The sequence below is a fragment of the Mesocricetus auratus genome, unplaced genomic scaffold (genome assembly GCF_017639785.1).
Source record: "Mesocricetus auratus isolate SY011 unplaced genomic scaffold, BCM_Maur_2.0 Super-Scaffold_100027, whole genome shotgun sequence".
Lineage (NCBI taxonomy): Eukaryota > Metazoa > Chordata > Mammalia > Rodentia > Cricetidae > Mesocricetus > Mesocricetus auratus.
Window position 1 is genome coordinate 23,422,072 of NW_024429208.1, and position 144,179 is coordinate 23,566,250.

The following is a 144,179-nucleotide window of genomic DNA, read 5'->3' on the forward strand; positions in this document are numbered from 1 at the left end:
ACTCCTATAAAGGAAAACATTTCGTTGTGGTGGCTTGCTTACGGTTCAGAGGGTCAGTCCACCATGGCAGGGAGCATGGCAACATGCAGGCAGGCATGGTCCTGGAGAAATAGCTTAGTGTTCTACATCTTGCAGATAACAGGAAGACCACTGACTGCCACACTAAGTGAAGCTTGAGAAAAAGACCTCAAAGCCCACCCCCACAGAGACACACTTCCTCCAACCAGGCCACACCTCCTAATAGTGCCACTCCCTTTGGGGGCTATTTTCTTTTAAACCTGCACTATAGCCACTGAACTCAATGACCAGACCAGAACCCAGCATGCCCATGTGAGAGCCTCTAAGTGCTGCTTCAGTCTGTACTGCCTCCTCTCACCTTAGCAATGACAAGATACAGCTCTTAGGGAGTGCCCTGTCCACTCAAAGACAAAGCCTGGACTGGGAAGATGGCTCAGTTGCTAAAGTAAAGGGACCTGAGTTTGATGTCAAAAAGCCAGGTGTGGCATGTACATGTGTAATCCCAGCAGTGGGGAAGCAGGGCAGGTGGATCAGGAGAGCCCCATGGCCGGACAGCACAGCTCCACTGGCAAATCTCACATCCCAGTGAGAGGCCTTGTCTCTAAAACCAAGGTGGTGGCTCCCAAGAAAATACCTCAAGGTTGAGGTCTCCACATGCTCACATGTGTGACCCCCAACCTGCACATACTCCTACCCCCTGACACCCAAAGGTGAGACAGACTGCCTCTCACCCCAAGCAGCTTACCGTTTTCTAGGAGAGGAGACCCAGGAGGCCCCACAGAGGGTCACACAGACTGACATAGGCTGCCTCAGGTCAGCTGGGGGCTCTTCCTGGGAGCAATGAGTAACTGTTTCTTGGAGTGGTTGGGAGTGACCTTCCTTGTGAGAGGTTGAACTGAGACACGAAAGGTGAGAGATATTCCGGGCAAAGGGATTTCCTGCCAGGCTTGGGGGCCTGAGTTCAATCCCCAGAAGCCACATGGTAGAGGGAGAGTTGTCCTCTGAGCTCACAGGCACACCTGTGGCACATGCATGCCTGTGGATGTACACACGTTAGTTTTGCAAGAGTAAAAAGGAGCAAGATGCGAGTTTGTAGAAAGTGTCGCCGGATCATCACCTCAGAGCCATCTTCCATGGCTCATGCTGTCTGTCAGAGTTAACCCATGGACTCCTGGACTCTTTGAGATCCAACTGAGCCACCAATGAGTGTCTTTACAGACCTGTGGGCATTGGGGTGCCTGTGACAATCGCTTCTCTGCTTATGATACCGGCCTCCTAGTCTGTTTTGTGGTGCTGTAACAAAACACTACAGACTGGATGATTTATAAAGACGAGAGGTTTGTTTGGGCCATGGTTCTGGAAGCTGGGAAACCCAAAAGCATGGCAGGAGCACTTGGTAATGTGGTGCATTGTAGCATGATGGGGGCATCGCCCAGGGCCTCTCTTCTCACCTTAAAACACCACTGTTGTCCCTTGGGCTCACTCTTAATGTCTTCAGGTACTCTAGTTATCTTCCAAAGGCTCCACCCCCAGATAACACAAACATGGTATATCAACTTGAACTGCAGGCATCTCCTGTGTGAGCCCCCCAGGTTATCCTCAAAACAGGCCCCCAAGACAAGGAACAGAGAAAGGATTTCAAGACAAGGAGTCTAGATACAATTTCACGCTCTAAAGAGAGCTATGTTTCTTGTTTGGAATCTGAGATAAAACTCTTATGTTCATCTCTTCCCAGGGCTATTGTGAGGGTCCAATAGGATTATGGATATAGGACTGCTTTGAAAACTGGAGCTCACTGTCTGATGTGTTCACAAGTGACAGACTTGGGACTAGAGCCAGGTGATGACTGCTATACCTTGAGACTCTTCCAAAGGGTCCAGGGGGTGTGTCCACTGGAGAAACCATGTGGCACTGTGTCTTGCCAAGGATGGCTCAGGTTAAGCACCATAAGGAAGGGTACATGTGGAATCACTGGAGGGGAACCTGAAGTCCCACTTAGAGACATGAACAAGGGGCATCCCAGGGACGGAGAGATGAAGGAACTAGGAAGTGGTGTTCATCATAAAGCCTGTGGGAACAATTTCTTCATTTCCTTACGGATGTGGGGACATCTCAGGATCTGCTTATTGACGGCCAGTCAGTGTTCTGCAGTGTGACATCATGGAGGGCTGGTAAGGGAGTGGTCCTGGGGCTCATACACGTACGAGTAGTCCTATTGCTCGAGTCCCATAGCCTGTGAGCCCTTTTCACTATTTGTGGGAGAGGGAAAGTCACAGCCCTGGTAGGGTAGGGACATGAAAGAGTGCATCCCGAGCTTAGGATGTCTGGGATGGGGGAGTTGTTTTACAGGTCAGATTGACAATTTCCCATGATGTCAGTGGGTAGAGCACACTAGGTAGCACCCCTTATCTGTTCACTCCTCTTGGAACCACGCTTATAGTGCAATGGTTTCTGGAGCCAGTCTCCATGCTGGGGGCCTTTCTCTCTGATTTTTCTAGCGTAAGGATTCTTGGTGTTGTTAAGAACCCTCAGCTGTGAGGGTGAGACTTGTCCTGGAGGCTTCAGACCTAGGCATGGGACTCGTGTGGAGCCAGGGAAAGAAAAACTGAGCTGAAAAGTTCTTGCCTGGATTTTAGGTTCAGGTGACAAAACATAGGTGGCAGGGGTTTGGTCCGGTGCATTTTCTAGGATGGAATTTTATTTTTTTCCAAAGTGAAATCCCTCAGAGATTGGCTTGGTTTGTGACTTTAAGTGACTGAAACTCCCGGGTTGTGACTTTCTCAGTTTTCCTCCCATAATTTATGTCTGCTTAACACTCTGAAACCTGGATATGCTTTATGATCTGTGATTATAGGAAGAGGCCAGTCTGCAATGATGCTGGACAGAGCAGCCAGCAGTTAAGAAAGGAGAATCTGGGGAGAAGAGGAAAGGGGATTGAAAACAGAATGAGACAGATAGGCGATTCAGTGGAGTAGGAGAGAGGGTGAAGAGGAAAGACAGGGAGAGGATGAGACAAGGGGAGAGAGAGAGAGCAGAGTGAGATGTGGGGACCAGACCTGAAGGGAGAGATGGTGAGATGAGAGAGAGAGGCAGAGAGATGGAGAGGAAGGGGAGGCAGGGGTGGTAAGGGGGGAAGAAGGTGTGAGTGGCGATGGTAGGGGTGAAGCCGTCCGTGCAGGTCTCAAGTCTTGTAGCCTGTTTCTCCAGCATGCATCTGCACAGCAGAAATACAGCTGGGCTTTTTTCTTTCTTTCTTTTCTTCTTCTTAATTGACATCTTTGATTTTGTCCCTATTTGACAAATCAGGCCACTTATTATTAGCGACGGATAAATATCACAGGCATTCAGTTTACATCTGGGCCCACTGATAACAGAAGTCAGCACACTGCCCCTCTCCAGGTTGCTCCCTCGCTCCTTTCTAGGCCTCAAACTAGGAAACTGGTGTCTGTAGTTTGCATACATCTGCAAAGATCTAAATATCTCACCCAGAGAGATGCCGTGGGCCTGGAACTGTCCATGAGCTTTGGTGCTGACATCAACGGCTCCCTGCCCCCTCCCTACCTCCCAGCTGCTCCTGCAGCTCTAAGAGGAGCTGTTCACAGCCAGTGTACTGTCGAAAGAATCTACTGTCCCCAGGCTGGAGTGGCTGGGCACATAATTACTTCTGACATGGAGGAGACAGTGGCTTAAGCTTACTGTGTCTAGCAGTGGTTCTTATGGCCGGCTTTCCGCCTGTTCCATCTTTCTGCCCGGTCTCGATTTCCACCTGTGATATGAAGGGCTGGATTAGGTGTTCTCTCAGGGCCCTTAGGCCCAAGCCTGTTCTATTCCACAAAGCTCTTAGCAGTTTTTCTCTGCTTAGAAGAACACGGTATGGATTCTGTAGCCAGGTTCTGAGTGCTCTCTCTGGCTACTCTCAGCTCCTCATGCAGTTCTCATTCCAGCCAAGAGAGCCTTCACCCTGGGCTCAGACATGCTCCTTGGTCCTTCATCATCCCCAATGCCCTACTTCTATAATTCTCCACCTCTGATCTCTGATTGAATGGAGCATCTGGGCTCTTCAATGGACAAGCTAGTGTTTCTAGCTTCTTATGCTAAGGCCTTGAGACCAGACTTGTGTCTTCTATAGCTCTCCAGGAGGCCAGGCCAGGTCATGCATACCTTTAATCTCAGAACTGAGAAGGCAGATCTCTGAAAGTTCAAAGTCAGCCTTGTCTACATAGTGAATTCCAGGCTAATCAGGGCTACACGGGGAGACTTTGTCTCAAGGGAAAAAAAAGTGCTTTCAAGTCATGGTCAGATTTTATTAGTCGTTTCTTTTTTATGGTTCTAGATAAACTCTTCCACTTAAGAATGTAGAACTGAGGCTACCCTATGAAGGGGAAGGTAGTTACCCAGCTCCCACAGCAGCGATAGGACCGCTTTGTCTTCCGGCCAAGTCCATGCAATTCTTCCTCCTGCCGGGGCTGCGTGCATATTAATAGACACACCAAGGCTGAAGTAACTCAGTGGCTCCTCTAATAGCGGGAGCTTTAGGATGGTGACAGAGGTGAGGGATGTCTCCTGCCTGTGACCTCAGGTAGAGGAGTTGTGCAGAGAACAGAGATGCCCCTGAGCCCTGAGAATTCTGAGCTCCCTAGACTGGTGGGGATGGGAGGTAGAGGGCTTCATCTTTCTCTGCACCCTAGGATGTATGGCTCAGGGGGAGTTAATGAAGCCATCCCCCTACTGACATGTCCAGACAGTGATGGATGGCTCTGGGGAAGGAGGAGGTGTTGGCACATGGCCCATTGGGCAGGATAGAGAGCTGCAAGTTCCTTGGTGTCACTGTGGATCCCAGTCACTGCTGAGCCCTTGGGGGGGCATGTGAACTCTGGGGCAGAGGGACAAAGACCCCCCCAGGAGAGCAAGCACCTCTCACTGTCCCATTTATGTGATAATCAGACTGGATGTTAAAGTTAGAAGTGTATAACAACTTCCTGGTTCAGTTGGCTTGTTGTCCACACGTAGGCCAGGAGGGAGTAAGTGAATTAACCAAAGTTGCACAACAAGTCATGAACAGAGATTCCTGAAAAGATCCTATGAGGTCCAGAGGGAGGGAGGAATATACCCATGAGCCTTCAGTACATTGCTGTGGCCAGGCATGGCAGAAGGGATGGTAGAGTTCCCTCTTCTGGACTACCCTTAAAGACACCCTCCCCCATCTGCCCTGTCTTTTCTTTGCCTGGCAGCCTGAGGTCTCTGCTTACCTTCCCTACCCATGAGAGCATGCCCTGAGAAGGTGGCTGGTCCTCCAAGCCTCTCCCTCTCACTTGCTAACCTGTAGGTCTCAAGTGCATGAAGGTCTTTTGTAGCAGGGTGTATTTCTTGACCTTCTGAATTCATTATAGGACCGTATTCCCAGCCCGTGACTATTCAGGGGCACCTCCAACCTCTTGCCCTTCCATAGTAGTCATCCTTAACGTCAAAAGCACTATAGCCAGAGATGTCAGAGCCCACACAGGGGCCATGGCAGGTCTAAGAAAGAGACAGGGATTGAAAGAAAATCCTTACTTCTCATGGCTCAGGTGGTCAGCCTGGGTTGAGGTGGTCTGTGAGACTTCACTCAAGACAGAAGGTAGGGCCCATGTGGAGTTGCTCCCCCTTGTTTGTCAAGTTTACCTGCTACTGCCATTCCCACCCTGGAAGATGAGACATACCTTACAGGCTCCATGCCCCTAGGAAGACACTGAAAGTCCAGAGGGGGACATGTTGAGGTGATGGGTGAGTGAATGGCATTCAGTCATGTACTCGTGCCACAGAATATCCCCTTAGACCCTGTGCTATGAGCTGGGATCACTGGAGTGATGCCAATGTGCTCCTTCCCGGGAGAGTCTTCCATGGATCGCAGGTTGTTGTATTGCTAGCTTTAAGGGCCTCAGAGGGCTCTGTATGGCAGCAGCCATCTGTTGCGTCTACCCATGAGGCTCAAGGCTAGGATTCATAGCATAGGGTACTTCCTCATCTCGAACAGCATCCCTGAGGACTGCTCACCTCTATTCCCTTTGAGTGTCCATTGACCCTTTGAGTTGCCCTTCTCCAACTACCACCTGCAGATGTTTCCTATCCCCGTGTGGACCAGGCTGTATGTAGCTGATGCTGGCCTTGAACTCCTGATTCTCCTCTCTCCACATCCCAAATCTAGAATTACAGGAAGGGATAACCATGCAGGGCTTTCTACCCACTGATCCCCATTCCATGTTATTTGCCATTCTTGGGGAACAAAATGAAAGCACAAAGAGGGAAACTGATCTCTAGATAGAGGATCAAGGCAAAGGCTTCCCCCTCAATTTCCTGCTGATTCCAGTAGATACATGAAGCTATCTGGTCAACCTAGGCTCAAGATCTTCTAGGTTTGGGGAATGAAGGGGTCTGGATGCTACCTCAGCTTTCTGCTTCCTATCTCTGCCTCTGCCCACTGAGGCCAGCTTTGTCTTACAAAGTGCCATTATTACCCATCAGGCTCTTCTCCTGCCAGTGCATTTAGGCTCAATTACATCTGAGGCTGTCTGGGGGTAATTAAATGACATTAGGACATATCCTCTGCTGTAATGTAGTGTTCAAAGCCCTGGGCCCCGCATCCCTCGATCTGCCACCATTATACTGAGGCTGTGGCTGTCTAATGTGAACTATGATTGGGGCTAATTACTCCACAGACAGGCTTCATTAGTGACAAGCTTGGGTTGAAAGGTGGGGGACAGACTGTCCCTCTTGCTATCCCTGTCCTCCCTAGAACACCTGGTCCCAGGCTAGCCTTCCCTCCCCTTCCTCAGTCCAGCTTGCCTCACTCCACTGAGCAGGTGAAATATAAGAAAGGAGGGGCTTTCCCCCGGGAGGGTCTTCTGGTTGATCAAAGTCATAGACTTGAGTTACGAGGCTTTCTAGAATTTTCTAATTGCTTTATTCAAGCAGTAGGAAGTCAAGGCCGGGAGAGTGGGGGAAAAAAGTCAGTGGACTGAGTTTTACTGATTTGTCCAAAGTCATTGAGTACATGGTATTGGACCCCAGCCTCCACCAGGTCTCTGTGAGTTGCTTGTCAGCCAATAGTCACAGGTGCATCCTGTTTTCTAGTCCTGGCTTACAGTCCTGGCCTTGCCCCACTGGCATCAACCTCTAATTATGAAAACATGAACTCTCACACCTGGGGTGTCTCCACTGTCTGTAAGTCTATATATAAGGCTGCTCCCTCCTTGCAACACACATATGCACACGCGCACACACAAACACACACACACATGCACGCACGCACATGCACATGTGTGCATTCTCTTAGCACAAACGGTTGGATGTTTTGCCTTTGATTTACATCTCCAGACTTTTGCCTGATACATTAGACTTGCTTGTGGTGCAGGCGCCACAGCATGGAGGCTGTCTTTCCACAGGCAGGCCCTACCTGGGTGGTTGGGGAAAAGGGCTACTAGCACACAGATGAGCCAAGGGCTCCTGGGTGCTTTTTTTTGCCCAGCATGCCAAGGAGGAAACTTCTCTTGCCACCTCACTTTGAGCTCTGGAGTTCCTCACATGTATTTCTGTCCACTTCCCATGTAGGCTGATGTCATGTCATTCTGGCTTGTTTGCCAAGTACACTGCATATGTGACTCTGCTGGGGTCAAACCCTGGGTCTTCCCTTTCTTGTGGTCTTCCCAGGGTCTGTATAGCCCCTCACTCACAGGCAGCCTCTGATAAGCTTGGCGGCATACTGCACCATTACAGAGACTGTTAGTAGTCATTCGATTTAGTTCCCAGCAGAACTTAAGTCCTAAGTTGGTCCTGTGACTCTTTCCAACCAATAGAATGTAAGCAGGAGGGATGTATGTTATTCCAGGTATCAGGTGAAAGCCTCTGGGAGGAGTTTCCAGGCTGACACCTGACTGATACCCACATCGTCTTGAGGCTTCAGGATGATGGAAGGAACCTGGACCTTGGAGTCACTTCTTAGAAGAGAGCCAGCCAAGAAAACTGCCTGTTGTGGTCAGATTTTACACGAAGGGGAAATGTATTTTGCTTTGGTTTTGTTAAGACAGGGTCTTGTGGGGCAGTGGTGGCACACGCCTTTAATCCCAGCACTTGGGAGGTAGAAGCAGGGGGATCTCTGTGAGTTTGAGGCCAGCCTGGTCTACAGAGCAAGTTCTAGGATAAGCAGAGCTGTTACACAGAGAAACCCTGTCAAAAAAAAAACAAAAACAAAAAGACAGGGTCTTGCTGTATGACCCAAACCAGACTCGAATTCACAGTCCTCCTGCCCAGTCCTTCCACTGTTGATTACACGTGTGCACTACAGTTAAAGTGAACTTTAACTATGTAAAGTCACTGAGTTCCTTGGTGCTGTCTGTTCGAGCACCCAGGGGAACTTTCTAAGACAGAGAAAGGTTGGGCTTGGTGGGATGCACATGGGACAGGATTCCATCATCACTGTTCATTTCAGTCCTTCCAGATCCCCTTGCCTCTTGGCCTCCTGGACTGGCTACGTAGATTTTGATTCATTTGTTGTCATCAGTATCGGGCCTCGCTTTCAGGGTCAGTCCAAATTTCCATCCAACTTCCGGGCACATCGTGTGTCTGACCCACGAGTGGAGGGCGAGTCTGCTTTGCTATCCTTGACAGGTTTTTCCCTTTTACTTTTGAGCTCTCTGGGATTAGGGCAAGGGAGGCAAAGGAGTCACAGAGAAAGGGAAGGTGGTTTCTTGTCACTCAGGTTTCAAGAGTTTCTCTGTTCTCATCACTGATGCCCCAGATACCAGGTTCCCAGAGGCCTGGTGTTCCAGGAGGAGCTTTTGTGGATCCTTGGATGTTTCAGGTGGTCTACAGCCCAACATACCCTATCAGTGGAGCCAGAGAAGAGACACTTGTTTGGGACCTGCCTAGGACTGCTTTACCCACAATCCTTGTAACTGTGTGGGCTGTTCTCTCTCTGTCTCTCTGTCTTTCTCTGTCTCTGTCTCTGTCTGTTTCTCTCTCTCTGTCTCTCTGTCTGTCTCTGTCTCTGTCTGTTTCTCTCTCTGTCTCTCTCTCTGTCCTCTGTCTGTCTCTGTCTCTGTCTCTGTCTGCTTCTAGTTCTTATCCCCACCCCACCAATTCCCTCTTATCTCTGTGGGCTCAGAAACTCCCAACACTGCTCCCAGGAAGCAGCAGGTTGATTTATGCAAATAGAGTAATAAGTCAAACCCAACCCAACCACACCCATCAGTCCTGTGTTTTTGTCTCCTTCCAGGGACAGGGTGGGGGGCTGTGCCTGAGATTGCTCTGGGTCCCCAGTGGTTCCCAGTTGCTTCCAGAATGAGGCTGGGCGCTGATGAATGTGAATGGTTGGAGGACAATCAGCTGCCTTGCTGTGAAATTACAGCCCCAGACCTCAGAACAGGATAATGTGTACAGCACTCCTGCTCAGAGTTCTGTGGTCACTGAGCGTGTGGTTGGGCTCTGAAGCAGGACTCACAAAGATCACCTACCGTCCTTCCTTCCTCCTCCACGGCACAGACGAGGACAGCATCTCCGGGGCAACTGCTTGCAATTGTCACGTGAGTTGGTGACACATTCCCCCCAACTTGGAGCTGGCATTGACCCAGAGGAAGTGAGCTGTTTCCTTTGCTTTGTGCTTGATGGAGACCAAAAGCTCCTGAATTTCTCAGAGTCATCTCCCATCCCAGGCTAGGCTGCAGAGAACTTGAGCCCTGAGGCAAGAACTTCATGTTCTATAACAGGCAGCTTCTTCATGAGGAGGACCATTGTGGGAGCCTCAGTAGGACCAGCACACTGATTGGAGACCCAGTCTCCAGGGAGTGAAGTCTGGTCACCTCACAGACTATAGTGGTGCAAGCTCTGTCCTAACACAGTCACAAACCCCCCTCAATGTTGGTTTACCCTGACCCTGTCCTCTGAGAATGCCTCACCTCCGGTCCCTCACCACTAGGTCTGATTGTTGAAGGAACACTCCTGGGGAGGATGGAAGAATGGAGGAACTGTAGAGTGTGAAAAGATACCTAGGCAGATGACGCTGGGGTTGGCCCAGGTGAGATTCCCACTGACTTCACCAACTCCTCCTCCCTCAGGGTTGAGCTTCATTAGAAGACGCAGTAACTTAGGGTGACCTTTCATGTGTGTCCCAGGGCAGCCGTAGCTCTGTGAACAGGTATGTTCATCTATGGTCTTGGATTAAGTAGGTGTGCATATACGGCTATGTTTGAACATGGTGGTTGGTACGCCCTGAGCAGCTGATGTCGGAGGCAGCTGTAGCCTAAGGTGGCCATTCTGAGCTGGTGACATCTGTGGCCCCAGGCAGGTGGTGAATCTGTCATGTAGTAGGCCTGTGCTATACCTTGCTGATATGACTCATTGCTCACTGGAGGTCATTGTGGTGGGAGGCTGGGGTCTGTAAGCCAAGAGCCTTGCTAGCCTGAAGTGATGGGCACAGGGTCACCTGCTTCTTTTAGCTGGAGTCTTCCCATGAAGCCTGACACATCTAACTCATTTTACTGATGAGGGGACAGGGTGGGATAGAGCTGGAACCTAGACATGGCTCTCCAGGCTTTGAAGCCTGTGTGACTCCGCCTGCCCTCTGTCTCTTCCTGTCCTGGGAATGGAGAACTGCTGTGAGTGTCCATTGGCATCAAGGATTATAATTATAATTTGTCGTGGGTAAGAATGGCTGTGGGCAGCTGGTGTCGTCAGGGAAACCATACCGAATGCTACGTCACTCCTCCATGCCTCTGTGGATCCTCTGCAGCAGCAGGAGAGATCTGGGGTGTAGTTGGAGTTTCTTTTTCACCACTAGCGCCAACATCAACACGGAGACTTTTTCATTAATTATGAAAACTTGGCCTTAGCTTAGGCTTGTCCTTCTTGTTAGAATCCAGGCACACCTGGTCCTGCATCTTGGGGACCTGGCAAAGTGCATCACCCCTTTGCACATGGCAGGCAGCGCCCTGGCCTGCTGTGTGGTCTCTGTGCACATGTGCTATGCCCTGTTCCTTTGAAAGGCAGAACTCTGCCTATTCTCTCCTCTTCTTCCTCTTCCTCTCCCCCCCCTCTTGCTTTCTGCCTCTCTGCACCTCTCTCTCTGTCTCCCTCTCCACATGAGGCTGGTCTGTGCTCCCTTTCTGTCTCCCCTCTCTTCCTTCCCCCTACTTCCCTCAGTAAAACTCCCCATGTAAGCTCTGTCTGCATGGCATGCCTGTTTCTCATCCTCTGTGGTTTGGACCCAACCCATCAAGGTCCCTCTTGGGCAGAATCATAACACTAGCTCTTATAACTTAAATTAACCCGTTTGTTTTTGTTAATCTATGTTCTACCACATGGCTTTTACCTCTCTCCCATTTTGTGTGTCTGACTCATTTTGAGTCTTGATGCCATCTCATGCACCCCTGGATGAATTTAACCTCGACTTCCTCCCTCTCTGCCGAGAAGTACCACCTACGCCTCCTGCCTAGCTGCTCAGTGGTCACTGTGGATGCTGGAGAGGGTGGGCATGCAGATACTTGGAGTAATGATGCTTGGGTCCACACCTGGTTCTTGTAGCAGGTACCCCTTGGCCGCCTCTCCTCTGTAAAACAAGGAGCAATAGTGTGGTGTCAATTCTTTTTATTGTCAACAGCTTGACTGGACTGAGAGATGCCTAGATCATAAAGCCCATGTTTGGGGGTATCTGTGAAGACATCCCCAGAGGCAATTAGCTTCCCAGAAGCTCTTACCCAATGAGTGGAACAGTCCTTTGAAAGAGTTAGGACACCATGGGATACTGGGAGCAGTGAAAGAGAGGGTGTGGGACCCTGTGGAGGGAAAGTGCATTCCTGGGGGTGTTTCCTTGGGGGCTTCATGTTGTTCCCTTCTCATCCCTCTCTGAAACTGTGAGATAAGGAATTTCTGGGGCTGGAATGATGGATTGGTGGTTAAGATCTTGCAGAGAACCTGGTTGGTTCTCAGAGCTTACAAAATGACTGTAACTCCAGCTCCAGAGGATCCCATGCCCCTTCCAGCTTTTGTAGGCACATTTGTGTGCATGTGCACGCACACACACACATACACACATGCATGCACACACTAAAATAAGTCTTAGAGAAACTCCTGTCCTTTCATTAAATTATTTCTGTCAGGTATCTACTCAGAGCTAGGAGAAAAGTGATTGGCATCAACTGTAGCCGACTTTATGGGTTATGGGGAGAAGACCCTGAGATAGTCACTGTGTGAGACATGACGAGTAGGACTCGCACCACCGGCCTGACGAGACCTCCCTGTGCTCCCGTGCTCTGGCACCGGGTGACCTACCAGGGTGTGTGTCTTTTCCAAACAGATCTCCATCTGACCTTTGGCCCTCTGGCGCTTAGGCCTTTCCCTTCGGCCCTTCATTTCCTTCAGGTCAAACCCATCCAGCCTCTTGGCCTGTTATCATGGGAAACCACCTACTTGGCTGACCCTGCACATTCTAGTAGCCTAACCCAAACCATCATTCACACAACAGGCAAGTATTAAGCACCCACTGGATGCCAGGCTGTGTTGTAGACTTTGGAGGTGCAGAGGGTGCGGCCCCTTCCTTTATGAACCCTCTGCTCCCCCCTGTCCAGCCTAGAGAGAATCCATGTAGGAGTCCAACAATGTGTGGGGTGGAGATCTTCCTGGAGGCCCATGCTTTGGAAAACCAAATGACCCACAGAGCCCCCAGGGACTATGCCTTGGGACAGTGGGCAGAACTGAGGGACTTGGAGCTGTCATGCACACTGATGGACTGGGGACTGCAGTGACAGCGTGCCAAGAGAGCTCTGCTTTAGGTAAGCCCTGGTCGGCACTCAGACAAGCTGTGACCTGGAGCCATCCAACTCCCATCGGTGTGCTCCCTCCACAGCGTGGAGCTATCCATCAAATACGGGTCAAACCCCGAGCACAGCAGACCCCAGAGAACACCTCCTCCCACCACCCATGGCCCACTGATTAATGATGACATATTGAGAGGTAGCATAAATTAATTTCTGAATTACGCCATTAGTGAGCAATTACTTTTTTTGCTCTGGAAAATGAAGATATTCCTGTTATCTAAGCACTGACCGGGCACCTCTATTCATGCTAGTGTGGATACCCCCCATTTATTCCTCCTTTGTATGAAGATTTCCCTCCTTTCTGCTCCCCCACTTTTTGGTGGGGCAGCATCTATTTTCCCAAGGAGAAAGAGAAGCTCTTCAAGAGGGGGAGGGAGAGTGTCTCTCAATACCATCAGCAAAAATCAGAAGATCCTGTGTGCTTACTTACTAGCAGCCAAATAATGTCCTTATTGGATGCTGTTAGGATACGGTTGCCGTGGAAACACAGGATCTTGACCTGCCAGGTTTGGATGCTCAACCAGAAACACACATTCTCCTTTAAGTCTCCAGAGGCCTGGGAGTAATAGAGTAGAGGGAGCCAAGTACAGAGACTGTGCTGTGGCCCCTGTGTTATGTGGGGTCTGCTTCCTCCAGAAAGCCCTCCAGGATTAGCTCTCCACGGTGCTTCTGCTACTTGTCTCTCATGGCTGGTGCATTCCCTGGCTGACTCGGCTTCCCATATCAGCTTCAGGCCTCTGCCTCCTGGACTGTCCAACACTGCTGTGTATGTGAGTCTAGCAAGCCACCTAGCCTTTCTGCACCATTTCCTCGTGTCTAACTTCCTACTGTAGACCAGTTTTCAAGGCGGGTTGTGGGAATCTGAGGAGTATGAATAGAAAGGGCTCAGCAGAGGGTCTGGTCCAGGGCAAGCATTTCTTTATTGAGAGATACTAAACAGGGTAGAGGAGCAGAAGTGAGTCCATTCTGCTCTGGGTTGGTGGCCTGTCTCTGGCCAGCTGCGTGCCTGGTCCAGTCACAGCATCTCAGATCCTTGGTTTGTCTAGCAGATGGGGATGCTACCATGGACTGTGCAGGAGATGGCGGGACAGCCACGCCTCTCAGCTGGCCCTGGTGCTGCTCCCGCATGTCATCCTGGCCCACCTGGTCATTACAATTGGCAGACACCAAGTTTGATGCTTGAGAAACTCCCCAAGAGGCCTCAGAACACTGGGCTCAGAGGAAGTCTGTCTATTCTGATGCTGTTGCCATGGCCTGAGTTGGTCTTGGCAATTGTCTTGTGAGCTCTGGTTCTAGGCTTCCCAGGGCAGGTCCCACTCAGGCCTTTGAGCTCAGATCAAAGGGACAAAGGACAGAAAAAGGCTGCTGGCCTCTGCCTGGCTCCAGGTACCACTGCTGGTGGGAAAGATGTTGGGGCCCCTTTGGTCCAGCTCAGTCCCAGCCAGTGCCCAAGAGAGAGTTCTCCAGGACATTGCTTCCCGGGCTCCCTGTACATCCTACCTCATTCAGGTCCTTAGCATAATAGGCTCAGGTTCAGAGGGCCCAGTTGAGCTCATGTCCCTCCCTTTCCCAGCTCAAAACTACCTTTTGGACCAATGATGTTGAGATCCAACAGGCCCTGTGATGGTTATCTTGGGCCACTTAGCTAGCCATCTTATGCCCCTGCCTAGAGCATCCACAAAGTGCTTGATAATCAGAGGGCCACCTATCACTATTCAGAACCTCAGGTTCCTCATCTGTACACCAGGTAGAGTAACACCTGCTCAGTTTGCTGCTGGAGCAAACTCAGTGCTCAAGAAAGAGTGTGTGAATTCCAGAGTGCCTTGTACCTTGAGAGGAGTGGGCCAGAGTGCCGTGCACCTTGTGAGAGGTGGGTCCCGCTTGAGTGACTCCTGCAGCTACACTTGATGCTGTCTGTGCAGGTTTCTTTTTCATTGCAGTTAGGTTTCCATGGGAACAACATAGCTTCTTCCATTCATTGGTGCTTTGCCAGAGAGGCCACTCCAGGGATCCAGCAGGCTTCAGTGGTTCTGTTCTGGACTTGCTGAGAGTCTTTGGACAAGGTGCCTCGGTTCTCCCTGAGCCGGAAGCTGGGCAGCCTTGCTGTCTCCTGATTCTGGAACGCCACCCAAATTAGCCCATGTCTCTGTGCCTCAATTTCCTATTTCTGCAAGTGGCATTATGTCTATCCCACATGCCATGAGAACTAGCAGTTGACGATGTGACACATCTCTCTCCATGTCAAGACAGCATGTGGTGGCTACAGATGTTAGGCTCCACAGTGACGAAGTTAAAACGGTACCCACCGCTGTTGAGATGGCTCAGTGCATAAGGGCACTTGCTTGATGACCTGAGTTCTATTCCCAGACTAGGACAGGGAGAGACCTGATTCCCTTATGTTGTCCTTTGACCTCTACACATGCACTGTGGCCCACGCATACCCACACACAGAATGAATAAATAAATGGGGGAACCCTCATTACTCAGTGAGGGACATTGAGTATGCTTCCCATGCAAGAATCACATAGGGAGGCTGATGTGAGTTTGGTACCCTGGTTTAAAAGCTCAGAATTCCTGGGCCTTATACCTCACCTTGGCTTTGAAGGAACAGCTTGGCATCTGACTGAGGAGCATGGAACTGAAGGTAATGGTACCAGGGACAGGAGCAGGTGGGGGATCCCTTGGCTGGCCCTTGGTTTTGTCTCCCTCCTCCACCTCAAGAATCTTCTTTCTAGGGGAACAAGGCAAACAGGTACAGAAAGGCTGGGTCCTATCTAGGCAGTGGCCATTTGTTCTTGTTGTTTTGAGGACAGTGGCTTCCTGAGTGGGGTCCTGGGAATTTCCATGAATGATATATATTCAGTTTTCAGTGGTGAGCCCTGATGGTCCCCTCTCCTGGGACTCAGGGTGGGAAAAGGGTAGGTGGCGAGTGGTGTCTGTGACCTGTGGTTTCCCTGAGGTGTGATTTCAGAGACAAAGCTTGCTGTCACAGTGACAGAAGGCTAACACAGACCAGTCAATGAGAATGGCTTGAGCAGCTTAGGGAGATGGCACGGTGTATGAAATACATACACAAGTGTGAGGACTAGAGTCTGGGTTCTCAGGACCCACATGAATCCAGGCATGGCGATCCTTAACTGTAACGCTAGCCTTCCTACAGTGAGCTGGGAGAGGTACAAAGGCTCATCCCCAGAGGCCCAGGTGGCCCCTGGTGCCCAGCTGGAACAAGCCCTGCCTCAAACAATATGGAAGGTGAGGACAGCCACACAAGGTTGTCCTCTGACCTTCACAGGCCTGTGTCTACACTCACACCCGAACGCTCATGCAGGTGAACACATATGCACATACATGCCTACACATACACACCATTTACACAAACACATTAAAATGTTTTTTAAAATAGCTTGGCATAGGTACTGGACTAGCCCTCTCATTTTTCAACCACAGGATAGCCCTGTTACCAGAAGATAAATGCTTCGAGGTCTAACAAAAATTTGGGTTAATATCACAAACACAGATATAAAAATCCTTAATGGAAGTTTACGTGAAGTACTTTTAAACACTAATACATCATGAGTGAATGAGGCGTATCCCAGAAATGCAAGAGTGGCAAACCACTTCAAAAATCAGTCAGTGGTTTGCCACGTGGGAACTAAACTGAAAAATAAAATTGTGTGGTCATATCAACAGATGTGAAAAAAATGTTTAAAAAAAACTTAGCAAGCAATCTAGGAATAGAAAGAAGTCAACAAACTGTAATGTGTGGGAGAGTTGAAGTTCTGAGCTTGGAAAAAGTAAGAATGTGAAAAGACCACAGATTTGGAAAGAGTGTTTGAAAGGACACGGACAAACAATCCAATTTATAAATGGGCAAAAATATTTGGACGTTCACTAAAGAACATGCATAGAGACCCCAGCACTTGGGAGACAGAAGCAGGGGGATGGCTGCAAAGACCAGCGTGAGCCGTGTAGTGCGTTCTAGGCCAGCCAGCGCTACGCAGTGAGACTCTGTCTCAAAACACAAAACAAGAACAGCGAAGACGTTAGCAGTGACAGGTAAGTTAAGCTACAATGAGATATGAGCAGACGCTTATTAAAACAGCAAATGAGCATTAAAATGACAACACAGCAGGCGTCTGGGTGGGACTGGAACAGTGCTAGTGGGGGGAGAAGGTGGCAGAGATCCTCTGCAAAGGTGACACGAGTTTAAATATGTCAATAACGCCTTGTAAGTCTGGCATGCCTACTCCCAGCCTGGCATGGTGCCAAACCTGTAATCTAGCACCCGGGAGCAAAAGTAGGAGGCTGGCTAGTTCAAGGTCAGTCTGGGCTACATAGACTCGGTCTCAGCATTGCTTCCCTAGATAACTAAAACAAGGAGAGGGGGCAGCCTTGGCTGAGCCCGTCTCTATCAGCTGACAGAATCTGTGCCAGGTCACACTCAAATGTGTCCTCTTAGATGCTCTCAGATTTTCTCACAACTGGGAAAACCAAAGTTCACAGAATGACCATGACTCTTGAGAGGCACAGCAGATCTAATCCGCAGAGGACCTGCAGATCTAATGGGCAGTGTCTTCACCATACCCTAAGGCTGCCTGTGTCCAGCCCTCAACAGCAATTTCACTTGGGCTGGAGAAGACACTGAATTTGTCTCTGCAGTGTTAACAGGAGTGACCCCTGTTTCAAGTCCACATAACAACAGCAGCAATGCAGAAGTGCGATAGAGTGTGTGTGTGTGTGTGTGTGTGTGTGCTCACACAGGCTGTCAGCAAAGGGGACACATCTTCCTGTGGGAACTCGGGGCACATGCTTGCTCTGTAACTTGGTCTCTCCATCTGTAGAATGGCATTCTCCACCCCAGGTCTTCATCCCTAATCTAGGTCCTATGTCCCTGTCACCTTGTTTCCCCCCTCCCCTGGGGGCCCTCTGCTGCCCCCTCGTTCCCCGATGAAGACAAATGGGAGAGAAGGAACCCACTATCTTGAGTTGTTAGTGTTGCCCACGCCACAAACTTGGGCTGTGACATTACAGGACTGTGGCAGGCCCCGGTCAAGTGGTGACCAACTGGGTCGCCTTTAGGGATGTGGGGGAGAAGCAGAGCATTAGGAAAACCAGGAGTGGACATGGAGATACTGATAGGATCTGTAGGGTAGGTTCAGCCTGGCCGTGTGGGAAATGAGGAAATCCCCACCCCCACCCAAGGCCACAGTTGCTGTGGGAAGGGACCCAGCTCCCCGCTGATGTCTTATTCAACCTTGACCTGGGGGCCCCTGTGCTAGTGTCTTGCCCCAAGGGAGTGGGATTTCCAGGCTATCCCCGAGGAGGGACATCAGAGGCAGGAACACGTCGTCAGAGTGTCACAGGCATTGGGAGTGTGCAGACCTCTAGGTTTCAGGCCCTCCTGTAAGACAAAGGGGGAGAAAAATAGGGCAAGAGCACAGGCAAGCCCCCACCTGTTGCTGCACTCTGGGGTCCCTGAGCCCAGTGGAGAGGCGGATTCTCTGGGTGGGTGAAAGTGGGGGTGGTTGGGTGGATGTGGGGGGTTGCATTGAGAGTCAGGAGGGGGATCCAGATCCTGCTTTCTCCTCTGCGCTGCTCGGTGACCCTGGGCTGGTCCTCCTGGGGCCTCAGGTCTCCTCTTTTTGATTCCTTCCCCATGCCCTGTCTCCCGAAGTCCCTACCCAGGCTTCCCTTGTAGGGCAGATTGTGGGATGGCTAAAGGATAATAGATAGGAAGGGTCCTATGGAGCTTCAAGTGCCAGACAAGTGTGAGGGGAAATTAGCAATCAGCTGCAATTTATCACATGACCCGGTGGACTGGAGATGCATACCCAGCTGCAATATTAATGACATTAATAAGGACACTGCCACCACCCACCAGGCTCTGCATATCTGTTTTCATTCAAAACATCCTCCATGGTTCTCGTGTCTCTTTGTGAGCTCAACATCTTACACCCTGATGTTCAGCTGGGTAAACTGAGGCAGGGAGCTGCTGTGTTTGATCAGCTGAGATCAGTGAACAGGTGTGTGTTGTAGGGTTGTGGTGGTGGGGGTGAGTCTCAGATCTCCCAGTGCAAGCCTAGGGCTGTTAGTCCTAGATCACTTGCTGGATTTAAATCCCTCCCTCCCTCCCTCCCTCCCTCCCTCCCTCCCTCCCTCCCTCTGTGTCTGTCTGTCTGTTTCTGCCTCTGTCTCTCTATTTCCTTTTTAAATGTGTGCAGCGGAGGCCAGAGATCAACCCTGGCACCATCTGTCTTGTTTTTTGAGACAGGGTCTCTCATTAACCTGTAGATCAGTGAATATTCTGGGTTGGCTGGCTAGCAGGCCCCGGGGCTGTTTCCACCTCCCCAGCATGGGGAAAGCAAGTGTGCTACCATCCTCAGCTTTTGACATGGGCTCTGTGGTTGGAGCCCAGTCCTCGTTCTTGTGTAGCAGGCGTTCACTGATGGAGGCATCTCCCTGGGTCTAGTCTAGGTTCCCATCAGCATCTGGATGAACCCAGGAAGCCTTAAACTGGGGACAACAGCCTCTGGGAGAAGCCACTTTCTCTAGCTGTGTGGTCCTGGGGGAGGAGTCCTAGCTTCGTTTACCCATCCTCACGAGGGGCACCTTGCCACCCTAATATGGTGACAGGGTTGAGGCCTTCAGTGGAAGGATCAGCTCAGAGCCTGGTATGTCATCCTGACTCCTGAGCTGTACCATAGTGTCCCCCTCAGATCAGAACCTAGTAAGTGGGGTTAGGGACTTAACTTTTCCTACGTAGGCTGCGCCTGTGGACTCCAGTGATGGCTTTTCAAAAGTCACTCTTCACACAGGTGAGCACCTTCCCCTGTGGGTGAGTTCGTGCCCCAACTATCTGGTTGGGTGGCCAGTGTGGCAGAGGTCTCATTCTACATGGGAGATGACATTTATGGGGCCCGTCCTGTCTCCCCCAACCGCCCAACCCTCTTCTCTGCAGCCTCCTGGCCCTGGATGGCCATGCTGGTTATGAGGAACGGGACAGTCACATGCCTTCACAGCACATCTGGGCAGGCTGCACCCCCCTGACACAAATGAGCATTGTGGCACCCAGCTCTTGAGTTTACTCTCCTCTAATTTCCCTCTGCCCTTCTCTGCAAGCGGGGCACACCCCTGCCTTAGCCCTCAGGGTCTTCCTTCCCATGTTACACCTGGCCTGCAGTGACAGCTGGCTCTCAGCTTCTCGACTCCTGCCCATCCCCTCCATGGTCCTGTCCTGACTGACCTTAGAGGTCATGGATGGTTCCCTCTTTCCTCTATCTCTCCTTCTCCCACATGCTGGTCCTCCTAACTGGAATGCCTGTGTATTCTCCCGCACTCATACAAATGGTACTGTTACTGGGAAGGTTTCCTGGTCCCCCAGGCTGAACCATCCTGTCCCTACCTCATATCTGCCTACCCTGTTCTTTGGCTTCTCTGTGTCCCTCTCCAAGCTCAACCCAACTGAGGGTATTGGAAATTGGACCCCTCTTCTACCCATGCCTCTTCTGATTCCTTGAGCATCTCTTAATTTTATCTATTTATTATTATTATTATTATTATTATTATTATTTTGAGACAAGGTTTCTCTGAATTGCTTTGAAGCCAGTCCTGGAACTCACACTGTAGACCAGGCTGGCCTTGAACTCACAGAGATCCGCCTGCCTTTGCCTCCCGAAGCTGGGATTAAAGGTGTGCACCACCAGCACCCGGCTTTATCTATTATTTTTAAAGTTTTAGTTTTTTGAGACAGAGTCTTAGGTAGCCCAGGCTAACTTCAAATTTGATGTGTAGGTGAGGATGACCTTGTATTCCTGATCCTCCTGCTTCAGTCTCCTAAATGCTGGGATTACATTTAGGATGCTGTAGTGCCATGCTCAGGGTTTATGGCACTGGGGATCTAATGGACCTTTATGTATGTGTAGCAGCTACCTACCAACTGATTCCACCCCAGCCCACTGCGTGTCTCTTAAGGGTGGTCCAAGGCGAATCTAGGAAGCCCACGGGACTTGCTTTCACCAGGACCAGCTCCCCTGACTCTTGCTTGATACATGGGCATACAGAAAATCAGAGAAAAGAGGTGGCTTTCCAACATCATGTGATTGATGATCCACAGACTATGGAAACAATTTTTGGGTTAAAATTTTTTAATCATCTTAGAGAATAAGGGAGAGAAAATGAACAACCTCGGGAAATGTGGTAAAAGAATGCACCCTTCCTGCCACAGGGATACAGTCTGAGAAGGGTGCCAAGATTTATGCCTGAAGATGCTCATCACAGCCTTGTTTATGAGGCTGGAAGCCTGGAAACAGCTCAGAGGGCCGGCACAGAGATTGGTTAAATAAATTATGGGACCTCTATGTGATGGAATACCATACAGCCATTAAAAATGATGGCCCAGTAAAAGAATATTTTAATGACACAGGGAAATGTTCACAAGATATTAAAAAAAGGGGGCTGGGATAGCATGGTTTGTATGCCCATGACTTTGCTACAACAGTGATTTAAAATGGGAAGCCCAAGGCCTCTGAGGTTATTTACGATGTTGGTTCACTGCCTCTGAGACATCAGCCTCATTAATTTCTGTTCCCATCTGGCTTAGCAGGAAGCACAAGAATTTAATGTGTAAGGCCATTTGGAGTGCAGTCTGTGCCACTTATGAGTTGGGTGGCCTTGGGGCTCTGGGTCTCACTTTTCCTCATCTGTAAGATGGGCATAACAGTCCTGTTGGCATGGTATTGATGGATATTAAATCATACACACACACACACAAAGAGAGAGAGACAGAGACAGAGACAGAGAGACAGAGAGAGAGAGACCGGAAGACCAAGAGACGAAGCTCTCCTCTGAGAGACCCCCTCCCCCTCCCCTCTGATCTTGGTTGTATTCTGAGTCTATTGTGGTCCTTTTTCCTCATTGGCCCTTCAGGCAGGACCAGTGACGCCACTCTCTCCACAGGGGAGGGGAGGTGGCCTGGCTAAGGAAGATGGCCTGCTGGGAAACGTGCGGTGGGCAGACCCTAACCTGAGTTTTCCATCAGTCACTCCTCCCCAGCAGCCTCCAGACTTAAAAGTGACTCGAGGGCTGGGGGGAGCAGAGGGTGGGCACTGGGCTCTCTTGGTGTTCATTCTCTCTGGGTACCAAGTTTGATGGTTTTCTTCTGCTCGGACTGTCTTTTAGAGGCTGTGTGTCCTCCCTCTGTCCACCCTTCCTTCTTTTCCCTTTTCTCCTCTCTCTTCTCCCTCCCCCTTTCCTCTGTAGGCAGATGGACCTATAAAGCATGGGAAGGAAACATTGGGGGGCAGGGATCAGAGTGAAGTGTCTGATGATGCTTCCCCGGATCCTTTGCACAGGGTGTGACCACTGCCCCACTGCTATCCTGAGACTCGTGCTTACCCTTCTGGAGCCTTCACAGAGGGAGCCAGAGACACACAGACAGTTGGGCCCCAGCAAGGTGACAGTCCTCCACGTGACTCAGCTTACCTGTGACTCAGCAGTGTAGACCCCTCCTGTGCTATGTGGCTTCTCCTCTGGGCCTCCTCCTCCTCTGGCTCCTCCCTCCCTCCCGTGAGGTGTGTCTGCAGTTCCCTCGGTATGTCGTGTGCCCTACATCCTTGCCTCAGGCTCTGCCTCCATGGACCGGGACATGAGACAGGCGGGAACCCTGGTGTGCCTTTTCTAAAGATAGCTCGAGAACACTACACGTGCGTGCCGTCTCTGTGCTTAAATAGAACGGCTTTCAAGCATATTATTTTTAGAGAGAGAAAATAGATTGAACGCACCAGGAAGCGTACTACAGACAGGATTGAAAGCAGGGTCTAGAGACGTGCTCTTGTACAGGCATAGTGTTTGTTTCCTGGCGAGGTGCCTGGTGGCAAAGACGAGGTCTGATGGTGTGTGTGCTGTGCACAAAGATAGTTCCTCCCTAACTCCGGCATGGTGTGCTCCGGGCAGACTCCAGCAGAGGCCCAGGGAGGCTGGCCATGTCTGAACCCAGACTTCGGTACGCTTTTCCTAGACAGCTCCATGGGGGCCACACCTGGAAGCTTCCCCAGGAACCCAAAGAAAGCCCCGTGGTCACAGGTCTAGGAAGTATCATGTGGGAATCTTTTTGCCATGGGATAGCCTTACCCCAGCCTCTTCCAGGAAGCCCACAGGGAGTGCTCCATCTTCTGAGCTACCCCCACCCACCCACCCAATGGCCACCACATTTGGTGGTTTCATGATGAGCAGCCAGGACAGGTCTTTGGGGGTTGGGGTGCTTTGGGGGCTGTGTGGGATCAGATGCTGAAGAAGTATACTCCTTCAGGGTGGGGGGACTTGAGTCATCCAACACCAGGATTCCTAGTGGCTCTTCAGGTGACAGGGTAGGCACCGCCCCACATCATCCTGTGACCACATCCCTTGCTGTGAGGGTGGAATAAATATCTGTAGGTCTCATTTTCTGCTTAACCCAGTGCCCAGCACAGGGCCTATCACACAGAAGCTCTCAATAAACACTGTAGAAGGAGAGAACCTCAGGAAGTAGCCACAATGATGCCCAAGGTGCACGCTGTACATGGGCGGGCAGGCTCCTTGCCCTTGCTGGTCCAGCACCATTCAGGGAAGATCTAGAGTACTCCGGCACCCCAGGGGAAAGGGAACCTGCTGCAGCCACCTCAAGAATGAGGTAGGTAGGAGGATATCTGTGGCTATGAGGTCACTGGGCGCTGGCTGACAAGTCCGGGAGCAGCAGCTGCCATCAGTGTCATCGTGTAGAGCACGGGGAACTGCCTCAAATTAACATGTGCTGCTTATAGTTCAAAACAGCTGCTCTCAACCTGTGGGTCGCGACCCCTTTGGGGGTCAAATGACCCTTTCATAGGGGTTGAATATCAAACAGCTGGCATATCAGATATGTACATTGTGATTCATAACAGTAGCAAAATTACAGTTATGAGGTAGCAACGAAAATAATTTTATAGCTGGGGTGAAAGGGTTGCAGCATTAAGAAGGTTGAGAACACTGGTCCAAAAGGATTCAAGGAAGAATATCTTACCACTCCACCCATCCCTTTCCAGAAGCCTCTTTGGGCATCTGTCCATCCTTATTGTTCCTGGTTCCTGGGGCAAGGCAAATTCAGGCCCTTGCTGTCACACGGTAAGTGTGGAATGACCTCCCTCTGCCCACCCTGGAGACAGACCTGAGCCAACACCTAAGCTGACCAACCAGACATCCCTGTGGCACAGGGTGGACGGGTGGGTAGAGGTGATGTGATTTTGGTCCTGACCAGCCTTGGAGAACTGTGGTTCCTGAAGGAAGTTGGGCACATTCATTTAATGAGGACAATTTATCAGTGAAAGAAGAGTAAGGATACCAAGTGTGACCCAGTCACCTGAACCCACCCCACGGGGCTGTCTCCACTCCAGCGTGAGGGGCAGAGGGTGGGGGAGGTGTGCACCTGTGGAGGAGATGGTGTGGGAGAGACACCTGAGGTACACCAGTCCAGGGAAGGAACACATGCCTTGATGGCCTTGATCACTGCGGCTAGGGGAGGGGACACCCTCCAACACCAGGTCGTTGCCAGCATGCTGGGTTTTGTTTCTGCTGTTTCTTCAGAAATCGATTCCCAAGTCTGACTTCTAATGTCCTGTGGGTCCTACAACCTTCTGGAAGATTCTGTTCACGTAATTTGAAAACTTAAAAATAATTCTTAAGTGGTGTCGGAGGTTGGACATGCTAGGCACATGCTCTCCCGCTGACGTACAAACCCAGCTCTAGCCCTTTCCGTTAGTGTTGGTGGCTGTTGCTTATAATCATGAACTCCAAAGGGCCCGGAGTTATGATCATCCCTTTAGAGTGAGGAAACTGGACCTCGTGGAAGTTCTGACTCTCTCAGCTCAGGTTGTACAGTTGAGCAGTGGCCTGTGGAGGCCAGTCTGGGCATCAACAGTGTGCAAAAGTGGTCTATCATCAATGGGCTGGCAGGACCAGGCTCGGGTGGACCTGCACCTTCTGGGACTCTCCATCTACACCTAGACGGTGCTGGTCATGAGCTTGTCTGTTGACTGTTAGCAGTTAGCTGTCCTTGTACAGGGTACAGGGTACAGATGTGGAATGGGGAGAATCCCTTCTTACTCAGAAAACAGGTCCATGCAGGGTTTGGTGGGGCAGGTGACTTGCGTAGGCTTACTGAAGACACAGAGAGGCCATAGGATATTGAGTGGGACAGGAGCTGGAATCCAGCTGTGGGCTAGGGGCAGAAGCTCATAAGGTATGGGGAGCCAGGGACAGAGGGGCTTCCGGTCAGTCAGCCTGGAGGACAGACTTGAATTTCTGGCAGAATGCAGGGCACACCTGCCTCCCTTATCTCTTTGTTCTGCAAGCTCTGACCGCCCCCCACTAGAGCATCGTCAGACTGTCACAGTCTCTCTGTGCAGTCCCAGCACCCACCATCCATCACTTGTTAAAAAATCCCTGGATTTCTCCAATAGGAAATAGGCACTTTGGGGGGAATTACCTAGTTATGATCCAATTACACCATAATTACATTGGGATGGCTTTGTAAGTGCAGCATTAATTACCTTTGATAGCCCCATACATCATCACCCCGAGAGTGATCAGGAGATAGGGTGGGTGGAGCCAGAGGGTGTGCCTGAGAAGCCAGTAGTAGATCTGGAAGCAGGGGGCCTGGGAGGATGAATTGGGGTGACAGTGGTCTCAGGCTACTCTGCTGACCCCCCAGGATGGGTCCTGCCAGTCAAAGACAAGGGTCAAGGGTCACGATTTTAAGAAGCCCCTTCTATGGCAGGAGAGACTTGGCCTTGGCCTTGGGGAAAGATAAGACTAGTCCCTCACACTATGTTGGGGGAGTGAAGGGCTGTGGACCTTAGGAGTTAGGGACAGACAGGGCTTCCTGGTTTCCTAGTGGCTCCTCTCAAAAGGTACAAAGGAAATGGTAAAATTCCTTTAAATTATATATTGTATTTAACCTTGTACATCAAAAAATATTAGTTCTGAATGAATTAATGTAAGAAATGTTATAGAGGGACTGGGGAGATGGCTCAGCAAACTGCCTGTAATATAAGCATGAGGAACTGAGTTTGACTTCTCTCGAACCCAAGTAAAAAGCCAGGCATGGTGGCAGTCACCTGTGATCCCAGCACTGGGGAGGCAGAGACTGGAGGATCCTGGGCTCGCTGACCAGACAGTCTACACTAACTGATGAGTTCTAGGCTGGTTAGAGACCCTACAACTTGTAAATAATGACAACCTACATCAACCACTGGCCTACACACACACACACACACACACACACACACACACACACACACATACACATCATACATACATAGACACAGACATAATACACAGACATACAAATACACATACATATATACATTCCACATATACAACAGACACACATACATATCATACATACACAGACACACATACATCATACATACACAGACACATACATGGCCAGAAACATACACATAAATATACACATCAAATATATATATATACATACACACACAGGTATGCACAGACACAGACATATACATACACAGGCAGACACACATCATACATACACAGATGCACACATGCAAAGACACATACACATAGGCAAGTACACATATGCATACACACAGACACAAGTCATACATGTACAGATAAATACACAGGCAGGCATGCACATAGGCACACACATCATACCTATACAGGCACATGTGCACTAAAATAAAGAAAGCCCATGTTACTTTTTGGGGGGGGTTCAAGACAGGGTTTCTCTGTGGCTTTGGAGCCTGTCCTGGAACTAGCTCTTGTAGACCAGGCTGGTCTTGAACTCACAGAGATCTGCCTGCCTCTGCCTCCCAAGTGCTGGGACTAAAGGCGTGGACCACCACCACCACTTGGTATATTACATTATTTTTAGTAAAAGCATTGAAATCTGGTGTGCATCATTGTGTGTGTGTGCGTGTGTGCGTGTGTGCGTGTGCGTGTGTGTGTGCGTGTGTGTGTGTGTGTGTGTGTGTGTAACTTAGGAATGCTGAGAGCGGGAGAAATAGTCTTCCCTCGGGAAGAGCACACCAATTGGTGATCCAATACCAAATAGCCAGCCCTGAAAACATAATACATATTGAGCATGTTATGTTTAGAGATACATATGCAACTGTATACATATATATGTGCATATAACAATTAATGAAAAAAGAGGCCATGAATTTGAAACAGCAAGGAGTATATAGGAAGGGGAAAGGATATAACTGTATCATAATCTCAAAAAATAAAAGTAACTGCTCTCCCCCCAAAATAAAATTCAAAGGGAGTTTTTGATTTGGCGTGCACCTGGGGTTTTCTGACTCATTCCATTCCATTCTTTCTGAGCAACAATAACCCTGTCCTTCAATTCTGCTTGGCCCAGAACTCCTCCACATTGCAGGCAAACTTAACCAAAGTGCTATTGGAGAAGCAGTGAGCCTTAGGACCTATGAGAAATTTAGCTCTAACTCTGTGTTTGTGATGATCTTGCAGATGAAATCTAAAATATTCTTGCTTGTAAGGAGCCTGATTCCCTTCACCTGGGCCTGCTGGACTTAGCTCAGCCCTGCAAGACAACCTGTTCAGTGACTGGTGACAGGGCCAGTTAACATTAAGCCAGGACCATCTACACTGTGGAAATCAGCAGGCCACAAAGCAAGGGTCCCCTTTTGGTTCCCAGAGAGGCATGTACCACTGCTAGAGGCCCACATAATTCCATGATCTCTGATGAAAACCAACAGGAGAGGAGGGTTGCTTTTCTAAGAGTTGTTTTATTTTGTGTGTGTGTGTGTGTGTGTGTGTGTGTGTATGTGTGTGTGTGTGTGTGTGTCCAAGTGTATATATGTGCACCACGTGCATGCGGGTACCTGAAGAGGGCATCACATCCCCCAGGACTGAAGTTACAGGAGGTTGTGTCATTGGCAAGTGTAGTCATGCTCTTACTGGCTGAGCGCTCTCTGCAGCCCACAGAGTTCCTTGTTCAAGGCTGGGGCTAGTACGTGTGCTGTCTGATTTAAATTGTTCTCATGCACTCTCCCCAGCCCTAGCTAAGTGTTCCTTCTGCTCTGGAACCAGAGGGAAGGGGCTTCAGGTTAATCTAAATCATGATTGCTTGCAGGCTGGGAACTATCTATCAGATGTCTGGGAAATAGTCCAGCATTTGAGGTGTCCCTTGTTTGGTTGAGTGCCTTGCCTCCAGTTCTCTGAATGAAACCTTACCTGCACTATGCAATGTGTGTCTGCAGACCGGCTCCTCAAACAAACAAGGCTGCTAGGTTTCCTGCCTGGCATGCAAAATGTGGGTGTGGGAGTTGGGCAAAGGGCAGCAGCTGTGGCTCACATGCTTCTCCTCCAAGACCTAGGCCTAAGAGGAAGTAACACAAAATGGCACATGCCTTTAATCCCAGCACTCGGGAGGCAGAGGCAGGCGGATCTCTGTGAGTTCAAGGCCAGTCTGGTCTACAGAGTGAGTTCCAGGACAGCCAGGGCTACACAGAGAAACCCTGCATATCTTGGAGGAGGAGGGAGAGAGAGGGGGAGAGAGAGAGGGGGGAGAGACAGAGAGAGCAGGCGAGGCTCCTGCATGTTGCTCACTTGGCCTCCACCCATGGTACAAGAGACTGCTGAAGTCGTCTGTGGTTGAATCCTAGCCACCTGTACCCACCGCCCTCCCTTCCCTGGGCCTCAGTCTGCCTCCTATAAAATGAGGACAGCACCCCAGTAGGCAAAGCAGGAAGAACTTTGCTGTGTATCATCTTGCCAGAACTCTCATAGGTGACCTGGGAGCCCATGTCTTTTTCCACATGGGGCAAATGACCTTCCAGACTGACAGGATGTTTGTTCCGCCGTCGTGGGAGTGAACTGGCTGTGATGGCTACTCTTGGTTGTGAACTTGACTGCCTCTGGAATGAACTACAATCCAGAAATGCAGGGCAGGCACTCGTGGGATCCAGATCTTGAGGCAGGAAGACACACCTTTGACCCTGGCCACGCCTTCTGCTGGAAGCCTATGCAGGGACGATGGAAGAAGGAAAGGTTCTTTCTTCCCCTGCTAGCCCTCTCCTTGTCAGCACATCCATTCCAGCTGAGACACCAGCCTCGTGGGACTGAACATCTACCAGATCCTTGGACTTTCCATTCACAATAGCCATTGGTGGACTGCAACCTGTAAATCATTCCAATAAATTCTCATACACACACTTACAGACATGGACACAGACACACACACACACACACACACACACACACACACACACAGATTCATTTCATAAGTTCTGTGACTCTAGAGAACCCTGACTAATACACCGACGCTTTCCAGACTCTCACACCAGGCAGTTAACTATCTTGCTCCAGGCTGTTGGCCTGCAGACAGGATAAGCTTCTCTGGACTTTGCCAGGAGCGGCTGCCTCAGGGTGGTTTCTGGTAGATTGTATGTGGCTCGGATGTTAAGACCTCTCTGACGTCACTCATATGGTCCTTTGCCTTAAGTGGCTCCTAACGTTGTGGGACCTTTCCTGAGAGGCAGGTCTACAGGATGGAGGCTCTAAGGGTCATGGTAAAAATGAGAGTAATAGACATGATGGGTAGGGCAGACCCCACCAGCTCCCTGTCAAGTATTCTCCCTAAATTGGGACCTTACCCTGCAGACATGGGGCTCAGACATGATAGCCAGCCTTTGGAATGTTCTAGGGGTGGAGGTGGGAGGGGGTGGAGGAGGCCTGCTTCCCCCTTCTCAGGTACCATTGATGCTGCACTACTGCACCTGGCCCTGCCACACCTGGTCCTGCCACCTGATTTGCAGGATGGAAAGCAGCTCCAGGAAGCGACCTCTCCCAGGCCATCATTTTCCTCCATGAGGCTGGGCAGGGAGGGGAGTGTGACACTCTGTACAGAACTGGCTTGAGAACCCAGACATCATTATGGGGAATTCACCATCATTTCCCCCTCCAGGAAGCCTCACCAGTGTCCTTCTCCCAGTGAAAGAATCAAGTCCCCTCCCTGCTCTGCGCTTGCTGAGCTATGGTTATATTTGGTTAGAGGCACCCTGGCCTCTTGGGGGCAAAACTGTTTAGATAGGTTCTTGTCTTTGGATTCTTCCCACAGATACCTGTCAGAGTGGTCTCTTAGCAGACATACAGAAAGCAGTCTGGTTAGATGAGTAAGCCCAGAATGTGGGACACATACCTGGGGAGACAGCTTTTGCCAACAGGCCATGTGCAGACACTTAACTATATTTAAGACATAGTCTTAGGACATCACAGATGTGAACTCAATTGATTCCTAACTTCAGTGGGTATTATTTTCCCCATTTCTTAGCTGGGGAAATGGATCCTCAAGAAAGTTCATTATCTTGTCACCTCACATATCATGTCATGGTGTGAGGTGTAGACAATTCACAGTTAGGGCCTGTCTCTGCCACCTGGGCAGCTACTGCCATTCTCTGCCTCAGTTTCCCCAGGAGTCAAGTGGGACTGCTAATTCCACTCCCATTCCCAGGAGGAAGGCTTGCCTCTCCCTGGGTTTCTGGGAAGATCAAAGGGGATACAGGACACGGACATTCTCTGTAAGTCACAGGGTGTTCTACAAATGTCAGGCATTAATGCATGTTGACTCCAAGGCCCTTTCTCGCAGCCCCTCTGGTCTTTAGAGGATGCATTTCTTCTGGAAAACCAGTCCCCGTGGATGAGAACTGGCATTTTATAATCCCCTCCAAGCGCAGAGGCGATTTGATGTCCACAAAAGACTTCTTTGGAGAATTCAATGGCCTGATTAAAAAAAGAAGTTGTGGGGCCAGGTGTCCATCTTTCAAAACACACCAGCCAAAGCCCCATCTCCAGTCAGTCTGTCCCAGAGGGGACCAATTGCTTCCCTTATTCTTAGAAACACATTTCAAAATTACTAAATAATGGATAGACTTGAAAATGTAGACGGACAGGAACTTGAAAATTAAAATGTCTTTTAATATCCTGCCACCCGGAGAGAACTGTTGTGAGCTGGAGTGACATTTTTGGACTTACTAAGTACAACTAGACACTAGAAAGTCCTAGACCACGACCCCATTGTCTGACCCCAAGCAGAGATAAGAAAGTAATATATCTGAAGCATTGGCTGAGCCCAGTGGTACAGGCTTGAAATCTCTTGTTAGTTGGAAGCCTGAGGCAGGAGGATTGAGCATTCAGGACCAGTTTGGACAATTCTGACCTGTCTCAATACAAAAAGTAAAGAATGGGTTAGGGGAGTGTGGCTCAGTGGGCAAGTGCTTCACATGGCCATAGGTTTAACCCCCAGTACTAAATAAATACACACAAACCAAACAGCCGTCAACCAAATGAGAAACCCACCCCGTTTGATGGATGCATCCCAACTCTATTTTAATTGTTTCTCAGACAAAAGAATACTTCTGTCATTTTGGTTTTTTTAATTTTCAGCCATTGAATTAATATCTGCACGTGACAAATAATTCACAGAATACTAAGGAAAACAGAATGAAATATGAATTTGCCTGCTCTGACCTTGCCCCCATCTCTGCCCCCACCCATCATGCTCCTCTGAAGGGCCTATGTTGTTCCTTTCAGTAGTCTTTCTGAAGATGGAGAATGTGCAGTCCCCCTGCTGCCTGGCTTCCAATATCCTAGGGTGAGGAAGCACCAGAGACATTTGACACCCTGTGCTATTGGGCAGCCAGGTGTTCGTTATTAATATTTAGTCATCATACTCCAGGCCTTTCTTCAGCACTCAGTGGTGGGTTCCCTGGGTTGCTGATACACATATTTCAAAGTGTTTTATACCTCAAGCCGGGTGTGGTGGCATGTATTTGCAATGAAGCATTTAGGAGGCTGGGTCCGAAGGATCATCACAGGTTGGAGGCCAGCCTAAGCTACTTACCAAGACCATCTTAATAAAACAAAACACACAACAACTAGATCTCATTGTCCTGTTGTCCTATACTCTAAATGTGTCATAAGGACACAATACAACTCAACACATTATACTTACTCTCATTTGAATTTGCAAGTCTTAGATTATTCGTGATTTTGATGATTTTTAAAAAGTTTCCTAGCAGAGGCAGGCAGACCTCTGAGTTCAAAGCCAATCTGTTCTACAGAATAAGTTTTAGGACAGCCAGGGCTATACAGAGAAACACTGTCTTGAAAAACCAGACAAATAAAGAAAGAAAAAGAAAAAGTTCCCTGGACTGGCAAGATAGTGTTTGCTGTACAAGCCCATTGGCCTGTGTGCAACTCCCAGAACCATGCAAAGGCAGAAAGAGAGAACAGATTCTGCAGAGTTATTCTCTGCTGCCCCGACCCTCGGGGCCAACTCAACGTGGGCTATCCTGGGGGGAGACAAATGAGGGTCAGGAGACACGAGAATGAGAGCAAGACAACATGGCTGGTCAAGCTCCGTTTATTGAGGATTTCCTACAAGCTTATATAGGGGAACATGGCATGGGATGGGGCAGAGGAATGCAGGAGATTGTTAGACAGGAGGCGCCAAGGAATGGGCCTGGGGGCTGTCAGAGGCAGGAAATGTTTGATAAGCGATGAACAGGGGATTGCACCAGGCAGTGCAGGGTGTCCTTAATGAAGCGTTGTTAAGCGATGGGTTAGCTCTATGGCACCAGGCTCATCTGTGGGAAGGCACCTGAGTTCTGAGAAGTGGCCTTGGGCCAAGAAATAGAAATTTACTGAGACTGGTCCCCAACAGAATGCCACATGTGTATAAATTAAATAAAACTTTTCCTTTCAGTTCACAGCTGTGTGAATCCAGAGTTCCTGGCTTAACCATATGCTACAAATGCCTTGCCTAGTTGGTCATCTTTGACTGGACTTGCTGCAGTGTTCCTGGGAAGTTATGAGATTTCTGGGCACATCTATGCCTGATCTGAAATGGTTCTATCTCCTTGTTTGCTAATCAAATTGAAGGGAAACAGGCAAGACTAATTACTAGCTTAAAGAGAGGCTTCGGCAGTCAGGCCATGGAGCCTGTAAAGAGAGGCAATCCTGGCCGTTCACAGTCTCTGTGGGCTCTAAGCAGAACCCCCCCCGGCCCCTTTTCCTCCACTGTGACTCACTCCACCCCAGGGACTTGCCATGTGATCACAAACAGAGCCTCGAGGCCAGCACTTGGCTCATGACATAGGTTCTGTACATAGTGGCTTGTCGGCTCACCTGCTCACTAGATACCTATTGAGTGTGCATGTGGATGGTGTCAAGTACTATTGTGGGTCCTCAGGACCCTGCTGTGAACAGGCACATGCCCCTGTCCTGGGGTGCAGATGACTTCGTGGAGAAGGGGGAATCATGACTGCCGCTGCTGTGGTAGGGAACTGGATCCTGTGGTGTTAGGAAGGACTTTAGCAGCTGTCTAGTTGGGTTTCACTATGGGCCCTAAGGGAAACCAAGGCTTGCGACAGGTGAAGGGACTAGCTGAGGTCACAGACCCAGGTGACAGTAAAGACTGAGTTAGAAGTCCATGAAGATCAAGGCACCAGTTTTTTACATGGGGGTGAACCCATGTAAACCACATGACCAAGACAGGTGGTGACGGCAGCAGAGATGAAGGGACAGTCCTATTTGGGAGGGGCTTTGAGGCGGAGATTGAGAGGAGACAGAATTTGGAAGCTATTTGCCTACTGGCTGTCTGTTTCTGGAACTTCAGAGGGAGAAAGACAGGACTTAGACATGGCCTGGAGAAAGGAGCTGTCACATCTCAGGGTCATCTGACATGGCCCCTGAGGACCAGCTCAGTCCAGTAACCCTACCCATGCCACCTCCTATTGACGTAGTGGATATGGCCTGTGCACCTGGCCCTCTTCGGCCAAGTGGGCTTCTGGCCTTTAATGCCGTAAGAAGCTATTCTTTCCAGGGTCCTTGTCCTCCCTTCCCTCTTGAGATACTTGAACACACTTGGCCTTTTTGATATACACAATTGAGGCACCAAACAGGAGACCCCTACCCCACAGCTTGATTGCAAGCTGGGAAGCATCCTGCTGAGTCCCCTGGGGCATCAAGGGGGTGCCTTGTATAGACAGAACTAGACAGATCAATGGGTTCATAAAAATAGTTTAGGGAGGAACCTCAGCTCATGGACACACAGGAAGGTTCAGACTTTCTTCCAGCAACTTCCTGTGCCCCTTGAGTACCCTATCCACACACCCTCCTGACTCTTGTCTTCATTCCTTAGAAACTGGCCTCATTCTGGTCTCCGGCTTCTTCATCTAAAACCACCAGGCTCCCAGCTAATCCTGTATTCTCCACCTTTGGCCTTCAGGTTTCAAAACCATGCCTTCTATGTAGATTTTAGACTCTTTTGATATGGATGGGGTAGGGGAAGAGTAGGCAGGGGGAACCTGTTGTGGAGTCCATGGGAGCCAGGCCTACCATGGGTGACATTCCGGATTTAGGAAGGGGATCCCTGCTGCCTCTCTTGGTGGTGGCATGACTCCAACAGTGGTACACAGTTTATTGATGCTGACTGTGATGGCTAATTTTGGTTGTCAACTTGACTACACCTGGGATCAACTAAAACCCAGACCCCTGGGGATGCTTTTCTTGATTGTATCATTTGAGGAGGAAAGACCCACCCTAAATCTGGGCCAAACTTTCTGGTGGCAGCCTACATAAAAGGACATGGAAGTGTAACAAGCCCCCAGGCATTAGCACGACTGCTGCCATGTTAGAGGCACCATTCTGACCTTAAAACCCAGCATGTAGGCCCCCAAAACAGCCAAAATGGGAACAAAGACATAACCAATCAAAGACCTAGCTCATAGTTCCAGGAGTGTCCATAAATGTCCTAACCTTGCTTTCTGACTTCGATAGTTCTGCTTCTTGCTAACTGAAGTGTGATAACCAGGATGTGTTTTTTGTGTATAAAAGACAAATAACTATGAGGATCAGGACTGCATGATTTGGGCAAGTTTCCCGAGCTCTCGCCGGCTGGCAATGAAAACTTTCTTTAAGAATGTCCACATGGTGGTCTCTGGTGGGCTTTCCTTGAGGCAGAAGAAGGAAGCTTTAGGGTTTGTTTTTTGTTTTGTTTTGTTTGCCCGCTTGCTCTCACTCTTGCTGGCAAGTTCATATGTCATGCTACTGAGACATTCCTTAATGGGTATTAAAACCTATTTCTTCGGTTTTCCAAAATATTCTCAAGACCGGCACCTGAGACACCCAGCCTTATGTACTAAACAACTACCAGGCTTTTAGGTTGGAACAGCCAGACCTCAACCTGTAAGCCACTCTGATAAATTCCCTTTTCAAATGTGTGTGTGTGTGTGCGTGCAAAAAATATATATATCAATTCTATCAGTTTGGTCCCATAGAGAACTTTGATTAATGTAATAGTTATTGTGTGCACTATTCACATCCGGTGACATCCTTGCGTTCCTGTTCCCCACACAGAGCCTCAGGGGGTTCAGTAACGTGTTCAAGGTTATTCTGAACCATGGTTGGTGCCCAAGTCTGTTCACCACCAAGACCCACCCTCCATGAAGCCTCAGCCTGTGCAAATGGGTTGCTCTCTATGCCAAGCAAAGGCTGGCTTTTAGCAGGGAGCATGCCCTGCCCCTAGTGCCTCTCACTTCCTGGGAAGATCAGGAGAGAATGTTGAGCATGCCCACCTCCAAGCCTCACCTGAAACTCCTAGGACAAAATCAGGGCTCTGACTTCTTTACCGGGGATGCCTGGTGTGAAAAGAATGGCTTCCCCAGATTTGAGGAAGCATGTAACTGTGGGCCTTCTGGGAACACTCCAGATGCCCCGAGGGCACTCACTGCTGCCCCTTCCAAGCCCAGGAACTTCCAGTGGGACCCAGGCCAGAAAGGGAATACTCACCAATAGGCAGAAGATGGAGTGCTCCATCAGGAGCAGGGAAACCAGGCTAAGCACCACCCACAGGACTGCCTCCCCACTGGCATCCTTCCAGCAGGGCCAGGTTAAATACACCCAGGGGGAAGGTGGGACACCCTTTCTGGGCATCTCCTGGCTTCATGGTTGATGCATATGTGTCATCTGTATCTCCAGACCCTGCTTCATTTGTACTGGTGAGACAGGCAGACACACTCCCTCCTTTAGGGGGACTTGACAGTCGCTATTCACCAACCAGGCTGAGGTCAGGCTCTCTGCTCAGTCTCTTCTTGGAGGGAGAAAAGCAGTTGAGGGAACTAAGGTGTCTAATGCATGATACACAGGTAGCACTCAGTTCAGCATTTGAATTTGGGGTGGTATTTTCTTTCTATTGTTTTGGAGGCTATCGATCCAGCCCGGCCTCGAACTCACAGAGATCCGCCTGCCTCTGCCTCCCGAGTGCTGGGATTAAAGGCGTGCACCACCACCGCCCAGCTTGGGTGGCATTTTCTTCTAGTCTCCCCCAAACTATGTTTTTTGGGGGGAGGACTGACTATTACGCATCCTACACTGCCCTCACACACACTACAGAGCTGGTATTGACTGTGAACTTCTGATCCTCCTGCCTGGACTCCAAAGAGCTGCAGATAGAAGCATGGACCACCATACCCAGTTTATCAGCTGCTAGAAACTGAACCAGGGCTTCGTGCTAAATCCACCTAAGCACTCTACCAACTGAATAATGTCGCCAGCTCTGGTCCCACCTCTGAACACCCCACGCTGGGGATTCCATGTCGGTGAATTTTGGTAAGCATATTCAAGCCACAGCAGCAGCCTTCAAAGTCGGGGTCTCTAAAGTTGCATGCTCTGTGTCACCATGGAGATGGCACTGTGCAGCATCGGAAAGATCTACCTGTGTTCCTTCTGAGATGCTCTGACCCTTGCTCTAGGGGGACTCTTTCTGCCCACCATTTGCCCTACTCTAGCCAGCCCAAACTCCGTGTCCCCCCAAGGTCCAAAGCCCTCCTGGGACTGTCACATGTGTCATTCTCTTTCTCATGCAGACACCAGGTATTTACTAAGTCTCTGTGAAGAATGCCCGGTGTGTAGGCTCTTGGTAGGCTACAATTAAGTAAGGATCTATTTCCATCCTTACTAAGATTTTAGCTTTGGGGGAGGGAAGACATGATCCCATGAATATATACTTGTCTACTCCTGAGTCAGTGCTAGGAAGAATACCATGGCTGTCTGAGGGCCAGCACCAGGTGGGACTCACATACTCTCAGAGGTCAGGGGAGGCTTCCTGGAGGAGGTGGCTCAGGTACTGCTGGAGGATTGGGAGAGGGTGGCCAGCAATGTGGGAGTAGGTGTGGGAAGAAATCACAGTTCCAGGTAACTCTGCCCTACGTGCCTGTACTGCAAGGTGCTTCTTAATGTTTCTAGAAGTACACCCCACTTCTGCCCCCAGGGCAGGTGACCTCATGAGAAAGGTGTTCTGACCTGGGGTCTATTTGTCCTGCCCTGTGGCAGGGAGGGTAGCCTCAGGTGTGGCTGATGGTGGGTCCTGGCATCTGTTATGATACCACCCCTGTGCACTGGCAGGAGTCTGCAGGAGGTCTGAGAACAGGGGCTCTGGACTCTCTTGGTACTAGAAGCCTGGCTCGGTGTCAGAGCCTCAGCCTGGCGGTGAGGAACAGGTGTAGGAGGCCTGAGAGGCTCAAGAGACATGAAAAGGGGTTTGTGTAAAGTAAAAAGGGTTTTGTTGCTTTGTGGGGTTTGTTTGTTTTGGTGTTGGTTTTGGTTTTTCGAGACAGGGTTTCTCTGTGTAGCTTTGGAGTCTGTCCTGGAACTTGCTCTGTAGCCAGGCTGACCTTGAACTCACAGAGATCCGCCTGCCTCTGCCTCTCTAGTGCTGGGATTAAAGGAATGTGCCGCCCACCACTTGCTGGCAGTAAGAAAGGGCTTATGGGAAATGAGAAGGGGCTCATAGGAAATGAGATGGGATGTTGAAGGGAAGGGCACAACTCCTCTGCGATTTCTGAATGACAGAGGCATCTGGAAAGGGACCAGTCCGTTAGGTCCAGGGCAGGACTGGGATGGACGATGAAGCCAGAGGCGGCTAAGGATTTCTGAAGTCAGAGTGCAGGACAGAGGGACAGAGCTGAAGCCTCAGCTTGTCACTCACTGAAGAGGCCCTTACCCTAGCTGGTTGTTCACACTGCCTGGTCAACCTTGAGCTGGAGACTCCTTCCTTCACTCGGAAGCCAGGACCTTCCTTGCCGCACCGGATTGCCTGTCTGTGAATACCAGCAGCCCAGTGTGGTAGGCAGGCCATGGCTCTGGTTAGGCCTTGTCTGGTGCAGAGCAAACACCCACAACTTGTCTGTTGACACTTCTGACCTCCCCCACCCCCAGCTTCAAGAGTTAAGAGGCTGGAGTGAGTTTGTGCAAACATAGTTTGTTGTCTGAATGTTATAGTCCACCTGTGACACATGGGCGCTGTGTGAACCATGGAGGATTCCAAAATCCCCTTAGGGTCACCCTGGCCTCCTGGAACATTGAGAAATGACAGGACTCCTGAGTCCATAGAAAGTGGGCTGCCAGTGTCTGTGAAGGGTGCACAGGGACTGTCACCTAATTTTGGGCTAAGAAGATCCTTGGAGTGGGACTATATATGCTGAGCTCCAGAGATGACTGCCATATGGGTAGACACAGGCACACAGACCAGAGGGCTGACACTCACGTACTCTGTAGCTGCCGGGCTTTTAGTCTCTGCTCTTTTCTGTGCTGTTGTGCTGAGAGCCAGATGCAGGATGTTGCTGGAGTCAGGTGCCAACTCCCTGTGTTAACATCCTGCATCTCTGTTGTCTACCATGGACCTGAGGATCAGCAGGACATGTGACTGGTTAAGTAAGGGGTGCGTGTGCACGTGGGACACATACGCCTCTCCTCACCCTTACTCCTGTTCTTTGAAGAAAGCCCACTAAGGCTGGTGACCCTGAGCATATTGGTCCCAGCCTTCCTCTGTCTCCCACAAATGTGTGGGGTGGGCCTGTGAGGTCTGCCTCCTTGTCACCCCTGTCTCACACACACAAGAAGAGGCTTGCGTATGTGCCTGACTTCAGAGTTCCTACTGTGCATCCCGGCCCTGTCTCCCCCAGCCCCTTCACATCAGAGATTGGGCAGCTGCAGGACCATATCCCTTCCTGTAGGAGACGCTCAGTGGTCACCAGGCAGAGCAAGCTCCCCTATTGTTCTCCTGAAAATTGAGTCATCCCACTGGGGCCCGAAGTCTTTCTGGAGCTGTCTGCTCTGAGGCCTTTGCCAGACGGCAGCTGGAAGCCGGTTAATATTCATTGAATCTCTCTGGGCGGCTGGGAACCGCCTTTTAATCGCCTCATCTCTGTCTAGCCCTTTATCGAGAAGGAGACTGGGAGGCGAGAACAATCAGTTAACTCATTAGCCATCAGAGCCCAGGGGGGACTCTGCTCCTCTCTCCCATAGAGGGCAGCATCTCATGGAGATGGGGCTTAGACTCCCTTCACCCTCCTGCCATGCCCCTTCCCACCAATCTGAAGAAGTTTTCCAGAGGCATTTGTGATCCAAATGGTCAGGAGTTTGAGAACCACCTAGTTGGGGATATCTGGGTGATAAAAGAGAGGTCAAAAGACACTGATGTATGGCTTCCAAATTTCTTGCCTCCCATTGTTTCATTGAGAACACAACTCAGAGTTAAAATTGAGAGATTGTCTTGTCGTCAATCCATCTATCCACCCACCCACCCATCCACCCACCCACCCACCCACCCTTCCATCCATCCTTCCATCCATCCATCCTTCCATCCATCCATCCATCTATCCACCCACCACCCACCCTTCCATCTATCCATCCATCCATCCATCCATCCATCCATCCATCCATCCATCCATCCCATTTCCCATTTCCTATCTATCGATCATCCATCAAGTACCCACTCTCCATTCTCTATCTGTCCACACAACTGTCCATTCACATTTCCATCTGCCAATCATGCATTTACTCCCCGTGTGTTAGTTAGCTCTGCCTGATAGGAACAAGAGAGGAAAAATTCACCTTGGCCAACACTTGTGGAGATTTCAGTCTGTGGTGGAGCGAAGCTGTATGGCAGAGCAGAGCAGCCCACCTCATAGTGGCCAGGAAGCAGAGGAAGATGGTGACAGACAGGTTGGGAGCTGGGAGGCGGCTCAGTGGTTCTTAAAGGGGATCTGGGCTTAGTCCCCAGCACCCATATCAGGAGACTCACAACTGCCTGTCACTCCAGTTGCAAGGGATCTGATGTCCTCTTCTGCCCTCGTGTGCACACCGTGGTGCACATCCAGTCTAGCATGTGATATTAGCAACTTTTCTCATGGGGCCATTCTTGTGCAATCTCATTGTGGTTTAATTTGGGGCTCTGTTTGGGTACCCGTGTGTCATTCTGTCACTGTGTGTGTGTGTGTGTGTGTGTGTGTGTGTGTGTAGGCCTGAGGTCAACCTCAGATGTTCCTCGGGTGTAGTCCTGACACAGTCTCTCATTGATCCTGGGGCTTACTAGGCTGACTGGTCATTAAGACCCAGGGATCTACCTGTCTTCAGCTCCCCAATTCTGGCCTTACAAGTGTGGAATACCATGTGTGGCTTTTTAACGTGGGTTCTGGGAATCGAACTCACGTCCTCTTGCTTGCTGATCAGAAGCTTCTGCTTTCTCATCTGTGGTCCACAGAACAGTTCTGAGTTAAGGGATAAATGACCAGAGAGGAGAGACCCCCCCCTACTTAGGGACCATTAGCACCGGAGCCAGCAGGGGCTGTGGTGGGTCAGCTGGCCTCGCTCCCTCTCTTTGGACTTTGAGATATTAGTGTGCACAGTGTGATACTCTGGCCCAGCCAGGACAAGCAGCAGCGGGTCCAAGTGACTCTACAGTTGGAACCAGTCACTTCCCTACGAGCCATACAGCAATGTCCCCCGGGGCCAGAACAGGTGTTGACAGTTACCACGGTCAGCACACAAATGTAAGCTGGGAAGGGCACACACCACTCTCCGCAGCTCTTCTGGGCTTCCAGGTCCCTGGGGCTCTGATGCCATGTCTGTCACTCCATTATCCTGAGCAGCCTCCCCGGATCCCATTACGCCTCTGATGCTATTATTTATTCGTCCACAGAGCTTTGGCCTGCTCACAGGCACTTACCTTGATATCCCTGACAGGGGTCGGGGCCCCACTCAGAGCATATTAATCACCCATCACACAGCGAGCTGTGTCCCTCAGGAGAGAGGGGATCAAGTTGCTGACATGGTGGGCCCATCAGCTGCCTGGTCTTCAGAACCTGAGGGGCCTAGAGAGCATCTGTGCAGGTAGGGAAACTGAGGCTTGGAGAGGGAGGGTCTTACTCAAGGCCCACAGCTTTGGGGTGGGATCCACAACAATATGCCCAATGAGAGCAATACCATCATAGGGACAGGCCTCACAGTTCTCTCATCTGGTTATTGTAATGGCCTTTCAAAACCAACAGGGGTTTAGAATCCAATGGATGGACCAATGCACATGGGGTAGCTAGGTAGACATTACATGGAAGGATGGATGCATGCATGCATGCATAGATGGTAGTTAGGTAGCTAGGAAACTATCAGATGTATGGATGGATACATAGATGGTAGCTAGGTCAATGTCAGATGGATGGATAGACACATAGATGGTAACTAAGTGCTTATCAGAGGTGGGGGCTGGAGAGTTGACTCAGTGGCTAAGAACCCAAGTTCAGTTTCTAGCACCCACATCAGGCAGCTCCAGGATATCTGATGTGCTCTTACGGCCTTGGGAAGGCACCTGCACTCAGCTGCACATATGCCCACTCCAATGTACACATGATTTTAAAATAAAATCTTTTAAAAAAGATCAGATGAAGACGGGCAGTGGTGGTGCACGCCTTTAATCCCAGCACTCAGGAGGCAGAGGCAGGCGGATCTCTGTGAGTTCAAGGCCGGGCTGGACCGATAGCTCCGAAACAATACAGAGAGGAAAAAAAAAAGAGATCAGATGAATAGATGGATGGATAGATAATGGCTAAATGGATGAATATGTGGACAGATAGATGAGTGGGTGGATAGATTGATGGGTATATGGACAGCTAATAGATGACCAATACCATAGATAGATAGATAGATAGATAGATAGATAGATGGACATATAGATGGACAGACCAGCATGCTCACAGGAATCTTGTCTTATCAGGATTAACTTCAGTGAGACTATACTCCTCTAAAACCTTCCATGGCTCCCCATTGCTCTCTATAAAAGGATTAGTGGGATCTTGGCAGTTTGAAGCCACACCCTTTCTCACGCAGGGCAGAATCATCGTGTGGGCTTAGATAACTCTATGGATGATCTTTATTTTTTTTTAAATAAGAGGTGAAACGGAGACTCAGAGAGGATGGATAAACCACCAAGGCCACACTACTAGGGCATGTGTTGAGACAGGAGTCACATCAGGGATTTGGGTCCAGTGCCCAAGCTCTTTAACTCAATAGAAGGAAGAGGTGTGGGAGACGGGATGGAGTAGGCAGGTGGCTTCAGGGGCTATGCTAAGAACATGGGTGGATCCTAGCCCCAACGGAAAGACTGTTCTGTCTGAGCTGTCCGGAAGGAGAAGGAACTCCTCACCAGAGAAGGCAAACAGGCAGATACTCTACAGCCACCTACTGACAGCACTCACTGAGGCCAGCCTGGGGTCTGTTAGGTGCCCTTCCCTGGATCCAACACCAATGGATGCTGCAAAGCCGGACCTCCCGAGCACCACCCTAGCAAGGCTAGCTGGGGGCAGGGCAGAGGAAGGACATATAAGTAAGACTGCAGGTGCCACTGGAAGCCCTGGGGCCAGAATTCAGGGTTCCTAATGTTGTAGTGGGCAGGCAGGCCTCCAGGTGTGACTCTGAAGGCAGCATCCCATCTGGTGTTAGCCTGACTGGCCTTGCCCTTAGCAATTGACTTGCTGTGTAAGTGGGCAAATACCTTCACATCTGTGAACCTTAGGCTCTCCCCTGGCAAAATGGGGGTCATTATGTCTACCTCCTGCGAGGACGAGTGAGATTAAAGGGTGGTTTGACAGGCACAGAAAGTTCTTTTCCAAGCCATGCTCTCAATCTTGCTTTCCTGCCTACTTATGCAGAGTTAGGATCTGGTCCAGGCTGAGCTTGGTGACTGTTCCAGGGGGAGCAGGAAGGGAACAAAGGGTGGGGTAAGCTGGAGTTTGTTTGTGGATCAGGGTTAGCCCAACTTGGGGCAGAGAATGCCACCCTTCAGCCTGGCTGCTGATGGTAGGTGGTACACTTGTTGCTGGACTAAGAATCTAAGAGGACAGCCTGGGATCGGAGTTGGATCCAGCTTGAAACTTTGCATTTGGTTCCCATTTGCCCAGAGTAGGGTCCTGAGATGGCAAAGGCCCTGTGCAGGAGGGAGTGTCGGGTGGACAGTGAGGTGTTCCTTCTCAGTGCACCAACAGTCAGTGTCTGGCTGGAGTCAGGACTGCAGCTGGCACAGCTCCTGGTAATAACAGAGAGCCAGGGAAGTAGGGCACTCCATATTCCCCACCGTTGTCTTTCCGTACTCAGACTTCATTTACCAACTCTGACACTCTAGACTCCTGAAGACCCAGTTCAAGTAACTGGGAGGGAGCCAGGCACCATCTTACTGTCCTGTTGGGAAACTGAGGTTGGAAACGGCAAGTGTATCACCAAGCCATCCGGTGCCCGTGACAGGGAACAGTGCAGAGCCGAGATCTTGATCTGTAAGGACAAACCTTCTGCCATGAGAGGAAGGGACGTAGTTACAGCTATCCCTAGTCCCTTCTCAGGCCCAGTCTGTATAGAAAGGTCAAAGGTGGGACCATGTGACAGCTATTGCCCTGAACCCTGCTGGAACTCACAGCTCCCTCCCCCCATAGCTCCTGTCACCATCTTAGTGACCCTTTGAACAGTCCAGAGGACTGCAGAGTAGAAAAGTATCTGGGACACTCACTCTCCTTTACTCAATCCCCAGCCTGGGCTTAGACCTAACCCCAGGTCTCCCCAGCCCTGGCCTTTTGGTTCTAAAAGACTAGAATGCTCACAGTTACAAAGAGCCCGGGGCCTCCAGTCTAGCTCTGCCTGTGCCAGCTAAGCCAGCCCGGGTCCCTCCTTCTGTGCTCTGCCCTTCTGCACCTACAGGGCAGGTATCCTAGCCTCGGCAACCCCAGCCTCACCCCCCTGGGCTTGCCAGGTAATTATGTATTAGGAGCTAATATTAATAAAAGCTCCACGAACGAGGTTTTAATTCCAGATCTTGCCACCAGATTATTGTGCATGAGGGAAATATCAAGGCCCCAAACTCTCTCCATCCCTCACCCTCCATCTCTAAGCAACCTGCTGCTTTGATTAATTCTAACTTGATTTTCCCATGTTGGGGAGGGAGGGGGAGGAAGGCAGAACATGGCAGTTTGGACCAGTCTTTGGGCTTTCTGTCCCCCGCCTCCCACCCATCTGAAGTCCCCAGGCATGCAGCTACAGCTCTACCTGACTGCCTCCAGAAATGGGGTCCCTCCACTCCCTCACTCTCTCATCCCTCCCTCTCAGCCTCCCCATCTGAATTCCCTACCCACCTGAGCCCACCTTGGCCTCCAGTGCCTCCAAGTGCTCAGTTTCTAGGAACTTTTCCTAATAATGAACCGAGCACAATGAATGTTAGGATGGGGGAGGGAAGGGAGTCTAAATGCCCATCAAGGGAGGGATGTTTCATAAATTATGAGACAACAATACACTGGAATGCTCCAGATGCAATGAAATGGAATAATTTACAAGGTGTATTGTGGGAAGAAAATCATCAAGGTAGAGAACAGCATAGGCTGCCTTTTGTGTAGAAACATGTCTTCATACATTCCTGTGTATACATGGAATATGGCTTAGTGCACTGTGGGGTTGTCATGGAGACAGAAGGACATTCTCTTAGTTGCACAGTAAATGCTCATTTAATGGTTGCTTTCATCATTTGACTGACATCTGACCTCAGAGTTTGCTCCTAATGAAGAATGGTGGTGCTCTAGAAGAGTTGTGTGTGTGTGTGGACAACACTTGAGAAGAGCATGGGTTTTGTGGGGAGGACAAGAGGAGACCTTAGGCTGGGAGAGGCTCAGAGAGATTCGCGCTGCAACAGTGACTGGTGTAACAGTGACTGGTGGATGCTACTCCATGAGCCTCGGGATGCTGATACAAGAACACACACACACACAGAGAGAGAGAGAGAGAGAGAGAGAGAGAGAGAGAGAGAGAGAGAGACAGACAGACAGACAGACAGACAGACAGAGAGACAGACAGACAGACAGAGAGAGGGGGAGGGAGGGGGAGGGAAGGAGAGGGAAGGAAGGAAGGGAGGATGGGAGGGGAGGGAGGGGGAGGGAGGGGGAAGGAGACAGAGAGACAGAGAGAGAGAGTGCGAGCATGCCAGCATACCAGACAGCTCTGACAAAGGAAGCACTGTTACAGTTGATCTCTGAGAAGATGATCTGAAGTACATCAGCCATCCCTGCAGAGGTGGGAGTCACTTGGTGTATTTGTTACTTGTGTTGCTACTGTGATTAAAAAAATAGCTGACAAAAAAAAAAAACTAGAGCCGGGCGGTGGTGACACACCTTTAATCCCAGCACTTGGGAGGTAGAGGCAGGCGGATCTCTGTGAGTTCGAGGCCAGGCTGGACCGACTGCCTCCAAAATAATACAGAGAAAACCTGTCTCGTAAAACCAAAAAAAAAAAAAAAAAAAAAAAAAAGCTGGCAAAAGCAACTTAGTGGACAAAGGGATAATTTGAATTCACAGCTCAAGGATATTGTCCACCATGGCTGGACAATGACAGGAGCTCGAGGTAGCTGGTCACATTCTATCCACAGTGGAAGGAGAGAGAGGAGAGTCTGTGCCCGGCTCACTTTTTTTGTTTTGTTTTCATTTGGTTCAGGACCCCAGCCCTTTGGATGTCTGTATCCCTTCTCAGTTAAACCAGTCTAGATAATCTCTCAACAGACATCCAGAGATTTGTCTCTTAGGTGATTCTAGAACCTGTCAAGGTGACATTAATCATCACACTTGGTTAGACAGCTGAGAAAAAACATCTGTCCATCCTGGGCATGGAGTCACTAACACTATTCTGGTCTGTGATTAGAGATGCAAGCTTAAAGATTCCCCCCAGAAGTCCCTAGAGTATATGGAAATGTAGAGTGGGCACCTTCACCAGCCAAGCTCCCCCACTTTCAGATTATCCCAGTTAGTTTTAACTGTCTATTTGACACCTCCTAAAGTCACCTGAGAAGGGAGTCTCGACTGAGCGATTGTCCTGACCAAATTGATCTGTGGGCATGTCTGGGGTGGATACCATGCTTGTTAATTGCTATTGGAAGGCATAGCCCACGCTGAGCCACACCGTTCCCTAAGCAGGCAGTTCTAAACTGTATAAGAGAGCTAGCTGAGTATAAGAACGAGCAAGCCAGCAAACAGTGTTCCTCAATGGTTTCTGCTTCCAGCTTGTGCCCTGACTTCCCTCTGTGATGGTCTGTGACCTGAAGTAAAAGCCAAACCAACCCTTTCCCGCCTTCAGTTGTTTTTGGTTGGTGTTTTACCCCAGCAACAGAAAGGAAACTGGAACACAGATTCAGTTTGACTGGAGCAAGGCCAGAAATCAGCATGTTAACGAGGCAAAACACAATAAGATTTCCAGTCGAGTTCTTGTTTGGGATACAATAGAGCCCCATCCCTCATCTTGTCCCTTCCACCAAGCACAGCGTGCAAAACACAGGCAGTTCGTGGAGCAGCTCGCTGAGGACCAGGAAAGTCAGGAGAAGCAGATGGGCTGGAAGAAAAGGCCGAACCCTGAATTACCATAAACACAGAAGACTCAGGACCCAACGTCTCGATGTGACAGTCACAGTGCTGAAAATACAGCCCACACTTAGTTCACATATGAAGAGCAGGGGAACAGGGAGCTCGTGGGAAAAGACAGTAGTGAGTGTCAGCTACAAGGGTGCACAGGTGTTGGAGTCACACAATGAAGACCTTTAAAGCAGCATCTGTCCACATATCCAGAGAGTCTTCAAAACATATTTCTAAATTTTATTTACTATTGTGTGGGTGTGCACACCTGTGGAGTTTGGAGTTTTCTCCTTCACGTGGGCTCTAGGAATCAAATTCAGGTCTTCAGGCTTGCTCAGGGGACACCTTCACCAGCCAAGCCATTTTGCTGGCCCATGCTCAGACATTCTTGACACACATGGAAGTATGAGTCTCAAAGAAAGAGCAAGTTGCTTAGGGAGTGGTTTGCTGGGAACATCCCCAGCTGTGGTGGTGTTGATAACACTGGGGTGCTTATTTGTCTGTAGGGCTGGGGTTCATATGGATCGTAAGATGTTCCCAGCAGCCTTTGTCTTTACTGAGTGCCAACAACTCACCCAACCAGCTGGGAGACCCCAAATACTCCCAACAGTGTCCATTGTTTCCCAGGGGGCAAAATTGGCCCCAGATGAGTAGAATATACAAAAAACCCCAATGTTAGTTTCATAAATGAAAACACAGTAGATAAAATAAAAACTCCCTGAATGTGTCCAGTAAGAGACAGTGGGAAAACGTCAGAAATCTTGAAGATAGAGTGATAGAAATGACCTAGATAGAGCAGCAAGGAGGGAAAACAGATGGAGAAAATGAGTAGGTTTTCCAAGGTCTATGGAACAACTAGAGTTTTTCATATTTGTGTTGTTAGAGCCTCAGAAGGAGGAGAGAAGGGCTGCTGTGTGGAGAGTTTTGAGAAAAGGATGCCTAAGAAATTTGGAACTTGATGAAAGACATTAACATACACATCCAAAATACAGAGTGAAGCCCAGAAAGAGCAACTCCAAAGGAAGGTGTGAGCAGACGCCAAGGTTGGAAAAAGTCAGATCTGAGATGTGCAGCTGAAGCAGCCTTCAACAGGGAAATGCATAGCATTAAATGCTTCCCTACACTAAAGAGGGGTTTGAATCAATAACCTGGTTTCTAGCTTAAGAAACTGGAGAAGGGCTGGAGAGGTGGCTCAGTGGTTAAGAGCGCTGGCTACTCTTGCAGAGGACCGGGGTTCGATTCCATCTCCCACATGATGGTTTACTACGCCCTGTAACTCCAGTCCCAAGAGATCCAACTTCCTCCTTGGGTGTACACAGGCACTGCGTGCACATGGTGCACAGAAATGCAGACAAAACGCTAACCCACATACAACAACCTAATCTTTTCTCTTAACGGAAAACGAACTAGAGAGGGTCACGGAGCAAAGGTAAACAACAGGAAAGAACGGATAAAGGCAACGGAAATCAATAACACGAGCACAGAAAGATGTGGGGAGTTAGTAACCATAGAGGCTGCTTCTCTGAGAAAAGCAGTAAGGTCGTGACCTCTAGCTAGTCTGACAAAGACGAAAGAGAAATAAATGACCAAATTAGGAGTTAGAGGAAAGACCTTGTGAACTGGAAGCCAGGAACAAAGGGGACAGATGGAGCCCCGGGCACACACACACATCCTATGGACTAGACAAACTGTCTCAAAGCCAGAAAACTACACACACAGGCCTAGACGCACTGGGTCAAGCTGAATGGCCTGCCAACTGCTGATGAGCTGGATTGGGAGGCCTCAATATCCCGAAACAGAAACCTCTAGGCCCAGGAATTTCATGAGCAAGTTTTAAGATATAAATAAGAAGAAATCATACCAAATGTATACTATTTTCCCAGAAAGTAGAAGAGGAAGAGAAGTACTTCTCACTTCCTTATTATTTTGAAACAAGGTCTCAAATGCAAGCCTAAGTGTGTGTATTAGCTATGACTCGAAAGAATCTATATCAGTCCCAGAATCAATATCAGTCCTTACCAAATACATTACTGCTGCTTTCATCAAAATATCAGCACAACTTTTATGCAGAAATGAGAGGTTTTGTTTTTGTTTCTATTGCTGTGATAAAATGTTCAACAAAAGCACAGTTTAAGATTCCAGTCCATCATTGTGGTGAAATCAAGGCAGGAACTTGACATAACTAGACACATCCCATCTATAGTCAAAAGGAACAAATGTGTGCACGCCACCCTCAGTTAGTGTTCTTTACTCGTGTATAACCAGAACCCAAACAGACTCAGGGAATGATGCTGCTCACGGTGGGCTGGGTCTCTCTTCTTCAGCTAGCACCATCAAGACACGCCCTCCCCCAGCCCACCCCCACGAACGTGCCACAAGAAAATCCCTTACTGAGATGTTCCTCCTAAGTGATCCTAAGCTGTGTCAAATTCACAATGAAAACTAACCATTGTGTAAGCTGGCCTTGAATTAATTTCACATATTTATGACGATGTGTGTAAGTGTGTGCTTGGGCATGCTCTAGTGCATTTGCATCCGAGGACAACTTTGTGGAGCTGGTTCTTTTCTTCTACCTTGCCGTGGGCTCTGGATATCCAACACAGGTCTTCAGGGTTGTACGGCCAGTGCTCTTACCTGAGGAGCCATCTCACCCACCCAAGAAGCTGACCCTGAAATGTACACAGGACATCATCAAAAGTACAGTTGCCGAAACAGTTTTGAAAATAAAGAAGGAAGGGGGCTCCAGGAGGGGCTCTGCTTGATTCTGAGTCTTGCTCTAACAACACAACAATCCAAATAGTGTGACAGGACTGAAGGCACGGTCAAGACACAGAAGAGAGGGTTAGAAACAGATTCACAGCAAGGCAGTGGTGGCACATGCCTTTAGTCCCAGCACTAGAGAGGCAGAGGCAGATGGATCTCTGTGAGTTCGAGGCCAGCCTTGCCTACAGAGCAAGTTCCAGGACAGTCAGGGCTATATAGGGAAACTATGTCTTGAAAAACAAAAACAAAACAACAAAAAAGAAACAGATCCAAATGGAAATGGGGTGTGGCACAGAGCAGAGCACTGGCCCAGCATGTTAGGGCCTCTGGGTTCAATCCTTGGTACCATGGAAAAGAAAAAAGTGTTACATTAATGTTGCTGGCTTGTCTGGTGGGTCCTGTAGCCCTTGAGCATTCTACCCGCCAGTCTGGTCCCAGAGCCACGTCAGCCCCCAAATGATCACACAGACACTATAGTAATTATGAAGCCATTGGCTGTTGGCTATGCTTTCTTTTTTTTTTTTTTTTTTTTTGGTTTTTTTCAAGACAGGGTTTCTCTGTATTGTTTTGGAGGCTGTCCTGGAACTTGCTCTGTAGACCAGGCTGGCCTCGAACTCACAGAGATCCGCCTGCCTCTGCCTCCCAAGGCTATGGTTTCTTATTCACTAGCTCTGACTTAATTATTAATTCATTTCTCTCAATCTAAGTATTCCACACAGTCTTGGTTTACTGGGAATGCCAGAACTGCACCTCCTTTGCCTGTTACATCTCTGCAGAGAAGAGGATGATTGTCCTGCTTATATTCTGATTCTACCCAGCTACGTCACTTCCTGCCTATCTGTACAGACCTCCAGACCTTTGTGGTTAGCTAGTGGCAGTTTCTGCCCAACTACGTCACGTCACTTTCTGGGATCACATGACATCTCCTTTCTGCCTACACTTCCCAGAATCTTCCTCATATCCTAGTCCCACCTATCTTGCTGCCCTATTGACCAACAGTGTTTTATTCATCAACCAATAAGATAAACATATACACAGAAGAACATTCCCCATCAAAAAAGAAAGAAGGAGAGAAACACAAATATGGCCAGTAGTATTTTGACAAAAGCAATTCTGTGGAAAACTATGACACTTCAAGGAATAGGGCTGGGACAATGAAGACATCTACATGGAAAAGATGAGCCTGAACCTCACAGCTTATACACATATGAACTCAATGAGTGGTTGATCTTAATGTAAGACATAATCCTCTAACAGCATTAGGGGAAGAACACCATGGGATAAAATGCTTGGAATCTAGCATTCACTCGGCATAGTGCCTTTGAGAAACATCCAAAGAATTCTTAGATACAAAGCCAAGAATTTGTTTTAGAGACGAAAACAACACAGACTGTGTCAAAATGTAAAGGAACTTTCAGAAGAAAAATAGCACACACTTGCCAAAGGACCTGGGTCCTCAATATATGAAAAGTTCCCAAGATTCAATAGTAAAGTTGGGCACAGCAACATATATATGTAATCTCAGCACTTAGGAAGACTGAGGGAGGAAATCACAAGTTTGAGGCTATCCAGGGCTACATAGGAAGACCCTGTCTGAATAAGAAAGAAAGAAGGAAAACAAAAGCCAATCATGAGAACAAACAAATGAAAAATGGATGAATGAATGAAAAGACACATCCCTCAAGAGGAATAAAGGTGGCAAATAAAAGGCATGAAAATAGACTTAATGATTTGAAAAATGCAAATTAAAATGGCACACCTGTCAAAATGACTGACATAATAACAACAATTAAGCAAAACAATCACACCAATTTGTGAGGAGGGTGTGGAACAATTGTAATTCTCAGACATTTCTGATAAGAATGCAGAACACCTTGGGGCACTCTGGAAAAACGTTTTGTATTTTTCTTATAAAGTTAGAAATGCAATTACCATTTGATCCAGCAATTTAACTCCTTGGCATTTTCCCTAGAGAAATGAAAATGTCTTTGACAGAAGACCCTGCATGTAAATGTCAATGGAAACTCTATCTCACTGAAGTAGAGCAGTCTTGAGTAAGCAAGTAGAGAAACAAGCCGTGGTAGGTCCATACACTGGAATGCTACTCGGCTAAGAAAAAGATTCAAGGTCAGGCAAGGAACAAAAGGCATTGTTCTGAGTGAAAGCAGCCAGTCTCAGAAAGTCACATTTGGTATGACTCCATGTATGTGACATTCTCAAAAAGATAGATGATAGTGTTTGAGAACAGATCAGTGGTTGCCGTGGAGATGCCACCAGAAAAGGACAGTGTGAGGAGGTTTGGAGTCTTATGGAATGGTCTTTAATCTGAAGTTGCTGGTGCCAACACAAATACACACACACACACACACACAATATGCATGTATGTTAAAAACTCACAAAATGCTATTTTACAATGTATATACATTTCAAATTATCCAGCTGCACAACTTAAATACATGCATTTCAAATTGACAATTCTGCTTCAACAAAGCAGAAGAAACTCACAGAACTGCATATCAGTTTTACTGCCTGATAATTTAAAGGTAAATAAATACTAAAAAGCATGCCCCCACCAGGGTGGTATAGACACTATGCTTTGGTGACTGCCTTTGTGGGTGCATTCCATCCTCTTTATCCATGGGTTCTGCAGCCTGGAAGTCAATTAACTGTCACAGGAGATATTTGGAACCAGATTGCGTCTGTACTGAGGGAGTTGTTTTGCTCCTAGTCATTTTCCCAACAACACCTATTTGTGTGGCATTTACAGTGCATTGGGTATTAATTACAAGTAATCCAGAGGCAGTTTAAAGTATATAGGAGATGGAGTGAACACAAACACTACGTTTTAGGAAGGGACTTGAGCAGCTGGGGATTTTGGTTTCGCCTTTGGGGTCCTGGAGCCAGTCTCCTCCAGGAAGCCGTGACTGTGCTAACTTGCTCACCTGTTGCTTAGCAACAAGGCATAGGCCTTTCTGCCCATCATCCCAGGTGCTCCCAGATCAGAAGAGAAGTTCTTTGAAGGTAGGACTTAGGCTCCACAGTGGCTCCATAGTTATTCCAGGACTGATCCGCCCCCTTGTTTTCCCTCCTTTCTCTTCTCCTTCATTCTTTTTCTTTTTGTGTTCATATGGATGTGTGTGTCTGTGTGTGTGTGTGTACTCATGTACAAGTGGAGGCCAGAATTCAACCTTAGATGGCACTTTTCAGCCACACCCTCTCCTTGTTTCCCGAGACAGGGTCTCTCACTGGCCTTGAAGCTCACCAACAAGGCTAGGCTGCAGTGCAAACAAGTCCCAAGGATCCCCCACCCCCAACCCTCCACTTGATTCTGGGATCCTGACTTTTAAACCTGTGTTCTGAGGATCAAAGTCAGGCCCTTATGCTTAGGTGACAAACACTTCACCAACTGAGCCATCTCCCCAAACCATTTTCTTATCCCCTCCATCACCTGCCCTTCCTTCCTTCTTCCCTTTCCTTTTAAGAGAGGTCTTCCCAGGACTATGGTTACCCAGGAGTCTAGGCCCCCTGCCACAGTCTCCTTGACCTACAGGTGGGCAGTGGGTAGCTCAGGACACAAATGCATTATGAGATGATACAAACCATTAGAGTTTCAGGCTTTGTCCCCTCAGAGAAAGGCTCAGAAGGCTTCATGGCCAACACTGTATGTCCATATAAGGACCAAGACTAGAATTCAGCTGTGACCTGAACCCTGGGAGCATCCCACAGCTCCGGGCAGGTTTGCACTATGCCTTCCCCACCCTCAGGCTCCAGAGTGAGCCTTCATAGCTTCCCCTTTGTTTCTAAGGAGCTGTCGGTGATGATGCAGATGCAGATGATGCCTTTGGACTCTAGTCAGGATTTTCTCTTAAACTACAGACCCACCACACTGTGCAGAAGAGCTTGGAGATTCAAGAGCTCCCAAACCAGCCCAGGTTCTCTCTCACCTGACTTAGTTACTTTTCTCACTGTTATAGATAAAACCCGACAAGAAATGGCTCAAGGGAGGAAGGGTTAGGCTCACACTTTCAGAAAGGCTACAGTTCACCATGGAAAGGCAGTTACAGTGGTGGGAGCAGAAGGCAGCGGGTCACATTGTATCTGTGGTCAAGGCAAGGTCACATTGTATCTGTGGTCAAGGCAAGGTCACATTGTATCTGTGGTCCACTGCAGCCCGTGGGATGGTACCACCCACATGCAGGGTGAGGCTTCCTGTTCAATGCACCTAATCTAGAAACTCCCTCCTGGACATGCCCGGTGGTCTGACTTCTTGCTGCCTTTAGGTCTTGCCAAGTTGAAAATCAATAGTAGGCATCACATTGCCCCTTCCCAGTATATCCCATCCTTCCTGTCCTCAAGGGAGAACACTTGAGCCCATCTGGACTCTTCTATCTTCCCTCCACAGCCAGCTCTGCTTTGGAATGGTTTCTTTTCTTTTCTTTTCTTTTCTTTTTTTTTTTTTTTTGGTTGTTACAAGACAGGGTTTCTCTGTATTGTTTTGGAGGCTGTCGGTCCAGCCCGGCCTCGAACTCACAAAGATCTGCCTGCCTCTGCCTCCCGAGTGCTGGGATTAAAGGCATGTGCCACCACTGCCTGGCTGGAATGGTTTCTTAATGCACATTCTGTGTTTGTCTCTCAGCCAGGGCTTGGGCCTCACTCTCCCTGGCTCATCTACCCACCCACCAATGCATGATCTGAATGATGTTTTCCACACTGGAAGACCATCTCAGCTCCTGACAGCTTAGAGAGGAAGTGGCTGAACATCTCTACTGCTCAGTGGGTCCTCTGCTGCCTGACCAAGACTATAGCCTTGGTTTATCATCTCCCTTGGTGTCCCTCTGACCTTGCTGGAGCCTGGCACATGCAGTTCCAACCCACCAAAACGTTCCCCAAACCAGCTCCACTTGGCTCCTCAACCCCTTGGCTGCAGGTTGTATGGTAATCTCCCAGAAGCATATCCATGTCCCACCATAGCATGGTGAATGCTGGTTTCTTTGAAGAAAGGGCCTTTGCAGTAATAATTAAGTTGGAGTCTTAAGATGGAGCTGTTTTGATTATCTGGGTGCACCCTAATTCTAATAACATGAGTCTTCCTAAGAGTGAGTCAAGGATAAATGAACAGAGACCAGGCAGGGATTGAAGACACACAACCACCAGCAAGGATGCCAGCCATCACCAGACCGCAGAAGGCCAGGGACATATTGTTGCCCAGAGCCCTAGAGGAGGCATGGCCCTGTTGGAAGCTTTGTCATGGTTCTGCTATGATGCATCTGTCTCCCTTCAAAGGCTCATGTTCCCAGGTGGTAAAACTGTTGGGGTGTTTGGACCATGAAGACACTACTTCATCGATGGGTTAAGTCACAGATGAGCCTATGTCTCAGGGGGCTGCAGGAGATGGGGCCTGGTTACAGGGGATGTGCCGTTTAGGTCTATAGTTCCAGAGTCTGTCTTTATTGCTTCCTCCTCCCTCTACAAAGTGAGCGCTGCTGCACTGTGTGCTCTCTGCTGTGATCTCCTGGGCTGAGAAGCGACAGAACCAAGTGACCATGGACTGAAACCTCGAGCATGAGCCCAACACACCCTTCCTCCCCTCAGTTCATGCTGTTTCATTACAGCCAGGAACAGTGAGTGGCGCAACCTCCTCCTTGGCTTCTGAACTCTGGAGCCTCGAGAGGATCAAGTTCTGTTGCTCTTGTCACAGCTTCCACAAGAAACCAGCACACTCAGGATTTCTTTCCCTGTGACGCCTTCACAACCCTGCTGGGCAGACTCCCTCCTCCTCCGGGGTCCCGCCTGTCCTACTGAGAGGTATTAGAATGGATGTTGAAGGTCACAGCATCAGAACCAGGCTGTCACTGCACTCTCTGTATGTGTGAGGGCCAGCCTGACATTACTGAGCATGACACATGTGTTAGTCAGGGCTCTCCAGAGGAAAAGAACTGACAGAATGAATCTCTGATATCAAGAGGGGACTTATCAGAGTGGTGTACAGGCTGTGGGCTGGCTAGTCCAACAGTGGCTGTCTCCCATTCTAAAAGCCAAGAAACTGGCAGGTGTTCAGTCCACAAGGCTGGGTGTCTCAGCTGGTCTTCAGTACCTACTAGAATCCTGAAGAAGTAGGTTCTAACCCCAGTGAAGGAATGATGAACTTGGCAGTGAGACTGAGGGCAAGCAGGCAAAGAGCAAAACCTTCCTTCTCCATCCTTTTCTGTGGGCTGCCACAGGAAGGTGTGGTCCAGATTTAGGGTGGGTCTTCCTGCTTCAAATGATCCAATCAAGAATATCGTACAGATGTGCCCAGCCACTTGGGGTTTCATTGATTCCAGACGCAGTCAAGTTGATGACCAAGATTAGCTACCACAACATGTTTGTGTCCCTACCTCATAGACAGACATGTGTGTCCTTACATCATAGACATGTGTGTCCTTTGACCCCCTTCCACCTCATAGAGGACAGAGCACACTGGAATACTACTCAGCTGAGAACTATGAAGGAGCTGTGTGTGTATACCATGTCTATATCCAGAATAATCAATGTGGAGCCAAAAACTATTATGTGAGATGTGTGCAAAACAAACACATTGGTATAGAGAGATGGCAAAGGAAGTAGGTAGTTTGGGGGTAAATGCAATTGTGCTGTAATCATACAGAAAGGCAATAGATAATAAGATGGGCCAGTGGCCATCTCTGCAAGAGAGGGGAGGACAACTAGGGAGGACAATGTATAGACCATCTGGTGCTGGGCTTGTCAAGCATTGGTGTACATGCCATTCCCCAGAGGCCTGGTTAATATATACAGTGGATCTCCTGCGGGGACTATGCTTTCCACCAGCTTCCAGATGGGCTAGAAACCATGGGGACAGACCATGCTGCAAGTGACAGGCTGAGACAAGACACAGAGATGGATGGGGTACTTAGGGATACCTGACCCTCACTGTATATCAGAGTTAACATAGATCTCATCAAAGGCACCCTGGTATCCCCAAGATGAGCACCCGTGTGGTGAGGTCCAGAAAGGGGCAGGGTGGGAATTCTCCAGGAAGTTGGGCTATATAGAATGTAGATTTCTCTGTTCCAGCTCTAGATGAGGCTCATGTTCTCCACTTCTAGGCTTTTCCTGATCCTACCTACATTTCTCTGCTTGTAGGAGGAGTCCACACTCAAGAAAGAAAACAAAAAGAGGGTGCGAGGCAGAGAAGCTGAGCCGAGAGAGAGAGAAGGGGTTGGAGAAGGGAGAGAGAGAAAGCAGAAAAGATTCCTAAAAATACTTCTGCCTGTCAGCCAGGGAGCAAGGCCACCGCTGGGCCTGTCAGCCAGCACAGCAGGCGGTGGACGCTGTTGGTCAGTCTGTCAGCCATCTGTCAGCAGCTGGGTCAGGCAGGCAGCGGCCCAGGCAGCTAAGCAGTGGTCAGCCTGTCAGCCTCCAGTCACCGGGCAGACTAGGTCTGCTTTCAAGCAGCCAGCAAGTTGGCTCATTAACATGGTAGTCCGTGGCCCAGTTTAGTCAAGGTCTAGCCACTGCTGCCAGGCAGTCCGTCCATCCGCCATCCTCACGGCAGCCTGCTGACGCTCACTGAGAAGATGGGTGTAAGAGGCTGAGGTGCTGAGTGGTCAGCCTTCAGCCTATGAGCTGGCAAGTCAGTCAGTTGGCTGTTTAGTTGGCCAGTCATGAAGTCCATCAGTGAGAGAGTTAGTACGACCGTCATCATGCTCCACGGTAAAGGAGTTGGGCAGGAGTTGGTTAGACTCTCCTGGAGTGAGACAACTCACCAAGTCTGTCTAGGATGTGGGGTGTCAATCTGCCAGACAATTAATTGGCCAGTCAGTCCCCACATCTGTGGCTGGCAAAGTCAGTCACTCCACAGGTGCTTCATTCAGACCCTCACGGTGTCTCTAGACAGCCAGCCAGCCCCTAGTCAGCCAACCAGACATGGCTGTCAGTCCATCCCTGAAGCAGTTTGTCAGACTGTCAGGCAGAGAGCCGAGTCGTCAGGCGGCCTGCCAGACAGGCAACTGCGGGACCAACTTGGCCCCAGAGCCAAGCTACCTCATTAAGAACCAGGCCCACCTGTGGGGGAAACTCGGTCTCTGCTGTCACTGTTGTTACCTATAACCTCCTTCAGCTCCAAGAGTGGAAGAGGCCATTAGTAATTCTCCCTCTCCTTCTCCTGCTCCTTTGCATTCTGGCAATGTCTCCTCCCGAGTGAGGTTCCTGCTACATACTAGGAGCCACAATGGAATGACATAAGATGCTGGTGACTTGTTCTGGCCAACCACCAGGTTAAGCATGGATGCCTAGGAGTCCCTCTTTCCTGTCTGGCTTTTGACCCTCCCTTGGGGAGCCCATGCTCTCCCTGGCAGACACAGGAGTCTGAGCTGCTCCTCTGGTTGGAGAGGATGTAACTAAAGTCTCCATGGATTTTTGCCAGCTCTTGTTTTTAGCAAAAAAGAACTGGGAGACCCGCATGTCTCTCCCCTGCATCCCCACGCTCCACAGTATCAGCTGCCTCCTGCCAGTGAACTTTCTGCTCTAGGCCTCTTCCTCCTTCCCATGGGGCCATCGAAGGGACACTTGTGAGACTTCTTTTTTTTGTGTGTCCTCTGTTGGGATGCAGCTTCCTGCTGAACTGGTTCTTGGGGCTCACTATGCCCAGGGCCACTGAGGGAGATGTGTACTCACTTGGCCTTAGTTCTGCAGCAACAGGCTCACTTACAGAGCGGGAAGGGAGGCTGGACGCTTATGTTCTATATCCACGTTCCCCAGAGGCAGAGGCCTCCTACACCCTTGCAGTTGGCTGCCTGTCTGTGCTTTCACACCTCCAGTGATGGAGAGCTCGCTGTCTCTCAAAGGAGCATTTTCGTTGTGGGATGGCCTCAGCACTTGGGAAGTCCTCCCACAAAACTCCATCTTTAGGTCTCAGTCGTACATGCTGGAGTCACCTGGATCAGGCCTGACGCTTCTCCAGTGTGCTAACTGTGGCCTAGACTTGGGTAAGATTGATGTAATTCCTGTGTGTTCAGCTCCCTGCAAGGGGAGAGGCAGGTTGCTGGGGAACTGTGGAGACAGCCATGTTCTTGGGGTAGTTGTAGTAGTGTGTCCTGTCTGCCTGAGTCTGTGGCTTTAAGTTGGGCTCCTCATGATACGTCTGGCAGTGGCCTGATGGCAAACTGGAGGGAATCAGAGACTTACACGGGTGCTTAGAGGTCTCTATTTCCTCTTTTGAACCCCGACACCATCCAGAGAAGCAATCACTGCTCAACCTGATGGAATGATGCAATAGACACAGGAAATGGAACCCAGCTGTACCCTGTAAGGTCATCCTCTAGTGGCCAATGCCAGAGAGGTCTCCGGCTCACCGCAGGTACTGCTGTGAGGACCATGGCTCAAGTCCAGTCCCATCAGTCTGCTGACCTGAAACCTCACAAGGAATCATGGTTACAGCTTTACAGTAGTTTGTACAGAGGTTGGTCCCTTAACAGTGGCTAAGAGTGCTGCTCCAACACATCTGCTCATCAGTTGTGGCCACAGGACTTCAAATGACCTCCGGGGTAAGGGGATGTGGCGAGGCACTCACCTAGAATTCTGGAGTCTGCTTTTATAATCTTATCCATTAAAAAGGGCTACTATGTTCTGTTGTTTTCAGTCAGCCACGGTGGCAGTTGTGGAAGTACATGGCCAATGGCGAAGAGAACCAGGAGGGACTGGGGCTCCGGAGGGTGCAGGATCGGCCTGTGTGGCTGGTATCCCCCGGGCTTGGCTAAGCAGAGGGCGTGCAGTCCATTAACCCAGCTCACCTCCTGCTCAGAAGCAAGGCTGGCAGGCTGAGTGATGGGCAGGCCAGAAACGTATTTACAAACATCCTTCTCGCCTTCACTTCCTCGGGTAAGCCCCATTGGTGGCATATAAATGAGAATCAATAGGCCAGTTATTAAACCGTAAATATTCCCCCCTTAGGCTCTCAGCAGCAGTTTGAGCTTTTGGTGGAGGGCAGTGGAACTGCAAACCCCATGCTCTGGCCTCTCAGCTGACGGAGTACCCACATGGGTCTTCCAGACTCAGCCCACCCATACACCAGCTCCCCAGAGTGGAGGCGACACTGCTGTGACCTTGAAGATTAGAAAGATGGCAGATCTGCACATCAAGAGAGGCCTCAGCCTACCACATATTTCTAAAAAAGGGAGGTGAGTGAGCAGGTCCGTCCCTCTCCTGCCTAGCCAAGACTAGAATGCCTGAGGCAGAATGGGGCCGAGGACTCTCTTCACACCCTACCCTTCCCGGGGGGCAAAGACAATCAAGACCACCCCACCCAAAGGTGTGGAGACACATCCAAAGACATTTGCCAGAAAGCAACTTGGGCCCCTAAGTGTGGTACTGAGTCAGTGCCATTGTCTACTATGGGAGAGGAACTGTAGTAGATGGGGAACAGTAGCTTAGGGGACAGTGACACTGTTCTGGAACATGTATCATGAGGTAGTTAACAGGGGCTGGGGAGACATGGGTGGAGCATAGCAATGAACATGGGAAAAGAAAAGTGCGTAAAGAATCTGGGCTCAATGAAGCACAGGGATGTTGGGTGGGCAGATGACTGAGTGGGAGAGCTAGGGACTTACGGTACTTGTACAAAAAGGGGCTGGTAGGCCGCTGTCTCTGTCTCTGTCTCTGTCTGTCTGTCTGTCTGTCTGTCTGTCTGTCTCTCTCTCTCTCTCTCACACACACACACACACACACACACACACACACACACACACACACACGAAGAGAGAACGGTCAGGGACCCTGGTAGGCTTCCTGCATTCCTTTAGTGTGTATCTCATGGTGGCTGTGTGTTAGTGGGGCATGGAGGATACAGTTCATTCTGATTTATCTCACTTTATACAAGAGAAAGGAGTGACAGGCAATCAAGGAGGAAGGACCAGAGTAAAGAAAGATGGTGCTGGAGACAGTGATGAAGGTGATGATGGTCGTGCGAGTGACGGTGATGGTGATGGTGGTGGTGATAATGAGGAATATGGCGTTGATAAAGATGCTGCTGCTGGAGATGATAATGGTAATGATGACAGTTATGACGGTAGTTGTCACTTTCTAAAGGTCTCTCTGGCTCTATGCCCTGTGCTAACCACTTTATCCCCTCCGTGTTGTTGAATCTCACAGTAACCTTATAGGCATCTGGGTCTTTCTCCATATCTAAAGGAGAGTGTCAGGTGACTGGTGGTGGTGGCCAACTCTTGAGGGGGCCTTGAATGCCTGGCTAAGATGTAGGACCATGAGGTCATGAGGATCTTCAGGCTATAAGTAGGGGATTGTCTAAACAAAGCTGCCTCCTGTCTGCTACCAGACGTCCAATCATGGCTGGGGGAACCCAGAGGAGTGAGATCTTTCTACACTGGGGCCCCAGGACCTCCTAGAGAGAGGTTGTAGGATTTCTCTCCTGGGTGTCGCTTCTCTCCACAGCTCTGGCTCTGCCAGGGGTCCTTGGCCTCTCCAGCACTATCTGGGTTTACTTCTATGGGGAGCCCTCAGTTCTGAGTTCACATGGTGACATCTAATCATCATGATGGGGGCTGCCTCTTCTTGAGATACAATGGTTAGCAGAACAGAGCAGGGACCTCTTCCAAACATCTTCTGGTAAAAGAGAAGTGTAGATCCTCAGAATCAGGAATTTTCCATCCTTGGTATATGCTAGAATTACAGGGTGTACCTTGGACCACTGAATGGACCCCTGAAGCAGGTTAGCCCAGCTCAAGCATGGACATGTCAACACTTAGTGTTTGGGTGATTCCACTATATAGCCAAAATTGGAAACTACCACAGGCACCATCATCCCCACACCCAGATATCATGTGATCAAGATCTCACAGGCACCTTTCTCCTTAGCTGACACTGTTACCAGTGACCTGCCCAGCCTCCCAGTAGGTGAGGCCTGTAAGACAGAGGTAGCAATTTTGTGTTACTTTTGTGTCACTATGTCCAAATACTCAACAGAAACAAGTCTCTGAGATCAGTCAGGGATCTGAGGCAAGATGGGCTCCAAAAGAAAGAACCCTTCCCAGCTGCCCCTTCCTCATATTCCAGAAAGAATGGCTAGCACTGCCCCCCACACACACACACCATGGCCGGGTTCTTGGCATGGTGCTTCTGGTTCAGCTTTATAGTCCAGGACTTTGTGTCACCTCTGTTCCCTGAGGATAGTGGCTGAGTGTTCGTCACTCAGGACTAAGGATATTTCATTGGGTAGAATGATTTCTTTGCATGCATGGAAATCTGAGTTCAGATTCCTGGTACACATGTGCAAAGCCAGACATGGTGGGAAACATCTCATAACCATGGTGCTGGGAGAGGGAGTCAGGCAACTCTAGGGGTTTGCTGGCCTGCCAGTATCATGAGCTCCAAGTTCAGTGAGAGACCCTGTCTCAGAAGATAAGGTGGAAATCCAACAGATTCAGCCTCTTCACATGCCCGCAAGACAAGCACACTTACACACACACACACACACACACACACACACACACACACACACACACACACACGGAGAGAGAGACACACAGACAGAGAGACAGAGACACAGAAAGAGAGACACAGACACAGAGACACAGACACAGAGGCAGATACAGAACATTTGAGTAGCCTGGCACCACTTGCAATGGCAATGGCCCGATGGGAGATCTTCAGGTTGGGCATGTCCTCAAGTGGAGATTGTGAGACAACTCTTCCTCATTCTAGTTTCGATTTCCGGGTCGTGATATGATGAGCACCTGGCTCCACTCTGGACCCCTACCAGCACGTGTTGCTGATCCACGGGTCCAAAGCACCCTCCAAACCGTGAGTACAATGAAGCTTTTTTGCTCTTAGGAAGTCGGCAACCCCAGGCACTTACTGTGGTGGAGGAATGGGTAACAGCATGCTTCTTGCTGGCTGCATGGTCCTCAGTCTTCCCATGGTGAGACGGAGAGTGTGACAGCGCCTCCCTGGTGGGGAGCTGAGGCTCGGAAGAGTTGACTTTTGATGCCCTTCACAAGAGCGCCGGGCACATGGCAGACACTCAGCTGAGCTGCTATTTTTATCCTTGTCCCTCCTGTGGCCTGTCTGCCCGTGGATGCTTGCCAAAGGTGGGCTGTGTTGAACAAGAGTGGCCACTGGTGAGTTTCTTGCCCCAGATCTGAACCCTCTTTCTGAATCTGGAGAATTTCCACTCCGGCCTGCTGCTATAAAGGTAGAAAGTGCCACAATTTCCCAGCCTCCCTTGCACCTCAGTGCAAGCTCTGTTGGTTATGTGGGCCATGCTGCCTGCCATCTGAGCTCTAGGTGGCCTTGCAGGTGGCTCACTCAGTCTCGTGGCGATTGTTCAGATGAAGCCATGGTGGGCAGCAGTGCGGTTCATAGCCTTGAAGGCAGGAGAGTGGTGGCCTTCTGTTGTCAGTGGCCATGTCCTCCCCATACTGGTTTGGCTTTGTGGTCTGGTAACTAGGATTTGTAGTCCTTTTCCAGTGATACTCAGAGTCCCTAGCATCCACTCAATGGATCCTATTTCTGACCATGGTGTTGGCCTCTGTTACCTGTATGCCTGAGCCTGCATGATACAGAAAGGAGGGAGTCTCTTTGGGACATGATGGTCTATACAGAGGGGGCAGCACCTTGATGGGACCTGATGCTTTGTGGAGAGGCATGCAGGGCCAGGCAGTCTTGGCTGGAGAAGGGTCTTAGGTTAATACAGAGAGTAGGAAATGATCAAAGTGCACTAGTAAGTGGTCAAAGTGCAGAGAATAAGGGACTGTTGAGTGTTAGGCCCTAAATGAGGCATGGATATCAACTCCGACCCCCAAGACTTAGGGAATGTCATGGAAGAAGAGAGAGAATGAAGGTAAGAGCCAGTAGATGGGAAGGAATGCCATCTTCCAGACGTGACTTGGCTGCTGCACTCATGAGCTCGCTGAAGCTGTGGTCACTTGCACAAGACCTTCGCACGGCTAAGCCAGCACTATCGGTCAATATTCCAGCAGGTGGCACTAATTAGAATCAGTGAATTACAATATATATAGATATAGAAATTGGTAGATAGACAGACAGACAGACAAACAGACAAGACAGATCTGGTGTTTTAAATGGAGTGAACAGACCTCTTCGGACCTAATTCTTAGTCCCGGGAAGGGGGAGCTTCTACTGGCTTTGTACAGATCATAGGGTCTCTCTCCCATTCAATGCTGACTCTGGTATGAACACTGCATAGACTGGATGATGACCTAAGGCTCTGACCCTCTGTCTACAGCAGTGTTCTGAGCAGGTTGGTGACGGGCCCATGGTCAGTCTCTCCCTCCATGGAAACTTGCAGGAAGATTAAGCCCTCCCCTTGACTCTGCCACGCTGGATCAGGGCTCATAGTCTGGGATTCTCATGGGTGTTAGTAGTTGAGAGCCATGCTGACATTAGTACTTTTGTGCCAGGATATTGATTGGCCTGAAGCCATGGGTGGGACATCCATGAGTCTGGTTTGTTCACTGTGTGTGTTGTGCCCCTTTTGTGAGAGTATGAGCATGTATATTCAGAGGCCAGGGGTTGAAGTCATGTGTTCTCCTTGATTGTTTTCCACTTTCTTCTTCTTTTTTCTTGAGATAGGGTCTCACTATGTAGCTCTGGCTGGTCTGGCACTCACCATGTAAGCCAGGCTGACCTCAAACTACAGAGAGCCACCTGCTTCTGCCTCCCAAGTGCTAGGATTAAAGGCATGCACCACCATGCCTCTCTATCTTATTGTTTTCAGACAGCATCTCTCAGTGCACTTAGAACTCAACTGGCCAGCCAATCAGCTCCAGAGATCTGCCTGTCCCTACACCCACTCCCCAGAACTCCCCCAAGGCCTTGCTTTTACATGATACCTGGGGATTTGAACTTAGGTGGATATATATGCATGACAAGCATTTTACCTACTAAACCAATCTCCACAGATCCCTTGACACCTTAAGAGGAAACGGGGCCATCTCTGGCTTGCAGTCTTAACTCTTCATCTCTAAGCTCAGGAATGTATATGAACCCAGTGCCGTCACCCATCACCAGATCTAGTGGATCACAAGGCCCCATCCCTTTTATCTGGTCCCACATGACATCACTGGTCTTTCCCTCATCCCCTAAGCCACATCTCTCTTCACCCCATCCAGAAAGAGGCTTTTCTCTAAGAATCGTAGCTGTTCTGGGCAGGGCAGACTGGCTTGGTTTATTTACTGCTGTCATTAATTAGTTTTGTTGTGGATGAAAGACAGGTCCCTGGAGAAGACCAGCGCATTAGAGCCCATTATTCCGTCATTGCTCTGGACTTGCTGGCAAGAGGCACAGGCCCTGTCTGCTGTCAGCCCCACACAATTAATTAGCCCACAGCCTGTGTTCCCCTTGGGCCCAAGGGCTCTGTTCTGGCATCTAGTGTCCTTCAGTCATCTTTGTCCCAATTTTAACTGTGCAGAGGTGTAGAACAAGCCCTCTGGGATGAGAGGGCACCTACAATCAGGTGTAAGACAGGGATCTGGTGTAAGGCAAAAGGCGTACCTCCTGGCCAGGGGGACCTCTTGTCCTAATGACTCTCTCATCGAGTGAGTCTTAGGATACATCAGGAGCTGAGCTAAGTGCTTTGAGCACAAGTGTCTCACAAGGGTCCCAGGAGACACCGTCTTAATTTACTACATGAAGAAGTACACACTAAGGGAGGTGGATGGGTGGCTTGTCCACGGGCACACAGTTGGCAGGAGTCTGCCTGGGTCTGTCCACTCCCGAATGCTGAGTTTTAACTACTTAAAATGCTCCTCCGTTTGTCTCATGAAGGTGGGGGCTGGCCTGAGAAAGTAGGAAAAGTTGGGGGCACCATGGAACGAAGCAGAGGGGATTCCCTAGAGGGCCTCATCTCAGCTGGTGTCAGAAGACACAAGTTTCAGTCTACTCCCTGAATGAAGGTAGGCAAGTCCTCAGTTTCTCCTTTTTTTTTTCTTCAATGATTAGGTCTTTGATGGCACAGATTCTCTAAAGAGATAGAAAGGCCCAAAGGTGCAGGCAAGATGGCCTTTGGGAAGGTCATCTCTCTGAGCTGCAGCTTTCAACTTGGGAAAATGATGTAGGTGTCTAGTCATGCTAGCATCATGCAGCCGTGTGGGGCTAAAATGAGGAAACATGACCCAGGGCCTAGCACAGCACCTGACTCCTAATGAGCTAGGTTAAGTGCTATGGTGGTGGTGGTGGTGGTGGTGGTGGTGGTGGTGGTGGTGGTGGTGGTGGCGGCGGCGGCGGCGGTGGCGGCGGCGGCGGCGTCAGCAGCAATAATGATCACAGAGGAAAAGGAGGATAAGTGACTGATTCTCAGGCCAACTTTTCCCTGAATCCTACGGAGTGAACCTGAGGTTGGCCGACTGCTCTACTTTGCGTATCTAACACAGCCATGGCCCAGGAGAGGCCTGCGTGGCTAAGCCTCCAGAATGACCCTGCTTGCTCAAGGCTTGGATTTCAATCCTATCTGAGTCTCCATTTACCATGCATCCTGAACAAGCCACCTATGTTGCCAGCCTTCCTGAACATGACATGGACAGTTGGCCAAGACCCTAGAAAGACACTTCCACTCCACAGGGACAGCAGTAGCCTCTTGTGAAGGCTGCCACTGGCCCTCTGTGTGGCTGACTCAGGATGTGGGGGCTGGGTACCTTGCCCGAGGGTGCTAAGAAGTTAATTAAACTCTCCAGAAGCCATTTATTAAGAGAAGGGTGATGGTGTGTTCAATACCAGCCAAGGCTTGGTGCACAGAATGAGCCTTCCCTTGGCTGTGAATAATGGGTCCTCCCCTCGCCAGCATCCCTGGTTCTGAAGGATGTTCCTGGGGTGGCCATGGCTCATCTTAATGGCCTGCTGCTGAGGAGCCTGGCAGGCCAGTCCCCAGAACTTGTCACTTCCCGCCCTGGGGACTACCCTTGGTCTTCTGTGTTTCTAACTTCTCCAGATGGGTCTGAGGCCCAGTTAACCCACATGCCCCCTTGTCTCTCAGCTGCCAGGGGAAAGCTGGGGGCCACTAAGGCCACAGACTACTTGTCTACCACTCTCATCCTGTTTGCCATCATCTGCCCTGCCGTGAGGCGGACAGGACCAGTTTGTTGTTGTTGTTGTTTGGGGGAGCAGGGTCCTATTTGTAGCCACAGATGACCTGCCTCCACCTCTCACGTGGTGAGATCACAGGCATGAGCCACTACATTCGTCTTAGGAACCATTTGGAAGGGCAAAGAAGAAAGTATGGCTTGGCTGTGATTGGTGTAGGTTTTGCTAGTCTGTCCCTGTTACTGCTCAACCCTATCCTCTGTCACATTCATGTGGTCACCCTGCAGGGTCCCTAAGACAGCTGTCTGGCTGGGCACCTAGCTAGTCTTCTTTAGCACTACTGTGGTGGGACCCACCTGGCTCCCTCTTGACACCACTGTGTTCTAAGTGCGTGGGTAGCCGTTGAGGCAGGGGCCTTAGGAGGTGGCTCAGTCAGGACAGTGTGTGTGTAGCACAGTCATGGAGACCTGAACCCAACCCCCAGAATCCACATAAAAGCTGGGTGTGGCAGCATCCATTTGTAATCCAAGTGCTGAGAAGACGGAGGCGGGTGGAGCCCTTGGGTGCACAGGCTAGCCAGACTAACCTAATTGGTAAAATATGAGATGCAGATTGAGGAAGATACCCGACACTGACTTGTACCCTCCATACACATGCACACACATGTACACACACACACACACACACACACACACACACACGCACGCACACTCACACACACTCAGGAAGGCTGGCCTGGGACAAAGGAGATCTTAGGTCACTGGAGAGCATGGATTTGACCCAGGGACCACACAGCCATGGTCTTAGATGCCCACAGCCTTGACTCCTGCTGGCATCTGTCGGGTTTGGTCTTCCCTCACTCCCTGCTCACTCTGAACTGTCTGTTCAGCTCGCTGCAGCTGCCATGCTCATCACTAGATCCTGGCCGTCACAGGCAGATTCTTTACCTCCCAAACCTTTCACCCAGGGGAGGGCATGATCACAGCTGAGAAATAGGGTGTCTGAGCCCTCCCCCACCACCAGGTGGGCCTTGCTTTGTCCCTTTCTGTGACGGTACAAAGGAGAACAGGCAGGGGACGGATGGGGTCCACGGATTAGCAGGTGTCTGTCACTACGCTGGCAGTCAAGCACGGTGTAGGGAAGCGGTGGAAGGGACCCTCTGCAGTCATTCACTACTATAGCTAAGGACAAGGCACTTTGATTAGGCCCTCAAGATAATCGCTGCACACCTGGGCTGGCGCCCACGGGGCTCCCCCACCTCCCAGTTCCTCTTTGTCTGTCTGGGAAGTCTCCAACTTCAAAGCCCGAGATTGCAGCTGATAGATTGGATGGGGCGCAGCCCTGGAACCTGAGAGCCAGGGCAGAGTGAAGAGGAGCATCGGGGACAGAGAGCCCTAGTACTGTGAGCCAGATTCCCCTTCCTCTCCCCCCACTAGCAGGAGCCATTCTGGGGGGGGTGCGGAAAGCAGGTCTCCTGGAAGAAGCAAGGAGGGGTTTCCCTGGTTAGAGGCCAGCTCGGCTGATGCCTGGATTTTAGGTGCCTGGTCTCTGGAACTTCGAGAGGAAGCCAGCACTGTATAGTAACTTTTATACGGGCACAGGAAATGAAAGTGATCCTCTCTCCTCAGAGATGTTACCTGGCTGCTTTTGTCCACCACGCTAACCCCCTAGAAGTTGACCTCAAATCCTTCGTCTATGTCTTTTGCCTGGAACTCTACTTCTGCCCACTCCTGGCCTCACTGATCCTCTCACCCTGGGATCCTGATCATTAGGAATCAACACCCCCCCCACCCCCAGCCACCCCGATAACCCTATTGTCCTCTGCCATTCACTCCTAGGCCAGCTTCTCCTCCCCTGTCCCTCATGGTCTAACTGAATCAAGCAAATACCCCAAGTCCCTTCATTTTCTTCTCCATCAGTACCCTGCCCATCAGCTTTACCTGGTCCTTCAGGCTGGACTGGGAGCCACCCCTTGTCTAGCTGACCCCAGAACCCTGAGTAGCAGCAGTTTGTCACATGCTGCATTGTCCCTGCTGTCTTGTTTGGGAATCTGTCATTGCATGCACCTTCTCTGGGGCAGAGTTTATCCTGTGCCTACCAGGAAAGCTTGCCACAGAGCAGCTTGACCCAGGCCACTCTTTTCCACAGAGCTGTAAAACTGAGCCCAGAGAAGGAAGAAGCTTGCTTAGCCAGCCAACACCAAACTGGGCTTCTTTGACCGCTGTTGAAGCAGCACCAGGCAGTGGTCTTTGTGTCGACAAGAAGGAGCCACATCCTGGGCAGTTTGGGACCTCCTGACCTCCAGACTTTGTCTCTCCATGGGATTGAGTCCTGAGCGGGGACAGGGAGACCTTGTTCCTGATGGTGGGGCCATGGCAAGCTGGGCAGGCTGGGCAGGCTGGGCGGGCTGGACAGGAGACCATACTCCAGGCAGAAACCGGAAGTTCATGGGGAATCCTCTCTGGGGCTGCTTGAATCAAGGATTCTCTTGGACATCAGCTTACATAGCTTCAAGACTGCCTCTGCTGTGACCTCAGTTTCCCCATTTCACCAAGGGGGTGGCAGAGCCAAACAGCCACAGATTTTGATTCAGGATTCACAATGTACCAACTTAGATGCCTCCTCAGTCTCCCTGTGCCTCGGTGTCCCCAGATGATAGCAATGCGGACCGAGAGACCCCAGAGACACAAACAAGGCAAGGCTCCCTCTCTGCATGTTCTCTCCCTCACCCCAAATTCCAAAGACTCCCTTGTTCCCATTTGTGCCTCTGGGACTCCCTTATTCCCCTGGGCAGAGCACAGGGCTGGCAACCTCGGGTAGCAAGCATCATTTATGTCTCACCGTGAACTTGTGAGGCAGAGACCACAGCATATTCTCTAGAGAGAGAGGCTGAGGCCCAGGAAAGATGAAGAGGGACCTAGTGACCACATAGACTGGCGGCTCGGTAGGTCAGGAGCACTATTCTTGGTGTCCTCCACCTAAGGGTTTGATCAGCACATCCCACTACTGACATCCTGCCCTTCATGGTGTCTCAAAACAATCAAATACCCTAGACCTTAGTCCCATGGCATAGCCACCTGGCCTGCATGCTACTGGACCAGGTGACAGAGGTAGGAGTAGAGGTCCTGGGCAGCAAGTCCCCATACTAGCTCAGGAGGCTACTCTCTGTAGCGCTACACCTCTTGCAGGCACCTATAAATCTTACCTGTCCCCCCATATGGAGAGGACTAGGCATCCAGAGAGATGATGGCCTGTCCCACTGTCTATCTAGATGGTTCTGCTAGGCCAGGCAATTTTGCTGATGTCACCTCCCTGGAGATATTAAATATTGATAAAGCAATAAATCGCCCTGCATCTTCCCTGGCTCACGTCATGGCGTGAGCCAAGGGAAGGCGAGTCGACTGTGGGAGATTCACGGAGCTCGCGGGCATCCATTCTCCTGGCACTCGGGGAATCATGGTCTTGTGCTGGAAGGCACTCAGACAGGGCAGCTGGTCTGTCCCCCTGGGCCTGATCTGAGCATGAACAGTCTGTCTGGAAGGTTAGCTCATTACCGTAAACAATTGCCCCTTATCTTAGGAAGTTCTTCTCCGAGTCTGACTACAATCCATCCTGAGCAGGATTCTCATAGGCGAATCTATATCTTTTCATTGCCTCCTTTACTTTAAGTCAAGGTCTTGATGTGTAGCCCAGGCTGGTCTCAGATGTGTTGGGCTTATAACTGTGAGCTATCATGCCTGGCAGCAAACCCCATATCTTGAGAACCACCTCATCTGGGGACTGGAACACACGAAGCTGTGCTCAGAGGCCTTATTCTGACCAACTGTTGCTTATCCGTTTGCTGTGTGACCTTGGGTAGATTATGATGTCTCTGAGCCACAGAATACCCATCTGTAAAGCAGACAAGTGATTTGTGCTCAGACCTTTCCCAGTGTGGGGAGGAGCCTGAGCCAGTGTTTGTCAGTAAACACCTGGCTCTGAGGACATAGTTCTTAGGGAAGGGATTTGCTGCTGCAAATTCCTCCGTAAATGTCCAGGGTAATTACACCTCCAGGAATTGGGCAAGCTTCCTTCAAAGTGGGAGGTCTCCAAGTTGTTCTTTCTCAGAGTGGGATTCTGGTCAGGCAAATTAGGAGTGGTAGGTGAGCCCCCACCCTGACTCAGATCGTCTGCGGTCCTCCTCCTCCCTCTTCTACTTCCCTCCCTCTCCCCCTCTCCCCTCCATCCTCCTCCCTCTCCCCTCTATCCTCCCTTTTCCCCTCCTTTCTTCTCTCCACTTTCCACCCAACCTCCTTCCATCCTCCCTCCCCTCCTTCCATCCTCCCTCTCCTCCTTCCAACCTCTCTCCCCTCCTGTCCTCCCTCCCTTCCTTTATCCCTCCTCTCTCTTTTCTCTCTCTACTCTTCCCCAGGGCTTCCAGTTTGGCTCAGGCACTTGATTGAAAAGGCCCAGGAGTGGAAAGATTATCAGTTACACAGAATCAATAGGCCCTTTCTTTATATTTTTTCAATTAAAAGAGCAGACAGAGGAAAGAGAAAAACTCCCTGGCAGTCAATAGCTGGAGAGGGGAGTCAGGGGCCTGGGCCACCTTGTCAATTGTCCTGCCCACTTGGCCTGCTCTCCTCATTATCTAGACCAGGGTGGTTCCTTTACTGGAGCCCTCTGGACTTGTACCGCAGCCTCCACAGGCTTCATCTGTCAAGATATTGGAATGAAAGGCTCTCTTGGTGTGTTGGAATGAGGGCATGGCTACCTGCTGCCACAATCACACTGGTACACAGGGTGCCACAGATGGATAGAAGACCCCAAGGAGTTTGGGGGGAACATGCTGACCCACTGTCCAACACAAGAGGGAATGGGCTCAGAAGGCAGCATGCAGGATGCTGGGTGGATATGAGGAAGCACTGGTTGCTCATCAAGGCTTACCCTGCCCCTCTCAAAGATGTCCTTCTTCCTGAGATGGAAGGATGCTGCAGGCTTCAGAGGCCCATGGCATGGGTCCCTTCCCCAGCTGAGCACTGCAGGTGTCCCTGTGGAGATGGCCAGGTTGTAGAAGCCTCTCCATCCCTTCAGTGCTTGCACACAGAGGCCTGAGGCTGATATTGGGAGTCTCCCTCTACTGGTCCTTACCTGTTAAAGTGGGGTCTCTCACTTGAACCCCAGGCTTGCTGATTCAACTTAGTCTAGCCTGCAGCTCTCTCTGAGGGTTTCCTGTCTCTGCCTTCTGAACATCAGAATGGCAGCTAGGCCACTGTGCTCGTCCTACATTGACGTGGGTTCTGGGGGTCTGAACTCTGGTCTTCGTGCCTGCTGCTGGCATGGAGGGCTTCTACAGCCGATCCATCTCTCCAGTTCCTCCAAGCCTCAATCCCAATGCTCCTCTCACTTGGAGGCCTCCCTTGTGTCCTGGTTTATGTCGCTGTCTAATTCTAGGTCCTATATCTGTTCTCCCAGATGTGCAGAGCATGAGGACACATCTGTTTGGATCCAGGCAGCAGCTTCAGGGTCTGCACACAACAGTCACTCAATAAACCCGACAGGAAGACAGGGAGGAACAAAAATGCCTATTGCCCATCAAGTCTTGGCCTCCTCTCTTCAAGGTGACTCCTACCTAGAGCTGACTAAGTAGGGGAGAGGACTCAGAAGAGAGGAGGCTCTTAGGCAGGTGTGCACAGATGTGTGGAAGGAGGTGGGAAATGAAAAGGAAGGCACTGGGAAGGACTTTCCCACCTTCCTTCTTCTTTTAAAAAATAAAACTAAACCAGGATCTCATGTAGCCCAGGCTGGCCTCAGATTCCCTATGCAGTCAAAGATAACCTTGACCTGTTTCCATTTCCTAAATGCTGGAATTACAGGCATACCTAACCACACCTGGTTTATATGGTGCTGGGGATCAAACCTAGGGCTTGATCCATGCTGGGCAAGTATTCTACTGGTTAGCCATACTCCTGGCCTGACAGAGTCACATTTATCTGTCTCATATTGGGGCTTAATAGGTTCCCTGTGTCCAGGCGTTCTGAGTACTGGATACAACAGTGCCACCGTCTCTTCCCATTCGGGGACTCTGTGCCCAGGAAGGGACTGTGGAATTCACCATGAGTGGGTGGGGCAAGACAGAAGTGGGTGCTGATGCTACCTTGAGAGGACCTAGAGAGTGCAGGGGGTCAGGCTGCTGGGAGGAGAGTGCAGAGCCAACTTAGAGGTCTTCTGCATTGCCATAATGAGATCTGGAAGGGATGGGGGGCAATGACTACTTTGGGGATGTCCCAGGATGATCAGAGATGTGTCGTTGCTGGTGCAGAACCATAAATTCAAGAGGGTGTGTGAGCACATGAGGGCAGTGGTAACTGTCAGTGCTTAAGTGTTAGGAATGTGCCTGTGAGTGCTGTCTGAGTGGACAAGAGGATATCATATAGAATGGGGTGTTCCTGCACAAAAGCCCCTACCATGCTCGTTCTTTCAATTGCCAAGATTTGTTGAATTTTAGCCAAGCAATCGATCCTTGATGAGATAGAAAGAAAGTGAATGCCATGCCTTGGGGACACTGTGTCCAGCCCAGTTGCACAAGAGCATGTTGTACTCTGTGGTGACAGAGAAGCAGAGGTGAGGAAGGACTTTGGCCATAAAGAGGGCTGGCTCCTCTGGGGAGCCCCATGCTGGGAGTCAGTGAATTGCTGTATGACTTTGGCTTTGTTGCCAACCCTCTCTGGGCATGGTGCCCTTTCTTGCAAGAGAATGATGCAGAGAATACGACTGGTAGAGGTAGACCCACAGGAACGGGCCTTCTGCCGTTCCCAGCCCATTCTGATCTTCCCACCCAGGTTGTGGGTAGAGCGGTGCATGAGTGGAAACAGCGCTTTTCTGATCACACCCCAGAGTGGGCTACCAGATGGTGCTGGGAGCCCCAAGTATCCAGAACTGCATGACCTGTAACTGTCAGTTTACTGAGTTCTTACACCACCTCACAGTGTCAGTGGGCAAGGTGTATCCTGTCCCATTTTTCAGGGGAGGAAACTGAAGTGCAGACAGCTTAGTGGCCTACTCTGAGTGGGTAGATGCTGAAGAGCCTCCCAGGACGTTGGATCTGCCGGTGTGGTAGAAAGGTCCTGCCTTGGCTTTGTCTACATGAAGGAGACAAGGGTTTGAGGATGGACCAGCATGGTACCCAGCTGGTGGTGCTGATGCTGTGAACTGGCCTGGCTCTTATTTGGAGGCAGAGACAGTGTGATAGGAAGGCTGATTACATGATGTGGGGGAAGAAGCCTCTGCCCCTCTGCCCTCTGAACCTTGGCTCTGAGTCCAAGTGCCCCACCTTTTATCAGCCTGGGAACTCAGCCCTGTCCATGGTGCTGGTCAGGCATGGCCTAAGCAGCCCTTTCAGGGGCACTGCTTGCCCAGAGCCCAAGCTGGGCTCCCTTCCCCCAGGCCACTGGAGAGCTAGATGCCCCAAATTAAACCTTGCAAGGGATGGCAACAACTGGAGAGTCTAATTGGCTAGGCCTGGTGTGGTCTGATAAGCGTCGCCCCACATCCCGGAGAAGGTGGGTGTGAGTGAATAGCTGAGATCTGATTGCAGACTGCCCACCCCTGCTTTGAACTCATCTCTGGAAACCTGTCACTTAGTCATAAGGGCTGTGATTCACGCCTCATCCTACTGATCTGGAGACTGGTCACCTCTTGGTATCCCAGCACAGAGAGGCACTGCCCTGCCCGCCTCCCCCCCCGTGTCAGCCCAATCAAGCACACAGCCCTGCCCTTCATCATGAGAATTTGCCTGGCTGATGCTTCCTCATCATTTGGGGGTTTGACTATTGGGCCCAAGAATTCTTTCCACAGAGCCCTCCCTGCCAGAATGGTGAGCTAGAATTTGGGGATATGTGGCAGGGGGCTCTGTGAAGGGATGTCCTTGAGAAGCTCAGAATGAAACTGTGTGAGAACAGAGCAAATGCCACTTTCTCATCAAAAGTTGCCAAAATGAGTGGCACAGATAGCATATGCAAAAGATGAGTCCGAAGGCAGACTCTACACTCCCCACAGAGAGTAACTGCAACTGAAGAGCTGGGGTCCAGCTCTGCTGGCAGTACCTGTCTGCATTGTGAGGTCCTCACACTGATCCCCATAATGGCATAAACCCAAATCTCACAACACTTGGGAGGCAGAGACAGGAAGATATGGAGTCATCCTTGGCCACACAGTGAGTTAAAGCCAACCTGGGTTACATAAGAGCCTGCCTCAGAAAACAAGATAGGACTAGGGGTGTAGCTCAGTGGGTAGGGTGTGCCTGCCTAACGAGCATGAGCCATGACTTCAGTTGCCAGAACCACATAAAGGACAGCATAGTGGTGTGTGCCTGTACTATGAGCACTCAGGAGGTGGAAGGGGAGGGTCAGAAGTTCAAGGTCATCCCCGGCTTCGCAGCAAGTTTGAAGGCAGCCTGGGGTCCAAGAAAGAAAACTCATATGACCTTTCGAGCACCAAAGACATTTTAGACTTGTCACCCAAGGCAGGATCCATGGCAGAAAAAAAAAAGTGATAAACTGGACTTCAAATGAAAAGCTTCTGCCCTGTTGTGTGAAACAATGGTCTTCACTTCATAATAAGAGCGCCAGGGACTCTTGCTATAGCCAAAGTGAAGCAGTTTGGTTTTCTTCAACCTGGAAAAGAATCAGAAATCAACCTTGAGAAGAGAGGGGGAAGGCTGGGGTGCTGATCTGACATAAAACGGTGGTTTTTATAGCCCAAATCCTATTTCCTACTCTCTGAACTCCTCATTGACTGAGTTCTCAGGGAAGTTCAATCTTCCCAATGTCTGGTACAGAGCCCCTCATTTTGGTTCAGAACACAAAGACTTACCTAATGTGTATCCTGGGAATTCAGGGTCCCTCCTTTCCTGATACCTGGGCTCAGTCACACAGCAGACTGCATGTAACCCTAGGAGGATCTGAGAGCCAGGGAAGGAAGACCGGGATCTGGTACCCCCTTCTGCTTCCTTGTGAGTCTCTGGTGAGCTCTGAACACACCTCACAGTGAGAATGGACTGTAAGGGTTTATTCCTTATCTCTGTGAAGTAAGCTGTGAAGAGAACAGACAAGTCTCAGGTCTGTGGGGGCGGGGACACACATGTAGAGGTGTGCCTAGGAGACTGTTACCTTAAATACAGGAGGGATTCTGAGAGCTCCCAAGAAAGCAACTCACTCGATTAGAAATAGGTAAAAGTCCTGATCTGGAGAAGGTGAATGGACGGATTGACTGCCGGATATACAGAAGAAAGATGTTCAGGCCTCAGCCCCTGAGGGAACGGCCCGTGAAGCCAGCAACCAGAGACACACCTTTGAGAATGATCAGAATGGGGACCCTAACAGCAGCAGGTGCTGGCGAGGACAGGGAGCAACGGGACTGCTCATTGGCTAATAGCAGGGGTGCAAAATGGGGCCTCTGCTGCAGAAGATGATGCAGTAATATATATATTATATAATATTATATATTATATATTATATATATATACATATATATATAATTTCACGTTCACCTACCCCACCCCAGCAACTATGCTTCTCCGTATTGGACTCCGTGAAGCCAACACTTTTCTGTCCATATAAAAAAGGTGCAGAGAGATATGCATCGCAGCTTTATTCATAACCGCCCAAACTCTTAAGCAATCATGACCTGGATGATTTTCCAGCATCATAGCCCTGCAGGGTAGCGGTCTCTATGGCTGGCGCTACAGTGACGCTCCCAGTTGGTTTTAGTACAGTGTACCCCATGCCTCTTGAGACAATGTTTCCCTCTCTATAGCCCAGGCTAGCCTTGAAGTCCAAGCAATCCTCCTGCCTCAGCTTCCCAATGGCTGGAACTGGGGATGTGCACTACCATGCTCAGCTAGACATCCCCCTCCTCATCTGCACACAGAGAAAGTTTAGGCCAAAGAATTTGACATGTCTTCAAAATGTCGACGAAACACTTGGGAAATACGAACTGGTTTAAAGGTTTTTCCCCAGGTCTTACTCAATTATGAATTTAATATTCTTGACATTTCCCTTTACTTCTAAGGAGCCTGTGAGGTGCTCCAGGCTGGGGAGGGAGCCCTAGAAACATGGGTGTTCTCACAAAGGCATACAGGCAGGCACCGTGCCTCCTCCTTGGCGGGATCCCTGCTTCTGAATTGGGAGGGATGGAAATAAGTGGAGGCTGGGGAGACAGGATGGCTCTGTCTGTGTAGAGACTGTCTAGAGTGCTCTGTTGCAAATGCTGGCTCTGTCACCAAAGCCTTAGGTGACTGTAGGTGACATGCCTCTCAGAGCCTCGGTTGTTTCGTCTGTAGGATGGAGTGACAGCTCCTTTTGGGGGAGGCTCACTGATACTCTGTGAGTTTTAGCCATAGAGGTAGCTAATTCTTTCAGAACCACCTAGGGGACAAACCTCTGGCTGTGTGTTTGAAGGGGTTCCAGATGGGGTCAGTTAGGTTTGGAAGGTTCACCCCAGATGTGAGTAGCACTGTTCCACGGATAGGGCCGCAGACTGAATCTAAAGGGAAAGTGACCTGGACAGCAGCACTCTCCTCTGTCTGCTTCCTGATGGTGACCGACCATGTCACACCCCTGCCACCATGCCTTTCCTGGGGTGATGGACTCTGTGCTGCTACTGTGGGCCATGGTAATGCGGTCCTTCCTTGAGTGGCTTGTGTCGGGGATTTTGACAGAGCAACAAGACAGGGAACCATTGTAATTACCAATAGCAGCCACACCAACAGTAGTAGGTAGCCTCATTGTGAGCCAGCCAGAACACTGTTGGGGTCATGCTGGGGTCATGTGGAGTTGCTTCACAGACTGTGCCAACTAGGGCTGCTTTCAAAGGGGATACATGTATATAGCATGGCCACTGAGTGGGGTGGGGAGGCGGGGAGGATTGTAGACCTTCTAAAATCTTCCATGTCTCATAGAAGTTCTAAGGCCTTCCAGCATCATCTCAGGCTCTGTAACAGTGGTGGAGAAGGTCAGCAGTAACTACTGTCAGAGTCCACATAACATCAGGCAAATTCCTGGTGGTACTTTCTATAACTGTCCCCAAGCCTTCCAGAAAGATCTTGGAGCTGGAACAGACAATCTGGATTCTTGCCTTGGCAGTGTGACTCTGAGATAGTCAAAGGCCTGTGCCTTTGCTGTCAGGTGGGTAGGAGACCCTAGATTTACTGCTTTTCCAGATTCCTGAAGGGTTGGAGGGAGATGGGCCTCGGGAAGTATAAAGGAAACATGACATTGGTCTTGAATGGGGCATCAGAGTAAAAGCTCAAGACAGCTCCTCGGCAGCCTGGGCTGTCCTGCCTGGGTGTGCAGTCTTGCCTCCCTGGCCTTCGCTTTCCTTGCTGAGGGAGGCGAGTGTTTACAGTGCCTGAGACAGGGTGGCTTCAACCAGAGCCGTACACATCAATGGCCACTCTGGGTATTAGCTGAGGATACCCAGACCAAGCCAGAGGCTTCAACAGCAGCAGGCTGACACACATCCATGGCACATGCATCTTTCCTTTGGAACCAGCCTCAGTTGGCATGGCTGGTGACCTGCTCTGGGTCTCAGTTGTCCAAGCTTCCTGGCCCAGCTCAAACTCTTACAGACCTTGAAAATCATCCATCAGGGCCCATACTTGGTGGGCTAGAGGACAGGTCTGTGGGGCTTCATATCCAGGACCTGGAAAGGGGGCAGGGCTGGGGGAGTGACAGGCCAGCCTCCTCCAGTCTCCCAGGAGATGTCACAGGCTTAGCAGGGGCTGCTTGACACATGTCGGATAAAATAAGGGAAAATAAATAACAATGTTTATAAGAAGATTAGCAGGAAGGCAGGGAAATTTCTCTGGGGAGCCCTTGGCTGCATCTGGGAGTGACAGCCCCTTCGCCTTATCAGAGTCGTAATGAGGTGCCAGGATTTGGGGTCATTAAAAATCCTCTCCGGCTGGGCTGTTCTCTCTCCATCGCCTTTGATGGAGGCCTGGTGGCTGCTTGGCCCCCTCCCCCCACCACCCTCCCACTCCCTCGGCTGTTCCCCGCTTGCCTGGGTATAGAGGTGAGATGTTGAGGTCCAACTTGGTGGAAGTAATGCAGCAGGACATCCCAATTTGTGCCTGGGCCCCGCAGGCACAGAGCCTGTCTCCCGGCGTGGATTAGCTCTGTTTTATCTGGGCTCCTTCAGAGATGAAGTGGGGGGTGGGGGGCTCTGTGCAGGCGCGCATGCACAACTCCAGGATGCACTATAAAGAGGGGCCCTGCAGCCCAGAAAGGCCATGCTTGGAAATTGAGGTCTGGGAGGGATGGTGGCCACACGTGGGGATAGAGCCAGGCTTTAACCTGGGCTGCACACTCCCCGCCCCGCATTTCCGTGTCTGCGGGTCTGTGCACTGGGTCGAGGGAGCTGCATGGGGGAAGGGTGTGGTGGAGCCATTGAAAACAGCGAGGACCCATCACCAGGGCAGACACTGGGTGACCTGAGAAGTCAGGCCAGCACGAGGGACAGATTGAAATGCCAAGGCCCACAAGTGGCTATCTGTCACACACATACCTCCCAACCAGGCACCCTGGGCCCTCACCATTCCCACTGGTGTTACAGAGAAAATGCTCCACTCCCCTTGTCCCAAAGCTTATCTTCAAGGCACTCAAAGCACTTGTAGTCTATTGATTTTTCTCGGGCCCTCGCTGGTCCCATGTCTCTTGAGGGATATGTTGGAGCAGGGGGGATTATTATTATGTTTCAACTCAAGAAACTGCGGCTGGCAGCAGCCCTATAGGAAGGCCTTCTCAAGGCACCACTGATCTGTGGGAACAACAGACCTTGGCCGGAAACCCACTTCCATACAGTGTGGGAGGATTCAGTCCCACTTTGGAAAGCCTGGGGTTGCCAGTCTAGTGGGACTGGATTAATTTCCTAATTGATCCTCAGTCAAGCACCCCTGTTCAGGAGACAACCTGAATTCAATACCCCCCCTGTTGCATCTGTCTACTTAGAATGGTCTTGAGGTCCCTTATAGCCAGTAAAGGCCCTCTGGTAAAACAGCAAAGCCATGGTCATCCCCATGACTTGGCCATACTGAGGAAGGAAAGGGACAGCTCTATCTACTAGCAGGAAAGGCAGGGCTGGGTGAGGTCATGCCTACTCACCACAGGTATCCCCTCTCACGAATACCTCTCCCACTTCTGCCTCTGCAATTTCAACTTCTCTCTCAGTCGCTTCTGGTGGAAGGAACCTTGAATTACGGGGCAGCTTTGATTCAGTGCCCCTCTGGAGTTCGGGTCATGGATCAGTCAAGTGGAAGGAGTAGGACAGATCCCAGCTCAGTGCTAAAGCCAGCGTTCAGACTTTCTCGTTTGCTCCAGGAACCCCCCACCAGGAAGGGCCATGAAGCATGGTCCTCTCACGGGACTGCTGGCCCACATAAGTGCCTTTGTGCTCTGGGCAGGTACAGATTCCTGTTTGCTCAAGTCACTGTGGGACTTCCATATCTGAGGTTCAGACAAAGCCCAAGAAGAGAGAGCACTCTGGATAAGGCTGTGCCTTGGACTCTTTCCCATTGATGCTTTGTGGCCTTTCTGTGACAATCAAAGACCCTTTGGGTATCAGATCTGCACCTCGGATCACTGCACAGCTGCAGCAGGAGTCCAACTCCAGACGGAGCCTCTTACCCAAGCTCAGCCCAAGACATTCGAGTCCAGGAATCTCAAACCTGGGGTCCAGATGTGGTGCAGGAGGGTCAGAACAGTCAGGGTGCTGGCAGAATCCCAGGATCTGCAGCTGAGCTTGAGCTGGGTACTGAGGCATTTTTGAGTATCCCGTCCCATCACAGGACAGCTCAGGTGTCCAGTACATGGCAGAGACCATGGAATTCACTGAGTTGTAGACTCTGTGACTGCAGGGTGGAGTTTTCTCTTTGCAGTTGTGACACCCAATGCCTGGGGCCCCGGTGGCCTACGACAGATTACCCAGCTTTTAGTTCTGGTTCTGGGCTCTATGCTGGCTCCTGTGGCTGTGAGGGGTTTCTGTGTCACATTTACTGGTGGTGACAGAGGAGCAGATTTAGCACATAATTTATTTCTGAAAAACAGTCAATTCAAGGCCACCCCTAGCATGCTGTCTCTCTCAATTGCTTGCCTCCAATGCTAACGCAGGAGCCCTCGATAATAGCAATAATAAATAATAGTATTTATGGGGTGCATCCTAGGTGCCAAGGCACCGCTGAGTGCTCTATCTACAGCACCCCGCTGGAAGCCAGGAGCACTGTTGTCCCACTCTTCAGATGGAAGCCATCACTTCTCTTTGGCTGTCTTGCACCCAGACCTGGAGGACTTCATTCCTCTTGGCTACTGTGTGAACTATTTCCGATGTCTCATGGGGCTAGCCTGTGCTGCAGAAGGAGGTCCATTGGGTCTTGACTGTGGAAACGGATAGCTGCAGTCTGGCCAGTGTTACTGAAGGCCCCTCCTCCCCAGAGCCTGTCCCTTGGGGAGCCCCTCCCATATTGCTTCTTCCCTGGTGGCTGGGCAATGAGTCACTTCCTGCACTGTGGGACTTTGATGTCTGCCCAGGAGAGGCCAGACAAGTTTTATTCTATTGGGGGATCCAGAATGTGTTAGCTTATACAACATCCTAGCTGGCAGGGCAGAGGTGGGCAGGGCGGACGCAGAAGCTCATGTGTAGAAGGCCTGGATGTTTGCTCTGGCCACCTCCAGCCAGACCTCCCAAAATACTTTGATCTTTCAGGAGCCCCTGGGAATTACTTTTTTGATTATTGTGGGGGGTGGGGGTGCTGAGGCTAGCCTCCTTGCAGTGCAGAGAGAGGATCCTGGCCCCATCTCTGAGGCCAGGGAGGGGAGAGAGGCAAAAAAAAAGCTAGCTCCAGGAAGCATTTGTTTTTCCTCAACAAAGCAAAGCATTTATTTCTGTAGGCAAATGAGCTGGGGAGGGAAAATAAGTCACCGCTGGAGACCAGCAAGATTAATGACCAAGGAAATGAGTGGCCAGCAAGGCCGGGGCTGGGAGAAGCAGGACAATTGTGCCCAAGCACGCATAGCTGTGCTGTGTGCTGGAGGGGTACTTGCCTGTGTGGTGTTGTGAGGCCGAAGGAGGAGGGACATGTCCCACTGAGCAGAAGCTTCCATGGCAGGGAGGCTACTGACGGATGAGAGCAGAAACTCAGATGGGGGAGGTTAAGGGGAGCAGGCAGGAAGGTCCACAGGGTCTGTGGCTTTCTCTTCTGACCTGGCACTGTCCCACCCAACACAATCAAGTTAGCCCAACCCTTCCCTCCCCCAACCTGTGACTTGCCCCTTCCCACATAGATATGCTCATCGGTCATATTAAAGGGGAAACGTGGTACCAGGTAAGACCCCTTGTCAGAGGCAATGCGTGAATGCCGAAGTGTCCAGGGTTTGCAAGTCATCCAGGCTTCTCTCAATTCTGACCTCGCTTGGGTACCCCCTAAAGGCTAGGACTCACAGTTTGTGGGCTTATAAATAAGGGCCAGAGAAGGCTGCACACTTGTGCTGAGTTGACAGAGACTCCTAATTCTTGTCAAGGGTCCTTGTATGTCTTGGATTGAAGGCTGGCGGGATGCTCAGCCCTCCCCCATCCTCCATGAGAGGACCTCCTATCTCCCTGACAAATCAGTCTTGGGCCTTGGTGATGGCATCTGTCTAATGGGTACCTGCTAGGAGCCCCCTTAAAAGGTGGCCTGCTTGACCGCAGTCTCGACAACCACAAATAGCCACACCCACTCTCCAGGCACAGTAGTGTCTTTTCTAGTTCCAAGAGGTACCCTGATACAGGCAGGGCTAAGTTCAGCAGCTCCTGACTCCCTTGTTCTCATGCAAGGTCCTCTCCATATGATGGTAGGACATAGGTTAAGAACAGGCTGGCTGCTTCTGGCTCTGCTGGGCCTTCTATGTCTATCACTCCAGGGGGTTCCTACCTTGGGCCCTGTGAGTTCTTTCCTCTCCCCATGAGGCACAGGGCTGAGAACTTAAAACCTGTTTCCGAGGTTCAGGCAGAGCTGGAGAAGAGAGGCCACTCTGGACCAGGCTGTGCCTTGGACTCTTTCCATAGACAACCTGTGACCCCTCTGTGATAATCAAAGACTCTTGTAAGCATCGGATTTGCACCTCAAACCACTGCAGGCCTTGGTCCTCTTGCAGAGCTGACACAAAGCCCCTCTCCATCTTCTTCCACCTTCCCAGACTTCCCATGACTTTCTTTGTTTTACCCTTTCTTTGTTTTACCTTTGACCATTACACACATAAAGTGAGGCACAGATTGGTAAAAGAATTCACGGAGGGTTGCACAGCTGTAAGGGGCAATCTGTAAATAGAGTCTGCATTCTTAACTGTCCCTAATACATCCCACTACCACAAGATGACCCTCCTCTCCAAGCTGTCAATCAACTCCCCTCCCTCTTCCAGGCCTCAGGATGAGGGTACAGAGAGATGCCTTGGCCTCCGGCAGCAATCTCGGTGGGCACGCCCTGCCAGAGCCTTGTTGCCAGGTCCCCTAGCCTCCCCGCAGGGGGAGGGAGTGGCTCACGTGTCTGCTAGCCCCTCTGGCCTCCTTTGCTGCTGAGGGTTCAGCTCTGGCTCCCAGCACCCCAGCTTCAGGTCAGCTCCATTCCAAGTCCTTTTATTAATTCCCTTGCTGTAGCAAGAGCACTTTAATTAGCCTGGCCGATTTATCTATATAGATGCAAACGGATGAGGACGGATGGTGCTCTGCAGTGGGGCGGGAAGTGAAAGGGGAGCTGGACCAGCGGGTTGCCTAGGGCAGAGGAAGTGACAACTGTGCCTTCCCAGCAGCCAAAAATATGACTTTAATATCGTGCGCACATGTGCGGGCAGGCACGTTCTGGGAAGCGCTGTTACTCTGTGGTGGGGACAGAGCTCTTTTGCTCTCCCAGAAAGCCATAGTCTCTTCTTCTAGAAGCCATGTCAACGAGTCCCCTACTGATTGAGGCCCCCCAAGTGACAAAATGGCAAGAGACTGGGCGACCACTTCTGTCTTGCTTACACGGGTCCCAAAGGTCAAAACCACGTCTCTAAGCACTTGAGGTGGCTGGAGAGGAGCAGGTGGGAGTGTAGACTCTATTCCTGGCTGTTTCACTATGCCATGTCTCACTCTGTCCAGTTGGGCACCCAAGGGTGAGTTATTTTCCCACCCCCCTGCCTCCCACCCCGTTTACCTCTCTGTAAGATGGGAGCATCGTGGGTTGTGATGACCTCCCAGGCGCCCTTGTCTAAATAGGCAAGGCGAGACCCAGTGACCCCCTCCTTAATACCTCTTGTGGCAGCACGAAGTGATGGCCAGGGGAGCTGCCACCCATGCTGAGACCGAGGTTATGGTGGAAGGTGATGCAGGAATAGGAACTCATTTCGTCATCGTGCCCAAGCCTCCTGCTTGGTGCCTGCTCTTTATCCTCTTACCCTGTCAAAAAGAGGCCACTGTTCCAGCGAGACGCCTGTCTAGCTGGGGACATATATGACAAGGGACTTGGTGACAGGTATGTATGGAGGGAGTCTGTTGTTACTAGTGGGGGATGCAGACAGACAGGGGTCCAGGACAATGTTCTGAAGACAGGGGCCCCCAGTAGCCTTTAGCTCCTTGAGAAATTCAAGCATGCAGCCCCTACCGCTCCATCCCCTCAGTCCGCTTCTGTTGCCAGCCCACCAGCTATCTTTGGAGGGAGCAGTGTTCTTGTCATAGGAGCCAGACAAGCCTAGGGACAAAGATCAGAGGTGATATGGAGGGGATTCCTGAAGTGAGGCAGTAGAAGCAGAGATTCGGTGTGATCCTGAGTCTCTTCTTATTTTAGAAATCTCACTACTTAATACCACTTGTGGGTGTACATATGCACATACACATACATAAATGCACACACACTCCACATACTGTCTCCCCACACATGTACACATATACCACATACACACGTACATACACAGCACACACAACACACACATAGCATATATACGATATATCACACCCCCACATGCCATACCACACAAAATACAACACACACATATAACACAACACACATACATACAGCACACACAATGTACACACCACACACACACAACGCACACACTTCCCCTCTCCATACACACATACCACACACACACACTTAGACACAGAGCACTCATATGACATACACACTGCATATTACCCCCACACCACACCACATGCACATACTACATACACACCCCACAATAAGAACATGGGACAGGCACCGTGCTGCTGTAAATGACATGTAGTGACCAAAGCCATGGGAATGATGGTCCTCATAGCGCTATGTGTGCAGAGGGCCCCTGCCTCCCTCCCTGAGTACTCGAGAGATTAGTTCTGACCTACAGGCTACTAGATCAGAACTCTGTCTCATTGTTTCCAGTTGAGGACCTGGATCCAGTACTCGTGGTGTCCAGCGTGCCTACCTCTGCTGCTGGTAATGCCCATAGCCTCAGGTTCCCTTCTACCTGGTACTTCAGCCGCCCACCCTTGCCTGAGGCCAGGCCCAGTGAGAGGTCGGCCCTTACTGATCCCCGTGTCTCTCTGGACAGAGCAGGCTGGGCTGATTGATTACACCCATTCTGCCTCGGGACACTCACCCATCATTCTGGCTTCTGTGTCCTGTGGCCTCAGTGTCCTATGGCTTTGGAGGTGAAGGCAGTCTGATGACCCGCGTTCCGTTTCCTTCTCCTAGGCCCCTGTGTGCAGGAGGCAGGAATGCAGTGGGCAGCGGCCAAGCTGGACCTTAGACCTGAGTCCCTACTCTGCTGCCTCCTGACTATGTGAGCTGGGTCATGTTCAGCCCTGCTCTGGGAGTTCACCTCCCCCAGAGGGGCCTTGCAGCTCAGCCCTGCAGGGCTCTGAGCAGAACTCCAAAGAACAAAGAGAGAAAGCTAAAGTCACAGGCCTGGGTTTTGCCATGCTCAGAGGAGCTAATTGGCTAGGGAGGACTTGTCTTGGACATGAACTCTGATTTCTCCTGAAGCTTCCATGGTCCTAGATAGGAGAGAATAATGTGGCTCAAGAGTCTGATATCCCAAGGGAGAGCAGCCGATCTATCCTCATAGCAGTGAGGTCCCTTTCTAATTAGTCTCGGAGGGTGGAGGGGACATGTGCCCTTCCCCCAATGACAGGGACCTGATGTTGCTCAACTACCCCATGTCACACTGCGTAGGTCTCAGGTCAAATGTACTCCCCCGACAGGCCGTCCCCAACACCCTGGTTAGGGTGACTGCCCCATCCGTGTCCCAAGGTCCCTGGCTTTCCATTGTCTTTATCATGTCCCTGTGCATCTGGGACATCTCTGCCAGGGTCTGAAGGTGGCATCTGCTTTCTCCAGCTGGAACAGACACTGCTCATCAGTTCCTTGCTATAGCCCAGTGCCTGGTACCCTCTGGAGGTTCCAAATGAGGAGCTATGTAGATGGGTCCCTGAAAAGATGGCCACTATGGAGCCTGCAGTGAAGGCTGGCCAGCTGGCTGACAGCCAGAGCACCCTGGGAAACAGCTGGGCTTGTTAGGACCAGAGACCAGGGGCAGGTGCCTCCTGTGTGTCAACCCAGCGATCCCCCGAGTCCTAAACCAATAGGGGAGGCAGATGAGGTCAGTCTGAGGAGGAAGAGGGAGGGTCAGATTTGACTTTGGGACAATGGAAAAGTGAAGGTTGCAGGAAGAAGGAGAGAGGGACAGGAAAGATGCGAGGGACCATCACTCATCAGCAGGATGGGTCCATCAAGGTGTCATTCCAGGGACAGCTCATCTTTCCTGTCATCTCTCAGCATAGTAATGCCAGGAAAACCCCTCCATCCCAGCCTGAGGCCTCTACCTGGAAACACAGGCTGCCAGAGCTCACTCGCCCTTGCCCCTCATTGTGCCTGGGCCGGAAGAGGAGGCATGCAGAGAGACAGGGACTTGCCCAAGGTCACAGAGCAGAAGTGGCCAGTCCCCAGGTGTCCCAGAACCCTGAGAAAGGGTCTCCCTATGCCCTGCCCAATTCAGGGATGACGCATCAGCTGCCGACAGAGACCCTGTTCTCCGGCAGCCCAGCAGAGCCCTGCCTGGGTGTCAAAGCTATTTCTGGGCCTGCTGTCCAGGGCCTAGGGTCTGAGTGTCAGAGCCTAAAAATAAAAAGACAGATTGTCCTCATTGGCTGTAATTACCGCCTAAAAAGACCTAGTGTGGAGAAAGAATGAGAAGGAAAAAAAATCCCAAAGCTGAGCGTCAGTCACAGGCAGACAGATACCAGGAAGGAGGGGGGCTGGCACGTCACAGGGGCCTCCTGTTCCTAACCCTCCTCCCCACCCCAGCTCACGGAGAAAGCAGGACCTGCCACAGCCACTGGACCTTTCGAGTTAGAGACAGATGAGGCGTGTGGAAAACCAGGGCCGTTTCAGCTTCCCTAACTGACCATCCAAAACAAAAAAAAAAAAAAAACAAAAAAAAAAAACAGACAAACAAACAAAATAAAAAAACCTAGCCTTCCCTTGTAACTCAATTTTCTTATCTGTGCAGTGACACTACCTGTTTCCACAACAGATAGGTACTGATGCCTCCTGTATGCAGGTGGCCCTACCAGAAGCAGGAGGGCGAGTCCTCTGGAAGGAAGAAGGCACATTCAGGAGGAAGAGGTGGGGAGAGATGGAGCGGGTCAGCAGGGGAGAGGAGTGGAGGGGTGGGGTGGGGCGAGGACAACAGACCTGGTGGGAAAGGGCCATGCTCAGGAAGGAGGTGAGTGTGGAGTGTGCTCCAGACAGCAGGAAGGAAAGCGCCCCCCCCCGTGTTTGGGGCCCTGGAGGCAAGCAGGGCAGTTTGCATAGGGCTCTGGGGCTAAATCCTACAGAGCCTTATGGCTCTTGTTAAGAGTCTGAATTTGACTCTTAAAAAAAAAAATGATGGAAAGCCACTGGAGGAACTAAGAAGAGGGGGATCATGTGAGATTTGGGGTGTAGTTTGGTTGGTGGGTACCTGCCTAGCATGCATGAGGCTCAGGATTCAATCTCCAGGACTGCACAAACCCGGTGTGGCAGTACATGCTTATAAATGCAGAACTCAGGAGACGGAGGCAGGAGGATCAGAAGTTCAAGGCCATCCTCTGCCTCATAGCAAGTTTGAGGCCAGTCTGAGATAAATAAATAAACAAACAAATAAATAAAGAGGACCAAGGGCAAGAATGGGGCTCATATGGCCCAACTGTAGCTTTACATTGGCGTCTCTGGTCGCTATGTGACTAGAAAGGAGACTATTCTGACAGCCAGGAGATGACTGGCCTGGATAGGGGTGACGCTAGGACTGGGGAGAGAGAAAGACAGCACCGAGGGTAAACCCCCAGTGTCCAGACTGAACCATGGGGCAGGAGTGCTGTCCCTGAGGGCAAGGCTGGTTACTTGTGAAGTGGTGTTTAACGAGCATTCTTGCTCAACTTTCCCCGATAGCAGTGGGTGTGTGGAGGGCTCTGCTTTGACTGCGGTGATTTCAGCCACCTCTGTGGTCTCACGTCAGGTAAAGACACTGGGTAGGTCCAGGCTGCCTTTATGTTCCTATGCTTTCTCCATGTTGGGAGGAGCGGCGACTCTCCTTTGGCAGAGACCGGACTTCAGGTCTTCGATTGGGATCTTTTCCTGAAATGGCAGCATCCAACGCTGTCCCCTCTCTGGATGCTGAGCAGTGGCAATGAGGCCCGGCTCTCAGGCAGTCACAAGGGGTGACAACTGACACTGGTGGTGCCCTGGACAGCTGAGATGCCGTGCTGGGATGCTGTGCATGGCAAACACATTTTCACCACGATGCTTCCTGTTGGAGATGAGTTTATCAGGACATAACTCGATGAGTCCTGTGCTGTCAAAATGAACTTCGAGCCAGCTCCTGCTGCAGACACAATGGGAAGCAACCAGCAAGGCTGTCCCAAGCACCATGAGACGGCAGAAAAGAGAAAGGGGTTGTTTCTGTTATTAAGCACACCCCTACCTGCCAGAACTCTCATTGGATGTGAGTCACCAGGCCCTTCCCTGCCTTGGATTCCCATTATGTATGTGAGAGGATGCTCTGTTCGCCTTTCTCTGAATGGAGGCAGGATTCAGCGACGGGGTGAGGAGAAGCCAGGGGAGGCAGTCCACACTACTGTCACAGTGTGAGCCCCCTGCCCTGGCGTTATGCCAGGTGGCAGAACTAGGACTGCCTCTTCTCTGAGCTGCCCAGAGCTCTCGCTGTGGATCTAGCTCAGGAAGATCCTCTCACCTCCAGGCTTTACCTCCCCAGCCGTGCGGTCCCACCCAGCTGGTGCAGCCAGGCAAAGATCAGGGCTTTCTCTCTGAGCTTACGCTCCCATGCCTAAGCCCTTGCTGCTGGGCACTGTCAAGGAAGGCATGTTCTTAGAGCCGCTGACGTTTGTCAGTCCATGCTGGCACAGGTCTGCTGCTCTGGGCTGTCCCCTCTTGGGTTATACTTCCCCAGCAGAAGAAGCCGTGGCCCAGGCCCCATAGATGCTGTTTAGATGAGTTTCCCGAGTGAAACACTGAGTTAATAGGTAATAATGACAGCAGCAGTGTCCACCTCACCCCACCCCAGTGCACTTAGCGAGCTCTTTGCGCACAGTGTCTCGTTTCATGTCCCTGGAACCCACCCTGTTATTAGCTCCATGCTACAGAGGAATTGAGGCCCCAGGAGGTTACGTCTTGTGGTGCATCCACAGTCAGTAAGCAATTCTTCTGGACTCTGAGACATATCTGCTGGATTCTGTGATCACTGTCACATACTACCAGGGCTCTGGGGGCCTGAACCGCAGACCTAATTTTCTTCCTCAGTACACACTATTTGGAAGAAACGGCCCCACGCCAGCTTTGCCACCAGGCCAAGTTTATAGTGGCGACTCAAACTCTAGGTCCCTAAGGTCTTGCAGACATTAGTGTCTTGAGGCCAAGACTCTGTAGGTTGGCAGTTAGAGAAGGAAGCCTGGGGATCTGCTCAGCTCGCATTAGCTCACTGGTTAACCTTTAACTTGTCCCTCCATGGGTCCTCCTCCTGTTCCCCTCCCAAGCCTGGCCACAGAAGCTGAGCTAATGGGCTGAGGGCTGGGACGGGGGCTTGTTAAGTGTTCTATGTGCAAGAGGCCCCATTAAAGCCATTATCTGTGGGCTGGGCAGCAGTCACTTTGCAAGTGGACTTGGAGTGACCACAGATGGGCACCCCACCGAGGCCTGTGGTTACAGGAGAAGAGCAGCCCTCCCTCCCCCTAACATCTCTCACCTTAAGGCCTGCCCTCCCTGACATGTCTCAGGTCAACCTCCCCAACTATGGTCCCACCAAACCAGCCCCCCTGCCAAGTGTCCAGCTTGCCTCGTCCATTCACTAATGTGCTCTAATAGGCCTATTTAGCAGCTGTCTGAACTGTCACCTTGGCAGTTAATTGCTGATGCTCCTGCAGCTCCAACTGCAATCAGTGCCTGTGAGTGCCTCTGTAGCCTGGGAGGGTCTATCTGCCCTGCCCCCGGCCTGTTGCTACAGACCAGAACAATGGGCCCCCCCTTTAAGAGTGGCCAACCTAGCCCCATTGAACAAAGGCCCCTGAGCCTGAAAGTTCAGGATAAACAGACTCTCCAGTGGGACATCAGCCAGGTTTCGAAAAACCAGAGGGCCGGGACTCTAGGCAGTGTAGGACTGTGAATGCATGGCTGCTGTATATTTACTCCTACCATGCCATCCCTCAAGGACAGTGAGAAGACTGAATGGGACCCAGTCAGAGCAATTAGTTAGGGAGGGCAGACAAGGACTCACAGCTTCCTCTCCCATGATTGGAGGGTAAGTAGACATATTTACCCGAAGGTCACTGAGGAACCTCAAAGTCACCTGTTCCCAAGTTACCACATCTTCTCTTCATCCAGAGTTTGCAATGTCATATTCCAGTCCTCTGACCACTCAGGGCAGAATGCCCGGGTCCTTTGTGATATCCTCCCCTAAGTCGGGTCCTTAGGAGTGTGCCCTTGAAGGGATGTGGGGACCCCAGCCTCTCTCTGTCTCTGTCTCTCTGTCTCTCTGTCTCTGTCTCTCTGTCTCTCTGTCTCTCTCTGTCTCTCTGTCTCTCTCTGTCTCTCTGTCTCTCTCTGTCTCTGTCTCTCTGTCTCTCTCTCCTGGTTACCATGACGAGCACAGTTTTCTTAGCGGTGCACGGTACCACCACAGCTCCAAACACACAGCTAAGACACAGGCAGAAAAGCACAGCTCAGCACACTCCCAGGACAGGTCCTCTCCGTCATCACATAATGTCTGCTGTTGTGTCCTCACCTTCCCCCGACTCCCATTCCCTCTCAATCCACACACCGTAGCTATGGAAATCTCTCCCGAGTGTCAGCCCTGTTGCGTCACCTGAGGACCTTCACCTACAGATGGCTGACTGAAGGTGAAGTTCAAATCCCTTTCTGAGCTTTGAAAGTAGCACAGCCCCCTCCTCCCCTCTTTCTGCTTCTGACTCCAGGCTCCTATCCTACCCCACAGAACATCTCTCCTTTCTCTGACTGAGCTATACCTTCTCTCACCACCACCCTGGGGCCAGGGGAGCTTTGCACATCCTGTTTCCTTTCCTTTGAATGCTTGGGCATTGGGTCTCAGCTGAGACTCTGATACACAGGACAAGGGGCAAGTCAAGACTGACAGTGACTTGTCTGTTTAATGAACTATGCATATTGGGTAAGAATGCAAAAAAGGTGACAGACAGACAGACAGACAGGCAGACAGACAGACAGACAGATAGGGTTCCAGCAGTGTCCATGCCATCTGTGAAGACTTAGACCTGTGACCTCTATGTACCTCTTGCCCCAGGTCTGATGGGAAACCAGTTTTCCTCTTCCGGGGTTCTCTTGAAGATTAAATAACATGACTTGGGTCTCTGCCACCAAATTGGTATAATCAAGACCCCAGTTGGTGGCAATTATGGTGAGGATTGCCTGGCTACCCAGAGAAGCTCTCTTGCTTTCTCCTCAGCCCTGTGAACTCTCGGACCAGCAGCATGGTTGACTCCCATAAAAGTAGCAGGGGTCTGGGGAAGGTTTCCCACCAGACAAGGAGCCCTAAGGTCATGAGTGAGTACACAGGTCCTTCCTTAGTTGTGCTATGGGCCTGAAAGTGTTGGTCGTGGGTGATAGTTACTGTGTACTCTCTTCCTTTTCCTTTCTACAATGCATGTAGGTTGGGGGGTGTCAATAATGTGGGATTTGTGATCTCCCAGAGACCTCCCCCCAAGGAGAAGCTAGCATGACCATTCACTGGATCAGGACCCTCTGGGGTGGGTGAGGTTCTGCTGCCCCTTCTCACCATCCACTCATCCCTGGGGCTCTGGGCTGGACTCTGAGCAAGACTGAAGGCCTTAAGCCTATGTCCATCCATCACACATCTCAGAGGCACAGAGAAACCGAGAGTTCTGATCCATCCTGCCAGGGTGGGTTGGTGCAGTTTTCTCAAGATGTCACCCAAGTTCCTTTTCCCTGGTGAAGGGAGATAGGCAGCCACTGGGTAACGGGAATTCCCTAGGCCATATTCTCCAAGCATCCTCTACCCATGTACTAACCAATGTCTACATTCTGGGGCAAAATCACCCATCCCGAAGATGCTATTGGCTGGATCTTCAGGCTCTCTGGTCTAAAGTAGAATCATGTCTGTGCCCTTCTCACTGAGAGTCCAGCCAGAACTCTGACCCCGAACCACATCTTTACATCTTAGTAGATAGACAAAGGACCACCCTAAGCAAGCCCATGTGGCCACAGAGTCCCTGTACCCAGCTGGGCTTGAGCATAATGCCCCTCCCTGAACCTTGGCTGGTCCCTTTGGCTACCCCTCCCTTCTGCATGTTCCTCTGAGACAGATCCTGTCTCCTTATGTATTAATTATTAATTTTCCCAGCTACATTAAGCTTTGCCAGCCCCTTGGCTCCTTTGTCATTCTCCCTGACATTGGCCTGCAGTTGGGACCACAGGGACTGGAGTAGAGTCCCACCCTTCAGACATGAAGCTTGAACCAAAACATCCTTTAATTACTGGATCGGTGGGGGCTCAGGGAGGGTGACAGTGCTTGAAGTCCTGTCTAGCCATTCCCAGGACACATGGTCTTCATTGGTCACATGGCTATTTACTGTCTTTTTCCTACTTTAAATGTCACAGAGATACACACAACTGTGCTGTGAGCCAGCAGAGGTCAGGTGAGTCTCCCAAGGTCACAAACCAGTGAGCTAAAAAGCAGAGGTTGTGTCCTGGTGCCTCCAAACCAGCTCGTCCCATCAGTCCAGTCTCCCAGTTCTGTTCACAATAAACAGGGTCGGAAACCACTCCACAGCCATTCATTGGATGCTCTTTGTGGAGAGCTGCAGTTGCCTAAGAAGGCTCTGAGAAGGAGGCAGGGGAGAAACCCATGTCACCATAACTGGCTAGGGTGCCCCAAGTCATTTGGTGGTGAAACTGTCAGGACTGAGTTCTGCAGACCCTGGGTCTCACTGAACTCTATAGGATTCGTGGCCAGTTCAGCTGAGACTCTTTGTCATTCCCTATAAGCAGGTGTAGCTGGATTATGACTCCAAAGAGAGATGGTCTCAGGGAGCGAAGTGGGGCTCCCTGGCTTTGGAACTTGAGGAGGTTAACCAACTTGACAAGCCAGGTAGCAGAAAACACTAAAGCCTGAGAGCCCCAAATCCTGGAGCTTCACGAACTCTGTGCTTTACCAACCAGAGTAGACTTGATATTCTAGTGCATGAGGCTTGCTAACTCTACCTTCCACACTGTCTGGCGTATTTCCTATTTTAAAATTGTGTTTGTGCCTGCATGTATGCCTGTGCACCATGTGTGTGTCTGGTGCCTGTGGAGGCCAAAGACTGTGCTAGATCTCCTGGAACTGGAGTTACAGGTGGTTGTGAACTGCTGTGTGGATTCTGGGAACAGAACCCAGGTCCTCTGGAAGAACAGCCGGTGCTCTTAACTGCTAATCCAGCCTCCATGATTTCTGCTTTTGTAGCCAAGGGAACTGAGGCTCACAAAGATTTGTGTTTTCTGTTTTGATCACTTACCCAGTGTCCTAGTCTTTGGAACCTCAGTTGGCCTGGTTCCAGAGCTTTCATTGTTATTTTTTGCTTTGGAATTTTTGAGACAGGGTCTGGCCTTAGCCTCCTGGGTACGTTCCTGGGATTACAGGTGTGTACCATCACGCCCAGCTTCACAGCACACACAGCCATTGTGCTTGTACTCCTCCTAGGATGTATCAGTTTGTCTTACTGGGTCCTAACTTCTCTTGCCAATGAGCCAATAAGGCTGCTTCTTTCTCAGCTTATTCTGCAGAAAGATCCTGCCCAGAACACCATAGGACATTAATAAATGAGAGATTCCTTTTGCCCTTTGCTGGGGGGACGTCCTATCCTTGAAAGCAGGAGGAAACCTTGCTCCTGCCTCCTCCAACAAAATGGATTGAGCTTCTTGTGTGGTAGTCTTGGGGGCTGGGAATATTAACACAGGTGGGCCCAGGAGTGGGGAAATCACTCGTTTCTTGCTTGGAGCCCCTTTCGGGAAGCCTCAGGTGAAGCCTGACTCTAAAGCATTCTCCAACATTCCTCGGGGCAGATCGCAGTAAATCTCATCAGAACTCACAGCCTGTAATGGCTTGTGAATTGCGCTTCATAATTCAGCCAGTGCCTGGGTTGCAGGCTGGCTCACTGTTTCTTGTTCTCCTCCCTGCAGCTCACAAGAGTCCCTGGTAAAGCAATAAATTGGGAATAAGGGGCACCCTGCTAACTAAATTTCACCTGTCAGTTTTAAGATCTCATGCTGGGTGTTAAGTTCACACAAACATCTTAAAGTCTCCCTCACTCTCTTGCTCTCTTTATATATACATATATGGTGTATTTATATATATATATGTATATATATATATGCATGGGTATATGTGTTAGTACATATGTATGTATTTATAAACACACCACCCTGCCATTAATGGTGTTTCCTTGGGATAAAAAAAATTGTCATCAAGAACCTCATTTCTCAGACCAATATTAAGTCTCTGTCCTCGCCAGCATCCCTCTTTCCAAGCAGTATTTACCTGGGCTTAGCCCAGGAGTCCTCTGTGGATAGGGTGCAGGGTTAATATTAGCTCTAAGAAGCAACCCTCCCACCTCCTGGTGTATGACACCTTAGAACCTCATGAAGGTAGATCATTGGGAGGAGGCCTCCAGGGTGTTCCAAACCTAAGCTCTTAGTAAGGCTCCTCAGAGGCGTCCCTGAAGTAATGTCCAAATAGGGCACTAAAGAAAGCTAGCTGTCGTGGGGGAAGATTAGAGACCTGATGCTGAGCTGATCGTGTGTCAATGGCAAATTCCAGACCATCTTCTGGAGTCCCCTTGGCTCCTGCACTGGGTATTTGTGCCGTTCCTTATGTATTCTGCTATAAAATCAGATCCCCAAATTATTTGGTATAGCTTTGTAACCTAGATCACATGGTCTGACCTCTCTGAAAAATCCATTGTCCTGAATAAGAGAGAGAGATAATACCCGACAGAGAGGCCGTGAGTATGGGCTTTTCTATGTGGTATGTTATGCAAGAGGCCTGGATTTGGAGGAGGGACAGTGCCTATGGGACAGAGACCCTTGTGGTCTAGAGCAGATGTCTCAGGGCCTGGGAAGAGATGCTGGGTCCTGCCTGGGTTCGCCAGTAGCACCTGGCACAAGCTGATGCCTATGTGGGTGGTGAGAATGCATAATTTCTGTCCTTTATGGATACCAAGAAGTGTCAAGAGTGAATGGAGGCTCTCCTAATTATTCAGAGGGCCCTTGTGTAGGGGGGGACTGCAGAGCTACCAGTGGTGGCTGAGGAGATGGGGTAAGGTCTGTGGGCTAAAGGAATTCACTGTGTTGCAGCAGATAGACCCTGACCCATGCCGGCAGGGCCCCAGCACCAGAACAGAGCTAGTCTCCAAGACTGGAGACAGGCATCTGGGGCAGGGCATGGTCTACAAAATAGGAGATGGACTCCCGGCAGCGATCTGGGACTTCTGTTCCTACTCCTAAAGAAGAAACTGCCCAAGCCAGGCCTAACGGCACACACCTTTAATCTCAGCACTCAGAAGACAGAGGCAGGCCGGTCTCTGTGAGCTTAAGGCCAGTCTGGTCTACAGAGTGCATTCCAGGACAGCCAGTGGGGCTTAGTGAGAACCTGTCTCAAAAGCAAATAAAAACAAGGATACAGCCTTAGCAGTGTTCTCCTCTGAGCCTCAATTTCTTCATCATGAAACGCATGAGGGTTGGGGCAGGGGTCAAACTCAGAAAACAAAGAGAAGGGCTCCTACAGCCAGAGCAGAGTGGAGGGCTCAAGCTCAGCCTGTGAGCCCCACTGTTGCAAGGACTTTGTCTTCCCAGAAGAGATTTGGTGCCTTTGGGGGAGTGTTCAAGGTCCTTTGGCCATCTCCCAGTCCCTGCACTGTCAAGGTGGACCACTCCAGTCCCTGTTTACTAACTGATTTGGGTGAGTGGATCCCCAAAGGGCCTCTATTGAGAAGGGAGCAGAGAGTGCAGAAGCACTGGTCTCTGTGTAAGGGTTTAGTGATGTCATTCTAAAATCTGTCTCTTACTGGTTGTTGAATAAAGCACTGTTGGTCAATAGGGAAACAAGATAGGTGGGACTAGGAGTCCAGGAGGATTCTGGGAAGGAGAAACACAGGGAGTCATCATGTGGCTGCCATAGGAATGAGAGGTCTGGACCCCTTTCTCCTGTAAGAGAAATACTTAAATTAACAATTATGAGTTAAATACTTAAGTCAGAGACAGCCAGTAAGAAACCAAGCAAATGGTCAAGAGCTTCATAATTAATATAGCCTCCTGTGTGTTCATCTGGGACTGATGCAGCTCTGGAACCAGGCTGGCAGGAAGGCTTCACCCCTACAGTTTAGTGACACCATCGTGCTATAAGATCCTTAGCCCATGTCACCATTGTTATCACTTTTATTAGAATCTCCTCTTCTTTCTGACAGGGTCTCATGCAGCTCATACTGGCCTTGAACTGACATTGTAGCCTAGTATGACCTTGAACTCTCTGATTCTCCTGACTCTGCCACCTAAGTGCTGGCATTACAGGTGTGTATCACTCTGCCACTCATGCCCTTCTGGGAATAGAACCCAGGGACTTCATGCATGCTAGGCAAGCCCTCTCCCAGCTGAGCTGCATTCTGAGCCTGAGATCTGTCTGCCCTTTTGATGGCTGTTCCTACCAGCCCTGCCTGATAGGTGAGAAAACACAGAACAGAAAGTCAGGGCCATGCTCAGGCCTACACAGCAGTGCCCATGTCTCTGAGCCATTAGCCTTATCGCTGAGTTTGCCCACACATGTTGTCCTCTGAGCTGTCTTGGTCTCTTCACCAAGGGCTTAGTAAATAATAATTGACACACCTCCCCTCTGTTATGGACAGGGAAACTGAGGCAAGGGACAAGGCTCTCCTGGATGAGGCTTGTGCCCTGGTACACCTGTGCCCAGCACTTTCCACACTCAGTACATTGCCTATCCAGCTCTGTCTCCTTGCTATCTGGAGAATAGGACCCACAACTCCGGGGACAGATAATCTGCTATGGAAACAACGTCTGCGGCTCTAATGATGGGGAAGGCCAAACTGGGTTTAAATCAAAATTAATTGCATGATCCACACCCTCTAGCTTGCCCTTGCCAGCACCCTGGCCAGGGAAGATGAAGCTTCAGTGCCTCTTCGAGCCCACTGAACATGCATCCCCCAACCCAGGGGCCGTCTTGCCCAACCCCCAGACTCTAATCCCTTTAAACGTTTCAAAGAACACAGACAATGGCGCTGGGTTGTGTGTACCCCTCCTGTGCCCACCGCCCCAGAGCGAATGAAAGCAGATTGGGGGACTCTAGGAGGTAGTGGTAGGGAGGTCACACCCCAAGGGACATGCTCTGCAGGAAGCAGGCAGGCTGGGGATAGCTGGGAATGTGCAGTGGAGAACAGAAATGGACTGGGGGACGAGAGGCCAACAGACCCAGAAATAACAGGCTTGGCTGTGGGGAGAGAATGACTGAAGAACTGGAGGTGGCTTGGGAGCTTTCGGCACAGGTGACTGAGTGGAAGAACAAAGTCCAGCATTTCATTAAAAGATATGAATGGAAACTGCCATGCTCCACACTGGACACACCTGCACAGCCTCCCCCCACAGAGTCTTGGCACCACTCACACAGCATTGCTTGGACAGAGAGCAGAATGGGTGTGTCCTCCTTCAATACACGGGAGGAGGATACAGCTCTTCAGAGACTTAATGGACAGCTGGGTGTGGTGGCGCACACCTTTAATCCCAGCAAGAAGGAGGGCGATGCAGGTGGATTTCTGTGAGTTCAGGGTCAGCCAGGTCTACAAAATGAGTTCCAGGACAGTGAGGGCTACACAGAGAAACCCTGTCTGGCAGGGGCTTGGGGGGGTGGGAAAAAAAGGAAATAAGCTTGATGTAATTATGAAAAGTCCAAGAAGAGTCACAATTAGAGGCAGGATTTTTTTCCTTGTTCTACTTAGATTAAAACAAAACAAAACCATCATTAAAAACTCAACAGTAAAGCTGAGTGTGCCAGAGAAGGCCTGCAAACCCAGTGCTGGGGGTTTGGATGCAGGAGGAGCAGCAGTTCAAGCCACCTACATAGGGAGTTGGAGGCCAGCGCAAGCAACAAGAGACCCTATATCAAAATAAACAAGCAAAAATGTTAAACAAGAGAAACCGCCTCTCCTTGGAGGCATGTCAGGACCACGGACAGCAGCATGCAGAGGAAGCAGGCACAGAGTCAGCCTTGAGACCTTGACATAACTTTATACAACAAAGGGGACTTTGTGATATGATGGAGATGGGATAGTGGTCCTGGTCGTCTGGGTGGGCCATAAATGCGGTCACATGTATCTTTAAAATAGGGAGGGAAAGAGAGATTTGACATGGATGGGAGAGGAGAAGGCCACTATGGGATAGGGACTAGATTGATGAAGCCACAAGCCAGGGGGTGCTTGTTACCAAGATCTGTGAATGGCAAGGGAAATATCCACCCCTATGGTATCTGAGGGAGTGTGGTCCTGCTGACCCTGGGGTCTCAGCCCAGTGGTGCCCATTGTGGCACTGTGAGAGGATAAACCTCTGTTGCTTTAGTGGCGTTTGATCATAGCCATAGGAACAAGCTAGCACAGGCATGCATGGGGAAATGGATCATAGCCATAGGAGCAAGCTAGCACAGGCATGCACGGGGGAATGATTGCTGGCTTGGGAACACGGAAGTCATTGAGAGCCCGCAGGATGAGATTTGAGGAGCGAAGGGAGGACTTGGGACAGACTGGGGTTTTCTGATTGAAGGGAGTGGATGACAACTTCGCTTATTGACATGGAAATGGGCTTCATGGAGGATTCAAAGCCCCATGCTGGCCACCTTGAGCAGGGGAGGAACATTGTTGCTGCCAAGAACAGTTCAGCCAGATGAAATCCAATGCCAAGTGCCCCTGCAGGACCTTGTGAAAGCCACAGGGATGAGGCCTCCTGGTTAAGCATGGACTAGTAACTAAATAGGATGATGCCTCAGCCCCTCTCCAAGTGTTCTGAGCCCGAGGCCTGCTGAGTGAGCACCCACGTGTTCAGAGATCCCTTCTTGAGCCAACGCTAGCACGGATTCTGCCAGGGGTGTCCCCAGGCAGTCCAGAAATAGCAGCCAGTGCCAGGGCTTTGCAGTGAATGCCAGGCCAGTTAACTTGGGCTGGGAATGCAGAAGTGTGTGCCAGAAGAGAGATTGTATCTGCCCGGGGGATTAACAGACAAGTGACAAGTGACATCAGGAGAGAAGTGGATGCGGGTGGCTGCACACACCGAGGAGTCATACGGCATGGTGGGGAGCCAGAGGGCCGAGCAGCAAATCCACACGGCTGTCTGCTGATGACGACCACTCTCAACGGCAGGAGTGACAGCCACTGTCCATGCCCAGTGGGGGCCTGTCAGCTCTAGAGCCCAGAACCAGGATGGAGCTTTGCTGAGCCTATGTCCTTCCTCCCAGAGGAAGCTGGAATGGCTCCCTGCCTCCGCCATCCCCATGTACCTGATTTGGACAGCGGGAGTGGCTGCCCTTGGAACCATCTTTGGGAGTTCTAGGAGTTTCAGGGTCTCTGATACAGAGACTGCAAAGCCCCAGGGATGTCCATGCTGGAGCAGGCTCTTGGGTATTCATCTCTACTTTCTGCTACTCCTTCCACCTGGCACATCTGGATGGGGCCTCCCCGCTTGCTCTCATCTGCTTTCTGGAACTACGAAGGGAAAGGGGGACCAGAAGGGAAGACTACTATGAGACCACTGGAGGTCTGGCTCTGAGTCAGAAGCCTAGCAGGCCAGCGTGCACCAAGAACAGGGCAAAGAGATGGAGCAGAGTGATATCCTGTCCTCCTTTACTCTGCGTGGAGGTAGCCCGCAGGTTCTCTTTGCTCCTGATTAGCTGAGAACACTAAATCTCAGGAAACGGGAGTCACCCACCGAAGAGGGCTTTTTGCCCCTCGGGTCTGGCATTCTTCCCTGCATATCCTGCTGCTCAGAAGAAACCATCCCCTTCCTGCCTCTTCCTTTCCTTCCTCTCCCCTTCCCATATGTGCTGGCTAGCTTTTGTTTTTAATTTGTTAAGTTTTTTTTTACATCCTGACCACAGTTTCCCCTCCATCCTCTCTTCCCAGTCCCCCCATCTCCCCTTTGTCCCCCTCTTCCACTACTCCAACTCTGTTTCTCTCCAGAAAAGGGCAGGCCCATGGATATTAACCAAACATGGCATATCAAGATACTGTAAGACTAGGCACTTCCCCTTGAATTAAGGCTATGTGAGGCAAAGGGTCCTCAAAACAGGCAAAAGAGTCAGAGATGACCCCTGCTCCCACTGTTAGGAGTCTCACAAAAAGACTAAGCTACACAACTGTAACATATATGCAGAGGGTCTAGGTCAGTCCCATGCAGGCTCCCTGGTGGCCAATTCAGTCTCTGTGAGCTCCTACGAACCCAGGTTAGTTGATTCTTGGGTTGTTTTCTTGAGATGTCCTTGACCCCTTCTGGCTCCAAAAATCCTTCCTCCCGATCTTCCACAGGATTTCTCCCTGTGCTGGCTAGATTTATGTCAACTTGACACAAACCAGAGTAATCTAAAAGAAGGAAACCTCTTGCCTCTATAAGGTAGAACTGTAGGCAAGCCTGTAGGGCATTTTCTTAATTAGTGGTTAATGGGGTTTGATCCAGTTCATTGTTAGTGGTGCCATCCTTGGGCAGGTGGTCCTGGGTTCTATAAGAAAGCAGGGCGAGCAAGCCAGTAAACAGCCCCCTGCCCCGTGGCCTCTGCATCAGCTCCTGCATCCAGGTTCCTGCCCTGTTTGAGTTCCTGTCCTCACTTCCTTTGGTGATAAACAGTGATGTGTAAGTGTAAGCCAAATAAATTCTTTCCTCCCCAAATTGTTTGCAGTTATGGTGTTTCAGCACAGCAATGGAAACCCTAAAGAGAAAACCATCTATCCATCCATTCATTCTTCCCTCCCTCTCTCCCTCTCCCTCTGTCTCTGTCTCTCTGTCTCTCTCTCATCCACCCACCCACCCATCCATCCATTCATCTACCCATCCATCCATCCACCCACCCACCCACCCACCCACCCACCCATCCATCCATCCATCCATCCACCCACCCACCCATCCACCCATCCATCCATCCATCCATCCATCCATCCATCCATCCATCCATCCATCCATCCATCCTTACTCATGCAGCCTGACAACCTGAGCCTGGCAAGGATTCTAAGAGGTAGCCAAGTCTGCTGTACTGACCAGTGGTTTTAGCTTTGTATGAAGCCCAACTTAATAGCTCTTTCTTGTATTGTTTGTGTTTCTTTAAAAATCAAAGATGAAGTCTCTGTTGAACTCTCAAGTTACAATAATTATCCTGTTTTATTGTAGGAGTTCAGAGCTTTAGCACTTAGGTTTTGGTTTATGGTGCATCTGAACATGTGCATGTGGTATGAGGTAAGGCTTGGGGTCTGTTTGCTTTTCGCCTTGAACACCCAGTTTCTCAGGGTCTTTTATGAAGATTATTTCTCAAGTATTGCCTTAGTTCTCTAGTCACCATTGACTCCTTTTAGGCCAGTCGGAAGCCTTGTGTTCTATGAACTTCCTATTTGGTTCTATTGGGCTAAATATCAAAATTGTGCCAACATCACAGTCGTTCATATATCTTATTAGTAAATCTTGAAATTTGGCTTAATAAGATCTGAGATATTTTTCTTTTCTCAGCACTGGTCTATTAGAAATCCTTTGTGCTTCCTTATTTATTTTTGAGCAAGTGTGTTGGTTTACACATGCTGGGCTTTGGTAGCGAAGGCTCTGAGTCTGCACAGTTATATTTTGTGATTCATGGGTTCAGTATGACTCTCTGTTTACTTAGATCAGTTTTTAATTGCTGTGAGTAATAATTTATAGTTTAAGTATACAGGAAATACACACATTTTATTACCTCTATTTGAAACTATTTCCTGAATTTCCTCCCATTATAAATGCTATTCCTAAATTTGCATTTCCAATTATTCATTTCCAGGGCATAGAAATACAATTGATTTTTTTTCCGTATTAGCCTTGAATCTTGTTACCATGCCAACCTCACTAATCAATCCTACTGGCTTTTTTCTGTTGATCCATTTGGATTTTCTTTATAGGCAGATGATAAATTTACAAGAGGGAGGGAGGGAGGAAAAGAGAGAGAGAAAGAGGGAGGGAACACCTTTCATATCTTTTCCTTTCAACCTGTGATGCTTTTATTTCTTTTTCATGTCTGTTTGCACCAACCCAGGCCTCTCTCAAATTGTTTAGTAGAAGAAATTTCCACCTTACTTTCAATCTCAAGTGCAAACAGAGTTTTCTGCCATCAAGTTGTGATATTAATTCTCTGATTTCAGAGATGTTCTGGAAGCTTCCTTCTATTCTTAGTTTATGATGTGGTTGAATTTTGGTTTTGCCTTAAATCATGATGGAGTGGGAATTTTTCTCTGATGCCTGTGTGTGTGTGTGTGTGTGTGTGTGTGTGTGTGTGTGTGCAGGTGAGTGCAGCTGTGTGCACATGCGGAGGCCAGAGAAAGGCATTCCTCTCTATCAACTCCCTGTCTTATTCTTGGAGGCAGGGTCTCTCCTGACCCAGGAATTCGTGGGGTTTTATTTCAGCTAGGTTGGCAGCCATCAGGCCCCAGTGATCTTCCTGTCTCTGCTATCCATCCCCTGCCATAGTGGTAAGGTCACAGGCACACACAAGACCACACTCATCTTGTTAAATGGGTGCCCAGATCCAATTCAGTCCTTGTGATTATGCACCAAGGCCCTCTTAATTGTTTAATTCTCTCTTCAGCCCCTCTAATGCCTTTTCAATTTGCCCCCCCATTTTTGCTCATTAAAATAGTAAGGTATATTGAATTTTGAATGTCAAACCACTATGCATTCTAAAGAAACATCACTTAGCTATGAATTAATTTTCTCATATATTCCAAGGTTTGGTTTATTATATCTTGCTGAGCTACTGTGCTCTTTGTTGTCATGGACACTGACTGGAGCTTTCCCTTCCTATCATGACCTTGGTTTGGCATCAGGGTACTCTTTGTCCCATGAAAAGAATTATGACATTTTCCCTCCTCCTCTGTGACTGAGGCGTTTCCATAAGTTTGGTTCTGGCCATAAATGTTTTATATAATTAACCACTGAAAGCCATCTACAGCTGGATGTCTTATTTCTGGAAATGTCTTAAAGTACAGAATCAATTTTTTAAAGCATAGTTGTGGGGACGATGAGATATGTCAGCAGGTAATGGTGTTTGCACCAATCCTGAGTTTGATCCCTGGGACTCACACAGTGGAAAGAGAGAACTGACTCCCAGAAGTTATTCTGCAGCCTCCACATCTGCTCTGTGACATGTGTGTCTCACACACATATACATATTTTCATGTAGTTAAAAAGAAAAGGAAACCTAAATGTGGACTCTTAAAGTCAGAAACAAAGCAAACTACGTTAGCCTTTACTATTTCTTTTCCATATTGTACTGAATTCTAGCCAGAGGCATGATGCAAGAAAAAATAATGAAAGGCAGCCTTATTAGAAAGTAAGGCATAGAGTCATTTTGTTTTCACATAAAATGATATATTAAGAAAACAAAGAGCCGGGTGGTGGTGCATGCCTTTAATCCCAGCACTCGGGAGGCAGAGGCAGGCGGATCTCTGTGAGTTCGAGGCTGGGCTGGACCGACAGCCTCGGAAACAATACAGAGAAACCCTGTCTCGTAAAAAAAAAAAAAAAAAAGAAAACAAAGAACTCACAGGCATCAGCCTGGGAATCCAGTATGGGACTGATCAAGACCCCCTGAATGTGGGTGTCAGTGAGGAGGCCTAGGTAATCTATTGAGCCTTGGCCAGCAGATCAGTACCCATCCTGAGTATACACATGGACTTTGGACTCCTATCCAACAATGTGAGGGGCACTCTCACCCTGAACTCTTGGGGAAGGGTCTAGGCCCTGCCCTATATGAAATGACAGACTATGGATACCCCCATGGAGGGCCTCACCCTCCCTGGGGAAATGAGGGGATAATGGGGGGCTGGGGGGGAAGGCACGGGAGGAGGGGAGGGAAAGGGAGAGGGACCTGGAACTGACTTGTGAAGCAACCTTGTTTCTTATCTAAATTTAAACTGAAGAATAAATAAATAAATAAAAAAGAAAACAAAGAACTCACATACAGACACATACACACTCACAATTAAAGCTAATAAATGGTTTTAGGAAAGATATACAATCTGAGAGTCACATATACAAATTGACAGTGCTTCTGCATGTTAGCAAAAAGTTACCAAAAGCTGAAATAAACAATTATGTGTATAATAGTATCAAAAAACAGTTCTTGGAAACAACTTCAATCAAAGAAGTGGAATATTTGTACACACACACACACACACACAAAGATGTTAGAGCACTGTGTCTACAAATACTAAAGAGATGAATAAATGGAAAGACATCCCATGTTCATGGATTGCAGTGCTCAATATTGTTGAAAGGGCAGAGCCTCCCAGAGTGGGCAAAAGTCACTTAGAAATATAGACAACTCAAAATAGACAAAACAAAACATACGGATGGAAAAGATGAGAGAATCACACATTCTGACCTAAAAGTTACGATAGCACATTGTTAAATATACTATAATTAAGACAGCATGGGACTGACACAGAGATACACATGCAACTCCATGGAAAATATTGAGAATCCAGAGATAAATCCATATGTTTGTAGTCAACCAATTTTTAACAAAGACACATGTGCCATTTAGTGGCAGAAATAACAGTCACTTCAATAACGGGTACCAGGACAGCTATACAGTCACATGCCAAAGAAGAAGGGGCCATCCTTCAAGCTACAGGTGTAGATTCACAGAATTCATGTAAAACCCTAATGCATGGGTAAAACTAAAACTCCTGGGAAGAAACATGGGTGTGACTCCTCCTGATCTTGGATTAAACAATGGTTCCTTAGCTGTGGTAACCAGATAAAGCAACAGATGACTTAGATTCATCAAAGTGGCAAAGTTGTGCATCAAAAGATGCTATAAAGAAAGAAAAAAGAACCTCCCCAGTATAAGAGGAAGGATTTTGCAATCACAGATTAAGTAATAAGGAATTATTACAACTCAAAAAATAAAGAGGCAGATTATCTTTATATTATTTATTTTTGAAATTTTTATTTTAATCCTGTGCATGCATATAAATGTACACATACATGTACACATGTGCCTACAGAGACCAGATGAGGGTGTCAGATCTGGTGGAGCTGGGGTTACAGGTGGTAATGGGCTGCCTGACATGGTTGCTGAGAACTGAATTGAAGACCTCTGCAAGAACAGCAAGCATTCTTTAACTGCTGAGCCATCATCTCTCCAACCCCTCAATCTTTTAAACATGCAGAGGTTTTCAACAGGCATTTCTCCAAAGCCACAAATAGCTAGAAAGCCCATAGGATACTCAACATTGTTGGTCACTGGGAAATGAAAATGAAAATCAAATGAGCTGCCACTTCACACCTAAGAGAGCTACAAAATACAGACGTAATGGAGGATATAAAGGAACTGGATTTTTTTTCTTAGACAGGTCTCACTGTATAGTCCTGGATGTCTAGATGGCCTGAGATTCACTATGTAGACCAGGCTGGCCTTGAACTGGTGGAGATTTGCTTGCCTCTGCCTCTTGAGTACTGGGATTAAAGGCATATGCCACCACACCAGGCAGGAATTGAAATTCTTATTTGTTGCTGATAAGAATGCAAAATGGTGTGGCTTCGGAACACAACTTGTCAGGCTCTCAAAAAGTTCAATATAGATACCCCGTGACACAGAAATTCTATTCCTAGCTACAAAAGCAAGAGAAATAAAGCATAGGCTTATACTTGTTAAGGAGTGTTGGCAGCAACATTGTTCACAATGATGAAAAGATAGAAAAAGTCAAATGTTGCTTGAGTAATGAGTAGGCAAGTGTGATAAGTCCATGAAATAGGATATTATTTGAACATCGACAATATTGGTGAATCTGGAAAAAAAACTATACTAAATGAAAGAAGACAGACAAAAAAAATGTGCCATTTATCACACAATTCTCTTTTGTTTTTGTTTGCTTGTTTTCCAAGACAGGGTTTCTCTGTGTGGCCCTGACTGTCCTGGAACTTACTCTGTAGACCAGGCTGCCTCCCGAGTGCTGGGATTAAAGGCATGATCCACCGCTGCCTGGCTCACGGTTCTATCATGAAGAATGTTTAGTGTGTCCATGGGACAGAGAATAGACTAGGGAGGTGGGGCGTGCTGAAGGAAGGAGAGAATTGGAAATGACAGCTAACGAATCTGGATTTCTCTTTATGGTAACAGAAATGCTGAGGCTGGGTGGAATTCATGGGTGCATGATCTTAAGAATGCTTAACGCCATTGAAATGCACATTTTTAAGGTGGTGAGTTTTATGCTGTATGGAAATTTATTAATTTCATCTCAACAGAAAATAGGCAAAAACTATTCTGAATTTTATTTCTTCTGAAGCAAAGAAGAAGTGAAATGGTTTTGTGCGTTCATTGCAATTGTTTTGCCCATTTTCATCTGAGTCATCAAATTTACTTGCTGAAGCTTCTGTTGACCATACTTTAGAGACTCTCTTTCAGCCCCAATTTAATCATTTCCGTCATTCCTCTCCCTTGGTCCTTTCCTCATTAGTATGTCTAGTAGGTTTTAATTTTGTTGATACTTTGAAAGAATCAGACTTTGGTCTTCCCCTCCCTCCACCCCTCCTCTCCTTTCCTTGTTTTCCCCTCTCCTCTTCTTTCCTCTCCCCTCCCTCCCCTCTTCCACATCCCCTCTATCATCTTCCCATATTAAAAGGTTATCCTTTTAGCTCTTATTTTCTTCCTGTTTACTATTGATTTAACATCTCTAGATTTTTGGGCTTTTTTGTATGTTTGTTTGTTTGTTTTGAGATGGGATTTCCCTGTGTAGCTTTGGAGTCCGTCTTGGAACTAGCTCTTGTAGACCAGGCTGGTCTCGAACTCACATAGGTCCTCCAGCCTCTGCCTCCAAGTACTGGGATTAAAGGCATGAGCCACCAACACCCGGCAACATCTCTAGTTTCTTGAGGTAAAAATTACACAACTGACTTGAGGGTTCTCTCTAACGCAGTTATTTAGTGTCGCCCACTTCCTCCTCAGCCCTCTGCAGGGTCCCCTCGCATCTCTCTGTTTATGTGCCTGAGTGTTTTGCCTGCAGGTACTTCTGTGTGCCCTGTGTGTGAGCCGCCAAGTGCTGGAAACTGAACCCAGTGCTGGGTGCTGGAAACTTCCTGTGAAGGGCAGTGAGCGCTCTGAAGAGCTGAACCATCTTTCCAGCCCCATTGGCTGTCACCTTGACATGGTCTGCCTTCATGCTGTCTCAGTACAGAGATCTGCTTTCTTCCCCCCATGGCTTTTCCCTCTTGCCCATTGTGTATTTAGGAGTACAGCTTTTAATTACCAATCACTATCTTTCAGTTATTGATTTCTGTTACTAACTTCATTATGTTGTGTTCACAGAATATACTTTCTGTGACTTTGGGCTCCCTGGTTTTGTTTTATGGTCTGGAATGTGCTGTCCGGGCGAATATTTCAACCTTAAAGAGAGCATGCGCTCTGCTGGTGCTGGATGTCAAGCTCCATAAATGTCAATTAGGTCAAGTGGATGGGTGCTATTGTTGGACTCTTCTCTGTTCTCACTGATTTTCTGTGTCCTGTCAATTGCTGAGAGAAGTGCTGTGATTTCCAACAATCACTGTAGATTTATCTCCTTGCCTTCTTGTCTCTATCTTTAGCTGTGCCGTTCGACTTGGAAGCGCTAATGTTCTGTGCATACATATTTAGGACTGTGACAGCTTCTTGATTAAGTGGCCTATTTATCAGTGTGAAGTGTCTCTCTGTCTCCAGCCCCGACCACAGTTTTGGTTCTGAAGTTGACTCTGTGGCATGGCTGTACTGCCATTCTTTGGGTTAAGGTTTGTACTGTAAATATTTGTCCATCCCTTGCTCTTTACGTTTTGAGCTTAGCCTTTGAGGGCTGAGCCATCTCCCCAAACACTGCCCCTTTTCTGTCAGCCTTGCTGCATCTTCAGGTGAGAAACAAGGTTCTTGTGGACAACGTGGAGCTGGGATTTGCCTTTCGTTCCTAATGTTTCTACCTTGCAATTGAAATATTCATATCTTTTCCAACTTCATGTAATTGTTTATATCATTGGTAGAGTTTGTATTTCATATGTATTTACAGAGAGTGTGTATAGGAAGAGAGAAAGGAGAGAGAGGGAGAGAGACAGAGAGAGAATAGGAGCATGCATGCCAAGGTACATGTGTAGAGATTAGCGGACAACCTCGGGCACTGGACCTTGGCTTCCATCTTGTTTGAGGGGTCTCATCACAGTTGAGCTTGCCGGGCTCATTGGCTCAGGAGCTTCCTGACGTCTTCCTGTCTCTTTCTCCCCCTCACAACAGGAATGCTGAATTGCAGGCATACACTATCATCTAGCTTTACCTGGGTTCTGGGGATCTGAATTCATGTCCTCATGCTTTACCCACTGAGACATCTCCCCAGCGCTGATACCACTGATGTGAATTTACCGTATTGTGACTTTGCTATTTCCAATGTGTGGGGGTTTTGCCATTGTTTCCCTTATTAACTTGGCTTTTTTGTTTGTTTGTTTTGGTTTTTCTAGTTGCTCCAGTATTTTAAAAAACTAAGGTTCAAAGGAATCAATCAGTTCTTCCCATATAACTGAACTGCATTATCATCTGGGGAGAGGCAAATATTTATAGGAATATAGAGAAACCCAGGACTCGATAAGGCAGAGTTCACAGTGTCTAACCATTTAGCCAGAATCCATATTGTGGAGAGCAGTCAGCCAGCAGAACCGGCAGGGACATCAAAACCTCTATCACACCTATATCCCTAGAGGTCAAAAAAATTAAGTAAAGATGGGAATTTTTGTTTGCTTGCTTTGGTTTTTTTAAGAGGGACTCTCACTAGCCTGGTACTCACTATGTAGACCAGATTGGCCTGAAACTCACAGAGATCTACTTGTCTCTGCCTCCTGAGTGCTGGAATTGATGACATGTACCACACCCATCCATCCAAAGACACAGATTTTTAAGAAACCACCTTAAGTATCTAGACTTGAAAAAAATCTCCATGTTTGGGGCTCAATGGGTAAAGAGGCTTGCCACCAAGCCTTCCAACTCCTGCAAGTTTTCCATTTGCCTCCATATGCACGCCATGTTAACAAATGTAAAAAAAGTAAAAGAATATTAAAAGGTTATACTGTAATGCCATTAAATAAAAGAAAACTAGAGTGGCCATTTTAACAATGGAATCAGAGTTTAGAGCCAATACACTGCCCAGGATAAAATAATTTAAAATGAAAAAGGGAAAGCTAGGGTGTCGTATGCTGAGGCCCATCCCCATCAATGCATGGGGGGCATGTGGTGAATGCCTATAATCCCAGCACTGGGGAGCAGGAGGCAGAGGGATCAGAAGTTTCTTGGCTATGTAAATTCAAAGCCAGTCTGGGATACGAGAGACTTTCTAAAAAAAAAAAAAAAAAGATAAAGAGGAGACTAGCACTAAACATCTCACCATTAACAACAACCCAAGAATATAAGAATATAAACTGGGAGGTGGTGGCATATGCCTTTAATCCCAGTACTCAGAAGGCAGAAGCAGATAGATCTCTGCAAGTTCAAGGCCAGCTTGGTAGACAAAGTGAATTCCAGGAAAGCCAGAACTGTTACACAGATAAAGCCTGTCTCAAAAAGCCAAAAAAAAAATATTAAAAAAGAATGCAACAACACAAATGGACAGACTGAAAGGAGAAACAGGGAAATCTATAGTTATGAGTAGGATGGACAAACCCTCAATAATCCAGACACCAAAAAACAGCAGGCAAGTTCTGAAAGAATACAGGGCATGCTCTGAAATATTCAGCCAAATGCAAGAAAAGCAAACAAACAAACAAAACCATAGGCTCATATATTTGAATGCTTACTCATCAGGAATTGGCACTACTTGAGAAGGAGGTGTGGCCTTGCTGGAGGAGGCGTGTCACTGAAAGTGGGCTTTGAGGTTTCAAAAGCCCACACCAGGCCTAGCATCTCTCTCCTCCTGCAGATCTGAATGTAGAACTCTCAGCTCCTTCTCTAGCCCCTTGTCTGCCTGTGTGCCGCCATGTTCCCTGTATGACAGTGGTTCTCAGCCTTCCTAATGCTGCAACCCTACAATATAATTCCTCATGTTGTGGTGACCACCAACCACAAAATTATTTTTTGTTGCTACTTCATGCCTGTAAATTTGCTACTACTACGAATCATAATATAAATATCTGATACACATATGGTCTTTGGCAACCCGGTGAAAGGGCCATTTGACCCCCCAAAGGGGTTGCAACCCATAAGTTGAGAACCATTGCTGCATGATGATAATGGACTACACCTCGGAAACTGTAAGACACCCCAATTAAGTGCTTTCTTTTATGAGTTTCCATGGCCATGGTTTCTCTTCACATCAATAGAAACCCTGAGAACACCACCAATTGAGGTCCATCTGAGGACCTGTCCCAGCCAAAAGGAGTCTGCAAAAACATGGCCTCTGAGTGAAGAGTGTCATCCTGAATGGGGTCTCACACCAGCAAAAGGACACTGGAGCAAAGCAAGACAGTCTAAATGGACGTGGGTTTCAGTTAACCGTAATGCATTGATATTACCAGTGAGCTAATTGTAGTAACCTGTGTCACATAAGGTGTTAATAACAAGACAAATGGTGGCAGGTGATGGGAATTCTGTGCTCCTCGATTTTTCTTTAAATCTAAAACTGTTCCCAAAATATAGGCTATGGGGGATAAGATGAGAGTTTGACAGTATTTGATAGCATATCAGAATTCATGGGCTGCTTCTACTCAGCTTGGGGACGCATGCAGCAATAAACACTTACAGCAGAGGAAGAGAGCGTTCTCAAATCAATACCTGCAAGCTACCACTTTGAGAAACCAGAAAAAAAGAAGAGCAAATAAAAGTAGGCAGAGGGGAAAGGTATTAAAGTGGAAATATACGAAACCAACAACAGAAAACAATAGGAAAAGTCGATGAAGCCAGAAGTTGGTTCTTTTAGAAGATCAATGAAACTGCTGAACTCCAGCAAGACTAGGGGGAGGAAAGAGGTAACACAAAACCTCTGAGATCAGTTTCAGAGCAAAATTATCACCAATTCTAAAGACATGGAAAGGATAATATGGGACATTATGAAGAAGTTTTATGCTAATAGCTTCTGCAATTGAGATGGAATGGACACATGCCCCCTGTGGTGAGGCGCTAGAGGGGTAGCCAGGAGGGTAGGAATGTGTACTGTTCCTGCAGAAGACCTGAGTTGGGTTCCCAATGCCTAAGGCAGGTGGCTCACAACCACCTGTAACTCCAGCTCTGGGGGATCTGATGCCCTCTTCTGGTCTCTGTGAAACTGCACACAGGGGCACACACACACACACACACACACACACACACACACACACACACCTACACTACATATAATTTTTAAAATAGAAAATAAAAATTTTTAAAGTTGTTTTAAAAATATCACCTGAGGAGGGACAGCCCTCCGGGGCAGCCTGTATTCTTGAAAGAAAGTGAGGTCCTTCCCATGGAGAAAGTACTAGACATTGCTCTACTATTGAGTTCTACCAAGCAGCTATGGGTAAAATAAGACTAGCTCAACCAAAACCCTCTCAGAAGACAGAAGAGGGTACATGTCTCATTGAGCTATCCTAATAACAATATCAAAGTTGGCCAAAGTGTTTTTCTTTCCCACTGTTTTCCTTGGGTATGGTTTTCTTTGTTTCTTTTGCTTTCTCTATTCTGGTTTTCTTTATGTTTCTTCTTATTTTGCTCCATGGGGATTCTCAGATATGTATGGTGAACAATTTCATCTAAGTTGCAAGGGTTTTAAACATTACTTGTTCAAAATTTCCCCTCTTCTCATGGCTCTTATGTCTTGAAATGCCCAACCGTCGTGTGTTTTCCTGCATCCTCGTCCCACACGTGTGTTTCATTTTGTAGTTTTCTTCTGTTATTTCTTCACAGTCACTGCCTTTTACCCACCCCCCTCTCACCATAGTATCTAATCTCAGTTAGCCTTCTCTGAAATTTTAATTTCAGATAGTAGATTTTTTAAATCTAGTTTTATAGCTCCAGTTTTCATCTTTGGCATGATCATGTTTTATTCTTTCTTCTTAAACATACATGAAATATTTTGGCATCCCTGTCTGCAAATTCCATCATCTCTATCATCCCTGGTCCACCTTTCTATCCATCCACCTTTCAGTTGGAATGGGCCCTATTTTCCTGTGTCTTTGCAGTGTACAGTCCCTGGAAGATCTGTGTGCTAATCTGAGCATAGTTTATATGCTACTTTACATAGAAAAGGTACTTTCTTCTCTTTCTTTCTTCCCTTCTTTCTTTCTTTTATTTTTCTTTATCCTTTTATTTGTTATCCTTTTATTTTTTATCCTTTCATTTTTTTTAAGCAGGGTTTTTCTGTATAGCCCTGGCTGTTCTAGAATTCACTTCATAGAGCAGGCTTACCTCAAACTCAGAGATCTTTCCCTCTCAAGTGCAGGGTTCCAAAGTGTGCACCACCATGCCCCACTTGAAAAGGGTACTTTTCAAATGTAATTAACTTTACTAATCATTTGGCCTTAAAAGAGAGTGATTATATCAAATTATATGGGGCGAGGAAGTGTCTAGTCTAATTACACCAGTCTTTAAAAGTAAAAATGTCTGAGACCAGAGAGATGGCTCAGCAGTTAAGGGCTCTTGCTGCTCTTGTAGAGGACCTAGGTTAAATTCCCAGCATCTGCATGGTAGTTCACAACCACCTGCAACTCCAGTGACAGGAAATTCAATGCCCTCTTCTGGACCCCACAGGTACCTGGATGCAGGTAGTGCACAGAAACTCACAGAGGTGCACACACATATACATGAGTAATATAAATACATCTTTTTTTTTAAAGTAGAAATGTTGTGATGGAAAGTCAGGAGATTTTTCAATATGTGATGAACTGATGTCGCATTTCTCCTTTGAAGTTGGAGGGGACACCGTGACAGGAAATGAAGGCAACCCCAAGGAGCTGTAGATAGCCCTGGCTGGCAGCAAACCAAGGAAATGAGGACCTCGGTGCTTCAGCATCAGGAACTGAAGCTGAGCTTAGACGATGATCCCACGATGTGACTGAGAACTCAGCCAACTGATGCCCTGATTTCAGCCTCCTAAACCTAGAAGCAGAGAGCCCAGAAGAGCAAGGCTGTGCCCAGGAATCTTTCTATAAGACCAGAAGTTAATGTTTCCTGGAGCTGCTAGTTTCATGGTAATTTCTTAAGTCAGTAATCACAAACTGATATGCCTGGCAGTTTCCATTAGGATGCCAGTCATCTTAAGCTGTTCCCTTTTGGATGCTGGACATTTGTGTAGATAATCCGTGCACATATTGCTCAGTTTGATCCTGTTGTTATGCGGGTCCCTTCAAGATGTGTTCAAGCATGGATCCAGAGCATCTGAAGCTGGCCCCACCACTAAGATGACAGCCTTTTAAAGACTGTATGACAAGCTTTTCTGTTCTGGTGGAGGATGACAGGAACAATCTGTAGCTCTGTGGAGCTCCGGTGCTTGCTATCCATTCTTTTTCTGAATGCATATGGCCTTCTTTTATACTGGCTCAGATCAGTTATTAGCCAAAGTTCCAGAGGACCTTTTTCAGGACACAGGCACTCTCATTCACTGCCCACATGTTCCAGCCACCTCCTCTCTGCACTGTGATCTGTGTCCTCAACTCAGAGAGGGGAACTCATAGAGCATTTTAAATATTGAAACGAAGTTCCAAAGGCAGGCTATTTCAGGGTATGACCCAGCCCCTGACTATTGAAAGAGCTCACTTGGTGACACTTGTGTTCAGTGAGGAATGAGAATCATTACCCTGGGAATCTATAAGAATTCTCAATTGAGGATGGGCAGATGGGCCAGTCATAAAGTGCTTACATAGAGGGTGTGAGCTCAGGTCTCCATGAATGTACAGAGTCAGACATGGTGCATGACAGGAATATGTGGGGCGTACTGACCATAATAGGATCCCTGGGGCTCACTTGTAAACTCCAGATTCAGTGAGAGACACTTATAAAACAAGATGGAGAGTGAGCATGATACCTGGCCTCCCCCACACAAGTGCACACACAAGTGTGTTCTCTCACACACAGAATGCTTATTCTTAGAAGGAACCTACTATTTGCTAGGCACATACATGTGTCAGGCATTCTCTATCAGCTGTGACGAGCATGAAGCTTGGGGAATTAGCCATCTGTCCCAAGAACAGTCTACAGGACTCCACGCACTATCACATTCCTGTCCCCCCCCCCGATTGTGAAGTGGTACCTGGGTTGTCTTGGCCTGGTTGACTCATGGGCTCAGTCCCCACTGGCAGGTTCAGAGCCCTCATTTCATTCCCCTTCTTGCTCCTTTTAGAAGCTGCTGAGCGCTCTGCTGGCTTCTGGAGCCCCCTCTTGCATCCTAAGCGGCTCTTCTCCTGCTGGACAGGTGCCACTAGAGCTACTGGAAGCAGCAGCAGGGTGGCAAGAGAGATAGCTTCCCCAGGTCCTCCAGCCCCACTCAGATGTCTGTTGTACCTAGAAGGACAGACTCACACAAGAGTGAGTGGTCTCAGGGGAAGCCATAGACTTAGCAGTTTCATGGACATGCTTTGCCCAATGTATTTTTAGTGTGTTCTGCATTTTCACATGTATGTACAGGTGTATATATGTGTGTGCACACAGGTACCAGCCACAGATCAATCTCAGGAGCCCTCCTGAGACAGGGTCTCTCACTGGGACCCAGGGATCACCATTATTGGACTAGGCTGACTGGCCAGTGAGCCTCAGATAGCCCTCATCTCCATCTCCACAGCACTGAAATTATAAGCATTGACTGCCATGAAGAAGGCTTTTTTGTTGTTTATTTTTTGATTTGTTTCATTTTTGGGGGTGTGTTGAGGTCCCCAGGTCCCCATATCTGCATAACAAGCACTTTACCAACTTAAAGATTTTCCCAGCCACTCTAACATTTTGTTTGTACAGATTTCTGGGTGGATCCCCAGAGAAGCCTTAGAGCTATCCCAAGGATATTGAGAGATCTGGGAGGTGGGCAGATAGTTAGCCTTCCAGCAGCCCACCTCTCCTAGGACCCATCCTACCTCCAGCCCCTGCTCAGCCAGGAGGTGACTGTCAAGGTCCTGGCACAAGCCTTCAGCAAGTTACAGCAGGGATCCTCAGGCAGGGCTGCTGCTCAGGACAGGGGAAGGCTGCTCCATCCTGGCTCACCCTCCCTTCCAGGGACTGTGATTGAGGCGTGTGGTTCCCTTGGAAACAGTGCTCCTTGTCTCCTGGGGTCAGAATCACTTAATCTGTAGTTACTGCAATTTTGATGCTAGTGGGGGAGAGACCCCAGATACCCTCCACATCAGTACACCACCCGCCACACTCAGCATCATCATTTCCCGAGGCATGCAAATCATCCCTCCTCATTCTCACACTCAGCTTTCCCTAGTGTGTGCACATGTGCATGCACGAGCACACACACATACACACACATATACACACAAACATACACACACACTCACACACACACTCACACACACCCCTTTCTCCCGAGCTCAGACAGCTGCTAATGACTCTGATTTTTAGCCCCCAACTGAAAAGGAACAATCACGTCCCTACCAATTACCTCCTCTCAGTGCCCAGAGGTTTCCCAACTACCAGCACCAAAACACCCTCGCTTTTCAAAGGCTACATTACAATCAGATTACGAGTCAGAAGGAGGAAGCTGGCCAGGCAATCCATTTTCTTTGCTCTCTTCCTTTTAAGAGACGTCGATGTGTGCAGGGAAAATCAAGGGTGTGCTGGAGCATGACATTGGACAGGACGGCGATTTAAGTACTCAGCGCCGCATCTGTCAGCGTTCCATACCGTTCCTGAACTGGAAGCCCTTGGAGGGCTTCCTCCTGTTTGGTTCACACTTGACTCCCTCACATCCTGGAGTCCAGTGGGTTCGTGCTGAATCAGAAGCTCCGGGTCTCAGGAAGGCAGGGATGAGCACGCTCAGAGCAGAGATGGCAAGGACGCCACAGCTGTACTCTATAGTTCTGCCCACGGAAACAGCTGGCCTGGATGAGAAAAAGGAAAGGCTAAGTATCTGTGAGTGCTAGGAGGACCCAAGCACAGGAGGGGAGATGACAGTGCCAGGAAGCAGATGTTGAAGTGGATCGCGGTTTGAGGCCATGCCAAGAAGCTCGGGGAAAATATTTCACCAAAACAGTAAATGGAAAATAAAGGCAATAAAGGGACTTCTGGCCACACTCGGAGCCTGGAGTCCCTGAGAGACTGCAGTAGCAGAGATTAGGACGGAAAGAGAAAGGTGAGGCCCTTGAGTCCTTGTCCATCAGAGAATCATCTGAAGGGTGGTAAGGACAATGGTAGACATGGAAACAGCTCTTCTTAAAATTATGAAACAAAATCAAGACTGTCGATGTGTATAGCAGTACTCTGCCCTTAGGTTCACATGCCCAGTCAGAGTGTCAGAGTGCTTCTCCTGTCAGCCCCTATGTCCTCAGAAGGCTACTTCGCTCTTTTGTGTCGGGGAGGGAAGGGATGTGTATGGGGGTAAGTGACCATGCACACTCACAGGTACGACTGAAGGTTGGAGGACATCCTCAGTTGCCAGTCTTTGGGAACTCTCCACCTCCTTCTGAAATAGGGTCTCTGATTGGCTTGAAACTCACCATGTAGGCTAGGCTGGCTGGCCTGTGAGTTCCAGGGATCTGCTTGTCTCTATCTCCCCTACAGTGGGGTTAGAGACATGGGCCACCATTAGTTCTGGGGCAAGCACTTTACTGACAGAGTTATCCCCTACAAGCCCCTATTTTGATCTTTCTGATGGCTGAATAGCAGCAAAGCCTTAATCTGTGTCTCTGCAATCACGCAAGGAATATCCCAGGACACACGTTTTTTGAGTTATGCTACCGAATCCCTAAAGGCAAATGCATGTGCATTTCAACTCTTGATGTATGTTATTAAATATCCCTCAAATATATTGTAGCAATTTACACATTCAGCAGCCGCGTAGGCAAGCTTTTTCTGTATCTTTGTGAGCATTGGGTCTCATCACTTTAATTTTTGCTAATCGCATGATCTACCGATTTAATCTCATTATTGTTTTGCATTAATCATGAGAGGTGGAGCATATTTCCTGTGTTCATTGGCCTTTTGTGTTTCCTGTCTCTAAAAACCACCCATTCGTTTCCTTTACTAATTTCTCTTGGTTCGAATGTCTTTTTCTAACTGGTTTGCAAAACCTGTTTGTATAAATAGACAAAAAATAGATCTCCTGGTGTATTTGTGGCAGACACTTTTGTAATTGGCTGTTTCACTTTGGAGAGAATTTTTTCTAATAGACACATTTATAATTGTAGAAGAAGCAAAAACTATGTTTTGTTTTTAATGCTTTCTGGACAGCTAGCTAGTTTAAATGACTTTGTCTTCTTACATGAATGAGTTATCTTGGAAGCCTCTGAGAACATGAGCGGATATGTTTGCAGAGGCTTAAATGCCATTTCTGAAGAGCCGTGGCACAGGAGGGCCAAGAGGACGTTAATACAGGCTTCTGTTTTCCTAAGGCAAAGATGGATTTTGGCAGTGCCGCGCTGAATTTATGCTAATGCCAAGTAGAACTGTAGAAGTGGTCACACATCGCACCAGAACTGTGGGAAAATCATGACAAGCCTGAGCTGCCCTGTCTCCCCTTTGCTGGCTCATGGGTCTCTAGACTTCCAGGTCAGCCAATCTTATTATGAGGGCTTAGGGTCAATTCTTAGCAACTTGGGCCCTATGGCTGCTGGAAGGAAGACTGTCTTCCGGGAACACTTAGAAACCTGTAGAGCATTATCGTACATCCTGAGCCAGTTAACATTTTCAATGATCTCATGCTTTCTTTCCCTTCGTCAGAGATTCTAGAAGCAACTAGACAGCATCTCCATTTTCCTTACTTTTCCCACATGTTGTCAAAAGTTTTGTGTACAGAGTCACTAAATTTCTTGTTCCTCACAATAACAAGGCCTTCAAATGTTTCCAATCATGGGCTCTCGCTGCTCATCATGCCATCAGGGGAGTCTTTGGCAACTGTAGGTGTCAGCAAATTGGAGAGCCTGTTCCAATACTTTAAAAAAACTCATCCTTACAATTCTGTTTCCCTAGAACCACTCCTGGCACTGCAATATGTATTAGTCAGAGTTCTCTAAAGAAACAGAACTGATAGAATGAAGACATATGATATATTACATATGTATATATTTTATATGCATATATATTATGTGTATATATAATATATATGTGAGATTTATTAGGCTTATAGGCTATAGTCCAAGTCCAATGCATAGCTGCATTACAATGGAAAGACGAGGAATCTGGTAGCTGTTCAATCCAGGAGGCTGGATGTCTGGAATCACAACAGATACTCTGGGGACCCTGCTATGCACAGTCCCTGGCTGGCTGAATGACTGTACCAAAAGAGATCTAATAATAAGTCAGTACCAACCTGGATGGTCTCTGGAGACACCCTAGCTTTCCCTGAACTTGACCACATCTTGTTCAATTCTTTTTTATCAGTGCACAGATGGCCACTTAACAGCTCTGTGGAGGACACGAGGCTGGTGGGAATGCCGATACCACGGCAGGTCGGAACTGAGAGAGGAGAAAACACAGACAGCTTGAGACAGGGTACGGAGGGGAGATGTGAGATCTGGCACTTTGCTGAGAGAAAGAGTGTGAGTCAGGGGAGCTTGGGGGAGATGCAAGCTAAAAGCGTTGGTTTATACAGAAAAAGACATGCCAATTCAAGATGTGCCTGGCTGCCAAGGAAAGTCTCAGGTCCCCAGAGAGACCAGTTCTGCACTGTGCTTGTCAGAAAAAAGAGTTCCAAAAGAAAATGTGTTCTCAGAGAAGCCCTGGGGTTGGGGTGGGGGGAGGGTGGCGTAGGATGCTGGACCCTATCTGTGGCAGGGTGGGGCCTAGGAACAGAAAGCAGACACGTGACTTCGGCTGCAGCTGACTAGGTGAGACCTAACTAGCATAGTTACAAGGGAGACACCTGAGGCTCCTGAAAAAGAATCTTCTAATCAGGGGGCTTCCTGTGTGTGGAAGCGTCCAGTGAGGCTAGATACTGCCTGGTCACTTCCATCCTAGGTCCCTCTACTACAGCTTTGGAACCTATGGTTCTGAGAGTCATGTTCAAGGTCATGTAGATTTTCCGGAGTCTCTTGGAAGGGACGATGCTGGCTGAGCTCACAGAGGTTCCCTAGCCCAACTCCCAGCATCCTGTTCCTTGTTGTATCCCTTGACTGGGTAAGACTGAGAAAGTTCTCAGAGGCCACCAGCTGCAACTGCCTTCATGGCACAGTCTTCAAAATAGGGTCCAGGATGGACTAAGGGGCGGGGACAGCAACAAGCTAAAGGTGACACAGCAGATGCTAGAAAATGTTCTGACACTCAGCCCAGAGATGTTGCTTCCCACGTGTGCACACCCTCTCCCTTCCCCAGATGACATCAGCCCACATGGAAAGGACATCATTTGCGGAAACCCCTGGTCCCACCAATCAGACTCCTTCTCACCCTGAGCAGAGAGAAGCATGAGGACTTTGCCAAACCCCTTAGAAGCTGTCCCCTCCCCTCCAGTGGAGCCCCTAACCTCTATCAGGTCCCCAGTGCCCCTTAGTGACCAAATGAAACTTCAAGATCAGCCCTACCATGCATGTCCAACTGTAGCTGGAAGGTCACAAGCAGCCAGTGGTAGCTGCGAATGCACCCCAACGTAAGATCACACACTCAGATACTATGAAAATAAATTGTAACCGGAGTACACAGTTCTCAAGTATGAACCACCTTGTAGACGACAACATGCCATCTTTATTTTTAATGATTTATTTATTTATATTTTTGGTACACTGTTGTGTATCTGTGTGAGGGTGGATCCTCTGGAGCTGGAGTTACAGATAGTTGTGAGCTGCCATGTAGGTACTGGGAATTGAACCCAGGTCCTCTGCAAGAGCAGCCAGAGCTTTTAGCCACTGAGCCATCTCTCCAGCCTCCAGCATCACATCTTTTTCTTCTGTTTTGTTTTTGTTGTTTGTTTGTTTGTTTCTTTTCTCTGTAGCTTTGGAGCCTGTCCTGGAACTTGACCTATAGACCAGGCTGGCCTCGAACTCACAGAGATCCACCTGCCTCTGCCTCTTGAGTGCTGGGATCAAAGGCGTGAGCTGCCTGTACCCAGCCCCAGTGTCACATCTTGATATCAGTAGCTTGAACATCCCTAACACTGTCTTGGAATGTTAGTTGCCCCTTCTACATACAGATCCTGTCACCCATTCTCCCCATCTGTGCTCTCAAGTACCTTTGACCTCCTGATCCCATCCTTGGGATCCCAAAATCATCCCAAGACCTGTTACTGTCTGGTTGGACCTGGAGCTGGGATCCATCCTCAAGCCCTGAGCAAATAGGGGACAAGCTCAGCAGAGTCTGGGGCAGGGAGGTCTGGGACAAATTTTATTGTATCTGTGTGTGTGTGTGTGTGTGTGTGTGTGTGTGTGTGTGTGTGTGTGTTTGATGTGTGTACACATGTGGACACCAGAGGGCAACCTTCAAGAATCAGTTTTCTTCTGCTGTAGGTGCTGGGGATTGAGGATTGAACTTGAATTATTAGGAATGTGAGCAAGTAAATTTATTTGCTGAGCCATTCTGCTAACTCTTTCTTCCATCCTGGGTTCCCCTTTCCAGGATGGAGAGGTCAAGCCATGTGAAACGGCCAGGATGCAGGATCCTCACAACCTTCAAACTTCATGCTGGAGAGTCGTTTGAATCACACACTCACTCCCCCAGGTCTGTCTGTCTCTTGTTCCGCCCTACTAGCTCTGGGTTTCTAGAACCTTCCATCTCACAAACAGTCCAGAAAGCCTGCCACTGCCCCCTAATCTCAGGGTCCACTCATAGCTCAGGAGTCACTTCCTAGTGTCCCCTGCCCCATCTGTTTTACCAGGGGACAAAGCCAGGATCTGGGATGGCTTCCTGAATTCAGTGCCTCAAGCTTTTTTTTCTTTTTGACATAGAATAAAGATGTTCTCAGGTGGTCTCTGAACATTATATCTATTGTTTTATAAACTTCTGCCGTCTCCAAATCCAAATAAGTAGTTTGTCAAGTGACTGCAAGATATCACATTTTAGTCAGACAAGAAAGAACCCCTCTCCTTCCATCAGCAGCCCCTGCATAGCTTTGGAAGCCAGGCTCTTGCTGCCTAGACCTGAGCCAGCCCAATGTACCTATAGGAAACACCTTCAAAGGTGCCCACTTTTCCTATAGGCATGGACTGTCCTCCTGGCAGACACAGAATAGGGAAACTGAGGCCAGAGTGGTTCAGTAGCATGCCTAAGGCCAAATTAATAACTCATGGAAGAGGTAGACCTTGAGGCCCTGTGCTCCTAATGTGAAGTTATGTTATAGTTACAGACCCAGAAAGATGGAGTGTAAGACAGGGAACACATGCTTCCAGGTGATGAGACACGGATGCATGACTACAGGGTACATCACCATGCCTATGCTGGACGAAACACTGGATGAAACACTGGACGAAACACTGGGGTATATGAGCATCTCCCAACAAAATACTGCAGAGTGATGCATGGCCCTTGGTAGTTTCATTTGAGTCTATACCCATGTGAATTTTAAGCACTTCTATAAAATGCCACGGATACCATGGCTTGAAGGCAGATATGTTTCTTACATCCGGAGGCTGCAAGTTCAACATGGAGGTGCCAGATGACTCTGTTCCTGATGAGAGCCTCTTGCTGGTTTTGGCCAGCCACCTTCTTACCAGGACCTAGCCTGGCTTTTCCTTGGTCTGTGTGTGCATGTGTGCCATGCTCTGTAACATCCACTTTCATAAGGACTCCAGTCCTGTGAAGTCAGTGCTTTTCTGACCTATGTCACCCCCATTTCTTCCTCTGAGGGCCTGTCTGCAAATGTAGCTACCCTGGGCTTCAGTCTTTGACTGTGGAAAACATTGACTAGAACAAATGTATAATGCTGTGTGTGTGTGTGTGTGTGTGTGTGTGTGTGTGTGTGTGTGTGTATGAAGTATTTTGCTACCTACTCCTTTATTCTTGGGTTGATTTATCTGTTACAATAACAGTTTATTTGTTATAAGTTTTAAACAACATTTATTTAGCATGTGCATGCAAGGGTCAGTTCTCTCTGTCTGCCACATGGTCCTGGGATGGAACTCAGGTCATCCTGCTTAGTGGCAAGCAGTTAACCTCAGCAGGCTATCTCGCCAGCCTAGTTTGTAAATGTTTCCAAATAAAAACCAAATTCACCTATAAGAATTGGGAAGGAGGCAGCAGAATAGTCCCTTATCAGCCCTGACCACATCCATCGTGGATGTGGAGCTCAACAGAAGTCTCCGCATCTGTTGGACATGTGACCAGGCAGCCAAACTTGTGATGTTTCCACACAGCCACAAACTGCACACACAAATGTCTGCTTGTGCTGGACGACCCTGCCTCCCAGATCTGAAGTGTTGTCATCCCGGACTGTCCCCTGTCAGCCTTTTGTGCCTAGAATCAGGATTAGGAAGGACTCCCTCCTGCTTCAAGCTCTGGAATGGATCTTATTTACACGTGGTGGCCCCATCTGCCACTCGAGGAGGAAGAGGAGGAGGAGGAGGAGGACAACTCTGATCTACCTGCTTGCTTGTGGGCATTCAACCAACCTTCCTCCTTCCCTCCCTCCTCCTTTCCTCCCTTCCCTGCCTCCCTCCTTCCCTCCCTGCCCAGGCTTGGCAGAGCAAGTCAATTCATGCTAGATCTGCCTGCCCTCTCAGAGCACAGCCAGCAACAGGCAGATTTCTGCAGTGGCCACTTCCAGGGACATGAAGGGAAATCAATCCCCTCCATCCAAGGTTGCAGACTTCACGTCACTAAGAGATGAGCTATCCACAGTCCCTGTTCTCTTACACTGAAGGGGAATCATATGCCCAAAGAGGGAAAAGCCATTTGCTGTGATAGCCACCTGACAGTCCCCCACCCTGTCTTTTCATACCCAAGTCCTGCTCTCTCTTGCTCTGTCAGAAGCTACCCCAGGGCAGTGGAGCCTGGGGCATGCAAGGTAATTCCTGCCACTGTCCCTCCCTCCCCCACTCCCAACATCTCTGAGCAAGCTTGGCAGCTGGAGTCCTAGGGAGCAATGAATCCATCACTGGGGTCAAACGTGGGGCCTGGGGTATGTGTTAAAACAAGAAAACCAATCAGAGCTGAAAATGAAAGGCAGCAGAGGTGTGAAGTAGGGAAGGAGACTGCCAGACAGGCACTGGCTGCTGCCCAGCTGCCTCCAGGTCTTTGTGGGCCTGGCCATGGTGTCCAGATCCTCTAGGAAGCAGGTAGCTAGTGAGTATCATAGGTCTGCTTGTCTCCCCCTAAACAACACGGACAGCTCAGGGCTCTAATAATGAGGAGATGCCCCGATCACAAGACGTGTTAGTTTATCGACTCTTAAGCATCTATGTTGGGGTCAGTGTTCATTCTGGGGTAGTCTAGGGCATCAGACCCAAGGAACAGGTTTCAAAGCCCCTTCCCTGGCCCAGATGGTACTGGAAAAGCACTAGACCCAGGGAACAGTGTTCTAACACTAACCAAGGACACGCTTTGGGTCTGGCTGTGCAGAGCTCCATGCATGGCTGAAGGGAAGGCCGGCACGTAGGGCAGCTAGGATTCAGCTTAGCAGGGAAAAGACTGATGCCATCCTGCAAGTTCTGGTGCCCAAGGGACAGCTATGAGCCCAGATGTCACCCACAGAAAATACAAGGAAACAGGGAGAGCTGAACAGAGAGAGCTGCGCCAAGAGGCTTCATGCCAAGCACGGACCGAGAGGTCCACCAAGAATAGGGGGCATCAGGTACACCTGATGCTGATGGGACCAACAGGGTATTTGTCTCTGCCCTCATCCTTGCCCAGTTCAGACCTCCCAATGAGGGAGCCGAGCCAGGTGGCCCCACCGTGACCAACAAGGTGACTGGTGGGCTTTAGAGGGGGAGAGAGGCCAGTCCAGGTTGAATACTGCTCTGCCTCTCTTCATCCAGCCACCTATGCTGACAAGCACAATTGCTCCACTGGCCTCAGACTCCCAGCAAAGCCCTGGAGAGCCAGGGTGGCCGCTCTATTAACACACAAACCGGTAGCCCAGCAGCTGCTGACACTGGGGTTAATTAAATCTATCTCCCCATCAATTCTCATTCAAGTACTATCGACGGCCATTAGATGGGTGACAGAGTGACAAGGAAACAGTAATAGACTTGTCTTAGCTCTCAGTGCGAAGGAGAGGGCCCACCTTCCTGCTGAGTTCCCCTGCCTTCCCCAGGGAGAGCTTCGGCTATGCTTGCCAGGCTATTCCCCGCCCCTCACCCACCAGTCAGCAGTCAGGCTCACTCGTCTTTGTTCTTTTTGCAAGTTTTTCTTGGGTGTTTGTCCAGCACCAAGTCCGATGGGCAGAAAGTATTTGGCAGGACTTGGGCTATTCCCCTCTGCTCTCAAACAAGTGTTTTCTCTACCAAACCAAATCTAGCCAAGGCCTCCTCTTCCCTAAACCTCATTCTATCCCTGACAGGCCTGCTGCACAGGGCCCAGTGTATGGAAAAATAGTCTGCCTACATACACTCATATGCTAAGCCCCAGGTTCTGGTATTATGTAACTTCACCTGGACAAAGGGACTTTGCAGAATGTGGTTAAAGATCTCGGGTATACAGATTGTTCTAGATTACCCAGATGAGCCCCATGGGGGTCACATAATCCTGGGAGAGGGTAGTCAGAGCCACACGTGTAGCATGAGATTTGATATTCCAGAGGGGACTATAAGCCCTGATGGTCAAAAAGCCAATGGGGAAGGCACGGAAACAGACTCTCCTGGGGCTCTGGGAGGGACTGAGATGTGTACCACTTTTGTTTTGGCCCAAGGAGACATACACCAGACTCTGCCCTCTAGCACTAGGAAGTCACACGTCTGTAGAGATGCATTAGAGTTAGCCCACTCCAGCTCATTCTGTGATCACCAACCCTTTCATACCCCCTGTTCTTCTGTGGACCGTGTCTGCTGCTTGAGGCACCATTCCTGGCTGCCAACTTTCTCAGGACCATCCAGCACCTTCTCCAGTCCCTCTCATGGGATCTCAGTCTGTACAAGGACCTGAGTCTCCCAAATCCTGTTGCCCAGTGCGGCTGCCTCTGCCTCCTTGTCCTTAGTTTCAAATCTGGGGCACAGAGAACAACCCAAGCAGGCACAAAGGTGTGAGCCAGCCATTTCTTGGGGGCACAAGTTAGGCTAATGATCAGGGCTCCACTGATGGGCAGCAGCCAATTGTCACTATGAGTCAAAGGCTGTCAGAGAAAGGCCACACTGCTACAAGTCAGAACACTTGAAATTCCGAGGATGATGGAACATGAATAGAACCCCAAGGCCGAGGAGGAAGCTCTTTGGGGATTTAGTGAGTACAAAAGGCCATGGTAGGGGATTTAAGTCTGACTCTCCATCCCTGGGGCCATGAGGACTGTCCTATTCTGTGCTCACTCCAGCCTTTATTGCAGCCAGATATGGTACATGGGGTTCATGCTGTGGCTATTAAGTTTGATTAGGGCCTTCAAGGTCGAGAAGAATCTACTCAAGCGATCCCTCCCATGGGTCTGAGTGAGTGTTCCGTAGTCATCTCTAGAACACCAGGTGTTCTCAGAGCCAAAGCAAAGCATCCTGGTCCTTTTGGTGAAATGTGTTTTCCTGTACCTGGGCTGGCCTTGAACTCACCATATAACCAAGGATGAGGATGACCTTGAATTCCTGATCTTGCTTCCAATCTCTTGTATTACAGACATGCGCCACCACACATGGTTTGCATGATACTTGAGAATCCGAAGCTTCATGCATGCTAGGCAAGCCATCGACAGCTGAGCTCCATTCTTGGCTTCAATCCTGGCTTCCTGGTGCTCACACCACCCCAGCCTCACAGCAGAGTGGACCAGACTGATCTCTTCTTCTCTCTAGGTTTGAAGGAGAACTCAGGACTTTTAAATCATGTAGAGGACAAGAACAGGCCTAGAGTCAAAGGTCCCGAAAAGCCCAGCAGCTCCCTGGAACTTCTGGCAGGCTTTCTCCAGGTCAAAAGCAGAAAGTGGTCAGAAGTGGGTGTTGGGTCTGGTGGTGGCTCCTGCAGGCAGCACCTGCTGTTGACACAAAGAACAGTGAGGTCATGCACCCACAAAGGACTACTCAGGAGCATGTGTGCTCAGGATCCTCCAAAGGCTGCCCATGAGGACATCAGGGTTGCATACCCAGGGAAGCCAGGTTTTAGGGTGATGATGACTTTCTGTCACAACACATCTCTACCAACTTTGTGGCTTCCTAGTTGTGGAAGGCAGAGTCATGACACATAGGCCAATGGAGGTAGCATACCCAGAAAGGGAGACAGTGACTCCATCAAAGCCAAGGAAAACATAGCCAGAGCGTTTTGCATCAGACAGAGACTATGAGAAGCTGATTCAAGGGCCCTGAAGCCCATGCACTCAGGATGAGAGAGTAAAGCTCATCCAGAAACATCCAGAAAGTTCTGACCCAAAAGTTCTTGAAGCTCTCTGTGTCCTCTGCCTCCCCACCCCCACTCCCCCATAGTATGGTCTGTGAGACTAGCCAAGAAGGATGGTTTTAAAGACGTGGACTTCTACACCAAACTGTGGTGGGCATACCTCTAGTCCAGCACTGGGGAGGCAGAGTCAGCAGGTTCTCTGAGTTTGAGGCTAGCCTGGTCTACAGAGTGAGTTCCAGGACATCCAGGGCTACACAGAGAAACCTTGCCTTGAAAAACAAAAAACGAACAAGGAAAAAAGCCGGACAAGCAAACAACAACAAAACAAAACCAACCGGGCAGTCAAACAAAAAACCATGGACTCCTTCCAACAAAGCTTCAAGCTCAGGTGGGGCAGAAACGCTATGCGTGATCAAATACCATCAAATAAAACACCCCAGACTCTCACTGAGACCCACCCTTCTACCAAACCTTCATGTCCATCTTTTCCTGGGACACTTACCCAGATTTAGCCATTCCCTGTTCCCACTAAGGAGAGCCCCTAAGCCCACTCCCCTTCACTCCTGTTTTGTTTTGGTGTGATTTCCTGTCTGTTTGTAACTCTGTCCCAATCCTGGCAGAAGCCATAGGCTAGAATATGCTGATGACTTCCACCACACTCTTCAGAGGACCAAGGTAAAAAACACTAATCGTAAGATTAAAGAAGGACCCTTAATTATGATAAAAAAACCCCATCATTATATTTCCTTTCTCAGCTTAAGATCCAGCTAGTTGGGCTCCATAATGGTAGGACGGTCCAAGTCTGTCACTGAACGAGTTCACCTTCAACAGGCCTGCAGGGGTCTGCTAACCTGTCTAAGTTTGGTAGGGCTGACTGTGGATTCCCTGGGTTGGGTCTCTACATCACGCTCAGCAGGACCCTACTGCATGGAGTGGCCTCATACTGATGTCATCCCTGCCAGCTTTCCAAGTTATTTCTTTGCCTGTTCAAAAATAGATGTGGAGGACCAAATGCCTCTATTTCAGCGACAAAGTTATGTTTCAGCGACAAAGACCTCTTGGTTAGTAGAACCAGAACCCAAGGAATCTAGTTTGGTGAACCTAGGGTAGGGAAGAAACTAGGTTTCTGCCATCGGCAGGAGATGCCAACTTCAGCAACATCTGCATCTGAGCAGGCTGGCTGGGAGTGCCTGCCACACCAGCCTCCCACAGCAGCAGATCTCAGGAAGCCCTGGGATGGAGGCTCCAGGAAACCTTCCATCATTCCACAAAGCCAGTTGCTTCTGAGGGGAGCTTCCCCCTGTGAATTCACTCGAACAGAGAGTGGATCTATGTCAGATTCAGTGCTGTATGGGAAACAATGAGGCTAAGTATCCCTGGGACTCATAGATGATTTTTTTTAAACAAACCTGTCAGGCAGGGAAAGGTTAGGACTCGCCCCCTCCCATTACAGAATAGGAGTCTAACTCACCATGGTGTAAGCTGGATAGCCTCCCAGATTCAAGGTGCTTTATCCTGGGGCCCAGGGGCACTGCTGCTGCCAAGTGAGTCCCAGCAGCCATCAGTTTAGCCTTTGCGCTCTGCTCATGATACACCTGGGAGTCCTCATGACAATGACCAGCCCTCATCGTCTTGCCCCTTGGACACAGCTTGGTGATCTATCTATCATACACCTCCCAGCCAGTTCAAAAGCAGGGGTCTATCACATATTGTCCCCCACACCTATCCCAGCATCCGCTACTTCCAGACATGGTGCTTATACATCACCCTGCCTCTTCCATCACAGACAAACCAAGAGGGCTGGCACCCAGCAATGGTGTCTAGTCATGCCTTCATAGACTGTGGGAGGTGAGGCACATTTGACCCGGACCCCAATATGCTTCTAGCAGCTATGGATTTGTAAGCATTAAGGTCCTTCATATTGACTTTGGCCAGAGTCTACTGTCCAACTCTCCCTCAAGAGCTCTAAAGAAGCAAGAAAGGTCATCAAGGAGCTACTCCTAAATGGAACAAGTGATGTGGTATGTGTGATCAGAAAGACTGTCTGTGACGACGCTGGAGACAAGGACTCTAGTTGCTGGCCCAGCCACCATCAAAGGACTGATGGATGTCTCTGGTGTCATGTCTCAGGGTGACAGAGAGTCGGGATTGAAAGTACTAGAACACAAAAAGGACCAGTGCAGCTATCAAAAATAGACACCACAGCTGGAAAACAGTAGGGGAGGGGGAAAGGGAAGGAGACACAGCAGAGGACGTTGAATCCCCTGCCCCTGAGTGTACCTGTGCCCATATGGCAATAGACTTGTGAGAACGCATGGTCCTGAGCCCCATGGGTACAGCCACAGATTCGCTCAGAATTGCTATTTCTAACCAGAACATAAACTGGGCCATCCAGTTCTAAAGCAATAGTTCTCAACCTATGTGTTTGGGGTTAAAAGACCCTTCACGGGGGTCATCTAAAACCGTCCGTAAGCCGGGCGTTGGTGTCACATACCGTTAACACATGAACTTGGGAGGCAGAGGCAGGTGAATCTCTGTGAGTTCAAGGCCACCCTGGTCTCCAGAGTGGGTTCCAGGACAGCCTCCAAAGCTATACAGAGAAACCCTGTCTCGAAAAAAACTAAAAAAAAAAAAAAAACTGAACGTAAATCAGATATTTGCATATTGTTCATGACAGTAGCAAAATTATAGTTCTGAAGTAGCAACGAAAATAATTTTATGGTTGGGGGGTCACCATGACATGGGAAACTATGTTAAAAGGTCACAGCATTAGGAAGGTTGAAAACCACTGCACTAGAGCAAAGCTGACTAAATAGCATGACCTTATCAATCACTGGTACCAACACAGTGGACACAAGGGTACCTGTGTGGAGCCTGAAGCCCCATTGTGCCACCAGGTGCCCCGCCCCCGACAGCACCCCACCCTGCCACTACCAATATCTAGGCACCCCTGAGCCCTGGCTCACAGGCAGAGGACACTTACCAGACCAGTTCAGTATTTCTCTGGCTTTGTGCTCTGTTATAGCTCAGGGCCGTCACACACTGCCTGTGATCTGTCACTCATTACCCCCAGCTTCCTAAAGACAAGCATTATGTTCTCTTTATACCTCCAGGCTATAGCAGATAGAGCTACTATAGCAGACGGAGTCCAGGAAGGCTTGCTCAGCCTGGAGAGGTGAGCAGACCCATAAGTGACATATTCCACGGTAATGATCCTGAGGAGTCTGGGGCAGTGCACAGGGCTTCCTACATGGCCTTGAGTATTGAATGCAAGTAGAGTGAGTGAGGGATCAGAACAGCTCCCGGGAATAACTACAGCTAAGTAGCAGGGACCCAGGCTATGGTCTCTACACAAGCAAAGATCAAATGTGTGTTATCTGTGAACACACAGGTCCCAGCACCACCTCTGTCTGCATGGAGAGAGCATGAGAGGTACAGCACCATCCTCTGCCTTGAGTCAGAAGTGGCATGGCTCTCACCTACATTAAGATGAGGGTTGTTGGTGAGACAATGGTGCAAGGAGACTGGGAAACAGGAGGCACAGAGACAGTCACTGAGTTTTATTCACATCAGGTACCAGAACGCTCATCACGGTCCCCATGTGTTAGATCAGAAGCAATAGCACTTCCACATAGACCAGTCCTGAGCACAGTCAGCTCTCGGGGACCTGCCACGGATGGCAAGCAAAGGCCACGTTCACAGCAGCCGTCAGTTGTCTAGGGATACCAGAACAGCAGCAGAACCTTCTGGAAATCTGCAGCTTTCATGAACAGCCTCCAGTATCTCTTCTTTGGACACTGCTCATGGGCACCAGGGTGAGCCCTGTCGGTGTGTGTGCCAAACCTAACTAGTCTATGACGGACACCCACCTCAGTGGCCAATGGAGGTCACCTGTCCCAAAGCATCAGCACTTTAAGCTAGTGTCAAGAGTCAGCCTTGGAGATCCCACAGGCAGAACCCAGCCTGACAGGGGCACCTTGCAGCACCTCCTGTGAGACGTGGCCTCCCAAGCTGAGGTGACCCCCTGCTGTCCTTTAGTTTTTCATCTGGTATGTGGTCCCTGTGGCCCATCCTCCCTGTATTTACTGATGAATCCGTGCTACCATGTGGACTTCCCACATTGCCAGAGGGTGAGAACCAGCAGTCTGCTCTGAACACAACCTATTGCAAAGTTCTTGTCTCTCTGCAGGGAGTCCTGTGGGAATCAGCCAAGGAGAATGCAAAGGCCAGAATTGCTGAAGAGCTCTATGAGAAGAGAGGCTATAGGTGTCAGCAGGGGTCCTCAGGAGCAGACTCTGTGTCCTGCTTAGTTCAGGACACATTTGGGAAGAAAGAACCTCAGTTGAACAATCGCCTCCATCAGATTGGCCTATAGGCATGTCAATTGATGGAGAAGGGCCTAGCCCACTGTGGGTGGTGTTAGCCCTAAGCAGATGGGTCCAGTCTGTATTAGAAAGCTAGATAAGCATGAGCCAGAGAATGTGCCAGCCAGCAACATTCCTCCATTCTTGCCTTTACTTCCCTCAGTGATGAACTGTGACCTGGAAATGTAAGCCAAACAAATCCTTTTCTTCCCAAAGTTGCTTTTGGTCATGGAGTTTTATCGCATCAGCATCGATGAGACTAGAACAGTTAGGCAAGATGTCTGCATGTAGAACAGGTAGTATGTTTGCTAGTAAAACAATTCCAAAAGGATAGAGAGGGAGTGCACCTTAGTCATAGTCAGACTTCCAACACACCAGGTCAGCTGGCGGAGGTCCACTTTGATAGGCCTGCACGGGACTGGAGAATACATCCTTTCTTAATTCGGTTATGGTCTGGGGTTTCCAGAAGATAAACCCTATGTCAGAGATATGTGTGAACCAAGACTCAGTCTTCCTACTCATGTCTAGGGATTTTCCTAGTGTGGACACGCTGACACAGTACTCTCTAGCACCCACATCCTAACCCTTTCTGGTGGCATATTCCTGTGTGGGTCCTACTCTCTTTGGTATCCCTTCAGCTTTCTGCAAGAATGACTCTCTTAGCCGGGCGGTGGTGGCGCACGCCTTTAATCCCAGCACTCGGGAGGCAGAGGCAGGCGGATCTCTGTGAGTTCGAGGCTGGGCTGGACCGATAGCCTCCAAAACAATACAGAGAAACCCTGTCTCGTAAAAAACAAAAACAAAAACAAAAACAAAAAAACCAAAGAATGACTCTCTTACTGCTAGGGAAAGTTACTGAAATTCCAGCCAGGGAAGTTCAAATCCTGACATCTGTGAACCAGAACACAACACTCTAAAGAGGTCACTACCTAGGATTATGCTGGGACCCAGTAGCTTTTATTCTAGAAATGAGAGTTCATTTCAGTAAATTCTACCACAGTGTGTCCTCATTTACATATGTAAATGAAAAATGTACATTTAAGACCATAAACTATTTGAAGTCTTAGTTATTTCCAAATTAGTTTGTAAAGTCAATGTAATCTCAAATTCTTTTCTTTAAATATGGATTTACTCTAAAACTCTGTGGAGAAAAGGGTCTACAAATAGCTAAGTCAACCACAAAACACATGAAGGGGACTTGTCCTGTCAGTAGGAACCAGAGACAAAGCCCTGTGCAAAAAGCTCTATACACAAGGACACACAAAACAAAATACTAAGGCCAAGATGCACACATGTGAAAATGGTGGTCACAAATCTCGATCCAAGGACCGACTAGTCTAAGTAGGGCAGGGAAGCCAGCTTATCCCAGAGGGAAAGAAGACTGAATACCACACCATTGTATGTAAATCAGGCATGGGAACACACCTGTAATCCCAGTGCTTGGAAGGTGGAGGCAGAAGTTCAAAACCATCTTCTATTACCCAACAAGTTAAGAGCCATACCACTCTATGCACCCAGTCATCTAGAGAAGTTTCTTAGACATAGCCATTTTTGTTAGGAGCCCAGGTTTATTAAAAACTAATAGAAGGGAATGTAAGTAAATTATGTGTTATGTGGTTGTGAGCTAGCAAAGAACTTTATAATACCTATGGCATAAACCATAGAACAGAGATGTGCATTTGATCAGGATAACCACAATGTTTCCACTGAGCTAAGTAAGAATCAGGTTACAGAAGTCAGAATGGAGTGTACTGTCTACACTCCATGAAGGGGTCAGCATCTTGACTGAGAGAAAGTCCTTTGAAATGAGACCAAGGGGAAACTCCAGAAGGAATGACAAGGTCAAGACTATACAAAGTACTGCCTAAGAAAATGCTCAAACTCAGAAATGCCAATGACACAAAGAAACCCCTTCATGTCAATTAGATTGTTATAAGATAGTTCGATTGTGTGGATTCTTAATAGGAATTCAGGGAGACAGGAATATCGATGCCTTGCCCTGTGAATATGCCCTGGGCAGCTATTCCAGAGAACAATCTGGTATCACTTTGTTAAATTAAGCAATCCAACTCTCCTAAAGGGTAGCAACCAAAATATTGGTCCCCCAGGCAGACAAGGCAAAGTTGTTTGTATTGAGAGATGGAGGCATCTGAGTGACTAGTCCTGGGAGAGGATTTGGGAAAGTCATTCAGGCAAGATGGTACAGGTGGTGGTTTAAATAAGAACGGCTCCCATAGGCTCATATATTTGAATGCTTAGTCATCAGGGAGTGGAACTGTTTGAAAGGATTAAAAGGATTAGGAGGTGTGGCCTTGTCGGAGGAAGTATGTCACTGAGGGGTGGGCTTTGAAGTTTCAAAAGTCACGCCAAGCTGAGTCTCTCTCTCTCTCTCCCTACCTCCCTCCCTTCCTCCCTCCCCTCTCCTCTCCCTCCCCTCCTCCCCCTCCCAATCAGAATGTAGCTCTCAGGAATAACTATGGCTAAATAGCAGGGACCTGGACTATGGTCTCTACCCAAGTAAAGAACGAATGTGTGTCAGCATAAAGAAACAAAGTCAGAAGGAAGCATCTGAGCATCAGCCGTCCTTGCAAGATCCGAGTCTGACTCAGTACAACCCAAGGCCTGGTCAGAGGCTCATGGGACAGAGGAAAGAGCAGATCAGACTGAGTCAGGAAGGGCAAAAGGCAGTTCCATTAGGAGGCCCAAAGGGTTATCTTATTCCCACCAGCCTGAAGCAGATACTTTGGGACGACATGCTGCATCCAACCCTAACACAGGCCAAAGTCCATTCTTTGTCTATGGAATTTTTTACACAGGATCTCAGACCCCAAGTAGGAGGGCACAGATCCATGTTCAAAGATCTAAAGGAGACCAGAATCTTATCAGAACCAAAGAAAGACTTTCTTGGAAAATCCCTGGACCTATGCTCAACTGAACAAGAAGATTCAAGCTAACAGCAGTCTTCATGTGAACAGCATGACTACAACATCTCTCTTGGCCTGCTTGTCGTAGAAGCGTCAGGTAGAAGAAGTTGAGAAAGGAGAACAAGGAGGGCCAGAGAGATGGCTACATGTTTAACAGCACTGGCTACTATTGCAAAGGACCAAGGATGGGTTCCCAGCACCCACATGACAGATTTACAACTGTCTATAACTCCAGTTCTAGGCAACCAGGCAATCTTTTCTAGGCCCCTGCAGGCACCACACATGCATTCAGTGTACAAACATACACACATAAAAGTACTCTTACATGTAAAATACAAATCAATAGCTCTTTAAAAAGAAAGGGAAGTCAGAGCTGCAGGACAGACACTGGGGTACAGGAGAAACAAGAAAGGATTAGCAGCCAGCATGCCCATATTCTGAAAATAACCATGCTTGAAGGGAGGAACGGAACAGGGGAGGCCTTCACAGTGGAAGGAAGGTGCTGTAAGTCCCATGAGTGAATCTGGGGAGGATCAGTCTTCAACCACCAGACCCCAGGAATCATCACTTCCAAGAGAGACCAATGGCCAGCTTCGTGATCATTCATTCAGAGACAGCAAAGCAAGTGAATTGGTATAGAGACAAAACAGTACTCACAAACAAGCTTAGTTCATTGTGGAGGCCAGCATCAATGAGGCAGGTTAATCTGTCCCCCAGCGACTCTGGAGAAACTCACAGTGTTAACACTTGTAAGCAAATTGCCTGTCACACACTATGATGGAAGTTTGAGGCACTACACATTTGAACTAGATTCGGGGTGCTGTGGTCCAATGTAAACAGGGTACATCTATTTCTTTCGTTGTAATAGAGCACGTGCATTGGCAATGCCTGTAACAAAAGCTTGTGAGTAGTATTTCAAGAATTCATTGCATGGGAGAAATGTTTCTGGTACAGGTCTCTTGAGAGAGTGGCCAACACTTCTAGGAAAGATTGGTGTTTATAGCTTTACATGGATAAAGAAAAGATCTGGGGCTGTGTGTTCCATGTGAAGGCAGCTGCCATCCTTCTCTTTCATAGCAATAGTGCACGTGCATCATTGAGAAGCCCATAACCATGAATTCCTGAAATATTCATGTGCATTCATCCTATTCTAGAAGCGTTCTTTCCCATAGGCAGAGTCATCTACTGCTCCTGGGAGGACAGCCAACACCTCGAGAGAAAGATCGGTGATATTCCTTCAACACATGGAAATCTCCACATGAGCAGAAAGACAGATGGACATCTCCCAGTGCTCATGAAGATAGAGCAATGGCAGATGATACAGCAACCAAGGGCTTCAGAACAGACCCCGGGTAAGAGCTACTGGCCTCAGGGACTGGTCCAGAAGAACACGAGGGCCCCTAGTTAGACACTACTAAAACCCCTCTGCCCAGGCTGAACCAAAAGATACTCCCAATAACCTTACCAAGCATTGATGCTGTGAGCTATTAAATAAGGGCACCATGGAAATGGAACCATTTCAGACCAGCCCTAGAGCTCAAGAAAACTAAGCACAGAGTAACTGAAATAGGGACTCTGTGCAGGGAGGTGGACATTGTGGCAGGAGGGGCCCCTAAGTAGGGACATGGGCAGAAGACAACGCTCCATCAAAGACTGAGACCTGCAGAGTCCTAATTGTTTAAGAGAAGCCATCAGTAGGATCAGAAGGAAGGAATGGGTCTGTCATCCTACAACTTCTCTAGAGATGGCTACAGCACTGGCCTCCATGAACCATGAGTCTCTAGGGTACTCTGTGTGTTCTGAAGGACAAGCAGGTCTGATAATAATGAAGGTCATTGAAGGGCTCATAGGAAACAGTCCATAGGAATAAAGACCTTGCTAAGAATGTCAAGACCAAGCTACATGCCATCTAGCTGCCATGAGTCATAGACTGGAAACCCAGTCAGGGGAGAGAATGTGTTTCTACAAGATGGGAACGCTGTAGCCAAGCTCCTGATCTACCCAGGCAATGAGTCTCAGTTTCTTCTGCTACAGCCCCAGGGAGAGAGGTGATGTCTAAGATCAAGGAATGATCCAGTCCTCTAAGAGGAAATAGTCTTGTGTCTTGGACCATCTTCTAGAGACATATCCTATGTGAGGCTTCTGCCGTAGCTAGTAAGGTCTCCACAGGCCTCAACCCCTCCCATTGGCTCCTGTGTGAGCCTTGGACCTAGCCTCTAGTCATAGACTTGTCCTTAGACTCTGCCACACAGGACCAGAAAATGCCAGCCTTAAACTCAGCTGAGTCTGGGGTTCTACGATCCCAGAAAGTCCTCACAAGGCTCCAAACTGGCCTGGATTGGCCTGAAGGCACCGCTGTGACTGCCAACTATTGGAGACATTGGGACTTATAATCACTGTGCTCTTGGGATGGTCTTGTCCCTCCAGGCACAAGTGACAATCCTTCTTTTATCTTAAATTCCCCAGTAGACTGCCCCCCTTTAAGGGGACTAGAATTGAAGTAAACTAGGAAGATATTGTGACATGGGGGGGGGGGTTCTTCCCTAAGAAGAAACCATGAAACCTCACGGCTGGTAACACACAAAACCAGTCAACAAGGAGACCTAACCCAATTAAGAGATACAACGTGGATAACTCTGCTTCCATGCACGTTTGAGAATGAATAGAGGTGAACATGGGGCCTCTGGAGAGGAGGGAGCACATGCCTTGTCTCCTCATTTCCAGTCTGGAAGGATAATTAAACTGCAACCCTACAAAACAAAATGGAGTCCAGAAATAGAACCAAGATGCTCCTATATTTGGGATAGAAAGGTGATCCAGTAAGTGAGAAATAATTCTCAGAATCGCAGGCCAACTTTGGGGAGATGTTAAATGACTGAGTTTCCACAAGCAAACTAGAGAATGTCTCTAACTCTAGGAAACGACAGGCAGGGCACCTGAAGGACAGTCTGATGCCTTTCTTCTACATGCTGGACAATAGGGAAATGCTCTGGCCATTCAATATCTGAAATAATTTGTCTCTGGGCATGAATCCCAGGGAGCAACAATGCCTGACAAAGACAGAAAATGGAGAAAGAACGGACAGATTCCCTAGCTGGAGGAAAGCCAGGTGGTCAACTGTCAACTTAAGGAGACACTGTGATCCACTATCCTTATGTCACAAGGATTATCTGGTTTACCCAGGCTTCAGTGAGTAACCCATGTCTCAGCCCAGTATCCCAAGCCTCAAGCTCCCTTTCCTGGGAATCCCAGTAGTTGCCTTTGTGAACGTGCTAGAAGCCTTTCCTATGCCAGATGCCCCAGAGACACCTGGATCTTGAGCCTATAAAACTCTGGAGGACACTGGCAGGTGATACGAGCTCAGCAAGTGACTGGCACTTTCCTAATTACCAGCTGCCTTCAAGACCCAACAGGTTCCTAGAGTCCCTTCCCTCCACAGAAGCATTCACTGTCTCTGTAGCATGTCCCACTGTTAAGCTGATAATGATCTGTTATGCCAACATGTCTCAGCCTTGTACCTGGGCTAGGTCCCGGAGCCCTGAGACTGAGACTTTGAAGCCAAGGAGGAGAGTTACCTAGCTGACCTGAGCTATGGAACCAAAGTCAAGGCTTGGAGGTGGTATGTGGGGATGGAGAGGCACGGCCCAGGGCAGGTCCAAGTGCAGACACAAGGCACATCAGCTTCTCTGGGACCACTTCCACATGGGATCTAGGGGGAAAGCAGCAGATGCTGTCCAGAAACACCACAGATGGTAACAAAGCTGGTTACAATGAGAAGAGGAGGCATCACCATGCCACACCAAGGCAAATTCATGAGACACCTTAGTGACAAAGAGAAGGGAAAGTGGTGACCGAGGAGGAAAGCGGGATCCCAAAGCTTACGAAACGTTCTAATATTATCTACACAAGTGACCAACTTGACCCCATGACATTTTCTAGGGCTGTATCACCAAACCCAAGGATATCAGACCAGACAAGTGGTAGAATAATGCCATTAGGCCAGAATTAAGCTGAGGCTGGGCAGTCTACTGAGCCTCAGTGTGACAGTGGCTACAGCAGAAGTCTAACAGCCCTTACACTCCCTGGGGCATGGATGTGGGTTAGCTTTAGATTTAGCAAACCTATGAGGTCCTAACCAACTGTACACGAAACCTTTACAGAGGAAATCAAGTTAGCGTGAAGTCATTAGAATGGGCTAGAGTATAATGTGACCGCTGTCCTCATGATGGGAAATCAGACTACAAATGTATGAGCCAGTGGCAGTTGGGGTGATTTTTCTACAAGAAAACAAGACCATGGCTAGAAATCAATCTGAAGCTAGGTTGGAAGCCTGGGGCAGAGCCTCTTCATAGCCCTCCAGGAAGCTTCCAGCACCTTCAGCTCAGTCTCTGTCCTCTAAAACAGAGGGGCCTATCTTCTTGGGCTACTTTATACAACTTTGGTTTAAGGTGCTTGATGTCACCTCCAGCAATTTAACATGTGCGGAAAGACACTGGTACATGGAGTTGGACTTTGATAGCAAAGGCAAGCTCTATTTTATATCTACTTATTCCCTGATTCATACCTGCCTCTCTCAGCCAAGATCTTGGGAAGACCCCTGAGGCTAGAATGCTAGAAAAACCAGACCGAACTCCGAATCGTTTGATAATTGAAGTGGGGTCTAGGTTAGGGTCCATGCTCAATGGTCAATAAGATGGCCTATGAGGAGCCAAGAGAGACTACCCTGGAGTCAACAGATCCTGGATTCAGCCAAGGAAATAATAAATTCTAGGCTTTAACATTGTCATGACTGGCCTCAGTTGGCATGGCTCTTTCCTCTAAGTACCTCAGGATACAGGATTGGGCAGAAGCAGAAAGACCAAGTCTTAAGAAACCAGACAGCAGATTCTTACCTACAGCCTTCGGTCAACACAGAGCAAAATAAGAAGCCAGGGCATGAGCCATGAGGATGTCCTTGGGACTTCTGTTGTCTCTAAGTTTGTCTCAGAACAGAGCAAGGGTGAAGATCAACCTGTATGGTCCTGGAATTACATGGGACTAGGCTTCACAAAAAACCTTAGACTCAAGGACAGATGAGAGGAAGGCCCCAAAAAGATTCATTCCTATGTACAGACATCCATTGGTATGAGAACAAGAGGCTTCCAGCATGAACCTCAGGCCTGAGTATCTCACCTCACAACTTCTCTGGGTGTCCTAGCTATGGTCATCTGGGCAGTATCCACTGTAAGGATGAGACCCTCAGTCTTTTCAGAACCAATTCAGGGATACCTATGTGAGGACCAGCTCTCTTCTCATGGCTACCCTGGAATGACTGTGAAGACTCTGAGACCACTGGGGGGGGGGGTTGTGAGGAAAGGTCACGTGTATGATTTTCTTCTTGAGTTATGTGATCACTCAAAGTCATGGATTTAGGAGGGATTAGATATAAAAGAAATACCCAATACTATTGGGATAGGCGGATGAGAGCTCACTGAGATACCTAGTAGTAGCTGACTGAAGACACTCCCCTGCAAGCTCCCTTTTGCCCCCATGTAGTCCACGCTATTCTATAGGGTGCCACCAGGCTGTGGGAACATTGGCCCCTATGTTCTCATTGCAATTCTAGCCTCCAGAGGAGCCCATTCTTGGCTGAGAGCCTGGCCATGAACCTAGATATTCTAAGAATGCTCTCATGCTGGGCCATATGAGCACCTTGAGAGCCTGTTGGGGCAAAAGTCTTGCCAGCACAACCTGAGACACAGGAATGGCGCCTTGTGGGCCTATCTATGAAATAAGAGTGCCATTGACAGTCACAGGAGGGACTACAATGAGAAGCTGCAAACTCTCTGGTCCCAGTCACATGCTAGCTGCTCCCCTGTCCCCTGGACTGCTGCAGTTCCTCTGCTACCAGTCAACCGGAGACAGATTTGTCTGTGCCTCCTGTCTCCTTGTCAGCTGACCTACAATAAAGCTTTTCCTTATTTTGAAAACCAGTACCATAGTAACAGGCATCCAGCCCTCCCTCTGAGTCACAGGCATTCCTATGACTGGTTCTCACAAACCCCAGATCCACTACCCACCCCCATTCTGTCTGTGTGCACAAACACAGCTGACTGCTGAAACCTCCCATTCAGAGGTCAAAGGCACCTGACTAGAGGCAGAGGAAACCTCACCAAAAGGCTTTAGATCTCTATTTCAGCAAAAAGGCTGCAAACTGCCTCATCCTCACCTCTCTTTGAGCAGTTGCAAACAGGACTGCCTGATTGAAGGGAGTAGCTGTCATAGATGGGAGAGCCCAATACAGTCCAAAGCCCAGGAAACAGTGTTGAAGATGAGCACCAGACCAAGGACACACAGTGATGTCAATGATACTACCACAATCTCTTACAGCTCCTGGGTAGAATAATACTTGAGCTTGAATCTGGCCTAGAGCCAGGTATGGACCACGAGAAATGTGAGAGGGACACAGAAAAAGATGCAGTGAGTTAGACCAAAAGTGAAGGGTTGAGCATGGAGGGAGCAGGACGGAGACTACGGAGACAGAAAACCATTTGGGCCTTAAGGTTGATTCTGACAGGCCATCTCTCCACTTCCTGTCAAGAGGAGGGCTCTACTGTGAGCAAGCCACCAGGACACCATTTTGTTGAAGTTATCCACCCTCCATCCCAACTGATGTCTTTAATTCAGCCTCTAGGCTGATTTAACAGCGTCTAAATGGTGCTAAGTCATACACTTCCATAAGCCACGTGAGTGCCCCCATTCCAGACTCATGGCCAATCTTGAAGTTCCCCCTTGACCACCTGGCCACCTACCCCTGCCTCTCTGCACTTTCATCTGTGCTTTTTCCTAGACATCCAGTCTGGGCTCTTGGACACCCTGTTCTGGCACCTCTCCCATTTCTGTAGTTAGCTGTAACAGTTCTTCCCAGCCAGCGCTCACCCTCCTGACACTGACTTAGGAGTCACTTCTCTTGTCCAGGCCATGCTGTCCATATCCCAGTGGCCCAGGGGCCTCATGGGCTATGCTTGCCCAGGACTTAAATGGTACTATTTCCCATAAATCTGAAACCAGAGTCTCTCAAGCACGCCCTAACCCACATGACTGCACTCCTCTTGGTTGTGAGGTTGAATACTTGGGATTCTCCCTGTGACCTGTTTACCAGTCCTGCGACTTCTGGCATTCCATCTGCTTTCCCTGTCTCTACCGAATGTCACTCTCACACTCACTGGCTTCCTCACTTACACTTAGCCCAAACTCAGTCCCCAGGGCCTCATCTATTCTGCCAGAAAGATCATTAAAGCTTGATACACCTGCTTGCTTCAGTGGCTGCGTATGTCCAATGTGACCTTTAGTTCTCTGGAGTTAATGCATAAGAAAAGCCAGTGTAGGCATCAAACAAGAGTTGAGAGATGCCATGCTAAAAGCTCACAAAGGCCTAAAGAACAGACTTTGGGCTCTCTTCTAGCCTTCCCAGGAAGCTGACACTTTTGTCATGACCCAGACCACGGGAACCATGAAGCCACTACCTCAATTTCCTTCATACAAGCCAACTAGCTCCAAACCCTAGAATGTCCCTGTAGGCACCGTCTCATCCTGGGCTGCCAGCAGGTGACAGCACCAAGTATCCTGAGTTGACAGAACCCAATTATATTTTGCCTAGAAATATGGGAATCAGATCCTCCATCTTATTAAAATAGTTTCTATGGTCTATAACGTGAACATAATTCTATACATTTAGCAAAGGCATTCTTCAAAAAGGAGAGTGAAGTGCAGGCTCTGCAGGGTGGGGACCCTTGCTCAGCAGCCATCTCAGCCAGACAGGAAGTCATCCCAGAAGGAAGTCTAAACCGTAAGAAATGAAGAGCAAGAACTCTGTCTTAGAGTGGGCGTCAGAAAGCAGAACTAGAAGTCTGTTTTTGTTTGATTTCATTTCCTGGTTATCTCACGCTGTAGTAGCTGGCATCAGAGAAAACCATTTGTACTTCACAGCATTGCTTATTCCAAACCTGTGGTGTTGAGTAACAAGTAGAAGACTAAAGAAGAAGAAAGGCTTCAAAGCCAGTCCCACCCAGCTGAGAGGGGCGAAGCCACAGCACCCAGGCTGGACACAGCTCCTCTTATGTTCTCAGATCTCTAGGCTGTTAACACCAGGGCAGAGAGGCCTGGAAGTTTGAGAGAGTCTCCTTAGTGATGATGGCAAGTGAAGATTCTCCCATCATCCCCAACCCCTCACTCCAATCCCATATGATCACCTGCTGACTACAGCCACAGAACCCTGTCACTGACCCATTCTTAGCTGAGCCCACAAATCCCAAAGTACAGGACTAGCCGAAGCCACCGAGAAAGCTTTAAGATGGTGACTCTCAAAGACCTCAGCTAACTCCAGGTCATAGGAGTTTCCCATCCTCTCCCCAGCCTTCCATTTTCCTTTGTATGGATGGATGCCCAGACTCTGTGTCTTTTATCCCCATAACCCCAAGTGGGAGGCAGCTGCTGGCTACCTCTCCTGGACTGGTACCAAAGTTACTCCCAAGTCAGAAGCTGAGTCTGGCCTCCTGAGAAATCTCTGTTGTCAGCCTCCACTGCACTGAGCTCAGGACCATGCTACCCAACTTATCTTCACCCTCTGGGTGACAGGGTCTGCTGGACTCAGACAGCAGCTGTTCTTTTGTGACTCAGATAACCTCCTAATAGACACCTTTGCAGAGCCAGAAACTTAAAAGGAGGAGAATGGCACCCACATTTGGCTATAGGATGGTCAAGAGCCTTCCAAACTGGTCAGACAGCCTTCTCCACAAACAGAAGGCACAAGGTCCTCCCAGGAAGATGGTGAGAGAATTGGTAAATCACAGCACCTAGCAAGCTCCATCCACCTTCAGTGGCCTTGTTGTTCTGTGACATGCATCTATTACTCACTGAGCCTTACTATGCAAACACAACTTCATTCTCTAGGAAATACTTGAGGGCAAGGTTAGACCTGGTCCCCACACTGAAGATGCTGCACATAGTTGCTATCTCCCCACACCAGGACCATGCCTAGAGATGGAGATGGTGAACTGGAGAAGAGAGACTAGGAAGACTATTGCTTGGAACTGGCTGGAAAATGGAGGGATGGTTCTATCCCAGGGCAGCAGCAGCTTGGAACAGCATGAAAAGATGCAAGGTCTTGCCTTCTGCTTCTCCTAAATGCACCATGAGGGAGGGGCTTGATTCCCACCTGCAGTAATGAAGGCTTCCAGGCCTTCACGAAGATATCAGACCCAGGCAACCAGTCAGGTGGGGGCCTTAGGAGTTATTTCCTGACAAGGAAACTATCATTTTATCAACTGTACTCTCCAGGGATGGACAACCACATCCCGATGCTGGCCTTCTCTATTTCTCTGCCTGGCAGCCAGGGGGAGAACTGCCCTAGGAAGCTATTTCCACATACCCACTTCATGGGGTCTCCGCCCTGTCACCCAGAGATGGGCCGTCAGGCTTCACTGGACACCAGCCAAGTAGCCAACACCTATGGGAAGAGAGTAAAGAGGAACACAGCTAGGTCACATGTGGCTCACTAGATCGTGGAGGTAGAAACAGGCAACAGGCTGACCAAGGGGTAAGGGTAGCATTGAAACCCAGTGAGGCAGGAAGACGGCTGAGCAGGGCGTACAACAGATAGAAGTGACTCGACTAAGCACAGTGGCTTCCTAGAAGTTGGGACTGACAAAATCCCCAGGGGAAGGACAAAGCAGTTGTTAAGGGGGCTGCTAAGAGGGGGAGAGTGGGTACATATACTTTCTGTGTTGCCGAGACAAAATGCATGAGCAAAGTGATTTAAGGTGAGGTTTACTTGGGATTACAATTGGAGGGTACAGCCCCTCGTGTTAAGATTACAATTGGAGGGTACAGCCCCTCGTGTTGAGATTACAATTGGAGGGTACAGCCCCTCGTGTTGAGGGAGGCACAAACAGCAGCAGAAGCTAGAAGCTACAGGTGCCCTCGCGTCTACAGTCAGGAAGCTGAGATGAACACTTGCTTCCTTCCCACAGTCCAGAACCGTGGCCACAGTGCACCTTCCCATCTCAGTATTTAATCCAGGTAATCCCTCATCGGCATGCCCACGAGCTTGTCTCTTCCCTGATCCTATCAAATTGAC

General features: G+C 49.1%; 1 long non-coding RNA gene across 1 annotated transcript; it reads left to right on the plus strand.

The window, feature by feature from the left end:
• The first annotated feature begins 62,110 nt into the window (after nucleotides 1-62,110).
• Nucleotides 62,111-121,235, plus strand: LOC121134339. Its single transcript, XR_005871427.1, has 3 exons — nucleotides 62,111-62,209; nucleotides 118,771-118,881; nucleotides 120,934-121,235. It is a non-coding gene; the product is annotated as an uncharacterized LOC121134339 (long non-coding RNA).
• The last annotated feature ends 22,944 nt before the right edge of the window (nucleotides 121,236-144,179 follow it).